Here is a 144,179-nt window from a genome sequence, read left to right as displayed (position 1 = left end):
GCGCAAGCTCCGCAAATTAAGTTCTTGTTTAGTTACGTGTCCTGTAGGGACTAAAGGAACGAACGTGAGTAAGCGTAATGAAAGGTTTGCCTACGACGCAAGTACGCGTTCTGAAAAGTGACCACAAGGCTAGTGCGCTTGTGATTACGTACTTCTAAGATGGCCAGACTGTTCAGTGGCAACAGTACGTGAGATAAGTGCGCCACTGCGCTAGGGTGAGAACAGGCTGTTCGCCAAATTAGGCCACTCAAATTATGTTCGGCTGTTTTCATTGTTTGTTTGCAACGACGACCCTTTGTTTTGCTACAACAATAACACTCTGGTCTTGTCGTCATTCGGGGAGAAATGGATAGCAGTTTAGAAAGGTGGTTGGAACTGCTTTATCAAAATAGGGGAAAGAAAAGATCAGGGTACATTTTTACTTAGTAATAGCCTGGCGAGTCAAGCTGGAAGAGCTTGCGCTTACACGTGATGCAGCGCTATGTTGTTTTGTTTGACGTACGTTCTCCAGGGCCCAAGATGCCGAATTTCTTCACACGAGGCTCGACACCAGTACCCTACAGGTTTCTACAGCGTTCCTCATGGTCAGCGAAATGTTTTCACCGGCCATTCCGAACTTCCTGGGCGAGGAGGAGCTGTTAGATACGGGACCGTTTCCTGAACCTACTTCGATTTCACCAGACCACATCGAATCACGTCACAGCTAATTAAGGAGCGCAGAAGCATATCTACCACGTTCCCGAGGCGCCGCACGTCCAAACAAGTTGGCGTCCCCCTCCTCGTGCGCCGCAGGTGGAGCTATTCAGTGCTAGACTCTTCCCGAAAGTGTAGTGGGAGCCTGACACGGTTCCAGGTAACGCAGGTCCCGAGCCAAGCTGCTTTGCAGCACTGAAAGCCCCCTTCCGCCTATTGTGACGGCGCTTGCAAGCCAGCAAGGCAATACCGCAGAGAAAATTAAGCCCTCGGACAATTGGAGCCCAAGGAGCGACCCTCTGCGCCGGGTGTGACAAAATCGCACGGGCGCCTACCATTGGCCGAAAATGACGACACCTGAGCGCGCTCGCCGATTGGCCGAACATGACGTGACTTCGAGACACCGAAGGGGTTAAAAGCCAGAGACCGGGAGCAGCAGGAGTGCATTCCTTCATTCGTCTTTTTCGAGCTTCTTGCCACGGGCCGCAGCGCCCGAGTTGATGCCGGCCCGTAATGACTTTATGACTGTTAATTTCTTTGTACTCTCACTCTAAATAATGTAAATAAACGTACAGTTTTTCATCCCGACGTCCTCATCAACCTAGGCCATCTCCCGCACCCAACGGCAAGGTCCAAAATCTGGGGGACAGCAATTGGGATTGTCCATCAGATCCAACAAGGCGCGTCCTTCGCTGAGCGGTAGTATTCGTTAGACGGTGAAACGCGGTCACGCGATAAGTAAATACACGTCGCAATATATTAGAACAAACTCTATAGAGTGATCAGGTGGCATGTATTAGAAATGATGCTTGATGAATAATTTTTTTGCTGCACTCTTTCTACTAAATTCCTAGATCCACGTAGTTGAAAGGAACTGAGGTTTTAAAGGCCTGCGAAGAAGCAAGTCAGTGCCTACAATGGTATCAGCACGCTGGCTGCGCTCTGTAAGAAGTGTCTAAGATCGCTTTCTCTTTTCTTTTCTAGCTTTGATGTCAGTAAACTAGTATGGTATTGTCAGCATGTATACATTTCCCAACCTGGGCAATAGGCAGCGCTGCGGGCGCTCCTGAGCAGCGCCGCTCGAGGCAGCAAATGAATATATCGCCGGGCAGTGCGCTTACGTGGACGTGTTGTGTATGCAAGTACGGGCTGCGAGATTGTGTCTCCCGCGCATTTGTCCGCACAAGCCTGCCGTTCAATGCCCCAACAGCCTCGGAAATACGAAGGGTTGGCATCCATCTGTGAAATTCTACATATTTCTCGCAAGGTAGTGCAAAAACACACGTGATACTTCTGCTGTTGTTGGCAGAGTCAAGTTTTTCAGGCTTCTCCGCTTTCGAAAGCAATTTATACTGTTTGTTTATTGATTTGGCATGCTAAATTTTTGTCCACATGCCACATTCAGTCGAGAGGGCTCCCGCATTTAACTTGGATCCATTATCAAAGGGGACCCTGGGGCTAGTAACCTCCGCTGGGTGCCACCGCTATGCGTGGGGCGAAGCAGCAGCTTCGGGCAGGAGCAGCTAGTGGTGTCATCTGATGCAATATCACTGCATAATTCAGACTAAAACACAGGAAAACGGAAACGATTCGTCAAAAAATGAAAAAGAATCAGGAGAGAGGAAAAAAGGATGAACGCAAAGCAGGGAGGTTAACCATGACTGAGCCCGGTTGGCTACCCTGCTCTGGAGCAAAGGAAAAGGGGAGGGACAGATTAAAAGAGGAAAAAAAAATTCATATCACAAGTGCTGACAGAGACGATGAGACCATTGCGTGCACTACAGAATGACTGTGACGTCGCTGAGTTGTCTAAACCCTATGTGAACTGACGCCCGTGACACTCAGGAACTTTGGAGCGCTGTCAAGTCCAGCTTGGATTGGGCGCTTCTACACGGAGGCTTTTGACCACAATTTTGCACGATCCGGACACAGTAGATCGTGGTCGTACGCTGTCATCTGTACCGTAATTTTCAACGAGTTCAACCAACTCAATCCGAGCTGATGGGCCATGCAAAATCTACCACCCTTGATCACGACAGAAAATTTTTGTCGTTTCGAGCTTGATAGCTTTCGAAAGGGCACGTTTTGCAACGGTCATAAATAACACAAGTACTAGCAACTTGCTGCTTTGCAAATGTTACCGGTGAGGTGCACGCTGTCAAACGCGAGAATGCACAGTGTGCATTTTTTCGCGCAAATCAGCAGACCCACAGTGTGTCACTCAGTGCACTTAAAAGTAGAGCTGCAGCAACACATTCGTCGATACGAGGGAACTGTTATGACTGAGCTGTTGAAACGAGAACGATTATTAAGAGGATAAAGGGGTTCACGTCCATCGGCCCACGTGCAACCGCAGCTACTCACGGACTCGGGCTGTGGTTTATTCCTAACCCCACAAAGCCCAACGCATTTCTGATAGGCTGAATTTGAAGCCTTAGAAATCTTATTTATTGCTGTAAACCCAATGAACAGCCCATATTAGCGTTCATGATACTCTGGAGGGAGTGCTCGGTTGCGAATAGTTCAGCAAATGGATTACTAACTAAATATCTATCATGCAAATTAATTTTTACTCATTTATAATTTCGCGGTTTTCTGTATACCTATACTCCCCATGGCCAGAAATACGTGTGAGGAAGTTTCAAATTTCGTTGACGTGGAATGGCGTTCGAGCTTTGTGGCGTTAATGAAACCCTTCCTCTCTGCACTTGATCTCCTACAAATGGTGCCGAAAGTCATCGGTGACCGCATATTATTACAGGATTACCGTCCAATATCACTTACATCGTCATGTTGTAAACTAATCGAACATATTATTGCCAGCCAGATTAATCAATATTTAAATGCGCACGCAGTCCTCCCTAATTTCGAGCATGGGTTTAGAAAAGGATACTGAACAATTACACAACTAGTGATAGTAATACATTCACTCCCTTCATGTCTCGATAAGAACGCTCAGATTGATGCAATATTTCTTGGCTTCAGTAAAACTTCCGATAGAGTTCCCCACGACAAACTAATATTAAAGCTCTGACGCATTGGCCTCTCGGAAATTTTAATCATATGGATACAAAACTATTTACCCATTTATGTTTCTGCTGGGAGTGCTGCGCGGTCCCTGCCTTGGAACTAATCGGCGGTGGGTTTAAAGGCTAAGAGCGCCGAGGGCTGATAGCTTCGGTTGGGGTGTGTTCTCGCTGCTTATTTCGGGTTGCAGCGAGAGGCAGCACCTGGGACAGTTCGCTCGATGTTACTACTGCACTTCCTCACGGCAGCGTCCCATAGGGTATCTCCGTGGTCACCGAGTGGTATGTGGTCCTGATTGTCTGTGCACCCGTGACACCATGCTTCTCATTTTATTTAGTAAGCGAATCTCTAGAAGTGCATACGGCCGATAAACCTTCTATTTTTACTTGTTATAGCTGTCTAATAATGTGCAATTGCAATCGTTACTTCGTTTTTTGTCGGAAAATGAGACGGTATATTTTCTGTAATATGTTCTGTGTGTACTAAGCCCACGTTGCAATCATCCGTATACAGAATTTCGTTTAGATGTACTGCTCTACTAATCCGGTTAACATCGCTTTTGTAAGAAAGGGGATATGTTGTGCATATGTTGTGAAAGCCTGTTACGAGCACAATCACCAGTGGCGCCAGCTCCGTGCTATGTGCACAAGCATGTGAGACTGTATCCAGTAAAGGTTGTTATTTGGTACATTGACCGGTTTTTCACTTCAGCCCAACTATTTTGCTTTTGCAGTCCCAGAAGGCATTGCTGACTTCGTCGCTGAGGTGATGGTACATGTTTTCAATGCGACCCGCGTTGAAATTCTAGTCTCATCATATTCAGGTAAGCTCCTTCACTGTAAATAACAGGATCCTACTGGTCTTTCTATATACCATGTGTGTGTATCATGTTTATCTACAATCAAACTTCAAAAATACTTTGCAGAATTGAAACAATTCACATGAACAGTATACTGTTTGCAGTCAACACGAGTTACTCAGGCCATTTTTTTTTCAAGTGCGATTAGTTATAAATATACAAACTTTCGGTATTCTTTTTTTGCTCTGCCATACAGGACATGTCATATTAGTAGATCGTATTATATGTTGCGTCCCGCACGCAGACACTTAAGTCAACGTTGTTTGCATGAATTTATATTTTACGCGATTTTTTTGTGGAGTCAGCGAAGTATGAGAAAGCAATGTTACGCCGCTGGGCCCTCACGCATGCAGGTAAAAAATCTCTCAATTGTGTTTCGAAAAAACGAAGTATGCATCCATATGAGAAATTAAAATAACTTATATATCGCATGGAATACGGGACCCTGAGCTTTGGCAGCCCGATAGGACGAAACAGCGCATTATAATGAGAAAAACTCAGCGGAGTTGGACGAGGAACGCATCTTGTAACCTGCATGTAATGACCATCAGCCACTGTGGCGCACCTTCCAGCGCGAAATAAAGCTTTAGACAAGGGTGATATTATTAATCGATAACTTCTCGTGATGCTATGATCTTCTTGGAATATCCCGTGCCTCTGCCTTGGACACGTTGATGTAAACGACCGAAAGCTTTCCTGGCGCTGTGCAAAGATAGCGGGCGTGGTGCAGCACCAGGAACGCTGTCTGCAGGAACCGCATGGCCCCCTTTGGTCTTCATCGAGAACTCGTTGCTGCGAAACTTCCACGATACTGCAGACGCAATTTGTGGGTTCTGCGGAACGAGATTGGTGGAGGGCAACACCATCTGGTGGTGTTTGAAGGAAACGAACATCATTGCATTGCTGGACTTAACTCTGCCATCTCATTGGCGGATGCGCACTTGGCATCGGGACAGGAACAGTTCTTGTGGCTAGAGCAGCTAGAACTTCCACTTGCACAGAAAACAAACGATGACTACGAAGAAGACAGCGACACGTGAAATAACGAAGTAATTAGCAAAGATAGCTTCGCTTAAATATTGGTTTCAATCCACGCAGTGAAGTTGGCTGGCCAGCGAAACTGGGGTATCACCTGATCGTACAGACGAGTGCGGCACAGCCTGGAACTGGGTCTTGGCCAGCATGAGCTCGACGCCATTCTGGATTTTAACGTTGCTGTTCATTTCGTCACTCATCGCATTCGCGCGGCTCTACTGGGATCCTAACTGTTCATTGCTGGCTTTTGGTAGAACCGCTAAGTTCCTAGTGGCCTGAACGGGAAGGCGTTGTGCATATTGACGTTGCTGTTCCCGTCAGCGCTCCGCGTTTTCACGCTGCTTTTCGGGAATACTAACTAAACGTGGCATTTTCATAGTGCTGTCAGAAGAGAAATCAAATCTATTGCTAGGCTAGTTGTTCTTTTATATATGAAAGTATGGTTACGGCACTCCCTGTTTCGTATGGTAGAATTGCTTCTTTCCGGCATCTGCAGCTTATGCGATCATAACACTAACCTGGAAACGCTGGCGGCGAAAGCTGTGCGTGAAGAGGAGCTTTCTGGTTCTTTTTGTTCATTTCCGCCACACGGCCAGCGCTCCCGCTGGATGGATGGATGGATGTTATGAGTGTCCCCTTTGGAACGGGGCGGTTGGTTGCGCCACCAAGCTCTTGCTATTATACTGCCTATGTCCTACCCTAAGTTAAACAATAAAAAATAAAAAATAAACACTTTGAACCCGACACCCAAATTTTCTGTTCCCCTATTGCTAACTGAGCTTTTGTACCTCTCAATTTTTCGTCGTTTCCCTATTTTTCGTCCGCCAATCCTACAGTCGCCTCCCACTAATGCCTATTGCGGACATGTTTACTTCTCCACTGCTCCCGCTGAACCCAAGGGCTTCAAGAAGGCGAGTGGTGCCTAAATCGCCCGCTGTGTAGACGTCTTCACATTCTAATAAAACATGCTCCATAGTTTCCCTAGCTCTACCGCAACAAGCACATGCTTCTTGTTCCTTCTTATATCTGGCTTTATAGGTGCGTGTTCTAAGGCATCCCGATCTCGCTTCGAAAAGTAATGAGCTTCTACTTTGAGTTATCATAAATTGTTTCTTTCCTGATTGCGTTTTTTTCTTCTTAAGTAGTTACTCGTGGCAGGTTTCCTTTCCATTGCCGCCACCCATGAGACTATTTCAGCCTCTCTGGCTTTCCGCTTGACCGTCTTTGTTGCTGTGTTGCCCATCCTACAGGCCACATACTTGCTGGTAAGCTTCCTCGTTCATTTCCTCCACTGTGAATCAATGTTTTTCCTGTGCAGATACCTGAACACTCTCCCAGCCCATTTACTTTTTTCCATATTCCTCAGGCGTTCGCACCGGCCCTTGCGGATGCGAGCACCATCTGGTGGTGCTCGCATTGGTGAGTATTTGCCCAAGGACAGGAAAAATGTCCGGAGGGGTAGATATATTGGCAACGCCAGGATCCGCTACTTGACCAGGTAACAATTTCCAAATTACAAGGATAGCAACGATATCCAGGTTGCTTGTGCAGTGGTCACAGTTATCTTTTGTGGCATCGAATCAAGGTGGTTCGTGGAAGCCGAAAGGCGCTTTGTTGCCAATAACATCATTTTGATCGGCCTGTAGGGTCTGTTGGATCTGGAGGACCACGCAACGAGCTATGGAATGAAGAATGATAGGTGTAACGTTAAGGCATAAGAAAAGAGCAGATTGGGTCAGGGAACAAACGCGAGTTAATGACATCTTAGTTGAAATCAAGAAAAAGAAATGGGCATAGGCAGGACATGTAATGAGGAGGGAAGATAATCGATGGTCATTAAGGGTTACGGACTGGATCCCAAGGGAAGGGAAGCGTAGCAGGGGGCGGCAGAAAGTTAGGTGGGCGGATGAGATTAAGAAGTTTGCAGGGACGGCGTGGCCACAATTAGTACATGACCGGGGTTGTTGGAGAAATATGGGAGAGGCCTTTGCCCTGCAGTGGGCGTAACCAGGCTGGTGATGATGATGATGTAGGATCTGAGCGACGAATTCGCGGGAATAGTTGTGCTGGGCGTGCCAAGTCTGGTCACCCCGCTAGCGACATCAGCTTTTTTTTTTAAATTCAAATAACCTTTTGCGCGCCAGAAGTGAACAAGAAGAAAGTGTTTGTGCGTAGCCAGCCTCCGAAAGGTGCAAGCACCTTTCGTGGGTTCGTGGGGTCGCTCCATTGATATAGATATTATAGTTTTATTTTGGCAACTGTATGGTGTGCTGGTTGTCCCTGCGTGCCTTTCTCTATTATGTGGTATGGGACTGGGAAATGCCATTGAGAAAGGCGAAGCGAACGAGAGACCGCTCCGTGCTGCCGAACTATGCGACTGGGAGATGCTACGTCAACTGATCTCCACGACAGCGCTGTGCGTGTCTCGGTTGGCTAGAGGCCAGGGTTAGCTCGGTTACAGTGTTCTAGAAGCCTGTAGCGTAGAGAAAGGATTTTCAGAATGACAGGAAGCATAGCTAGTTCATTGGGATTCATAATGCAAATTAAGGGGCAATGGGGTACAGACACGGACACAAGAGGAGAGAAGCAGACAACACGAACGCCGCATATCGTGGTCCCTTTCGGAGTCGGCTGGTTAGTATTACACTCAACGTGTAAATGCCCATTCACGTTACCGGCACGGCAACTCGCCGCACGCAGTTTGCCGTTCGCGGGCCGCCGTGCGGCGTTCGTGTTGTCCACTTCTCTCCTCTTGTGTCCGTGTCTGCATGCCTTACCCTTTCTTTGCATTAAGAAAGGATTTCTATATGCCTGTAGCTCAGTCTTAGTGGAGGCCATGCTCGTTCACTCGGCTCAGCAGGCTCCGTAACCGGAATTTCATCGCTACTCATCATACGTCACGTTTTTTGCTAGTGTGCTATGACGTCAATATTTTCGTTTCTCCCCTGTGACGTCATAACTGCAGCGCTAGCGATGGGTCTCGACCAGGAGAAGGAACTTTTAATGAATTTTGGGAACTGAATTAAAATTATTTTGAAATGTTTGCAGCATCCAATACTTCGTTGTGGGTGTCCTTGCATACGGAAGCAGCCAACAACGTACTTTCTATAGCCTCAAAATTTGGTGGCCCAACCCCTTTAATGCCATTGCTGACGACGTGTTTAATCTGCTCATGTGCATGAGCTGCTCAACAGTTGAGGCAATCATTAAAGAGTGCCGAATATTCAAGCAGGCCAAAAGCCGACGCGTCTTGCAACCATTGGCCATTCTTCCCAATACTCCCGCATCGTCGACGAGTAAAGATCAACCCGCACAGCAGCATGTGTCGCCATCAGAGGATGTGGTGCGAATCGTTAGACGTGAACTGGATGCGATGGCTCCCACCGCTTTCTGTTCGCGTCGCCCTGATGCTACCACATGTTCAGTTCACCTCGTAAAAGCCATCGTTCGCCTGGAACTTGGAGACATTCGTTTACAGTCTGTGTGTGCTGTCGCCAATCCCAGAGCTAACGAACGCCGTTCTACCATTATCGCTGCACTCGGACGCTTCTCACCACGTTACCGCAACCAGACTGAGTGGAGAACGGCGGACGTTCAGCCGATATGTTTCACCTGTCGCCGCATTGGTCATGTCGCCCGATACTGTCGCAACTCGTGGCCCTCAACACCTCGCACGTCGACCAACCTCAGCCGTTTTGTTGGAAATACCCGCAATGTTTCATGCACCGCCGCGTCTAACAGCGCCGCCAACTCTGCTCGGAACATGTGGTACAGCCGCCCACCATCAACGCGCGGACACCAGCCTCGTTCACCGCAAACACGCCGCCCATCTTCCCGTTACGCCGCAGCCACGTCGACTTTCGTCCCGTGTGGCTTTTGGCCGCACCCTTTCGGAAAACTAAGAAATGCAGCCCTCGGAGGTGGTGCTGCATTGCCTACTACCACAGCAAATCCTCTGTCTGTGTCCACAAGGAGAAGTGTAATCGGCGGGAAAAGAGATGGCGTACGTGTCCAAGCACTCGTCGACACTGGAGCCCACGTTTCTGTGATGAGTGCTAGCCTACGTAGACGTTTAAAGAAGGTCCTCACCCCAGCAGCTGCCCGAGTGCTTCGTGTGGCCGGCGGCGGCGTGCTGGTTGTTCTTAAAATGCGTAATGCGCGTTTAATTACAGCTGGCCGACCTACGTCTGTTGTCTTTGCTGTGATCGACAACTTCCCTCACGACGTTATCCTTAAATTGCACTTTTTATCCACTCATTCTTTTCTCATCGACTGCGCGACCGGCGTTCTTCAGTTAGAACTGCCTGAACTCACCGATGTTCCAAGTACCACCCCACCGCACTTGTGCTCGATTCAAGATGTGCATCTGTCAGCCGAGGCAGTTACGTCGCTTTGACCGCCCAGCCACAGGCCCCTGACGGTGAATATGTGCTTCACCACATCATCGACGTGCTTTTGAACAGGAACGTTGCTGTTCCGCATACGTTGGTCACGATTACTAATAATGACGTCGTTCGAACACTTCTTAATTTCAGCCTATTCCCTCAAGTGCTGCCAGCCGGCATGTTCTTAGCTAGCGTTTCTAGTGGTTGCGAATTTGAGATTGAGAGTCTGAATGCCGAGATGGCTTATTAGCGCCAATCGCAGCTGAGAGCTACAGTTCTTTAACGAATGAGTTCGCGAAAATGATTGCACCTGACCTCACCTCTGCACCGACAGACCATTAGGCCAAAAATTTGTTGTTCACCACCGTATAAACACTGAAGATACGAATCCTATTCGTCGGCGCCCCTATCATGTATCGCACGCTCAACGTCGAGTCATCCAATTACAAGTGGACGAAATGCTCCGCAAAGGGGTCATCAGCCAGCCCTTGCGCTTCCCCTATCGTCCTTGTTGACGAATTTTCTTGACAGAATGCTCTCTTTTGGCTATGAAAACACAATTTATGTACCTACAAGGATAACACAGTTGACTGAAACTGCCTTGGATTTATGTTTCACAAACTACAAAAATGAAATATGCACAGGGGTTCTAACACCTGGAGTCAGCGATCACCTGCCGATTTTTGCATTTTTGCCGTGGTGCGTAAAAAAACGAAATCCAGCAAATCCTACACAGCGTAGACAGATTAACCAAGAAACAATTAAGCATTTTCAGAATGTTGTCGCTGACACTGATTGGAGCTGTATTTTCAATAATACTGACCCTGTGAATGCCTACGACATATTCATAACAAAGTTAACAGACCTTTATAATTTAGCTTTTCCGATTGTGGTGCATAAGATAAACAAGAGGGCGAGAAAATCATGGATAGACGCTTCACTTTTGAAAAGAATGAAAGCAAGAGATAAGTTGTTCACCGAATTCATAAAAACAAAGCGCTTAGACTATTTGGTTGAATTTAAGCAGGTCAGAAATAAGATAGGATCTGACATTAAAAAGGCGCGATTTAGCTACTATGAAAAAAAGTTCGCAAACATACTCAATGATCAGAAAGCAATTTGGAACGCTGTGAACGATCTTTTGCAAAGGAAAAATACGAAGACTATCTCTCAGCTTCAAATAGAGGGCAGATCTTGTTCAGGTACTTTACTTGCCGATATGTTCAATGAGCATTTTTTGAGTTCAGGAGCTTCTGATATTTCAAATGGTTCTGTCCAGTCTTACAAATCGTATATTAAAACACACGTCTCGGAATCTATTTTCCTAACTCCCACGAATGAATCGGAAGTAGCCTCGCTGATACAGAATTTAAGTAACAAATGTGCTGTGGGTTTTGACAATATAAAAGCAGAACCTCTAAAAGCTGTTTCAGAACACATAAGCGCACCATTTGCACATATTTGCAACCTTATTTTGAGCACTGGAACATTCCCGGAGAAACTGAAAATTGCTAGAGTATCCGTTGTTCACAAAGGGGGTAATGAAAATGACATGAATAACTACAGGCCCATTTCCGTTTTGCCCATTTTTTCAAAAATTATAGAACGTGTCATATATGTGCGAATTGCAAACTTTTGTAGCTTAAACAAAATTATAACCGAACATCAATACGGATTTCAGAAGAACAAATGTACTGAAAAGGCCTTATTATCTATTAAAGATCAAATTATTGAACATTTTGAGCTAAAACATCACACAATTGGTATATTTCTCGACTTTAAGAAAGCTTTTGATTCGATTAAGCATGAAATTCTTTTGCAAAAGCTGTATGAATATGGAATAAGAGGTACGCCCCTCGATTTAATAAGAAGTTACCTTACTAATCGGTATCAGTATACAGATATGCAGCACTCGAAGTCACAAATGGGCAAGATCAAGTACGGCGTCCCACAGGGTTCTATACTTGGGCCACTTTTATTCTTATTTTATATAAATGACATCGTGAACGTACCTCTAACACCAGATATAATATTATATGCCGATGACACTAACGTCTTTTTCTCGGGTCAGGATATGTCTACTCTAGTACAAGAAGCGAACCTTTGGCTTAGCAATTTGTCGCTATGGCTGAGAACAAATAAGCTCGAATTAAACATTAAGAAAACAAAGTACATCATTTTTAAACCTCGGAACCATTGTATTCTCCACAATACGCAGCTCACATTCCAAGGAGCTTTAATTGAGCGCGTCCAGACTCAAAAATTTCTAGGCGTTATCTTTCACGAAACATTGAGTTGGTCCAATCACATAGATAATCTTCGCACCCACATATCGCGATCCATTGGCATAATTGGCAAAATCAGATGTTTACTACCCCTCTGGGTGACAAAGCAGCTTTATTACACTTTAGTTTACTCGCGCATACATTACTGCCTATTAATCTGGGGCACAACAACACAAACAAATAAAGATAGTATTCACAGGCTCCAAAAAAGAATCTTGCGTATTATCGAAAATGTTCCGCGCCGAACGCCTTCTGCTACACTTTTCCATAAGCACAGCATATTAATATTAGAAAACATATTCCTTAAAAAACTAGCGACAGTCATCTACAATCAAATTAAATCGGACGCAGGTATATTTCAGGATACCTACTCGCGGGAAACACACACGTATAATCTTAGGAAAACCACCTATTACAGTGAAAGGATTCGAACCAACTACGGCAAGCAAAAACTAACGCACCTTATACCTTCATTTCTAAACTCTAACATGACGGCCACAAGCATAGTGAATGAAAGCCGATCAGTAGCAATTTTCAAAAAAAAGATGCATGCTTATCTAATGGCGCTTCAAACATGACATTTTTTTTCTTTCTCTTCCGTGTAAGACTTCCTTATATTGTATAAGCTTTCTTCCAGAACTGCATTGTGCCTCAAAATTCAGCCATGAAAATTTTTTTGTCAACAAGCTGTTCATATCAATTATGTTCTAGTTCACTTATTAAAACCATGGCTTAGTTCTTTTTTTCTCTTCTGCATTTATGTATTCCATGATGTATTAGTGTTACATTATGTGTCATTATGTAGTGTTATATTTATGTATTATGTATTACAGACTGAGTGTACTGCAACAATTGTTTTTCTTTTGTTTTTTTCGTTTGTTACTACATTTATGTATTATCTAGTGACTCGCTGAGTGTTGTGCAATGTCGTGGTCTGGGCGGGGATTGGCGCGTTGTCAGGCATTCAGTTGCCTTTTCGCCACCCCTTCCCGCTGTACCACTGGATATGTATGCTGAACTGATGATAAAATAAACCATTCAAACCAAAACCAAACAGAAAGATGATACTCGGCGTTTTTGCGTCGATTATCACCACTTAAACAAAATCACGCGAAAGGATGTCCACCCACTACCACGTATCGATGACGCCTTGGACTGCTTGCACGGAGCTAAATAATTCTCGTCCATCGAACTTCGTTCCGGCTACTGGCAGATTTCAGTTGATGAAATGGACCGCGAGAAGCCGGCTTCATCAAGCCATATGGCTTATATCAGTTCAAAGTCATGCCCTTTGGCTTATGCAATACTCCTGCTACATTTGAACATATTGTTGCGGGAAGAAAGCAGGCCCACGAGTGTAAAATAACGTATATTTACAAATGATGGATATGGCGTTCAGGCAACTGCCAGACTTCGTCTTTCTCTAGTCCAATCCAACTTCTTCGTTCCCTTCACCGTAACATCACCCTCCCGGCGGGGTAGCTCCGTCCCGGTGCAAGTTATACAGCGTCACTTAATGGGGGGACATAGGGCTTGAGCCTGGTGACATGAACAACATCGCTGGTTACGTTGGAAGGCACTGAAGGCTGACCGACTGGGGTGATCTCGTATGGCACGTCGGACAGTTGGCGCAAGATCTGGTACGGGCCAGAAAAACGGGACAATAGTTTTTCCGTCAAGCCGACGCGACGTGAAGGCGTCCAGAGAAGGACAACGGAACCAGGTGAAAAATGGTGGTCTCGGTGCCGAAGGTCGTAGCGTCGCTTTTGAGAAGCTTTAGAGACTTTGAGGCGATGACGGGTGACATCTCGGGCCTGGGCGGCTAAGTCAATAGCATCGCGAGCGTAACCAGTGCTGGGTGATTGTACTGCGGAAGGTAGCAACGTGTCAAAAGGCAAGGTGGGGTCGCGGCCATACAAAAGGAAAAATGGTGAAAATCCGGCAGTGTCGTGACGGGACGCTTTACCATACATCACTTTCGCATACAACTCGGTGAGGCCGTTGGTTTGAGGGTGGTACGCGGTAGCAATCTGATGTTCTGTAGAACAGGAGCGGAGCAGATCATCGACGACCTTCGATAGAAAGTAGCGGCTGCGATCCGTCAGCAACTGGCGAGGGGCGCCGTGGTGCAGGATGACGTCTTTTAGTAAGAAGTCGGCGACACCTGTAGCGCAGCTGGTTGGCAGCGCTCGTGCGATGACATATCTAGTGGCATAATCGGTTGCTACAGCAATCCATTTGTTTCCTTTGATGGAAATTGGAAACGGGCCAAGGAGGTCGAGGCCCACACGGAAGAAGGGCTCTGTAGGTGTATCAATTGGTTGAAGCAAACCAGCGGGAAGCATAGCAGGCGTCTTCCGGCGCTGACAGAGGTCGCAAGAAGCGACATAACGGCGCACAGAGCGATAAATGCCGGGCCAGAAGAAGCGGCGTCGCAGGTGGTCGTAAGTACGAGTGACGCCCAGATGGCCAGCAGTAGGAGCGTCATGAAGTTGCTGGAGCACGGCGAGTCGAAGGTGCTTGGGGACAACTAGGAGGAGCTCCGGGCCGTCAGGACGAATGCTGCGACGGTATAAAGTTCCATCGCGCAAGATGAACATCCGAAGGGACGGCTCATTGGGTTTGGAGCTTAGGCGTTCCATAAGTGTTCGAAGAACAGGATCCTTGCGCTGCTCGTCGCCAATATGGAGGAAGCCGAAGAGGGACAGAACACTGATGTCCGAGTCTGCATCGGTATCGTCCGGTTGATCCACGGGATTGCGGGACAGGCAGTCAGCGTCTTTATGCAGGCGCCCTGACTTATATATAATAGAAAATGTATATTCTTGTAGGCGCAACGCCCAACGTGCAAGTCGTCCAGTTGGGTCCTTCAAAGGGGAGAGCCAGCAGAGGGCGTTATGATCGGTCACAACGCAGAAGTTCCGACCGAAAAGGTACGGTAGAAATTTCGCGACCGCCCAAACGAGCGCGAGACATTCTCTCTCAGTAATGGAGTAATTTCGCTCGGGCGTGGAAAGAAGGCGGCTAGCGTAAGCGATGACACGGTCTTGGCCCTGTTGACGCTGAGCGAGGACAGCGCCGATGCCATGACCACTCGCGTCAGTTCGTACTTCGGTGGGTGCAGAAGGCTCAAAGTGTGAGAGAATCGGGGAAGTTGTAAGCCGCTCAATCAGGCCAGAGAAAGCTTTCTCCTGTAGTGGTCCCCAAGAGAAAGAGGCGTCTTTCCTAAGAAGGTCAGTGAGAGGGTGAGCGATGTCGGCGAAATTCTTCACAAATCGCCGGAAATAGAGCATAAGCCCAGAAAACTACGGACATCGTTCGTTGAACAAGGTACAGGAAAATTTCGCACGGCGTGAACTTTCTGTGGATCAGGTGGGATTCCGGCGGCGTTTACCAGATGACCAAGCATGTTAATTTCACGGCGACCGAAATGGCACTTGGAGGAGTTTAGCTGAAGGACAGCCCTGCGAAACACGGAGAGTATGGTTGTGAGGCGCCGCAGGTGGCTCTCAAAGTTCGGCGAAAACACAATCACATCGTCGAGGTAACAAAGGCATGTAGACCACATCAAGCCGCGCAAGAGAGAGTCCATCATGCGCTCGAATGTAGCTGGCGCATTGCATAATCCAAAGGGCATGACTTTAAATTGGTACAGACCGTCCTGTGTGACGAAGGCGGTTTTCTCGCGCTCCATCTCATCGACGCTAATCTGCCAATAGCGGGAGCGGAGGTCAATTGATGAAAAGTATTTGGATCCGTGAAGGCAGTCAAGAGCGTGATCAATGCGAGACAGGGGATAAACATCCTTCTTTGTTATCCGGTTGAGGTGACGGTAGTCAACGTAGAAGCGCCACGAGTTGTCTTTTTTCTTTACTAAGACAACTGGTGATGCCCACGGGCTACTGGAAGGTTCAATGATGTCCTTGTCCATCATCCTGTCTACCACTTTCTGCATGATGGCCCTTTCTGTTGCCGAGACACGATATGGCCGCCTATGAATGGGGCTGGCGTCACCGGTGTTGATGCGATGCGTGACAACAGATGTCTGGCCAAGTGGACGGTCGTCCAAATCAAAGATGTCCCGATAAGATGACAGGAGGTGACGAAGAGCTGTTGTTTGCTCGGAAGGAAGGTCGGGGGCGATCATCTTAGAAACATCGTCCGCAGGAGTCGAGCACGAAGGAGTGGATGGCAAAGGTCCGTTGGTATTGAGGAAGGATTCAGAGGTCAAAAAAGAAATCTGAAATTCTTCCAAAGGAGTGATATGAACTACGGCGATACCGTGTGGCAACACATGCGACGAAAACCCAAAACTGAGGATGGGCACGCGAGCGCAGTTTTCGCGGATCTGAATTAAGGTGCTTGGTAGGGCAATATTACGCGACAAAACCACGTCAGTAAGCGGCGACACGACGTACTCGCCATCAGGTACGGGAGGACAGGGCGTCAGGAGGACATTTGTAGCCGCCTGTGGAGACAGCCTTGCAAATTCAGCAAAACATAAGTGGTGTGGAGCACAAGTGGTTGCGTCGGCAGGAAGCGGCAGATCCAACTGTACAACACCTGCGGAGCAGTCGATTTGGGCAGAATGTTTCGAAAGGAAGTCGAGGCCGAGAATTAGGTCGTGTGGACAGTGTTCAAGGACGATAAATAGAACAACGGTATAATGGCCCCCAATGGTCACACGTGCTGTGCACATTCCAAGGACTGGTGACGTACTCCCATCGGCGACTCGCACGGTGCACGGTACGGCGGGGGTCAGAACCTTTTTGAGCCTTCGGCGGAGAGCAGCGTTAATAACTGAAAGCTGCGCTCCTGTATCGACGAGAGATCTAAAAGGGACGCCATCAACTTCAATGTCCAGAAGGTTTCCACATGTAGGCAGGGTCAACAGAGGATTTGTGGGCCGGGTCGGAGTTGCAGCTTCACCTCCGGGAGCTGCACCGCCTAGTTTCCCGAAGCGAAATGACCGGTTGCAGAAGGGGACGAAGAGCGGTGAACGAGAGACGAACGGGACCTACGACCTTGCGGAGACGGGGAGCGGCTGGATCTTGGTGGAGCACTGTCGGTGTTGACGTTCCTTGTCAGCGTATAGGGCGAGAAAGTACGATTGTCTGGTACTTCGCGGTAGTGACTCGGAGACGACCACCGAGAAGGCGACGACCAGTGGTTGCGGCAATGACGGGCGATGTGTCCAATACAGGAAAAATTAAAACAGATGGGTTTATCATCCGCTGTGTGCCATTCAGCTGTGTCGCGACGGAGTGGTGGAAAGCTTTGCGTCTGGGAGCAAGTGGTCGGAGAAATTTGGTAGGTGTTTGTTTGGCGGACAGAGCAGAGAGATGGAATGCCCAAACTTGCTATTTCCTCCCGAACGATCGCTTGTATAAGACAGATAGCGGGTATGCTTTCCCGACAGTCTGAACGAACTGGAGCCGGGGCCATGACCTCAAGCTCACGGCGAACGATGCGCGTTATTTCTTCCGGTCCTGTGGGCTGAACGAACCGCGGCGGGTCTTCGCAAGAAGATGTCGCGGCGGTATTGGGCAATCGGTCGAAGGTTTGAGTGACGCGGCGGCCCTTCGCTTGTTCGAAGCGCCGGCACTCCTTAATAATTGCATCCACAGCGGCACAATTCTTACACATCAAGAGATTGAACGCATCGTCTGCAATACCTTTCAATATATGGCCAATCTTGTCTGCCTCCATCATGTTGTCATCAGCCTTGCGACAGAAGGCCAGCACATCCTGTATGTACACGACATAGGATTCTGTGGACGTCTGAGCGCGGCACGCAAGTTCTTTTTTTGCTGCCAGCTGACGACCGACAGGTCTGCCAAACAGGTCTCGCGTTTTTTCTTTGCAGACATCCGAGCTCGTTAGGTCAATTTCATGTGTGTCATACCATTGCTTCGCAGTTCCCCTCAGATAAAATATTACGTTTGCAAGCATCATTGTAGGATCCCACCTGTTGTTGTCGCACACCCGCTCGTACATCGTAAGCCAGTCCTCGACGTCGGCCTTGTCCGTGCCACAAAATGTTCCCGGGTCCCGTGGGTGAGTGAGGATGACCGTTGGCACGGGCTGCCGAGGCGTTGTCGCTTGTGTCGGTTGATTTGCCATTGTAGCGGCAGGTAGATGACGTCCGCTTCGAAGTTCCGTCGTTGTACCCCGCACCTTCCACCATAATGTTCCGGGAAGAAAGCAGGCCCACGAGTGTAAAATAACGTATATTTACAAATGATGGATATGGCGTTCAGGCAACTGCCAGACTTCGTCTTTTTCTAGTCCAATCCAACTTCTTCGTTCCCTTCACCGTAACAATATGATGGATTCTCTTCTGCGGGACACAAATCATATAAATCATATAAATCATGTAAATCATCTCGCACTACATGGATGCTAACGTCTCTCGTGCTTTAAGAATCTATATACGGATATTCTGCACTGATAAACGAGGCTAAATAGTCTAAAATTACCCGGTCACTTTGCATTGGTATAAAAACAAATGCGAATTCCGTTAGTTGGTGGGCACGTTCCTTTTTATAGTTAGTCGATACGTGTGCTAAGGTCGCCTGCCACCAATCTTTGGCGCTTGTACTTGTTAGCAGCGCGCAGTCTACGAGGTAGGACATGGGCTTGGGAACGCAGCAGATACCTGCCACCCGTAAGAATTCACAAAACCTTTGAAACTTAAGAAGTCAATCACAACGAATCGGCACAAACTGAGTTTCTTCCAACAGGTTTTCAAAATTTAACAAGGTTTTTCTTTAGTCAAAGTCAGTTGTATCAGTGTAAATGCATGATTTGTAAACAAATTGAACCAGTTAATATTGAATTTAGCTGCGTGCGCAGTGTTGGAATGCATGGAATTGTGGGCAGCTTGAACGCTCCAAAGCTTGAAGGAGCACTGTTTGCAGGCGTTTCTAAATTTTTGCAACCAAATAAATTTTCAACTCGCCGCATCGAGCGAGAAAACAGCACCTTCTGATTGTGCGGCGAAACTATGCCATGCTATAAAAGCGATGTGTTGTTTCGCGGAATAAAAATTGGAGGACGCTTAAGCTTCGCCTTCAAGAGTGGAACGCGACAGCGTTCCCGTCGACCCGCCAAGGGGTTTAAGACAATGGGCTACAGGGCAGACATCACCTACGAGGCGCCCCGCATCGGACGCGGTGAGCGTCGAGCCATATGGTCGAGCAACGCAGCGTTCGGCGCAGCAACGAAACGTGTGCCTGAGCAAGCGGAACGAACCAAAGAACTCGGTATCTCGGAGGGGGAAATGATGCACGCCACCCAAACGTCGTGATCGGCAAGGGCAGAGAGACAGACAGATAGTCATCTAAAGAAAGGATGGTCGCTTGATTCTGCAGAGGGAGCAAGGCGAAGAGTTGTCAGGGGAGAGAGAGTCCGGGCCGCACAGCTCCAATGCGCGCGTGACCCGCCATCTGTCGGGGCAGCTCCGTACGTGGAGAGGAGGGGGTCTTCTGTGTTTGCCGCAAGATGGCTCTGCGTGTGCGGAAAGCGCAGAAGAAATGCTGCGGAAACGCACTTCGCTACTCGTGTAATTGCGACTTCTGAAAGGTACATGTTCATAATTACCGATATACACCGCAGTATACCTTGCCACGGCTCGTTTCGAAGGCAACACCGCATTCACTAGAGGCGCGTTTGTACCGCTTGGAAGCATCGAACTCGTGGCTGAGTGGTAGCGTCTCCGTATCACACTCCGGAGACCCTGGTTCGATTCCCACCCAGCCCAACATGGAAGGTGCTTTTTACTTATGAAGTGCCTGCCGTGATTTATCGCTCACGGCCAACGCCGCGGACGCCGACACCGACGCCGACGACACCGGCTTTTCTGCGACACGAGCTCCTTAACACTATCGCGTTGAAATGAGTCACGATCAACTTAAGGCCTTTTGTGGCAACTATTCCTGCTACCGTGCCTGCAGACAAAAGTACATTAGCTGGATTACTCTTGATACCTAAAGCATGAGTAACACTAATCCTGGGGCCCACGAATATAAACTAGAAAATAACCAAATGAAGCTGAAGCTTACATCATTAAATTGATCAAAGCACCTGCCTTAAAAAGTACACTCCGTGATTGGAAATGGCAGCAAGATGTTTAAAATAAACAAAAATAATGGTATGTTCTACTCGCGGGTAATGATGCAGTCGACCTGAGTGAAGTGTTTCGAACAAACCGGTGTAGTATCTGTCCACATTTACCAATGCTGAAGTTTCTTATCCAAGTCGCTCTCTGATGAGCGACGTCCGGTTCTTTCTAGAAACGACAGAAATGATACATTGCTGTCTTTCCATCACGATGACACACCTAGTACACTACAAAGTCTTTGGACATCTGCTTTCTTTTCCTTTTCGGGCTCGTGCGCGGTGGCATCACGATGGTTTGTGAACTACGAGGCATTCAGCGCATGGCGCGATAGGACACCCTCGTTTGTTTCAATCCTGAATCTGGATCGGCTGTTTCTCGGCGCGGCCAAAAGGAAGCGACCATTTAGTTGGAGTCGCAAATACGGCTGCGCTGTAACGAAGTTTTGGTGAATGTCTATAACTTGATAAGAATTTGAAGGTGAATGCCTAGCTAGTCCTTCTGCTGATCTGCTGTTGATCTGTCAGTTGAACTTTCTGCTGATATACTGTTAAACTTCCAGATGAATGCTGCGCTGATCTACTTTTGAATTTTCACTAAACGCTCTGCTAACCTGCTGTGGAACATTCTGATAAACACTCTGCATATGTGCTGGTAACCATTCGGCTGTTTTGCTGTCGCGCTTTCCGCCGGTACTTCTGTCAGACTTTCTACTGACATTTCATTCATTTCGTTGAACTATCTCTTAGGCTTCCGAAGAACGTAAATTGCCATTCACGTTTATATACGTTCTGTTGGCACTCATCAATTGTTCTATTGATGTTTTTTAAAACTCTCAACTATAGTTTATTTTACCTTCTGCCATAGTCGTATGCAACCGATGCTACAGTACGATCACATAGATTGTGATCGTCGAAGTCTGTATGTAAGCTCTCGAACCAGTTTCTCTTTAATAATTTGTGATGAGCACAAGTCATGCCAGTTGTGCACTTTACTTGCATATTGTATTCATACGCTTATACGCTATTTTATTCAAACTCTCCCACTGCGCACTTAAATCAACACAACACATATATTCCACATCCACTTCTAACAACATATGATTGTCCACTTGATTTACAGCACAATTCAGCCCCAGGAATCCTAAGCGGGTGCTCGGTATCCACACTCACAAGCACCACGTTATTATATATAAGATAGCATCAAGCATACTGTATCACTTGTGCAGATTCCATCTTGTTAAACGCAAAATAGATATCCATGCCTCTATAGTAAATGCCATTGTGTTTGGAGTTGACAATTCCAATTCCCAGAGACTGACCAATCGTCTCTAAGAAATGCGAGTTGGCCTGGGCGTTTTCATTCAAGCTTCCTAAGGGGGTCATCGTGTGGTATTTTCTCGCAGTCGGTATGTTATGGATGACAAATTCAGTCGCCCTTGCTTCGCCGATGTTAGGAGCGACGTAGGAGCAGAGCAACTTCAGGTGTTAAAGTAGTTGAGTGGCACACTGTTCACCGATATCAAACCTCTCAGTAAGTTCAAGCAGTGTGGCTTCAATTCCATGTCTGACAGATTGGTACTCCAACAGCCACATTAGCTTCTTGCCCAGCCGCACACACGAAGTGATTCACAGTAATTTCTAGCTCCTCATCTGACTCTATGAAACAATTTATTGGATGTAGGAGCTTTTGTAGATCATGCGGAGCTTTATGTTGACATGGAACTCATTATCATTAGCTAGCCGCTTTGGTAGCAAGGCAGCAAGAAAACTGTGGATGGCGAAACTACCCTTACTGGGCGAACCTGTGCCCAGAGAAACAGGCTACACTCAATGCTCAGCGAAAAGCGTGAACACAGTCCATGATCGTCGAAAATTTGATCAGCGAGTCAAGCGCGTCGACTTTTATAGATCAGTCGTCGAATGTTCCAGAGTGATCGCTGGGATCCGCGTGCCTTCCACGAAGTTCTACGCCATTCACGTCGCGGATGCATGCAATCAGATTACACCAGCTTCGGCGACAACAGACGTCAGATAGAAGCACCGATAACATTCTAGAAACAACCGATGCATGAACGCGTCCTGCGCTGACGAATAACATTTCTTATACGGTAGAAGCGCTCACCTGTAAAAGATAAACGAGTTCACTTGTCAATAGGGCCAGTTGACCCGAAGTGCAGTAGGCTAATCACCTGATATCCTTGAATGGAATGCGTGGCGAGATTCCTTTCAACAAGTTCAGTCGTCCCAGGTGCTGCTGTAGTTTTGGATGCACGTACTGTTAAGAATGGCGAGCTGCAAGGCAAGATTGCCACCCAATTACGACTAGGGGACAAGACGCGCATCCCCCACTCTCCGTCGCTGCAGCTAGGAGACGTTCGAAGAAGCGGCCTTTGTGCTGAAAACCACCTCCATCCACCAGTCCCATCGTCATTGTGACGGAACGAGTTCGGTGCGCGAACAATGGTTCCGGAGCTCTCCAGCGCGGACCTGATCTGATACGCATGAACAAGCTACCGCGGGAAAGCCGTTTTTTGGTGCTTCCCATGCCTCGGCCAGCCGCAGGACAACGAGCTACCCACGATTGGCACCGAAACTTCCCGGAACGGCACCCCTCCAACGCCGTCGTTGGGCATCGGAATGTGTGTGCCTTTGTGTACGTAAACTGTTCTGCGGAGCGGCAGCAAGTTGGCGATGAGTAAACGAACAGTCGCCGCCTCGTATGGCCGGCGGACCGAGCGTATAAAAACTGTTGTTGTGCGAATGCTGGACACACTTCTCTCGTGCAGTCATGTTGGACTGACACTCTTTTTCTCAAGCAGTCATGTTAGACTGATTTAATTTCTGTAAATAAACCCTTATTCCTCGTTCTCGATGAGAAGCAGTTCACTTCATCAACGTCCTCAGCGTAAATAAGTTGGACGACGGCATGGGCCAGCTATCTTCGAATTCATGCCGTACTCCAATCTTGGCAAAGGACCACGGGCGATAGGGATTGAGCCCCCAAGCCTGACAACTGGTGGCAGCGGTGGGACGGACTTTGCGACATGGTGCTGTATCTGCGGTGAGTGCTTGGTTCTTGCTTTGACTCTCTAGGCTTCATTTTGTGGTTGTTCTGTTTAGAACAGTAGGGAAGCTAGATTGTTGAGTGTTAGCTAGGTTGTGTCTTCCTAGCTAGATTTAGAGAACAGAATCAAGGCAGTAAAGCAGCAATCATGGAGTTAAGGACACTGCTGAGAGACGAATTGCTGATTGTTGGTGAGGAACTTGGCCAAGATGTGAGCAAGGAAATGCTAAAATCGGATTATTGGAGCTAATTTCCAATCAGGCCAGTGAGGAAGATATTGAAATGGGATTGGAACTTCTCAAAGAGAGAGAGAAACGGGAAAGAGAAAGAGATGAACGGGACAGAGAAAAGCGAGAGAGAGAGGAACGCGATAAAGATCGCGAGTTTCAGTTAAGAAAAATGCAACTTGAACTTGAAAGCAAACGTTTGGAGTGGTCTCAAGGAAGTGAAGGCGCTCTGGGACGATCAAGTGAGGCAGAATCGTACCGCATGGACAGGCTATTAACGCCATTTGAGGTCGGGACCGACATAGGCTTGTTCCTAAGCAATCTTGAAAGGACTTGCGAAAAGATGAACTTCGACCCGAGTACATGGCCACAGCGGTTGCTGTCTACGTTGCCGTGTCAGGCGGCGGAAGTAATCGCCAGACTGAGTGCACAGGATGCATATGATTATGCAAAAGTTAAGGCTAGTCTCCTGAAGAAATACCGCCTTCCAGCCAAAGCTTTTCGGCAAAGGTTTAGGAGCACAGGCAAGAAAGATAGCGAGGGCTATCCGGAGCTTGCATATAGCTTAAAGGCCAACCTAGTAGAGTGGCTTAAGAGTGCGGAAGCGTACGACAGCAGAGACATGATCATTGAATGCATGTGTCTAGAGCAGTTTTACAAAACCATCCCCCAAGCTGTGAAACTGTGGGTGCAAGACAGAGGTAATGTAAACACTGTGGAAAGGGCGGCTGAATTAGCCGAAGAGTACGCAACCCGTAGAAAGTTGAACGCCGAGGAGGGAAACTGGGACGGTCGAAATGGACCGCGGAAACCATTTCCGTTCAAAAAGGGTGCGCAGACTACACGATCGGAGCCTGTAGACATGGCGGAAAAGCCCGCAGAAAAGAGCGAGGAGAAAGTTAACGTAAAAACCGCACAAAAAGAACAGAAAAGAAAACTCGAATCTTTTAGACCAATTCGCTGTTACAAATGCCACAAACTGGGACATATAGCTGTAAACTGCGAGAAGTCTAGCGTAGTTTTTTCCTACGTGGAGGAAAAAGATGGGAATATGGAACTTTTAAGTCCATATCTCCACGACCTCCAAGTTAATGGAAAACCATGCCGAGTGCTAAGAGACAGTGCCGCCACGCTTGGACATTGTCCATCCGTCTTACGTGACGGTAGATGACTTCACCGGAGAAGTAGCATGGATAAAACAGGTTGTAGAAGAACACAGCGTGTGTCTGCCCATGGCCAAAGTCAAAATCAGTGGACCATTCGGGGAGCTGGAGACTGAGGCTCCAGTTTCCAAATTTTTGTCACTGCAGTATCCTTACATCTTTTCGAATCGTTCGAATCAGTTACTGCGTGACAGAGGGCTCAAACTGGGAGAGGGCATAGTACAGGCATTGACCCGAGGCCAAGCTCGTAAGATCGCGGCGCTTTCGACTGAAAATGCACAAGCTCCTCCAGCGGAAGCAGAAAAGGGGATAACTTCAATACCCGAATCCGAGCTAGGCGCGAGGGACAAAAGAACAGTTGAGGAGAGCCTGCCAGCTGACCAGCTCAATGAGAGCGCAGCACTAGAGTGTCAAAGTTCTAGCCTGCAGGAAGAGCAAGCTGACGCACTCACAAGCGAGACAGGGTCACCGGCCTCAAAGAACTTTGATCAGCTCTTACGTGTGGATAGAGAGTCACTGGCATCCGAGCAATAGAATGATGAGAGCTTAGCTAAATTACAGGACACAGCTAAAGAAGGCATTGCTAGGCGCAACGTGACGATACATGAGAAAGGAGGATTGTTGTATCGGAACTACAAAGATCGAAAGGGTAGGATTTTAGATCAGTTAGTGGTACCTACTAAGTACAGGGAGGACCTTTTGAGTCTCTGTCATTGAAATGGGTGGTCCAGCCACCTAGGATTAACAAATCAAAAGAAAGATTGCTTATGGAATACTACTGGCCTGGCTGTTTCATAGACGTAGAAAACTTTGTAAGATCATGCGATGCCTGTCAGCGTTCTGGTAAACCAGGAGAGACATGGAAAGCTCCACTGAAGGTAGTGCCCTTAATAACAGAACCTTTCAGACGACTTGTAATAGACACGGTAGGGCCTCTTCCAAAAACAAAATCGGGCTACAGGTACTTGTTTACCATGCTTTGTCCGGCTACCAAGTTTCCAGAAGCAATCCCTTTGAAAGAGCTCAGCTCCACCGAAGTAGTAGACGCGCTTTTGACAGTGTTTGCACGAGTTGGGTTTCCAGCCGAAATTCAGGCAGATCAAGGGTCAGTATTCACGAGCGCACTGACTTCCACATTCTTGCAGAAGTGTAGGGTAAAGTTAATACACAGTTCTGTTTCTCACCCTCAGTCAAACAGTGTAGAGAGGCGTCATTCGGTGCTTAAGCGAGTTTTGCGTGCGCTCTGTTACGAGCACAAGGAGGACTGGGAGAACTGTCTGCCGGCAACTTTGTTTGCTTTGCGAACGGTTCCACATGAAGCGACAGGGTTCTCACCAGCAGAACTAGTGTATGGGAGGACACTCCGTTCTCCACTGAGAATGTTAAGAGAGATGTGGGAGGAAAGAGGGGAGAGTCGAACAGTGGTTGAATACGTGCTAAATTTACTGGAACGGCTAAGCGCAACCCAAGAACTAGTCGGAAAGAACATGGCAATAGCTCAAAAGAACGCCAAAGTCTATTACGACAAGAATGCGGGGCTTCGTACGTTTAAAGCCGGAGACCAGGTAATGATCCTCAAACCTTCAAGAAAGAACAAGCTTGAAGTTCACTGGGACGGGCCCGTTAAAGTATTGCACAAACTTTCAGATACTAGCTATGCTTTGAGAATGCCCGGTCGCAGGAAGGAAGTGCGGATATATCACTGTAATTTGATGAAGCCGTATGTAGAGTGGAGCGGAGTCGTTAACTATACCGTCAAAGAGCCGGATGGCACTAGTACCAAGTTTAAGGAGGGCGACCTCCAACTCTGAAATCGGCCTAGAAGAAGTAGTAGAACACTCGGTAAGCTCGCACGCTCTAAGACCCGAGCAGCTAGATGAGCTGAAAGGGGTGTTAGGGGAATATCTCGACAGATTCAGCGATCGGCCGGGTAGAACCGAACTGATAACGCATGAAATTGAACTGACATCAACCGAACCAGTAAGATCAAAACCTTACAGGGTGTCTCCAAGACAGAGAGAGATTATGGAGGCAGAGATACAGCGCATGCTAGAGTTGGGAGTTATTGAGCCCGCTGAGAGTGACTACACGTCACCGCTAATACTGGTAGAAACCCCTAACAAGGACCCTCGTCCATGTGTTGACTACAGGAAGGTTAATGCCATCACTAGGGATCAGCTGTACCCGACACCCAACATTGAGGAACGAAGTGAAAGAGTTAGCGCTGCTAAATACATTTCAACTATAGATCTGGTGCGGGGGTGCTGGCAAGTTCCCCTTTCAGAAAGTGCCAGCCGCTATGCCGCATTCATCTCGCCTGTAGGCACTTTTCGCCCTCTCGCACTCAGCTTCGGGCTGAAGAACGCGCCGTTTAGCTTCTCTAAATTAATGGATATTGTCCTAAAAGATTTGCAGGAGTTTGCCTTGCCTTATCTTGATGATGTGGCCATTTTTTCGGACAGCTGGGAACAACACGTATCGCACCTCAAACAGGTGTTCTCACGGTTGAGGGAAGCCGGCTTAACGATGAAAGCGGAAAAGTGTAGGTTTGGTTGTTCGCAGGTTACTTATCTGGGCCATGTTGTCGGTCAGGGCATGAGACGGCCGGCTGAGCTGAAAATAGCGACGATTGGAGAGTTTTCTCAGCCGCGCACGAAAACGGACCTTCGTTCATTTTTGGGACTTGTGGGGTACTATCAACGGTACATTCCGAATTACTCGCAATTGGCAAGTCCATTAACAGACGCCCTCCGAAAGGGAGCACGGAGTAACGTACACTGGGGTAAGGACAAGGCGAACGCTTTCCAAAGTTTGAAAACGCAATTGGTTTCTCGTCCTGTGCTTCGCGCGCCAGACTACACAAAAGAATTCATAGTTCAATGCGACGCAAGCGACACAGGTATGGGCGTGGTACTTAGTCAGGTCGGCGACGATAACGAGGAGCATCCTATCCTCCATGCCAGCCGTAAATTAAACGTAAGGGAGGAAGCCTACAGCGCTTCAGAGAAGGAATGCGCTTGTTTGGTTTGGGCCGCCCAGACGTTTTCGTGTTACTTGTACGGAGCGAAGTTCATCTTCGAGACCGACCACTGTCCTCTGACGTGGCTCAATCAAATGTCACATAAAAATGGCCGCTTGCTCCGATGGAGCCTCACTCTCCAAGAGTACAACTTCTCCGTTAGATATAAGAAGGGAAAGTTGCATAGCAATGCGGATGGTTTGAGCAGGCTAATTTGAATTCTGCGTTTGAGGGTCCCGCCTAAATTTTAGGGTTACTAGTGTTAACTTTTTTTAAGCGAAGAAGATCCCCTCTGATTTAGCAGAATTCCCTCCATGATTGCTGAATTTGTCAGCAGGAATTTCCTTCAGAAATTGGCATAGCGAAATGCAGCATTTTTTTGTTTCTGCACTTATGTTGTTGTTGTTGTTTTTTTGAAGCCTAGCGAGTCTAAAGTGAGAGCCAATGCGCGTCATCTCGGCGTAGAGCCGTGTTGTGGGGTTCATTTTGCAGTTGCCTGTCCGTGTTGGATGTTTTGGGGTGGTGACATCAATACACAAGTGGTCGCTGCGAGCCAAGACATCAATCGCCCCCCTGACCACCAGCCGTTCTCTTCCTTCCTAGCGGTTGTCAGCGCTAGACAGTCGAGATTTTTCGGGCCATGGGGGCGCTGTTAAGAATGGCGAGCTGCAAGGCAAGATTGCCACCCAATTACGACTAGGGGACAAGACGCGCATCCCCCACTCTCCGTCGCTGCAGCTAGGAGACGTTCGAAGAAACGGCCTTTGTGCTGAAAACCACCTCCATCCACCAGCCCCATCGTCATTGTGACGGAACGAGTTCGGTGGGCGAACAATGGTTCCGGAGCTCTCCAGCGCGGACCTGATCTGATAGGCATGAACAAGCTGCCGCGGGAAAGCCGTTTTTTGGTGCTTCCCATGCCTCGGCCAGCCGCAGGACAACGAGCTACCCACGATTGGCACCGAAACTTCCCGGAACGGCACCCCTCCAACGCCGTCGTTGGGCATCGGAATGTGTGTGCCTTTGTGTACGTAAACTATTCTGCGGAGCGGCAGCAAGTTGGCGATGAGTAAACGAACAGTCGCCGCCTGGTATGGCCGGCGGACCGAGTGTATAAAAACTGTTGTTGTGCGAATGCTGGACACACTTCTCTCGCGCAGTCATGTTGGACTGACACTCTTTTTCTCAAGCAGTCATGTTAGACTGATTTAATTTCTGTAAATAAACCCTTATTCCTCGTTCTCGATGAGAAGCAGTTCTTCACTTCATCAACGTCCTCAGCGTAAATAAGTTGGATGACGGCATGGGCCAGCTACCTTCGAATTCATGCCGTACCTCCAATCTTGGCAAAGGACTACGGGCGATAGGGATTGAGCCCCCAATCCTGACAGTACTAATTACATACAGCAGGGTTAGGTATTTTCCCCCCAGCAAACAAAGCCCCACACATATGATACACGGAGAAGGCATCCACATTCTTCTCCGGAAATTGCGAATTTAATAGAGAGCGCCACTCATGTGTCACTTTCTTCAAGTCCCCCTCGGACCAAATGCGGTCACACACATCACACACTGCACCAAGAGCACAGTCAACAGTCTCTCTGGTACTTGGCCGTCGCTCTACTCTGTCACCCTTGTATTATCGCCACAGCGGCTGCGCCCGTCACCACTTGACCAGCCCGCTGGACACCACCCTCCGAACCTCGTTCCCCTCGCCCTCCTTCGCCAGGAGCCTTCTGTTCGGCTTCGTCGGTACTTTGATCTCTCAGAGCGGCTCGTCTTGCACGTGTGGCAGCGGCCTATCTCTTTGCCAATTCTGCATTCCAGGCACGCCTGTGTCGCATTAGGTCGGCATGTTGCTCTCCTCGGGCCGCTGCTGTAGCTTCATCCATATCCGCTTCCACCAACGGTGGTTACGACGAGCGGCAGTTCGAGCTGCTCTAGCCTCCTCCGCCCATGCCGTACTTTCTCAATCATCCCCGCGCTCTACTAGGGCTGGGGGAGTCGTGACACACGTCGATGTGGAATGAAGCCATGAGCCTACGCGCCGACCTATAGAAGGCGAGCGAGCGCACTGTCTCAATTTCCAAAGCATTCTACGGGCGCCACCGTTAACATTTCCTTCCTCGTCCGTCGCCCTTTCTCAGAGCCCCGCTCCGGCGCTGCTGTTTCCCTTTTCAGTCGCACTCAGTTCTTCTGTACCTCACTACGGGAGCTTGAAACAGCGCTGTAAGTATTCCGCCTTAAAAAGTAATCGGCCACGTCGTTGAGCGTACAGCGGCACCTTGACTGTGTAGATTTACCACTGCTACTGCTACCATCCTGAATAATAGAAGATGGGCAGGCGCTGAATATGGATGCAAACTAACGTAATGGCAACGTCCTTTTTTTATGACAGACCTGATGGCTGAGTTTTTTCTGTACACGATGGACAGTGCTGTCATATGTACAGCAAATGGCACAGTTGCGAACGTTTTTTTTAATACTTCGCGGGCATTTTTCATAGCCCCGTCCCTTCACACATACACACCGACAAAACAACAATTAAAGCCCGACAAAATCCTCACGTTGTAGTGACGGTCAAGAACTCAGTAACAAAAGTGTGATTGACGAAACTAGCTCTTTAGTAGGGGAACTTCTGCCCAGCGAAAGAAGTCACACTCGAGCACAACGATTGCGTCGAGCGCAATCGGCGATGGTCGAAAATTTGATGTGCGGGCTAAGCGTGTCAGCTTTAATAACAGACGGGTCGAAGGTTTCAGAGTAATTGCTGGGGCACGCGTGCCGCCCGGAAAGTACTACACAATGCGTGCTGTACGTACAATTGGACTACACAAGGCTTAGTGACAACAGACAACTTATAGAACCATCGACAACCTTCAAGGAATTGCGATACCTGCAGTACCTGTTGCGATACCTGTTCTCAGCGGTAACGTTTATTAGCCGGTGAAAAGCGGTCACCCAAGAAAGATAAACACGTACACGTGTCAATTCCCTCTCTTAAAGAGCATCGTCCCGCTGCTACAAATAAACAAGAAGAAAACCAAAAGTACCGGTAGTCAAATAAAATAATGTAACAAAGAGCACATGCCACGAGATTCGTCAGCGGACGTAGAAATGCTTATGACGCGCAGCATGAATTACGAGAGGACGCGAGCGGCGCCGCTTTGATTGCGAAATGATGCATGGCATGACCTGAAGTACAGTGCGCCCATACGTTGGATGACCATGTAGGGTGCGAAATAGCGCTTCAAAAGTTTCCTACCAAGCCCTCATTGGCGTAATCGGAGTCCATACTCAAGTACGGTCGCCGGTCCGGTATTCCACGCAGCCTGGTCGAACATTGAAGCCTCGGCTCTTTCTGCTTAGCTAGCTCTTCGTGCACAGGCGGGCGAGTTATCGTGCGCCTTCGACGCGCTGCAGATTCTCTACATCGGTGACGTGCGGCAGCGTGGGGTTGAAAGTCCTCGTTGGATTTCTTCCATAAAGCAGCTTAGATAGCGTGACCGGCATTGTTTTCGCTATGCCGTATTGTAAGCTAAGGTGACGTACGAAAGAAAGGCATCCCATGTCTTGTGCTCGACGTCGACGTACATTGCTAATATGTGGGTGAGGGTCTTGTATTGTTAAAACGCTACGTAACACAATTCGTCGCCCGTTGGTATGCCGTTCTCCTCCTGTGGCTTGTCTGGCTATATTGAAGAATGCTCTGCTATTAAGGATGTTCCTCTGTAGGTGATGAGGACTTCTGGGGCACCATGTCGCAACAGGATGTTCTCGACCAAGAATTTCACCACGTCATCTGCACTATCTTTCGGCAGGCCGTTCGTTTCAGCGAAGCGGGTCAGGTAGTCCGTCGCTACAACGATAAACTAATTTCTGGGTGTTCACCTCGGATGAGGTCCACGTAAGTCCAGTCCGATATGCTAGCATGGTTGGCAAAGAGTATCGATATCTTGTAGCAATGCCACAAGCCTTGCTGGCCGTGTCTTAAGTCGCTCACAGCCTCGGGATGTCTTAATTTAAAGGGGGACGTCAATGGCCAGGCATTACCCGTAATACTTCTCCTGAATCCCTGCAAGGAAACGGGAGGATCAAAGGTGCCCAGCAGTCGGATGGCCGTGAAGGCTATGAAGAATCTCGGGCCGCAGAGCTCAAGGCACAGCGGGAACGTAGATGGCACGGACTGGTGAAAAGTTTTTTTTTGTGTGTGAAGACGCCATTATGCAAGGAAAACAAAGACAGTCGTCAAAAACCAGACTTTGTATTGCTAAGGGAGACCCTTGAGCAGTTTTTCCTTATCCCCAGGAAGACTCGCAATATTATCGAATGTCGGTTCAGGAACGCTCACCGTCGAAGCTTCGGTAGAAGGTGACATGACAAATGCATCGCTGACAGCTACAACTTCCTCAACGTATGCGATCTTCATGCCCTTGTTCAGTTACTTATGTTCTGGGCTAAAATTGGTGACAGTTACCTGCGCTTTTTCTCCCTGTAACTGGACGATAGCCCTCACGATGCCTATTTCATGGTCGAGAAGGAGGTGTCGGTCCTTCCTTACGAAGGCTTCCATTTTTTCGGCTGCTTCAGCCCTATCGAAAATGATGACACCGGTGTGAGGCTAAATGCTGTCTGGAAGACCTCTCTGGCGGTATCGTTAGGATTGTGCACAGCGCTGTCGACTTTAATATTTCGTCATTGGCTGCGCCGTCTTCATTGAGAACATCCATTCCGAGAGAGAGAGAAACTTTATTGTAATTACAAAGATTTGAAGGAGGGGTGGTCGGAGCCTCTCAGTCCAGGGCCCCTCAAGATTACTTCGCGTAAGCACTCTTGCATGATAACGGAGGTCGCCATATAAGTTTGGTCATGCACTGCAACTCTTGTCCTGCAGATTAGTCGTAGCTATATCTACCCGCCGTGGTTGCTCAGTGGCTATGGTGTTGGACTGCTGAGCACGAGGTCGCGGGATCAAATCCCGGCCACGGTGGCCGCATTTCAATGCCGGCGAAATGCGGTAACACCGCTGTACTTAGATTTAGGTGCACGTTAAAAACCCCAGGTGGTTTAAATTTCCGGAGTCCCCCACTACCGCGTGCCTCTTAATCAGAAAGTGATTTCGGCACGTAAAACCCAATTATTATATTAATTAGTCATAGCTATAAGGTGTCCTCCAGGTGTCCCGATATTGAGGGTCTCCATGTAGTCTTTACTTCATTCAACTGAGTGGCGAAAGCTCCACTGATGACGGAGTAGTTGGCTACTGCGCCTAGAAGAGCGGCGACGGTGTGGCCGTGACCGGTACAGGAACGCGAAAGCACCTACACCAGATCTCACGTTCGACCGACGGTTAAGAACAAGTTGAAAAACTATGAATGATGAAACTTACTGTTTCATTAGCGAAGCTGTTTATGGCTTGATTCTGTTGGGTCGTGTCTCTGTGGTCATAGATAAACTTTTTTTCATACTTGGGCAGATCCTGAAGATAGTGCAATACTGGGCCGACCAGTTACGGAGGTGGGGTTCGCTATTAATTGGCCGACATTCACAGCTTCGCAGGTCATCGTTTTTCACTGAGTGAAAGGGCCCTGTATTTCACTGGGTGCACTTGCAACCAGCGAAGCAAGTAACCATCGAGCATCGAGCGCAGCTGTAGCGTCGAGCGCATTCGCCGATCGGCGAAAATCTGATCTGCGGGTCATGCGTGACGGCTTTTATACATGGTTCATCCAAAGTTCCAGAGTAATTGCAGCTGCCAGCGTGTCTTTAGAAATTGCTACACAATTTGCGTCACGCACGTAATCAGATTAGAAGGTCCGGTGACCACATCAACGAATAGAACCATCGATGACATTCGAGAAACCTCCGAGACATCTAGGCGCGTGCTTCGCTGAGCGGTAACGTTTCACATTTGTTATCCGGTGAAAAGCGATCACTCGACAAAGGTAAACAAATACATTTGTCAGTATGCTAATGACATGACCTGTGTTAGATGCACATGAGCACGTGCTACTACTCTTACAATAAGATATCTGCTTCAAACATATTGTCACAGTCGGTAATGTGGAAAGAAGACGACGCTGATACTCGTCTTGGAGACGACGAAGAAGTGTTTAGCAGTATCGATGCTCTACGCTTGTTGGCTCATCCATTAAAAGCCATCTGTAAATAGAAGAACGCTTCTTCCTTCCCACAACATCATTGGTGGAGGTGCGAGGAAATCACTTGAACAAGACGGAGCTCCGCAGCGGACATAACCTCGCCGCCATGTCATCCGAAGGAGAGAGTTCAATCGCTGCCCCATCGTCGCCACGGACGGTCATCCTGGCCCAGCCTCGCGACCCTGGCATGTTTTCCGGTATGGACAACGTTGACGTCGATGACTGGTTACAGAATTATGAATAGGTCAGCGCACAGAACAGGTGGGAAAACATGCTTATGCTGGCTAATATAATATTCTACCTCAAGAAAACAGCACGGGTCTGGTTCGAAACACATGAACATGAGATTACGAGCTGGGAACAGTGTACACAGAAGCTTAGAGATTTGTTCGGCAAATCCATCGGCCGCCAACGTGCTGCGAAGAAGGACCTTGGGACCCGTGTATAGACGTCCACTGAATCTTACGTGTCGTATATCCTGGACATCCTCGCTCTTTGCCGCAAAATAGGTAACAATATGGCCGAGGCAGACAAGGTCAGCCACGTCTTAAAAGGCATCGCGGATGACGCGTTTAACCTGTTTGTTTATAAGAACATCTCAACGGTCAATCAGATCATTAACGAACGTCGCCGCTTTGAAGACGCGAAGAGTCGCCGCATAGTTCGACAGTTTACGCGTCTACCTAATACCGCAGCTTCGTCGACGTGCGAAGACATTTGTCCACCGCGTGAGTCCACCTCCTGCGAGAACGTCGTACGTATCGTTCGGCGTTAAATCGAAGCAGCGTCTCCTTCCACGCCAGTCACGCAGTGCTTTGACGATTCTCGGCCGCTTGTGTCCCTTATTCAGTCGGTCATTCGCCGAGAACTTGCCATTGTAGGTATTCCATCCATCTGCTCCGCCAGCCGTCGTGACTTCGCTTCGTCTGCTGCCTCTGCCCCTCTTCACCGGAGACAATATGTTCCATATCCGAGCTATCGCAACCCGGCCGAATGGCGCACCCGTGACGATAGACCCATCTGCTTTTACTGTGGACGTATGGGCCACATCTTTCGCCACTGTCGAAGTTCCTGGCCAGCCCACTCTCGACCAATCTTTCCCGCCTACCGCCGCTCCCCACTGAATCCTCGCCCGCCATCATTCTCCACCGAGGTTGAAGGCGCACATGACAACGCTTGAGCCACCGCGACCTGCCGATCGTCATCACCACATAATCGCCGCTCCCGTTTGCCTCAGCTGCGTCACTCTCCATCCCCAGCTTACCTTCGCCGCTCTCCGACGGGAAACTAACTGGGGCAGCTCCTGGAGGTGACGCTGCTCTAGAACAGCGGCCTGAAATTCCTCTGCTGACCCTGCCTACTAATCGGAACCTTCCGGACGTGGACGTGGATGGTTTGCCCGTTACAGCACTCATCGACACTGGAGCCCAAATTTCCATGATGAGCGCGGAGCTTCGAACGCGCTTGAAGAAAGTACTTACTCCTGCTCCTACACGACTGCTCCAGGTCGCCGATGGTGGAACTCCGGCTGTGCTTGGAATGTGTACTGCTCGTGTCAGTGTCACCGGTCCCTCACGTCCGTTTTGTTTAATGTGCTTGAACGTTGTCCTCAAAATGTGATCCTCGGACACGACTTTTTGTCCGCCCATTCTGCTCTAAATGAATGTTTCGCCGTTGTTGTACAACTTGACCTACCCCTACCTGCTCCCATTGGCCTTCCTGCTCAAGCTCCAGCTCAGCTTTCTTCCGCGGATTTTATAAGCCTGCCATCTCTTGCAGCAACCTTCATCCCTGTTTTAGTCAGTCCACCTGTACCTGACGGAGACTATGTCTTTACTCCCGCGGCGTCAGCCCTGTTTCTCACAATGTCTCCTTCCCACACACCATCGTTTCTGTTGCAGACAATCAGACATTCCTTCCTATCCTAAATTTCGGACAGTGCCCGCAAGTAGTTCCTCGAGGCATGTCTCTTGCCACGTTGTCAGCAACGCACGAGTTCCACATTTCTGCTCTATCTGTTGCGCCGTCTTCGACCGCTGCTCATTCTGCGCCTTCTGCATCATTCCCGACCGACGACTCTACAAAGATGATTGCACCGGACCTCTCAACCCAACAAGCCGCACAGCTCCGTGGCCTCCTCGAGTCCTACTCCGACATTTTCTATCTGAACGATCGCCGTTTGCGTCAAACGACGGTCGTGAAGCATCGGATAAATACCGGCGATGCAGCACCTGTTCGCAGACGCCCCTACCGGGTGTCGCCCTCTGAGCGACAAGTTATCCAGAGCGAGGTTGACAAGATGCTTTCCAAAGGGATTATGGAACACTCTTCCTGCCCGTGGGCGTCCCCTGTTGTTCTCGTCAAAAAGAAGGATAACAGCTGGCGATTCTGCGTTGACTATCGCCATCTAAACACGATCACCAAGAAAGATGTATATCCACTTCCCCGCATTGACGATGCTCTGAATTGCCTCCACGGTGCCACTTGCTTTTGATCTATAGACCATCGCTCTGGATATTGGCAAATTGCCATGGATGAAATGGACCGTGAAAAGACCGCATTCGTCACACCAGACGGCCTGTATCCGTTCCTAGTAATGCCAGTTGGCTTGTGCATTGCCCCGGCGACCTTTGAACGGATGATGGACATGCTCCTGCGTGGTTTGAAATGGTCCATCTTTTTGTGCTACTTGGATGACGTCATCGTATTCTCTTCAACTTTTGCGACTCATCTTGAAAGACTTTCATCTGTTCTTTCTGTTTTTCGCGCCGCTGGCTTGCAGCCCAACTCATCCAAGTGCCACTTCGGTCACCGCAAAATAAACATGCTCGGGCACCTCGTCGATTCGTCAGGCATTCGCCCCGACCCTGCTAAAGTTCATGCTGTGCAGAATTTCCCCGTATCAACTTGTGCGAAAGATGTTGGCAGCTTTATGGGCCTTTGCTCTTACTTCCGCAGGTTTGTGGAAAATTTCGCCCATGTCGCCTGTCCCCTTACTGACCTCCTGAAGGAAGACGTTCCTTTCAGTTGGGGCTCTGAACAAGCGTCTGCTTTCTCGCAGCTCATCACGCTGCTTACCACACCTCCCGTTCTCGCCCATTTTGACCCCTCCGCTCGGACAGAAATCCGTACTGACGCCAGTGGCTAGGGCATCGGCACAGTTTTAGCTCGACGCCAATGTGGACACGACCACGTTATCGCCTACGCCACTCGCCTCCTCTCTCCCGCCGAGCGCAATTACTCGATTACTGAGCGCGAGTGCCTCGCCATCATTTGGGTGGTGGGCAAGTTCCGGCCCTACATATATGGTCGACCATTTAGAGTTACAACCAACCACCACGCCCTTTGTTGGCTATGCTCCCTCAAGGATCCCAACAGACGCTCGGCCACTGGGCCCTACTGCTGCAAGAATACACATACACTGTGGTCTACAAGTCGGGTCGTCTACATCAGGTCGCCGACTGCCTGTCTGGTCATCCCATCGATGTACCGGACGGTTAAGTGGATGTCACACCGATCTCCGTTCTTTCGCTCTAAGCCTTGCAAGACATTGGCGCTGAACAACGACGCGATGAGTCGTTACGCCCCATTATCGAACGCCTGCTCGCTGCTCCGTCTGACCCATCCCTTCACATTTTCGTACTACAAAATGGCATCCTGTATCGCCGCAACATGCACCCCGATGGGAACGAGCTCCTAACGGTCATTCCGTCTCATCTGCAACAGATGGTACTGCAGCAACAGCACGACCTCCCCGCCACTGGTCACCTTGGCGTCACGCGGAGCTATGACCGAATTAGGCGACGGTTTTGCTGGCCCCGTCTCGACCGCGCCGTCCGGCGCTATGTTGCCGCGTGTGAGTCGTGTGAACGCCGAAAAAGGCCAGCTGTGCTTCCTGCCGGACTGCTGCAGCCTTTGGATATACCGGCCGACTGTTTTGTCGCGTTGGCCTTGATCTCCCCGGACCATTCCCTACATCCAAGGACAGAAATAGGTGGATTGCGGTCGCTACGGACTATAAAACTTGCTATGCCATTACTAGAGCACTACCGGCCAGCTGCGCTACAGACGTCGCTGATTTCTTGCTTCACGACGTTATCTTGCACCACGGTGCACCTCGTCAACTTCTCACCGATCGCGGCAGATACTTTCTTGCCAAAGTCACAGACGACCTACTTCGATCATGTGCTACTAAACACAAACATACTACCACTTACCATCCTCAAACTAACGGTCTAACCGAATCCCTGAACCGCACAATAACTGACATGCTAGAAATGTATGTTTCCTCTGATCATCGCGACTGTGACATTGCTCTACCATTTGTCACCTTCGGCTACAATTCCTCGCGCCACGACACAGCTGGCTATTGATCCTTCTATCTCTGTTTCGGCCGTGAGCCAACTTTGCCTTTCGAGACTCTCCTTTCGACCACACTCGACTCGCCGACAGAGTACACTCGGGATGTAATAGCCACAGCGACCCAAGCAGGCCACATTGCCCGCATTTGTCTTTCTGCTTCACAGACACGCCAGAAGTGCCGTTACGACCAGTGCCATCATGACGTGAACTACGAACCAGGTGCTCTTGTGCTAGTTTGGTATCCAACTCGGCATGTTGTCTTTCTGAGAAATTCCTCTCGCAATACTATGGCCCTTACCACATCCTTCGCCAGGTGACCCCTGTCATATATGAAGTGTCTCCGCTGAATGCCACGTTGCCTTCACATCTCTCTGACGTCATCCACGTCATCCGTCCCAAACCTTGCCTTTCTCAGACCATTCAGCCCCACCAATCAGGAGTTTTTTCCGACGGGGGTGATGTCACAGTCGGTAATGTGGAAAGAAGACGACGCTGATGGTGGCTAAACGACTACGAAGTGTTTAGCAGTATCGATGCTCTACACTTGTTGGCTCAGCCATTCAAAGCCATCTGTAAATAGACGAACGCTTATTCCTTCCCGTAACAATATGTTTAGAATTTCGCGTAACCAAACTTAACTAAATGACGAACAGGCACTGTAAAATTGTCTGAGTAACTGAAAACTACTCCGAACAAAATACCGCTTGTCTCACTTGTCTAAGATGCTTTGAGAGTATGGTTCTCGTTACATGAAACACCCTGACGACATTTGAGACTAGCAAATAGTTTTTGTTGGACGTAGAAAGGAGATCGTGGGTATTCGATACAACATACTAGATGATAAAAATAGCAAAGCTTATCGGCAATATTTTTGTTATTATTGTGGCGCGGACATTTAATGCAAATGCGGTTACTCTCGACAGCTCATCTTGAGTGGCGAATCATGGCTGCCAACTGCGTGTGCTAGAAATGATTGCCATTCTAAGAACGCTTGCATTTTTCAAATAACAAAATATATTAGAGCGAACGTGCAGACGCACGTGTTCTCAATTTTATTCCAGGTGGTATCACTTCTCTGATTAGTTCAACCTTACACTCCTCTTCGGTTGTCACTACCACAACAAGAATTTCATCAACTAAATCTCGATTGGACTTTATAAACCGTGTACTGCACGGGCTCCCGACAAATACGAAGTTCTACATCATATGCCTTTTAGCGGAGGAAGATTACCGGGTGCATATTATTCCATCGGTAAGTCGCTTTCTCTTTAACGATGTTCTTGGCGTAAACGGGAAAGTTGTCATCAAGCCAACAGCAGCACGAAGCTGCAAAAGAAAAGCTCCATACTAGCTTTTTAGAAAGAAAACCTTGCGATGAACAAAAATTTCTCCTGGACCGAGATTTGTACCAGGGACCAAACACTTACAGGGCTATCGCTCTACCATCTGAGCTAAACAGAAAATAGCAGTTCGCTTAGCGAGGGCTAAAGAGTCGGCCACTCGAAGCGCTGGGACTCGAAGTACGGCAAATCAGATCAGCGGACTTCCTGAAACTCATTTTTCATTTCCATAGCTTCTACACCTCAGGAATTTTCACCTACGCTTTTAGATTTGGCATGAAAAGAAAAAAAAGCGTCTAAAAATTCTAGAAGTGTCTTTTACGTGCATTTAGTGGCTTGCGCAGGGTCCTAACTTGCTATAATATGCCTTCATCGAAGAATGGAACGATCAGGACGCTGCCTTCACAGTTCCTCGTCGCCTGTGGTGATGTGCCGAGTTTTTCTGGACACCTTTATGGCGTAAGTGGCGATGCTCGTCACTGTGAGCGACTGCTTCAGCTGCACACATTTGGCTGCGCTTTCATGTTCTCTTGTCGGTGCGATGCGGTCCTACTTCATCTTCCGGCAAAGCAGGTACTGAAGCGCAGACGCCTGGCCATACGGATGACCCATTCGATCATCTACTTTTCTGCAAAGACAATCTTCCTTCACAATGGCCTGAAACATTGTGGCGTTTACTTCAAATCGCAGCTGCTCTACCTTATTCTACCTTATTGGGTCCCAACGGAAAAAATCCATTTAGATTGGTGCTCAAAATTTTCAGACATTGATAATGCATATCAGCGCGATCATAAAAGTCGCACTTGAAGTTCTCTAGAAGAAGTCAGCAGCCTTAATACGGGAAGAGGATTCCCATGTCCTTACTGCAATTTCCTAATCAAGGCTGTAAGTGTGCTTGCATTTGACGATTTATAAAAAACAACACCTTAGCACCTTTTTAGATTTCTTATTGGCATATGAAATTCCCCTTTTAAGCATATATTTAGTGTGCCTAAAACGCACCGCTGTAAAGAGTGGAAGTTTTCACTTATGATCTACCAGTTTCTGACGTGCTGAACTATTATTTCGCTATATGAATGCTACAATATTTCCTAACAGATAAACACATTATGGACTCACCTGGTTTACTCCTACTGGGTTGTGCTTGGCAGTGGCCAGAACTTCTCTAACATAATATTGAAGCAGAGGCCATGTACATTTTATCTGATGACCGCCACAACAGAGGTAAGATTTCATATTCTTGTTTACATTATCAACAAAAATAAACATTTGGTTTCAAAAGAGTAAAATGAAAAATGAGAGGCGGCGTTATTTTTTCGCTGCTGTCATTACTTATAGTTATCATTTAGGTCCTGAGAGGTAAATATTTTCCTTATTGATGCAACTGAATGCAAAAAAAAAAACAATCTTATCATCCACACTGGACTTGAAGCACAAAATCAAGGACACAAGATGGAAAATCAGATAGGACGAGCACTTCCTGGTCTTGTTTACTGAGTCGTCATTTTTGACACTTTAAGTAAGTATTCTTGCTAACTCGCCCAAATTTAAGTTATACTAATCTTCTCATAACCACAATTTACTATGCAAGTGGAATTTCACGAATCCTTCCTATAACTTCTTCGACCTTGCGCAGTTATATGTTATGAGGGAGTGATTCATAGGACGGCTCGAAGTGCTTGGAACTGATACGCTTGCACAGGCACTCGTTTTACTTAATTCCGCTACCACAGCAAAAAATAATGTTACCACGAGAAAGAAATCTTTGAATGATTAGGCAGGGTGCTAGGTTGTGTGACGTTCTTTTCCATCAAATAAATTTACTCAAGGAATTCCCTGAGGCAGAATACCAGCCATTTAGAATAATGGGAAAGTCGGACATGATATTGACACGTGTACTTCATTGCCTTTATCGGGCGACACGTTTCGCCGCCTAACAAATGTTATCGCACAGCGCAGAACGCGCCTGCACGTATCGAAAATTTCTGGAATGTTATCGATGCTTCCATCCGGTGTCTGTGACCGAATCTTGTGTAATCTGATCGCATGTGTGCACGACGCGAATAATGTAGAACTTTGTGGAATACCCCCCGTGGTTGCTCAGGGGCTATGGTGTTAGGCTGCTGAGCACGAGGTCGCGGGATCGAATCCCGGCCACGGCGGCCGCATTTCGATGGGGGCGAAATGCGAAAACACCCGTGTACTTAGATTTAGGTGCACGTTAAAGAACCCCAGGTGGTCAAAATTTCCGGAGTCCCCCACTACGGCGTGCCTCATAATCAGAAAGTGGTTTTGGTACGTAAAACCCCATATATTATTATTATTAGCTTTGTGGAAGGCACGCGGGTCCCAGCGATTACTCTGGAACATTGGACGGCTGATGCATAAAAGCCGACGCGCTTGACCCGCAGATCAGATTTTCGCCGATCGCCGACTGTGTTTGCCGCTGACGCCGTTCTTTGAATGTAGCCTGTTTTTGAGTGGGCAAGTTCACCCAATGAACCGCTAGTCCCATCGTTCTCAGTTTGGCTGCTTTCTTCAAGGTCACTACTACGTGACAATATATCAGGCAAAACTACACCAATGAATAAGCTAAGATCCGAAATTTTAAACTCGCTAGGACACTTGTTGCAGGCAGAAAATTTTAACCAGTAATAGGTTTTGCATAGTTAGAAGTAATCATGACAAGTTAGGAAGTATGTGTTGAAAATGTTCGCTAAATATTTCTCCAAACGGCCTCTCTTACGTGCGGATATCTTTCCTACGTACTCTGCCGGAAAGTTACTCATACCGCAGTGTAAATTCAGGCTGAATACGGAGATGGGCTTCTCGAAACAGGAGTCGATTTTATGTTTTTAACACGTTGGCATTCATCGCGTACCCAACTTACCGGGATCTGATTATCTATCTAACCGTTTTCCGGCCTACCTGGGTCCCTGCGTAGTGCGTTACCGAATGGGTAGCACCTCAGGCTGGTGTGCTATGGCAACAGGGTTCGAAACCAACCGTCTGAACAACGTGGCTCAATAAGCATGTAGCAATGTGTACGTAGATATCGTCCTTCAACGTACCTGCAATGGGCCGCGTGGGTCGCCGTAGACTATGGGCTGGGAAGGTGCCGCTGTTCGAGAAAGTCTTTTAGAGCGCAGCTCTTTGGCGTCCGTTCCTGGGTTTCGCGTCGGCGTTGTCGTCGGCCTCGTAACCAGCTCCGCCCCCCTTTCATCCCCCCAGCGCTAGCAGCGACCGACTGATACCGCTGGATGCCGCTGACGCCGCTAGAGAGTCAAGATAACGTGACTGCATAGAACACCGTCGCCGCCATGCAGAAAGAGGAGGAAAGGGTCCCCCCCCCCCCCCCTGGTTCTTAGCGCTGCGGAAGCGAGGGTATCATATTGTTTGTGTCGGCATCGGCGGCGTTGTCCCTGAAACCAACTCCGCAGCTGGGGTTGACTCACTATCGGCGTCAGCGGCATCAGTCAGTCGCTGCTATCTCTTCCCTCCTCCCTTTATCGTGTTGTCCGCTTGCTGCGCGCGCTTCTGCCCCCATCGTTTGCCGCTGGGTGTACACGCCGCCCCCCTCCCACCCCTTCCTGCGAGTCTCCGGTTGTCAAAGCGCCGGCTCGAACTTTGAAGTTGGCGAACTGTGCGCCGCAAAGTTGCCCAACGGCTTGCTGGTAGTAGCTGCCTACTTCGCCCCTACCGCACTCACGAAAGACGTCGTGCACTTCCTGCAACTCGCATTAACCGTCCATCGATCCACACCGATGTTAGTAGTGGGGGACTTTAATGTTGACATAAAGACAAACAGCAATTTCCTAACACTTATGCGGAAGAACATCCCGTTCCTCTCGCTCGTAACGCGTCCCACGGCTGTGACAACCTCGCGAGGCACTTGTATAGATCTCGTCTTTGAGAATCAAGCACTGGTGTACCAAGTCGAACATATATCAGTCTATTTCTCCGACCACAAATCTTCCTTCATGACTGTCAAGAACTGTTAGTGGAGTCTTTGTTAAAGGAATACGTGTGAAAAATAAAAAAAAAATTCTGTGATAGCGCATACATGTGTTGCTCGATTTCTTTGCCTCAATCTATCGAAAAGGTGAAACAGCTTATTTGCTGCGCTCAAATTTCGCATTAGGAAGTAACGTAATCGTCGGTAATTTTTTTTGATGTTTACTTGGGTAACTGCGTATGTGGCATATGCTTGTGCCGCTCTTCAACAAACGTCTTTGACGCCAAGCTGGGAGCTAGGCACATGCCACTGGGAATGTGTCTCTCTAGAACGAGGAAAAAGAACCCCTAGATTTCCCAGTTTTTCAGCGGAATCGCACCCACCTCGCAAGGGTTTCTCAAGGACAGAAACCCGCCGCTTTAGCAAGTTGCGCCCCAAATCCACTGCGGATGGCCTCCTTCTCGATGAACGTCTTTCGTACTGACACTTTAGCGAGCTGTGCCCCCATGAATAATGTGGCTATGTGGCCCCCTTTAACGAACCTCTGGCCACCTTGCGTCACTGAGTATTTGCCATATGCGGAAAAAAAGGTAACGATTCTTAGCGTCGCACACAAGGTACACCAAGCTTCTCGCCTCGGAGGCCATGCGCGGACTCCTCGACTGCACCACTTGATTGCACAGCATCCCCAGAAACGCGAGAGAGAAATTCAGATGCAGTACACGTCGCATGCGTGACTCTTTTCGACAGTGGCAATACGTTCTGAAACGCTAAAGTGTGCACTCTAAGTCGGCGGCTGGATGCCGGCTGCGAAAGACGAGGATTATTAAGTACCAGTGGCTCTTGCTCGATGCGCAAGCACCGCACGCGCAGTTCGGTTCTTGAAGCCTGGTGGGCAGGTTTCTTTTGTTAGCACGCTCCATTCCGACTCCTCGGTTCAGCAACGACCTCACAAGCCAACCTGAGCACAGCTCTCGGGCAACCTTGTGCCTGACGCTACCTCGCGCCCTCGGAACATTGCAGCTCTCCAGCTCCGCCTGCTTCCGTTCTGGCGCAAGAACTCGCATCTTTCGTTCACCCAGGTCAAAGCCATCTCCGACCTGCGCGACATCGCCTAGCCGACTTCTCCGTTTCCCCACTTACTTTTCGATCAGTCCTCCAATCCTGCAATCAGTCCTGTTGACGGAGCTCTTCCTGCAGTACTCGCCGCAGTCCACAACCCTCGTCTTGACTGCTGCAGTAGACTTGAACCTCGACCGCCTCAAACAGTCGCCACCCTCTTTTCAGCACCAGAGTCCTGAGTACTGTGCGGCTTAGAGTCCCGGACCGACCAGCACGCCGTTTTCATGTGAGGGCGACGCTTACTCTCCGCGTCCAAGCCGCTGTTCGTCTTCCCCGAGAGGACCATGCTCTCGCAGTCCTCGAAGCCCGCCTATTTTCTGGTATCATCGCACTTTCAAGCACCGAGCTCATCGGAAATAGTGGGGGAACGCATCGCGAGATCACTTGCAGCGTCGTGGGACTTTGTCTTACAACACGGCCACCTTTTATTGCAACAGCAATGATTTGGGTTCTCCAAGCGTACTTCAGCCGTCGGCGTCGCTGTCGCCATGATGCTCCGTTTAAATTCCAAGAGAGATAACGCCGTCGCCAGTGCCCTACGAGGTATGCCAGTGAAGGCGCGCGAGAAGAGCCGACATCGCGACTCAATTTCACCCGCGCGAAAGAGACCACAGTGGGGAGTTAGCGCAGTCTTTCGTCATGCGTGAGGCACCCATCGTTGCGAGGCACAGGGAGAGGAAAGAGAAGAGTGCGGTGTTCTACTGCGGCTGCAACTACGGATAAGGAGGGTGCGCGTGGTTGTGCGGCCGTATATTGAGAGCGACCTACGTTGAGAGCAGAGTCTAACTGCGTCGGCGGCTCGTAGCTTAGTGCGTGGTGTGTGTTCTCGGCGCTCAGTTTGCGCTCAAGCGATGGCCGCACGAATGCCACTTCGTTTGCTGCTGCTGCCGCGTTTCGTCACGCCATCATTTTAACATCGAGCGTCCGCGGTCATCGAGTGAGATATGTTCATAATTGCTTGTGTGCGCGTGACATCATGCTTGTTAACTTAGTTGGTATGCTTCTGTTGACAACTTTGTATGGCTGATAAAACGACTGTCCTCGCTTCGTGTGCTTTCGCTATCGATGCTTCGCCTTTGGGAAAAGTGCGGCTTATTCTTACTCATGGATCACATTTCCGGCCTGCGCTTCCCCGCGGACGCGGTTGCCGAAGTGAGAATACTGACACGCTCAAAGGGATCCTGCACTTCGTAGTCACTTGGACCTACGCTCCCTACGATGAGCTATGCCTCCACCGCGACGTATGTCCGGCGGCGCACGTTTCCAATGGTCTCATCGTAGCTGACGTCAAACAAACGCCAAACTCTGATTTGCTGACCAATTTCGTCCTCGACGTCGGCATGTGCCGCCGTAGTGTGATTGACAGCAAGACGTGCCTCTCCATCCAGGGCGTTCTGTCGGCTGTCGCTCCCATTGGCATCGGCACACTTATCCCACGGTGCGGGTACGCTGGAATTCTCAAAGACTTTCCTGAGATCACGAAGCCCTGTAATATAAGTCAGCCACCCAAGCACAGTATAACCCAGCATATTGTCACGCGTGGACCACCCAACACGGCTCGTCCGCTCTGCTTCTTCGGTAAGCATCTGGCTATTGGTAAATGAAAATTCGATTACCTGCTCCACGTGGGTATTATTCATCCTTCGTATAGAACTTGGGTCTCTCCACTGTACCTGGTGCTCAAGAATGTACCGGGTGACTGGCGTCCGTGCGGCGACTACGGCGCACTTAACGCTCACATGGTCGACTACAGTTATCCCCTTCCGCACATCCAAGATTTCGCAGGCCACTTACATGGATGCAAGATGGATGCAAGTGCACTTTGTCAAGGCGTCTCAACAGATCACAGTTGAGCCTGCCGATATGCGGAACACCGCCATCACCACACCTTTCGGCCTGATCTAATATGTGCGGATGCTCTTTGGGCTAAGCAACACTGCTCAAGCGTCCTCACGATTCATTGCCAAGGTAACGTACGGCCTCCCTGCGTTATTGGCCTGCATCGACGAGATCCGCTTCGCGAGTCACACTAATGTCATGAACCTAATCTCTGGGAACTCTTTGAACGTCAACAGTTTGGTCGGGTTGTCAACCCACAGAAATGCGCCTTCGGCAAGCTCTTTTCCGGGCTACTGAACAAGCCATCGCAGATTCGGTACGTATCCCTCCGAGGGCTAACGGGTTTACTCGCATCATGACGGATGCTTCTAGCATGGCGCGGACATGGGTGTTGTTGTCGTACAGAAAATCGACACCGACTGCCACCCACTGGTCTTCTCTCGGAAGCGCCAACCTGCCGAAACTAAGTACAGCTTTTCTGCCCGTGAGCTGTTCGCCAATTTCTCCATCATCCACCACTTCCGCCACTTCTGTTCTATGTCTTCCGTACGAAGTCTTCCACGTACGTTTCACGTGAGCTTCGCCAACTGGCCCATATATCGGAATTCACAACAGATATTCGGCACATCAAAGGCACCGACAAAGAAGCAGCTGGCGCACTTTCACGCATCATCTCCATCGGCACTTCTGCATCTACTGTGGACTGGTAACTTTTAGCTAGGGCGCCGATGGAGGACTGTTAGCTGTTGCACTGCTTGAATACCCCCGATCTCTCCGACTACACCTCGTTCATCATCCATTTGCGCTTAGCTCACTTTAGTGCGACATTTCATCAGCTGCACGTCGCTCCTTCATTCCGGACACCTTTCATGGTGCGCTTTTCTAATCCGTTCAAGACATGTTCCTTCCCAGCACCTGCACCACGCCGCGCCTGGTAATACTGCGGTACGGCTGGCGCAGCATTAACACCGAGATTCGCGAGTGGGCCTGCTGGTGCCTCGCTTGCAGACGAACAAATTGACCCGCCACAGGAAGACTCCCACGCAGTCTTTCTTTTCACCTGGCTGACGTTTTGACCACGTGCGTCTTTATTTCGGTGGAACACTTCCTGTCTCACACGGCTGCCGGTACATTCTGACAACGATTGACCGATTCACCCGTTAGCGCGAGGCCGTGCACATGCAGGACATCGCTGCGGTCGCCAAAGCCGTCGTTTCAGCACGGGTTTCCCGCTTGAAACGCCCCAACATTCTTACAACTGATTGCGGCCGGCAATTCGTACACTCTTCACTTCCCGCAACCGCCTGCATGACAATAAAGGTACATTAACGGAAAATACTGAGTCAAGCTAAAGTGATAGATAAGTGCTAGATAATCTCTAAGGCATCAATATTATCATAAACAGAGTCTTAATAATCAACCAATCGAGGTAAATGTAAGACATATTTTGTGACTCCCTCGGGACATTCAAGCACTTGCCCGATGACGACAGCACCACTCAGTTAAGTTTTGTCAGTAGCACTCAACTACTCGTTGCAAAAAGGATTCTCGTATTGTGTTATAAGAAGAAATAAAATGCTACTTGTCATGTTGCATTTCATGTTTAGAAAAAGAACTCATTGAAATTACCATGGAAAATAACGCGCGTGGTCGAAAGGTGCCGTTCTCGTTCAGCTCTGCACCGCCCGTGCTTTCAGTACTTTCCTGATCGTGTAGCCCTACGCTGGTTTTGCTGGCTCGAGAAACTTGCACAAACTGCAAGTAGCAGAGAATTCAACTTCCATTTGATGTCGAGGGTTGCCCGAATGGTCGACGCCACTTGACCAAAAAGCAGTTGTAGCGGCGAATCCGCTGCTGTGTCTTGGGTCGGTACCGCCGTCTGCGGGCGCCGTTTTACTCACGAAGGTAGCAAAGGGCGGCAATGGAGTATGCGAGGTCACCAGTCCCCCCCCCCCCCCCCCGGTTGAGTGACGAGAGATGTGAATTTCGAAAAAGGCAGTCGGACCCTTTATATACAATTTTTTCGTAAGCTACGCCTATTCATGGCACCCAATAAGCGTTGCGAGGTTTTAGGACATGTATTTAAACAGTCGACGTCGAATAAGTACTTGCCTTTAGTGTCCCTTAAGCATTGCTGTTCCACTGCATGCCATCCCTGAGAGCCAACGGCGCGGTTGAGCGGCTCCACGCCAGCTCGAAGCTGTCCTTAACACGCGCCTGGTTCCTCAGCACTTGGTCGACCAACTTCTTGAAGTGCTGCTTGGCCTACGCGTCATCCTTCGTCGCGACCTTGGCTGTGCAGAAGCCGAACTTTACAGTGAAACACTGTGGATTCTAGCATACTTGTTCGCTCATTCGGCCCACTTATCCGAGCTCCTGCAGTACCTCCAGTGCCTACAGAACTTTATTCAGACTGCTCCCCATCCCGCCTCGGTCGTCTGACCACAGCATCTTTCTGCATCAGGACAAGGTCTTCTACGCACATTTCTCTTAGATGAGACGTTGTAAGGGCGCCTGTTACACATGGGCCATACCTCATCTTCCACAAAACGCCGAAGTCTGCCAACATCTTATTGAATTGTCGTCTAGAAGTGGTCTCGTTAGACCACCTCAAACAGGCCTAGCTCAAGGCGCCTCCCCAGCAGCTCCCTGCTGATGTCGCTGTCGTCCACCGACAGCACTCACCGATGCCTCAACGTAGTGACCCTAAGGTCGGCGTTCTCAGCCAACGCCTTGGTGCCGGGTACGAAAAACGACGACAACAAATTTGGACAGCACGTGCTCTATGCACAAGCACGGCACGCGCAGTTCGATTCTGGAAGCGTTCAACGGCGATACACTGCGCTCCTTCCCTACCCCTCGGTTCCCGACAATGTCATATTGATTCAATGCGAAACGCATTGCTGCCGACAGTCATCGTCAGATGGCTTCTGCAAAATTTTTATTAGGTGCATTTCTCGCGTAATAGCTCTTCGGAAACCCGCAAGGTGGAGGGAAGTAATTAATGGAAAATGAGACATCCACCCAATCGTGGAAATTGCTACAAAGGAAACCTGTACGGGTTACTCAAAAGAAAAGCTTCCTAGTTGAAAAAAAATTTGTCCTGGTCATGCACTCGAACTTGGGACCACCGCGTTTCTCGGGCAGCCGCTCTACCATCTGCACATACCAGGCGGCTAACCAGCTCTCCAACAGGCGAGGGGTGCGCTCGAAAAGCACAAGCCCCACGACCCACCACAAACGGGCCGAACTAGTGTAGTGCAGAGTAGGGCATAACCCAGGGTCTACGACTGGCCAGCGTCACGACGCATTAAACTGTCTGTGGCCGGCATTTTAATAAAGGTATTTCTATCCTATCCTACCATGTGGCTAGCCTGGTTAGGTGAGTGGTTTCCTTTGTACCAATCGCTACGAATCTGGATGTGTCATTTTCCCGTTATTATGTGCATTTATGTGGTCTGGATTTTAACTGCCTGCTTTGTGTTATGGATGTCGGATGCGCGATATTTTTGTAATCTAATAAACAAAATATAATATCGGATTTGTAAATCTATACTCAATTTACTGGTTCTATATTTAACGGAAAAATAACGCACAGCAGTTTTTTGGCACCTGTCGCCCTACATGTTTTTTCCGGTATTCACAATATGTGTCACCGCGCCAATGCTGCCGACTTTACCGAAATTTTCACGCATCTAGGAAATTGAAGCCATGCTTAAGAGAAAAGGGAACTTTGCAATAAGGTACGAAAATCTTGCGCTATGGAATTGTGACGGCAAAACAGCTCACATGGCGTGTGTTCATCTCAGTCACCACAAATTGCATTCTGGTTGCGATGCATATATTGACCTTTGTTCGTATAGAAGTGCAATGTGCGCATACCGCCAAGTGAATGACAGAGTATAGATGCATTGGGTTATTTCACAAATTACTGCCACAGCAGCTTGGCCGTTTGTAACTATAGCTGTGCTGTCGATGTCTGTTCGCTATAATGAAATTTTCATCTGTAAGTGTCAGAAAAAACATAAGAAGGAACACGAAACAGGCAGCACAGGTAAAATCAAGCCATATATCTAGCGCAAAGCAAGACACTGCGGTTGAGGCACTCAAGAGTGAAATATCTACGCATATACTAAAATGCACTGGGAGCCATCCATAGGCGGAGCAACCTTGGATTTACTACCATTGGTCGTGTATTTGGGTCGGTTTACCTTTACATGAAAGAGAAAAAATAGCGATATCTATGTGCTTCGCTGCAAACGACCCATAAGCGCGTATGTTTTGGGATTCTACGTGAGGAAATGGCAAGCAAAATATGTTCACATATTTCATGTTGATGTTGTGAAGTGGTGAACTGTTCTAAAAATGTTAAATTCGGCAAGAAATGTGCGCCGCCCATGTTCGTTATAACTTGAATAAGGTTTTCTGAAATTTGGGCACAGTCATTTCCTCTTGGTGAAAGAGAACATTGGAGAACAGCAAAGTATATACTTGCTGACTTCGTCTGTTAATATGATTCCAATTAAGACGCTTTGTTAGCAAGGCAAGTTGCACTAAGACACAATATGATCTTCGGTGCAGTGACTTCATTACTTCAATATTTTAGATAGAGCTTAGAAATAAATTTCAGCAAATTTTTTCCGTTCATTTTCAGGGCATAAACAAAAATATATTGTTGCAAATATCATATTGTTGCGGGAAGAAAGCAGGCCCACGAGTGTAAAATAACTTATATTTACAAATGATGGATATGGCGTTCAGGCAACCGCCAGACTTCGTCTTTCTCTAGTCCAACTCAACGTCTTCCTTCACTTCACCGTAACATCACCCTCCCGGTGGGGGAGCTCCGTCCCGGTGCAAGTTAAACAGCCTCACTTATTGGGGGGACATAGGGCTTGAGCCTGGTGACGTGAACAACATCACTGGTTAAGTTGGGAGGCACGGAAGGCTGACCGAGTGGGGCGATCTCGTAGGTCACGTCGGACAGTTGGCGTAAGATCTGGTACGGACCAGAAAAACGGGACAGTAATTTTTCCGACAAGCCGACACGACGTGAAGGCGTCCAGAGAAGGACAAGGGAACCAGGTGAAAAATGGTGGTCTCGGTGCCGAAGGTCGTAGCGTCGCTTTTGAGAAGCTTGCGAGACTGTGAGGCGATGACGGGCGACATCTCGGGCCTGGGCGGCTAAGTCAATAGCCTCGCGAGCGTAAGCAGTGCTGGGTGACTGTACTGCGGAAGGTAGCAACGTGTCAAAAGGCAAGGTGGGGTCGCGGCCGTACAAAAGGAAAAATGGTGAAAATCCGGCAGTGTCGTGACGGGACGAGTTGTATGCGAAAGTGACGTATGGTAAAGCGACGTCCCAGTCGCGGTGATCGTTGGAGACGTACATGGCGAGCATTTCAGTGAGTGTGCGGTTGAGTCGCTCGGTGAGGCCGTTCGTTTGAGGGTGGTACGCGGTAGCAATCCGATGTTCTGTAGAACAGGAGCGGAGCAGATCATCAACGACCTTCGATAGAAAGTAGCGGCCGCGATCCGTCAGCAACTGGCGAGGGGCGCCGTGGTGCAGGATGACGTCTTTTAGTAAGAAGTCGGCGACATCTGTAGCGCAGCTGGTTGGCAGGGCTCGTGCGATGGCATATCTAGTGGCATAATCAGTTGCTACAGCAATCCATTTGTTTCCTTTGATGGAAATTGGAAACGGACCAAGGAGGTCGAGGCCCACACGGAAGAAGGGCTCTGTAGGTATATCAATGGGTTGAAGCAAACCAGCGGGAGGCATAGCAGGCGTCTTCCGGCGCTGACACAGGTCGCAAGAAGCGACATAACGGCGCACACAGCGATAAATGCCAGGCCAGAAGAAGCGGCGCCGCAGGTGGTCGTAAGTACGAGTGACGCCCAGATGTCCAGCAGTAGGAGCGTCATGAAGCTGCTGGAGCACGGTGAGTCGAAGGTGCTTGGGGACGACTAGGAGGAGCTCCGGGCCGTCAGGACGAACGCTACGACGGTATAAAGTTCCATCGCGCAAGGTGAACATCCGAAGGGACGGGTCATTGGGCGAGGAGCTTAGGCGGTCCATAAGTGTTCGAAGAACAGGATCCTTGCGCTGCTCGTCGCCAATGTGGAGGAAGCCGGAGAGGGACAGAATACTGATGTCCGAGTCTGCATCGGTATCGTCCGGTTGATCCACGGGATTGCGGGACAGGCAGTCAGCGCCTTTATGCAGGCGTCCTGACTTACATATAATAGAAAATGTATATTCTTGTAGGCGCAATGCCCAACGTGCAAGTCGTCCAGTTGGGTCCTTCAAAGAGGAGAGCCAGCAGAGGGCGTGATGGTCGGTGACAACGCAGAAGCTCCGACCGAAAAGGTACGGGCGAAATTTCGCGACCGCCCATACGAGCGCGAGACATTCTCTCTCAGTAATGGAGTAATTTCGCTCGGGCGTGGAAAGGCGGCGGCTAGCGTAAGCGATGACACGGTCTTGGCCCTGTTGACGCTGAGCGAGGACAGCGCCGATGCCATGACCACTCGCGTCAGTTCGTACTTCAGTGGGCGCAGAAGGGTCAAAGTGGGAGAGAATCGGGGAAGTGGTAAGCCGCTCAATCAGGGTAGAGAAGGCTTTCTCCTGTAGCGGTCCCCAAGAGAAAGAGGCGTCTTTCTTAAGAAGGTCAGTGAGAGGGTGAGCGATGTCCGCAAAATTTTTCACAAATCGCCGAAAATAAGAGCATAAGCCCAGAAAACTACGGACATCGTTCGTTGAACAAGGTACAGGAAAATTTCGCACGGCGTGAACTTTCTGTGGATCAGGTTGGATTCCGGCGGCGTTGACGAGATGACCAAGCATGTTAATTTCACGGCGACCGAAATGGCACTTGGAGGAGTTTAGCTGAAGGCCAGCCCTGCGAAACACGGAGAGTATGGTTGTGAGGCGCCGCAGGTGGCTCTCAAAGTTCGGCGAAAACACAATCACATCGTCGAGGTAACACAGGCATGTAGACCACTTCAAGCCGCGCAAGAGAGAGTCCATCATGCGCTCGAATGTAGCTGGCGCATTGCATAATCCAAAGGGCATGACTTTAAATTGGTACAGACCGTCCGGTGTAACAAAGGCGGTTTTCTCGCGGTCCATCTCATCGACGCTAATCTGCCAATAGCCAGAGCGGAGGTCAATTGATGAAAAGTATTGGGATCCGTGAAGGCAGTCAAGAGCGTCATCAATGCGAGGCAAGGGATAAACATCCTTCTTTGTTATCCGGTTGAGGTGACGGTAGTCAACGCAGAAGCGCCACGAGTTATCTTTTTTCTTTACTAAGACAACCGGTGATGCCCACGGGCTACTGGAGGGTTCAATGATGTCCTTGTCCATCATCCTGTCTACTTCTTTCTGTATGATGGCCCTTTCTGTTGCCGAGACACGATATGGCCGCCTATGAATGGGGCTGGCGTCACCGGTGTTGATGCGATGCGTGACAACAGATGTCTGGCCAAGTGGACGGTCGTCCAAATCAAAGATGTCCCGATAAGATGACAGGAGATGACGAAGAGCTGTTGTTTGCTCGGAAGGAAGGTCGGGGGCGATCATCTTAGAAACATCGTCCGCAGGCGTCGAGTACGAAGGAGTGGATGACAAAGGTCCGTTCGTACTGAGGAAGGATTCAGAGGTCAAAAAAGAAATCTGAAATTCTTCCAAAGGAGTGATATGCGCTATGGCGATACCGTGTGGCAAAACATGTGACGAGAACCCAAAATTGAGGATGGGCACGCGAGCGCAGTTTTCGCGGATCCGAATTAAGGTGCTCGGTAGGGCAATATTACGCGACAAAACCACGTCAGTAAGCGGCGACAGGACGTACTCGCCATCAGGTACGGGAGGACAGGGCGTCAGCAGGACATTTGTAGCAGCCTGTGGAGACAGCCTTGCAAATTCAGCAGCACATAAGCGGTGTGGAGCACAAGTGGTTGCGTCGGCAGGAAGCGGCAGGTCCAACTGTACAACACCTGCGGAGCAGTCAATTTGGGCAGAGTGTTTCGAAAGGAAGTCGAGGCCGAGAATTAGGTCGTGTGGGCAGTGTTCAAGGACGATAAATAGAACAACGGTATAATGGCCCCCAATGGTCACACGTGCTGTGCACATTCCAAGGACAGGTGACGTACTCCCATCGGCGACTCGCACGGTGCACGGTACGGCGGGGGTCAGAACCTTTTTGAGCCGGCGGCGGAGAGCAGCGCTCATAACTGAAAGCTGCGCTCCTGTATCAACGAGAGATCTAACAGGAACGCCATCGACTTCAATGTCCAGCAGGTTTCCACATGTAGGCAGGGTCAATAGAGGATTTGTGGGCCGGGTCGGAGTTGCAGCTTCACCTCCGGGAGCTGCACCGCCTAGTTTCCCGAAGCGAAGCGACCGGTTGCAGAAGGGGACGAAGAGCGGTGAACGAGAGGCGAACGGGACCTACGACCTTGCGGAGACGGGGATCGGCTGGATCTTGGTGGAGCACTGTCGGCGTTGATGTTCCTAGTCGGCGTATAGGGCGAGAAAGTGCGATTGTCGGGTACTTGGCTGTAGTGACTCGGAGACGACCACCGAGGAGGCGACGACCAGTGGTTGCGGCAATGACGGGCGATGTGTCCAATACCGGAACAATTAAAACAGATGGGTTTATCATCCGCTGTGCGCCATTCAGCTGGGTTGCGACGGAGTGGTGGAAAGCTTTGCGTCCGGGAGCGAGCGGTCGGAGAAATTTGGTAGGTGTTGGTATGGCGGACTGAGCAGAGAGATGGAATGCCCAAACTTGCTATTTCCTCCCGAACGACCGCTTGTATAAGGGAGATAGCGGGTACGCTTTCCCGACAGTCTGAACGAACGGGAGCCGGGGCCATGGCCTCAAGCTCACGGCGAACGATGCGCGTTATTTCTTCCGGTCCTGCGGGCTGAACGAACCTCGGCGGGTCTTCGCAAGAAGATGTCGCGGCGGTATTGGGCAACCGGTCGAAAGTTTGAGTGACGCGGCGGCCCTTCGCTTGTTCGAAGCGCCGGCACTCCTTAATAATTGCATCCACAGTGGCACAATCCTTACACATCAAGAGATTGAAGGCATCGTCTGCAATACCTTTCAATATATGGCCAATCTTGTCTGCCTCGGTCATGTTGTCATCAGCCTTGCGACAGAGGGCCAGCACATCCTGTATGTACACGACATAGGATTCTGTGGACGTCTGAGCGCGGCACGCAAGTTCTTTTTTAGCTGCCAGCTGACGACCGACAGGTCTGCCGAACAGGTCTCGCATTTTTTTCTTTGCAAACATCCCAGCTCGTTAGGTCAGCTTCATGTGTGTCATACCATTGCTTCGCAGTTCCCTTCAGATAAAATATTACGTTTGCAAGCATCATTGTAGGATCCCACCTGTTGTTGTCGCACACTCGCTCGTACATCGTAAGCCAGTCCTCGACGTCGACGTTGTCCGTGCCACAAAATGTTCCCGGGTCCCGTGGGTGAGTGAGGATGACCGTGGGCACGGGCTGCCGAGGCGTTGTCGCTTGTGTCGGTTGATTTGCCATTGTGGCAGCAGGTAGATGACGTCCGCTGCGAAGTTCCGTGGTGGTACTCCGCACCTCCACCAAAATGTTGCGGGAAGAAAGCAGGCCCACGAGTGTAAAATAACTTATATTTACAAATGATGGATATGGCGTTCAGGCAACCGCCAGACTTCGTCTTTCTCTAGTCCAACTCAACGTCTTCCTTCACTTCACCGTAACAATATTAACAAACTTAACAGCGACGTTTGGAGAAACCTGGTGAGATATAGGAAAATATTTTATCAGAGTTATAGCAAAACTGGCTTCGGAGTTTTGCAGCGCTGCTGGACGGTTAGCAGTAGATGCTTGGCCCTTTGGTGGTGCGGCTTGCACTGCGGTGTCGTAACTGGCCCATCTGCTTGAAGAGCAAACAAAGAGCATCTGCCGATATATGCCGGATTCAATTTGCGATATGTCAAAGCTGGTCTGTAAGGAGCTGCAGGGAAAGGGTGTGTTCCTAAAAGCAAACTGCAATGGTGCTTCCTCCTGATAAAAACGATCGCTAGAAGACGCCTACGCCCTGTAGTTGTCATAATTAGGCAAATCTGAAAAATGACAAACGGTGTACACATATATTATTGTGCGCATACTGGATATCATGTACCACTTTCTGTAAACGTTCCTACACATGCGAACGTTCAATTTTATTATCGAATAGTACTGTCTGCGAAGTATTGCGAAAGCCAGAGATGATTCCTGTTTCCAGGGTTACGTTTTACTGGGGCCGAACAATGCAAAGCGCAGCAATTGTTCTGGAGTGCGGACCATCGCCAGGTGGCCCAAGTCTCCTGGATCCAAATCAGTGATGCTAGTGCCACCAGCGAAGGAACAACGTTCCAATGTCCTTGCGCTTGCCTGCGCTCCCCATGACATCCGAGACAAGAAAGGGGTGTGTCTGACGGCTTGATCTACCTTAACGAGTGATTATTTTATGTTTTTGACTGAACAACCAGTTGGTAGATGCAAAGGGAAGGTGCTTAACATTTCAAGGATCGAGCAATCGCAGAAAAACAGAAATTGTAACACAGTAAAGCAATGTTACGGGCAACGGCAATAACATATACGTTAAACTAATGTTCTTCAGCGAAGATAAAGACAGTGGAGGAAGGCGCAATATTGAAGCCTGCAACGCGTGTTTGCTGAGCGGTTGACATTGCAGATATGGCTTTTCTACAGAAAGGATAAGGCTTCCCTATTTTTTGGTATTTTGAAGGTAAATCAGCATTCAGAATTGTAGCAAGCGCAACCGAGCACTTCTAAGGGCAGCCCACCGAAGGCTTTGCTCCAACTTGATGGACGGAGCCCAAGCTCCTGTTTAAATGTTTACATTTAAATCTAAAAAGTGTACTCGCTCTATGTTTTTCTGGACTGCAGTGGACGTATTTTTGGTTTGTTAGATTGTGCTTGTCCAATGTCTTTGCTATGCATGCCGCATATGATGCCTTTAGAGTTCTAAACATAAAAATATTCTCAGGAGAAAATTGTGTTAAAGTGCGTCTTGAAGAAACGCAATGAAAGAAATGATGAAATATATGAATTATGAGAGCACGAAACTCATAAAATGGGGTTATGAGAATATGGACTTGTAGGAACTGTCCGAGATCAATTAGTACCGGGAAGCGGTAGTCTCAAAGATTTTTGCAATTTATTCCTTTGTGGCTCAATTAGGGCAATACCGATGATCCCATCGGAAACAGGCGAGGAAGGCATCTTGCTGCCTCTCGCATCAACGCGTCTGTGAAACTGGAGACTTCACAATGTCCAGCAATAGGCGCACGGGAAGACATCGCACATGCAGCCACGAGCCATTTAGGTTCGCCCCAACATTCGCACCCGCTGGAGATTACGTCAAAGACAGGGTGCGGGTGGTGTACGCGGTCAGCAAGATAGACAGCAAGCGCAGCCACGGCCAGACAAGCGGAGGATACTAGTGCTCACCTGCACCCCATCCCGCCTAGAACGGTTGATGCCGATGCCATGTGCTCACTTTCTCTCCCTCCCAGCCTTGTATGCGCATTGTCTCGTGGCCTCGGAAATTGGGCGCGCATGATGCAACCGTATTTCTTAGCTGTGCCTCGAACGCTTGCTTTCGCAACGTCAGCGTCCACCGCGCGGGACGCGATAGGATCCTACCGCATTTGGACTCTGTTTAATATATAGCTCATGGTGATGGCAAATATTCACCTGAAAGACCCATATAATTGCTACAGTAAAACAAGTCACATGGCAATGTGATTTCGCAGTAGTAGGACAGACAATGGCGTTCATGCGAAGGTGAATATCTAAACATATATGTTTCTTACGAGACTCGCAATAATTTGGTTAAATTGCAGGGAGTACAAGTTTTACACAGCATACGTTTAAGCTATTACATTCGGAGAAGCAAGCGTTCTATCGGTACCTAGGAAAGATGCAGGCATCAGTGAAGTAAATACGATTGAGGTACTACCCACATTGGTAAACCGCCTGACAGTTTGGTAAAATTCAGTCTTAGAACTGTCATTACAGCCGTTATCCCAGATCCCTTATTACTTCTCTAGAACACTTGTCGACAGTTTTCCAAACAGGCAGACCTCGAGGCAACCTGAGCCACTGGCAATGTCCCTTCGCCAGTTTTGTCGGCCTTTTCTCGCCAGGCTCCTATATGCAATACTCAGCCCTTTAGATAACTCTTACTGACACTCAATTCACCGATGGCATGTTTAAATTCCTAGGCGCTCTGGTGAATTCAGTACACAAGAGCAACTGTGCCGTCGCATGAAGTCGGAACACCAATCCGGAAGAGCACCAGAAGGCGCTCTAAAGTCAGAAGCAGCGTGGGAGTCTTCTGACGCACACTCGGCATCTGAACTTCGCATTGGTTAAGTAGTAGGGAGACCGGTGTCGTCAAGAAATTCATTTCCTGCCAAAGATTGATGCTGCGTTTCTTAGACTGTGCCTCTATTATCCGTATGTCTCCCACTCGTGTGGTCCACATGACGTTTATGCGCCTACCATCCTCGATCATCATTGGAAACGTCTACTGCCCCAAGTTGCAAGTTTCACAGCGGGTAGCCACTAGGGTTGTTCAGGAAGTTCTTCAGGTATTCCTTGTGACCTTGCGTCACCTTGGTACCGCGTGTGCAGTGCCTCCTTGAAGACGTTCGACGATGGACGCTTTGTAACGGAGGATCCGGCGTTAAAGGTGTATTATTAATAAAGTTGACTGCATCGCCGACTTGCTTGCTGGCAGTGGAGCCTTCGTTAAAGCTTCATCCTTTCATGCTTCAGTTGAACCGTCTTAGAGCTCACGTTCAAGCCCACATGTTGTACTTCCCGAACTGCAAACTTCCATATTACATTCCTTGCTTTTAGGCCTGCTTGTTGCAATCGCTGAAGAATGCCTTTCAGTACATCTAAATGTTCTTCATTCGATGCTTCAATTATCGTCTAGATGGGCACCGACCCAATGAGTCCAGCAAGCAAGCAATGAGCCCATGTAACCTTGAAATATAGATGGAGAGCACAAAATGCCGAAGTGTCGACGGTTCACTAAACAAAAGCCTTAAATCCCTGAATAGAACCGATGGCGAGAACCTGCTGAAAAAAGGATACGCCGCTGGCTGGATGCTAGCGTTCCCCGTGGTCCTGTCCTCCCTGCATATACGCAGTGAAGAATTTTGGTTGTTAACGACTGCCACAGGCGTTGCTCTTTCAGAGGCGAGGACTGATTCCAGCATGATTTTGCCAATTGTCGGCGTGCAGCATTGCCTAATGGCAGTGGCACTTGACGGCACTTCAGTAATCCCTGCTTTATCCGGGAACTCAAGTGGTAGAGGTGTCCTACATTTCCATAGAGAGGTTCAGGAAACAGCACATAGAACTCAGAAAGTGCAGCTTCCATTGTGGCTTGAGTGAGTTTTATCTGCCCATGCAGCGTGGTGGGCAGTTTGTAGAAAGAATTTTGTCTAAAACACTGCCTCTGTATCCACTAGCCACGAGCATTGGTTCATTGCTTTCTTGTTGAAATAAACTTTGCAGAGCACGGAGCCTCGAACATCTAAATCTTCTACTGATCAGGTAAGTAGTCCTTGATTGCATTCTCTTAATTAACCGGGCGTTGTCAGGATAGAGATGAATGGAAGCCGCTTCACGATTTATAGAGAACGTAGCCCCAGAATACTATTTTATCTCGAGTAGACAAGCAATAAGCCATACTTTCCTGAATAACCTTGGCGCAATCATCGTGCCCAGTCCTGTGAGTCAAATAGGTTAACGAGGCTGTCTTCGCGTTCCTGTCAGATTTCGATGTTGTCTTGTATAGCAGCGAAACTGAAATTGAAGCTGTGCGTTACCATTTTCTCATTGTGGCACTATCTAGTGACCTTTTATAGGTGTTTAAAAATATTGAAAATATTTTACTAGATGCGGTAATCGAAGTGGGATAGACTGAGTGGTGACAACAGAACAGATGACGCGCGTATCGCACATTGCGAAACAGGAAGTGTGTCATCAAGGGGCATAGCATAATGATGGCATGTCCTATTTCTGGGAGAGTGTGGATGGTTTTTTTATTCTTTCTGAAATGTCCTGCGAATTATGATACACTGGCACTTCTTTGTTTTTTTGTGGCGGCCTCTTCAGGATTACTGTTCCTTCACACCATTCAAAGAGGGACAGCGAGTCATTCAACAATACCTGAACATCACGTAAGTTATCTTCGAGGCTCTTAGTGTCATTTTAGTGTTATGGCCTCTGATAGTTATCTTACTGAATTTTAACAGCAGTCTTGCTTGTGCTATGTGGAAAACTATATGCACTTCACAGCTAAGACGAAATGTTTGAAGAAATGCGCCGAGCGATCACGAAGATAGGGACTATGTGATGATTCAGTGATCGTCTCTGGAGATCATAAGCTTACCGTCATATTACTTGATGCTAGCTATACACCACCCACACGATCGATCCTGACACAATTCTGCAAGCTTGTCAACTGATCTCCCGAATATTTGTGAGCTATCGAATCTGCAAACAGCTGACGGATGTACAAAGTTTATAGAAAGCTTACAGTCGTGGCTTCTGCCACTAATGTTACACCATTTTAACAGACCAGCAAATATCTTACTCTGATGGACAGTGGCAAGAGATTGCCAAATGTAGAGTCAGCGGTGTATAAAACGTGTATTCTACAGCAGCAATTGGTATGGAACCAGCGCTTGAGTAGTATTGAAGGTGTCGCACAACCAAAAAAAAAGGAAAAAGAAAGAAAATACAACAAAAAGCTTTTACCAATATCGGGGGCAACGGTCTGCAGTTGGAAACCCGGTCAAGTTTCTCAAAATCCCTAGTTACAACAAACATTCAATGCGAATACGACACACGTGAGAAGGGTGAACGGAAGCTTGAGACTATTTGTGTACAATGGCAGAATATTAATTCCGATATGATTTGGGTGTAGCTGCCGGGACGTTAGGTTTTAAGGATAATAATCTCTTGTAGAGAGATTTGACAGATGGCTAGAGAAGTTCTTGTGCAAGAGGAAAGCATGCGATGAAGGGAACAATTTGTTGTAATTTTGCTGCTTAGTATGCAAAGTGCCAGACTTTCGGTTAAGCCGTAAAGTTTAAAAGAACAAACTTGGTGGTTTATGCAACGTTCCTTTCCAGGGAAATACTCAGACCTTCAAAATATTTACATGCTACGACTGATCCGCAGCAGCACAAATTCTCAATAACATGTTTAACCACTCTGTCAAAAAAATATTTGTAGCATAAAAGGTCCCATGTTATTTTGCTCATTTCATAGAAAACGGAATGTTCATGCTGGATCAGGTGCTATATGGATTCTGGAATTTATTTCTTAGAGAAATATAAATATTTCTTCTAGATTCTGATCAGCATGTATTGATATATCTTAATCCGAAATTACTTTCAGCCTTACAATGTTTATTTTTTTATCCACACTCTATTCCAGCCGTATGGTTGCAATTGTGGCGCCGTTACCCATAGTTTCAGACGACATATTTCCTCCTGAAGGAACGTACTCTGGCCTCCTGACGCATGGCGTAAGTGACACTCATTCTCAATTCCACATGTCCGTCCAAATGAGAATATATTGTAACCTAGAGTATTGCATGTCGTAGTGAAGCCATGTATTTACTGGAGTAAAAAATACACGAAATACAAAGAGAGGCAGTATGTTTCTTTGCATCTTTCGCCTACGCAAATGAGCAGGCCACTCATTCATCTCCTTGGTCGACGGTGAGAGCATGCCGCGGAAAGCAAACCTATTAGGTATTCGCTCCGCAGAAGGAAAAAAATTCAAGGGCGCATAGGTAGCCCTACCTGCATGAATGCGAAAACATTCCGTCGTCTCTCCGCTGACGTTTCTGCATAGTTCGCTCACTGGCATGGACGTACACTGGAGCCGGGTGCAGATACTGACTGAGACGTCGACGTCGAAGGTTCGTCCATCGGAGCGCACTACAGAACTCACTGAAATCTACGCACTGGCTGGAGGCGCTGCGGCGCGTGGTACTCTATACAGACTGGCCTCATAGTGGCCGCTTCCCGACAACTGCAGCTTATGCAGCCGTAATATTTACACGGGAACGCCTCCAGCGAAGGGTATGCACGAGGGCGAGCATACTGGGTCATTTTTTCTTTCACCCGCATGGTCAATGCCGACGCTGCCGCAGGGATGATGATGATGTCCTAATGGCAACCCCTTTATTTCCGGATGGTGACAAATTCTTGCCTAGCCGGCTTGAGTTACTGAGGAACGCCGTACATGCTACGCATCCATGAATTTTTGTATACATCTATTTATTCTTTTGCTCTTCCTAAAAACTTATGTTACCGCTACCTATGCCTGTAACGGATCCGGCCGTAACGGATCTGGTCGATCTCGAGTCCTGCTTTTTTTTCACCAGTACTCCAAACGTCTCTTCTTTGTCTCGACCGCTGACGGGTTCCTGCTTCCGTCCACTTAAAGGAGCGTCTGGAAAGTGTACGTCACCCACGAGTCTTCCAAGCGAAGCCCTTCGCATTCCATTGGCATGTGCGAGTAGTTGGTCTCTGGGTTTTTGCTGCAGCATTGCAATGTCTCAGCTAGTTGTGAATATTTGCTCGGTTGTGTTATTGCTCATAGGAAGCCAGCTCAAGCTTCAAATAGGAAAACACTTTAATTGATGGTACTGCAGGCCTTTTATCTTTCAATTTCTTTCTTCGTATTCTTCCAAATCTACATAGTCTTTTTATTTCAATTCATTGCATCCAATTCACTGTCTCTGTTTTTCTTACTTTCTTTCTGATGACTCCTGGTTGTCTATTGCCACTTTCAATTACGCTGTACTTGGTTGCCAATTTTCTTCACCTGTTCCTCCATTCTGTGTTCACGCTTTTCAAGTACAGGCACTTGTGCACTTTAGCCGCCCATTAATTTTGATCGAAGTACCTGAGCCATTCCTAAAAATTAATTTTTGTCTGTGCTTCTCTGACATGAGGCCCGAGCAATGTCAGCTTGTATTGCCTCATTTGTGGTTTTATTGTGGGCTACCAAAGCTAGCCGGGTACCCGACAAGATAACTGATTTTTATTACGCAATCCCATTTGGGACCGTTAGCGCTGGCACCATTACTCCTTCTCTGATTCCTCGCACCACCTCATATTTATTCTGGCCACAAAGTGTTTTGTTTTCAGTTGATGGTTTCCGCTGCCCCTTTATTTTCAGATTACCTTGGCCTGTGCTTGAGTAGGTGATTCTTTAATTCATGTATACGCCAAGGTATTCATGTATTCATGTATACGCCAAGTCAAGGCAGCTTTATTGCCCGATAAACCAAACCCACTAGCGAACCGGAATCGCCTCCACAAGGGTCCCAATAACAACACTTTCACGCTGAGCGTCGTCGACTGTCAGGGTTGCCAAGCCTACCTCCGCATTAAATCCATCAAGTTGGGCAGCCGCACCGTCGACATAGCTCAACGTGTACGCTCCCCCTTCAGACGGCGACGTGCGAGGCATCATGTTTCACGCCTTCGACGATTTCTCTGACGATGAGATACTGAGTTTCTGGCTCTACGCCAGCATCCCCGACATGCCTATTCTGAGTGGTAGATGCATGGCCAGACTCGGCAGCTGGTGTTCAATTTAGCATTAGCGAGTACCCTGATCGTCAGACATATTTATTTAGTGTGATGATGTAGATAGTGGCGTGTTGTGGTGACAAGGCCAGCTTGGAACGATGATTGTGTTGAGGCAACAACAAGAAGAGAATTGGCGATGTTGATTGCGGAAGAAGACCGCGTGCCATTAACAAGGAAGCGGCGTGCAGGGCGCGCAGAGCGTAAGGGCGAGCGGAAGTCTCGAACGGCAGCTGGCAGAACGGCGGTTCAAGGCTCGATGACCGGCTACCGGGTGTCATGCTACGGTGCGGACCTGGTCGGAGATGCCGCTCGTGGCTGAGCTCTCCTGTGCACCAGTGGTATGCTATTATAGCAGCCTGGTGCAGTTCTTTCTGCTGGGCACCAGTGCGCCTGAGCTACCTGCCTGCCGACCGAGCCCGGCGTTGCAGGCCAGGCGTTACGCGCCAGCTAAAACGGTGGCCTGGTGTTCTGCCGGCCTGCTGCTCCCCTACTCCCACGTCACAACAAGATGCGGCATAACGACGATGGCTTAAGACGTCGCAAGCAACACATCAGCTGTCTTCAAGTGTCAGACGACGCAGCGACTAATGACGAAAGGACAACCGTCATGGTCACCGCAACGATGACGCACACCGGCTAGTCGGGATGCATGAGTGCTAGGCACATGATTATATAGAAGCACAGACAACTTCCGAATTCTAGTCCGCGTCTATGTAAATCGTCTGTATCGTGTGAGCCTGTCTGTATAAAGTCCGTGTTGTACGTAAAAAGCTCCCGTCTACCGTGTCCTTACTAAAAGGATCCTGGGTCCAACGGAAACAGCAAGGTTTTTTCCGTCACATTTAGAAAGAATATAAAAATAACGTTGAAGCATTTGTCATCAATGTACTCCTAGAACACATGCCCTATTAAACCAATAAGCGTGGTGTTCTCTATGGAACAGCCTTAACTTATTCTGGAAGCAATGCTTCGTCACAAGCAGTGCTTCTATGGCTTCCATGCTTCCATTGCTTTCGGTTACTTCGTCAAGGTAAAGTAGAACAGGATTCCATATGTAGTACGACCTTGTCTCCATGCCTAACGCAGCTACAGCTCTCTAGTAAACTGAGAGAGAACAATTTCTACATTTAAGTCTGTAGTCAAATCTAAGAACTCCAATGCGACAGTAAAACGTGTAAAGGTCCATTTGTGATTGAAACAATGGTGTTCTATGGGCTAGCGTTTCGTCATAAGGGCATGGACTCCGCCAATACTGAAGCGGTGTCGGCAACAACTTGCAGTGGCAAGGTTCCGCAGGCATTTCTGTTGCCTGGAGGAACTGTCATAAAATTAAATTGCTTTTTGACATGCAGAAACATTTCTGTGAACCTCATATATTTGCTTCATGTTTGTTGGTTTGTTTGCTTGTTTATTCCTTCTTTACGGAATTTTTTGTTGGATCTCTTCAGGTGGCGGACATTCGGTTGAGCTTCGTTGTGATGAACGAGCGCCGTGCATTTTGTACGCAATTCTTAACAGTGGTGCTACCGCCATACAGCTTCACATACCTGTACCCGTCACCCCGGGTGCTGACGAGCAACTTCACCGTGATGAAGATATTTTCGGTTACTGTGAGTCTTGTTTTGCACATATTCCTGCACGCAGTCCCCTTATGACATACTACGGGAAATATAAATATTTGTTTAACGTTGCTGAAATTAGCTACTAAAACATATGTCGCACCTGTCGCTCGAGTCTTTCGAAGGTATTGGCGCTTGCAGAATCATTGTTAGTAATCATTATTACGCCCATCATTATCTTTGTCGCTGACTTCAGCGGAAGGGCAAGCTGCATGTCGTAAGATTTTGACCAGAGTTAGCGCAATTCCCCATCTCCAAGAAAGCGTCACGCTCCCAAAACGAATCGAGGGAAGCGTTGCGAGTTGGGAAGCCGTTAGTGGCGGCCAATCGCCGCCACTGAGAAAGCGAGTTTGCAGAAGATGGCGATGCGGGTCCTCGTGGATATTCGGCAAAATAATTGAAATATGGTATACCTTACATTATGTCTCTCCACGTACAGAGGCGGTACTCATATGGCTCTTGAGTTGTGGCATGCGCTACCATCGGCGGTTGCTCGATGTAGTCATTACTATTGAACCATTTTGTGGCGACATAACACACACAATACCACAAAAAATACAGAGTACAACAAAAACGAGTCGCATGTAGACTTACCAAGAAACTACCGATGACTTGGCGTACCCTCCCTGAAGCGTAGGATCGGTAAACCGCAAAGTTTTTTTTCCACTATATCCCAAAGCGTTATCGGAACTTTGCTCCTATATTAACGTTCAGTAATGTCGTGCACATAAAGGGAAAAATAAATATGTTGCACATGGCATTATTTTTCAGGTTTGGTGCTTTTGGGGCAGCTCACTCGCTGTGATTTTTTTCGCACTTCGTGCGGTATCTCTAGTTGAGCGCCGCTTGAGGCAGAACATCTGTGTACCTAAGGTGTCATCACTGGCCCAGTTCAAAGGTGAGCTGACTTTGTTTTTCTTCCCAACATTATAATACTAGCAATTAGGGCATGCATGGATACTAGGTTTTCTTCTCTTTAACTTGAAATAATTAAAGTGTTTCTGACAAGGCGCAGGTATCCTTTCCTGGAATAATGTTTTATGAATTAATAAACCGTGAATATGAAGCTCGGAAAGAAAGTCTCAGTTATACCGCACGTGAATTTATAAATACAAATTTGTTAGTTCTTATAGCATTATTTGGCTATTTTCCCGAAGTGATTTTCCACTCTGTTTCGTTAGTACTTACAAGTAGTGTCCAGAAAAACCCTGGTGACATGTAGGCCTGAGTGCGATTACACAAACGTCTGCACGCTTACCGACACTTACTTGTGGGCGCACGAACCTCTGACGCGATATTACATGAAGGGATGTTTAGTACAAATATTCGCCCAAAACTTCGATCTCCCAGCATCAAAGAGTTTCGGGATGTTTGTGAACAGAGTGTGACGACAGCGCTGCAGCAATGGAGAGGGGCAGGATAGAGGGGGAAAGAGTGTGGCGACGGTGCCTGTGAGTCTCGCCTGCGCTTCTGTGGTTATAGCGTCACGCGCATTTACATGTCGTCATTCCGTGGCTGCCCGCTTGACTGATGGGAACAATCTTGATTTTGTCGCTACAGGTCTGAAGCGGTGCTCGAGTACTTCTTGAAAAAGCATCCACTACTTCAACTTGCAGAGCCGGTATTTCCACTAAAATCTGTCATAACACACATAATACATGGCCTACCTAAAATTGCAATCACATATTCAAGCTGCAACACAAAAACGGAGGCTTTGCTGGAGTCACTTCAAAAGATTGCCTGCCATTTGGTGGAGAGGATGACAAAGCCGCGTTGGCATGTTTAAGGGGCAGAAGTATCGAGAAACAGAGGTTCATGATCGGTTACCATTGAACGGTTACCAAGAAGGAGGTCACCATAGATCGTTGCATACCGTGGAATGAGAGTCCATGCCAGAGGACCGAAGTTTGCCCAGATTGGCAAAAGAGCTAATAAATGAGGGTTCTCAGACTGATCCTATGGCACAAAACGAAACTGCTTGTTTGGTTTCTGCGAGTTTTGTTACATATAGGAATTGAGATTAATAGCCAACGTACAAGAGCGCTCATAGACAGCGGGGCTTCTGTATCCATTCTTAAGAACAGCAACGAAATTCCACAAGATGTATTTCGAAGGAGATCACTTCTTGTGCCTGGGTATAATAGAAGAAAGAAAGAGTATTGTAAGTGGCCACGCCTGAAAGTAAATTGAAAATCTAAAGAAGCAGAAGTGGTTCCATTAGTTTTTCACACTGTGGAGTACGACATTCTCCCATCTCTTCCAGACATGAAGTTCTTTAGACTGAATACTTATTGGGACGATAAGGTGCCTGTCGATCAAGAGGGTGACCAAACTGAGTCGAGACAAAAAGAGGACCACCTATGGATGCTGAAGAAAACCAGTGCAATTCCTCAACTCTACCCTGAACTACCCTGAACTAGTTAGTATGCTTGGGAAAATGTCCACCGGCGATAACAAATTTCGAAGTTCCATTTCATTTGTACGACAAACCTGTTTTGAGAAAAAGGCCATACAATTTAACGACAGAAAACAAGACGTGGCTAAAGGAAGAGCCACAGAAGATGTTAGATGCTAATGTTATTCGCCCGTTGGTGTTTACGTTTGCTTCACCTATCACCATTGCTCCAGAGCAAGATGGCAGCTGGCAGCTATGTACGAATTACAGAGCAATAATTAACCAAACCGTATTGATTCCTTTTCTAATGCCAATGATTGACACCATCATCAATGAAACCGCAGACTGTACCTGCTTTTCTCGCATAGATTTGTGCAAGGTCTTCTGGCAGGTGCCTCTGCAAGAAGACACCAACCACTACACCGCCTTTACGAGTTCATTTGGCATATATGAATATACTCTCCTAATAATAAATAGACTCACTAAGAATAAACTCACTAATTGGTTTCAAAGGATGATAAACACAGTTTTGAATCCTTACATCGACCGCTTCTGCAATGTCCACGTAGACGACTTTATCATGTGCTCTAAGAGGGAAAAGTTGCACGTAGAACACCTGCATCATATTCTGGCAGCGTTATCTCATGCTAAGCTGAAGGTTGATTTCAAAAAAAGGGAGTTCTTCAAAACTAAGGCGACATTTCTTGGTAGAGATATTTTTTTGGACGCCACAACGAAGATAATGAAAGCAGAGCCGGTAAGTCGCATAGCAAAACTAGTGAAGCCATACGGTGCGCACTTACTTTGCGTGTTTCCAGGCTTGTTAGGCCATTTCAGAGCATTCATTGACGATTATGCTCTCAAAAGTCGCTGTCTAACAACACTGACTCAGAAAGATGTTCCCTTTTGTTGGACGCAAGACAATGAACCGCCTACCGAGAATTTTTCCGAATAATTTCTTCTGATCCTGTGTTGTCGTTACCAGGCATTGGGCTGCCCTTCGAATTTAATAACGATTTATCTCACTACCAAAAGGGAGCACTCTTGCATCAGAGAGATTCATCAAGACCACCAAACGAACAGCTTCATGGAGTTGGATATTAAAGCCATACATTGAACAATACTGCATTGAACTTTACGACGACAGAAAAAGAACCTCTCACAGTTTTAAAAGCCGTCCGCTACTTCGGGTCATATTTGGAAATTGCAAAGTTCAAGCTATACACAGAGCATGAAACTCTAACGTCCATATTGAAGATGGCCCAACTGAAGGGAAAGATAGCCCGTTCAGCGGGTGATCTTCAAAAATTTGGTTTTGAAGTAACTAATCGCCCGGGAGCTTCTATGAAGGACGCGGATGCAATGTCTCGATTAGCCATTATGCTTCCAGAAAATTTTGAAGAGGCAAATTTTGCCAGGACATGTGTAGGAACCGAGGTTTTGCACCGTACTAAAATGAACGAGTTTCCGTTCCTACTTCCTTAGTTCTAAAAATATTGCAACTGTATCAACATATCCCCGAATCAGGAGGCCATAGTATCTTTTGGAGAACCTACATGAAATTGACAAAAAGGATCCATAGCCTCGTATGGAGCAACAAACAAAAGAACTTGTTATTATTAGATCACAAATGCCAAATTAACAAAGCAATATTTAAACAAACGACAGAAAAAAATGATTACACCATAATATTCTAAGACGCCATTTGAGGTTATTCATCTAGACTTTGCGGAACTACAATAAATGTCTGACGGAGTTAAGAAGACACAAGCCTTCCTGGTGTGCATTAATGAGTGCGCCAGGATGATTGCAGCAAGACCGCGTAAAGAAGACGCTAAGAGCATGATTTTCTTTTTGGATGGGAAAATGTTTCACAATGTAAAATAACTGTCCCCGACAATGGACCCCCTTGCAACTGGTATGCAACATGTATGCAACTGGTTTGGAATGCACTCTTCTATTCGGTGCAACTCGGACACCACCTTATCTGCCTGCGGATATAAGCGTCGGCATTGACAACAATATAAAAGCTCACAGAAGCAGCAAGAACTGAAGATGGTGGATCAAGGTATCGTGAAAGAATGAAGAGAAATTTAGAACGTTATCAACACTCGACGTCGATGACTTCGTACTGGTAAACAGAGGACCAAGCCTGAACGCGATCTATAACGGACCATTTCGTGTGTTCAAGACAGCAAGTCTACAAGGACACTTAAAGACCATATGGTACATTGGTCCCATAGACACAATAGAATGTGCTGCTATTGGGAATATATTCAAATATCATTCCAGGAGGGATGCAAACAATGCTGGGGGGAATGAAGGAATCCTATGACGGCCTGCAAATAGAAGTTGAAACAAGACAAGAGGCGGGACAGGTAAGAGAACAAAGAAGTGCGAAAGAAGAAAAGTTGTAAAGCTGCGAAGTGCAGTTTTATTGTGAAACTCTCTATTTTCCTCAAGCTCCTCTATTGAGTGCGCGCGCGAAAGAGGGAGAGCCACGCGCACTTACAGGCTGCAAAGCATAGCACTTGCTGCCCTGACCAAGACAAATCCCCTTGTCAGAACGATGGCTCCAGTTGCACTTTTTGTCCACCGCCTTTATTCACTTCAAGCCTCCATCTTGACTTGCATGTTTTGATTGGTGCTGTAGTGCGCGAACTCGTAATTTGAAAGCGAAAGCCTTACTGGCCACGAACTTGCGATTTCGCCGTGGCGGTGCTCCGAGGAGGCACATATGTCAGAACGCGCACCTCGCCGCTGATATTTCTCTCTCTCTCTCTCTCATGCTCCGTAGTTACTACTGCGCATGCGCCACTAGTAGAAACGAGCCACAGGTGTTCCGCCGCTGCGCATCGCCGCGCCTTTCCGCTGCCGCCGTTTGGTATGACGTCGCACCACGTTCCTCGTCGTTGTGCTCGCCTCCGCTCGCTTTGCCAGTTGCGTCTCATGCCTGATAACATTTAGGAGGATTGAAAAGGAGGGCTCGCGTGCGCCGCAACCACAGTTGAGGCGCCAGTATGGACGACAACAATTCTGATAAGGAGGAGGAGGCCTGTAGTCGGCATCGGAACGAGATGAAGAAGGAACGAATGTTCCAGCAAACAGGCCAACAGCGCGCAGAACGACGGGCTAAACACCGCAACATAGCTAAACAACCAGACTAACCTGGACTTGCAAACAAGATTAACCTAGGCTAGCCATGCTATGCCTTAGCTTTCGCTACGTATATCCTGGCATAGCCGAGCTAAGCCCTGCCGATTTTTTATTACAGCGAAGCTGGTTACCTGTAGTGCCCGTATGCAGGGGGGTACCCTGGGCGGCTTACATCCGTATCGGGGATACTGCGCGTATACAGGAATGGGCACGGGTATGGAAGAGGGGGAAAGAGTCTGGCGACAGCACTACGGCTATGAAGAGGGGCAGGCGAGATGGGGAAAGACTGCGGCGACGGTGCCTGTGCACGTGGCCTGAACTTCTGTGGTTCTGTGGTTACTGCACGTGGAACCGGCCGGCGTGGTTGGATCAGCGGTTGAGGCAGGTGCACAGGGGTTGCCGTGAATGAGGCGGTTCTTGAGTCGGCGTACTGCGGCGCCATAGAAAAACAGTGTTATTTCATAATGTATGCAGCCTAAGCAGCTTCGCTGGTAATTCATCTCCATGTGAATTTTGCAGCCCACAAGCTTTTCTTCCATGAATTAACTATCTGGCAACGCCAATTTGTGGTGGAATTACGGTGTGCCTTTTCAACTACCCTTCGATGACATACATTTATGTTTTTTGTAACAGGCCATTTCTGAATTCTCAGATGGAGAAATTAAATCGTTTCCAGCCCATTTGTTAGAATCAGTCTTTTCCAGTGCTAAATACGTTCAATGCAAAACTTCAATTTAATGCTACACAGACACATGATGCATGAGTTTATCGTCTTTAGAAAGAGGCAATCAATATAGTTTGCCTGACATTCTTTGTTTTACAATTAGGAAGCGAAATGTGTTACACTTCGTGAATATTGTGTCCCCAGAACCTAGTTCGGTGATCGTTCATTTTTACACGAAAAAAAATTGCATTTCCGCGTGTAAAACCGTAGTAGTTACGAATTATGCTCGTTTATTTCGTAATTGCAGCACCAGTGGTGACCTGCAGTATGACACGAAGCCTGCGTATCTTGCTGCTGGTGATTGGCATCTTTTTATTCATGATAACGCACTGCTTCACGGGTGCCTACATCAGCTTCCTCAACAAGCCTATACTGGAAGAAGCTCCAGACACGGAAGAAAAACTTCTGGCGACGTTGCAGAAGGGCAGCCTTGCTCCCTGCATTGTGAAGAATTCCTTCGAGGATGTCATAATGAGGGTTTGTATGCTTCACAATGTCTACGTACTGTTCTTATGTTCACTTAACATAGTGAAAGCAAGCCATGCACCTAAGTGAACTGGTGCTGTACCAATCCTTCGAACAGAACAGTTGAAGGTTATTACGGAGGCATATGTCTAACAAGGCCTCTCAAAGTTAGTTTGCCTTTTTGTGCTTCAATGACGAAGAAAGGCGTTTACAGTCAAATACACTTTCCTTGTGAGCTTAGCGCAACTACTCATGCTATTACATTTGTAATAGGGCAATTCTTGTCTCTTCTGGCAAATCTGATAAAAATAATGCCGGTCCTGCGTTCACACATACCGTTACATAAGCTTTTTTTTGTGAAAGAAAACTCTGGCACAGTATATAGTGATGTGTATATTATCCTTTATCATTTCCCCAACTAAGCAAAGAGAGGGCAAGACTAATTCAGATCCATTTGGGACGGTACTGGTACGTTAAGGTCAAAATAAATTACTAGTAATGCGCAAGGTATATGTAGAACAATGTAATAAAATTAACAGCTCACCATTCACATGGCTTACTGCAAGCTCTGCAAATTTCATAACGAAAAGCTACAATATTTAAACTTTCCAACTAATTTTACATCCGCCACTGGTGCAGATACTCAGTCAAATTTTGTTTTGTACCTTACCAGTCGAGCTCGCGTAAGCTGGTTTGTTTAAAACGCCAGCTGCATGTGTAACGAACACATTTTTTTTTCCTCCTCGGGGCAGGGCAGCTCAGTACAGACCCTATAGAGGACATGTATTCAGCAGCCAAACTATTCTGCTTCCGCCGATGAAACGGGAGCCGGTATTATGTAGGAGGAGAGAAATAGGCCAAAGGTACATTTACAAAATAACTTATGCAGCTACTACACTGTAATATGGTGCCCAGGACACTCAGGCATCTTAGGTAACGAACGGGCTCATGCTCTGGCTCGTGATCTCTGCAACCGAGCAGAGCAGCCCAGCTCACATGCCTTGCCTGTGCCAAAACACACACGCGAATTGTTGGAACACCAATTTTTGACACGCCGAAAATTCGTCTCGCCGCGCGAATCCCTAAACGTGGAAGAAGCCACAAACACCAGAAAAATCCAGACCAATGTCTATCCGCACCTCCTAAAACTGTACGCGCTCTACCCTAAACAATATAGAGCTAGATGCCGGGGGTGTGGCAGAAGATCAACCTTTTCCCACATTTCGTGGATGTGTGAAAGAATGCCGCCATAGTTAGCTATTCAGTTTGACACGAACAAACAACAATCATTAGCGGAGCAGTGGGAGGTACAGTTCGCCAGCTCGGACCTGGGGGTGCAGAGGACACTCCTCCAGCAAGTCCAGCGGGCGGCTTAGGCCAGTGGAGCCCTTGACTAAGGCAGCCACCCATCGCTCTTTGACCCCTTCTCCGCCACTCTCTTTCCTAATAAAGTTTTACGACTACTATGCAGAGACTCCCCTAGAATTATCCAAGTATGAGTAATCATTGCGTCACTGGCTGATCTCCACGTAGCTCAGAGCCCTTATCAATCTTATCAAATTTGATCCGACCAGTATAAATTGTGATCAAACCTTATCGTTCGTTAGCAACATTATCGGGCTCAATCCGACCCTCATCGGTTGTTATCAACTTTATCGGACTCGATCCGACCCTTAGAGGCCCTTATGAGCACTTATTTGTAGTTAACCAACTCGCCGAGCAGTACGTGCTGAACGTTATCGCAATATATCCGTTACATATCCCTTATCAGTCCTTGCCAATCTTATCGGACGTGATCCCACCTTTACCAGCTTTCTGGGTCGTTATCGACTTTTTGGATTTGATCCACCCTTTACCTTAAGCTTACCATAATCTATCCGATCATTATAAGCCCTTATCACTCTTCAGCACCTTACGCATCCGCATCGAACCATTATCAACCGTGATAAGACCCAGATAAGCCATTACCACTCCTTATTAACTCATTGACTGCTTGTGTATTTGTTGCTGACAAGGAAATTTATTCACCCGTAGGCACGCTTGCAACTGTGGTATGAACGAAAATACAATATAGGGTACAGCACATTAAAATAAATCATACTTGATGTAAACAAAACAGATTAGCAAAGTTGCGCGATGTGAAGCGCATGAGCCCTCAGAGATCGATGTCATTTCAGTCGGTGAAAGCTTTAACGGTAGTCGCATCCCACGACCAGCGAAACGCATCCGGTATGTGGCCTGTATCGCATAATGTTTTGGCAAAGCTGGGAATTTCCTGATGTTTACAAGGCTTTAAGCTGGCACTACATTTGATTCTAGAGATGTCTTTTGTTCCACTAACACCATATCTTTCAATGGTGCCTTCACAGGAATCCTTCTACTTAAACATTTGTTTTGTATGGCGGGTACAACACATTTATATGGTTCAGATATATTCACCTTCTGCTAGCGTGGATAGTTAAACCAGAGGCTAAGACGGTTGGCTTTTGAGCGTGAGGCCGTTGCTCCAAAACTCACGTTCACGAACCAAACTATTTTTCCTTTCTAATTTTGTGTTTGGAATTTATTCTGTTTTAGTTTTCTCTCTTTATTGAGCACATCTTGTCATGCGTTACGGACGAACAGATTTCCTGGTTGAGTCGCCTAAGCATGCTTAAGCATTATTATTTATATACAAACGCAGGGCAAGTTCACTGAAGTGGAACATGCGCAAGCGTCCCACAAATTTGTCGTCTTCACTGGCGTATTCAGTAGACAAATGAGCAGTCGAAAGAAAGTCTCAAATGGCGCTGAAAGATGTCGGCAAAACAATAAAAAGCAGTGATTCTGATAGCACATTAGTAGACAGCTGTATGAAATAAGGATGCTAGTTTTCTAAGCCGTATAACCTTGGAAACATTCGCCTAACTGAATTACCAAGCATGGTGTCAGCATGCACAAGCAAATATTAACACATCACACTCAATTACCGCGCACACTCGCTGTCAAAACACGGGCGCGAGCAAGCGTGGAAACAGCAGCACGGGAAGTGACATTCGCGCTGTCTATCGGATCCACGGAAATTGAGCGGCGAGCGCATCGCGCGCACAAAGCAATGAGCCGTCTACCGATTGCTATCAACATACGGAGCGCGCGACCACGCGCTGCCGCACAAACTGCGCAGTTGCTGGCCGAGTAAACATCGCCGTACCCCAAGCTGCTGCGCTGTCTCGCCGCTTTCCTCCCTTTCGCTCGCTGGATTGAGCCGTGATCATAGAGAAAGAAATTCAATATGCCGTGATCGTGAATTCGCCTTGCGCCCGGCCGCGAAATACGCAGTTGCTGCCAGAGAACAACGACGCCCCCACTCCCTTGCTTCCCTGCCATTACCCCACCACCTTTCACGCGACGGAGTCCGGCGCGTTTGCTCTCTGATGGTTCTCTGCATTCCTCCCTCGCGCCTGCCAGATTGAGCCGCAATCGTCACCTCTCTGAGCTTTCACTCCGACATACATCATGGGGCGCACGGCGACGGTGCTATCGCCCTTGGACTTTACATGGAATATCAAGGCGACGACGACGGCAAAAATGTGACTGCTGTATTCATATAATTGCTACCACAATAATGAAACAGTGTATTTCCGGTGGCGTGATGTGACGAGTTATGCGTAAAGGTAGCAAATGGTAACGTGCTGTCCAAGTCAAGATGATGAGGTGAAATATACAAGCACGGTATCTCAGTTGGAATTCCCTTATGGCATTCGGTCTTTCCATTTGCCTTCGGGAGATAAGTGCTAATGGGTTTGTGTTCAGTGGAGCAGGCACGGAGGATGTCATCTGCCACTTTTGAAGGAAAAACGTGCCGCGGTCCTTGAGCAAATGTCTAAGGGAGCCATGATAGAGAATGACGGCGCAGAGGAGAAAAACCTGGCATTTGTAGAACAGCTTTTCAACAATGCCCAGTGATGTCGAAGTATGTGGCGTAGTCCGTCGCGACTTCAACCAATTTATTTGCGGAGGTTGATGTGGGGTAAGGAACTAGTAAGCAAAGCCCAACATGGAAGAATGGTTTTTCATAGGCATCGATAGGTTGCAGTTGACCGGCAGAAATCGCTGAAAGACGCTTGCAGCATTGGCAGCGTTTCGCAAGCAGCGATGTAGCGGGGCACAGAACAATACATGCCAGGCCTAAAAAAAAAAAAAACTTCAGTGACCGGCAGTTAGTACGTAGTGAAGCTGGTGCAGAGCACTGGAGCGTAGATGGCCAGGGCTGGACAAGCGCAAGTTCTGGGCCATCTCGGCTGATGTTACAACTTTACAGAACGTTGTTGATTGGCTGAAACAGGCTGACCAAAGCTTTTGTGATGGTGGAAGGAGTTGGTCGATGATGAGCTGCAAAGACGTGCCTTGTAGCTGTTCGGGTTATTATCCGAAGCAAGGATGGCCGAAAGGCAGGCGTCTGAGTCACGGCCAATGAGGTCCGGAACATGGACAGGGTGATGTGCCTAGCAGCAGGCGTCCCGGTGCAATCGCCCAGACTTGTTTGGGACAACAAAATAGTAATCTTGAAGGTCTAGTGCCCATCGCCCAAGACGCCCAGACGAATCCTTGAGCGAAGACAGGCAACAACATGCTTGATAGTCGGTACCAAGCAAAATAGTTCGGCGAAATAGTTCGGCCAAATACCTGAGGCCTGAATTTGGTGACTATCCACACTGAAGCTAGGCACTCATTCTCAGTGAGGGAAGAAAAAGAGGCTTCCTTTCGATGACGAAAGAAGGCGACTGGTCTGCGATGATTCCTCTTTTTTTGGTTTGCTGCTGTTGACCTAGGACAGCCCAAATGGCCGATGGTATGGCAGGAAGTTACGTCGGTGATGTAGAAACGAAACGGGCCAATATTGTTGTAGTAAGCAGACGGACGGGGGCAGAAAAAAAGAAGAAAATGAAGAAGTCCTTTTTCAAGATTTCAGTTTCTGCGCTTGTTGAAACTAGGGCGCATATCTCTGTTGTAGGATAGGTTAGGATATCCTTCTTCGATGGCGCGTACACACTGCGGGGAATCGGCCAAGATATGAATGGTATTAGAATCTCTGTTATGAGCGCAGACCTTCGTCATTGTCTTCACAAAGGGTTCTTACCTTCTGCATCCACATCGTGTGTGTCGCTCATGGAGGGCGTCCTGCCGTTTTTGCTTTGTGCATCAACCGTGTCTGTGCTGCTGGTCATGCATTTGCCATTCTATTTGCTCTCATTGAAAGTTTGCCGATGACATATTCGTTAGTATCAATTTTTCATTGAGTCGTTGTGCCCAAGTTCAACTGTGTGACCAGTGCTTTTCAGCTTGCGCTACACCTCCTTATTGATAATCAAGCCGACATCCGACCGGGTTTAAGCGCTGATCATCACGTTCGCTTGCCGCCTGTAGCTGACACGTATGTTACTTTCACGTCTTTACACCACGTTACCGATAACGACTGCAAGTTGTCTGCGATGTTCGACGTCCTGTTAGCGGGACAGCACCTAACAGGGGGGAAGTCATGCGAGGTGTTAGGGCAATGGCGTTGTCGGAGACTACCGCCAGTCTCAGTTTCTCATGCTATTGTTTTCGTCGTTGAAAATACAGTGTTCCATGCCATTCCCAATGTCAGCCTGTTGAATAAAGTTACTCTGCAAGGGTGGTTCCAGGTAACCATCTGTGCGCTTGATCCTTGAAAGATTGCTGCTTTGGATGCTGATGTTTCATTCTACGACGTCAGCTTCGCTCCCTTGCCTCTTCACGACTTAAAGATGACGAATGCTCCCGACTTCATCCAGGTGCCAGCTAACACTTTCCATCACGTCCTAGCGTCCTCTCTCGACTTTGAAGACTGCGAACTAGGTAAAACACCTTTTGTGACTCATCCAATCTACACTGGTGGAAGCAATACTATACGTCAATGTTCAACACACGCATCCCTACGCGAACGTCAACTCAACCGCAACAAATGCGCCAAACTAATCACAAAAGAAGTAATAGAACCTTTGTTTAACGTGTTATCGTTTCAAATCCTTCCAGTCATTCATATGCGGATCGCTCCATAACAATGTCAAATTGGAAGAGAAGGTCTTCTTGTCGAATCGTTCCTCAATGAGGAGGAAGTATCACGAAGAGGAAAAATCCCCGACCAGAACCAATTTGTTGTCAACTGCGAAGCGTTGCTACTGAGAAATCCGTGTGCAGCTTCCTTTGTAGCTTCGTTCTAGATTCCGCTAGATAAAAAGTTTCCTTTTCAAGAGATCTTTTAAGCAAACTTCCGATGGATTCGGCGTATTTGGGTGTCTTGTAAATAATTCTATGAAGAAATGGCTGGTTAGGTGACTTTTGTATGTCGTACGAAGATGTAAATGGTATTACAGGATAAGGTATGATGTTCTGAGCGCAAAGCAATGGTCCACACCTAGGCATAAAATAAAAAAGTCAGTTTTGCCCAAAAGGGGAAGCACCGATTGCGATAGAAAATTAGCACACAACTATACGAAGTAAAGATACCAATTTTATCAGCCGTATAAACTTGGGAACATTCGCTTACCAAGTGAATGAGCAAACATGGTGTCAGCGCGCACAAGCAAACATGGGCACATCCCACTCGATGAACGCGTACACTCGCTCCCGGGATGCTGATGCGGACAAGCGCGGACGCAGGAGCGAGCAAAGTGACCTTCGTGCAACCTATCGATTCCGCGCAAGAAGACAGCACGCAGAAAGGTATGAACCATCTGCAGATCCCCTTCAAGATGCAGCGCCCGCGATCGCGCAATGTACGTTCTCGTTGGCGGAGTAGAAGCCGCCCCCTCCCTGCCATGCTGCCACCTCGTTTTCATCCCTCTATTGCTCACAAGATTGAGCCGCGATCTTCAGTTCCCCTTGGTCCCGGTCGAGAAACGCACTGTTGCTGCCGGACCACAATCCCACCCTCCCTCTTTACAGCGCACTCGGGCGTGGAAGAGGCTACCGGTCATGGCGCAGCCCTTGCGTGGTGCTCTCCAGCTGTGCTCCTCCTCAGTGATGTAGAAAATGGTTACCGTTCACATCGAACCCCCCAATCTCTCTCTCTGTCTCTATCGGAGTGGGTGACGCGTTCATGACGATAACGTGGCACCCTGTCGCTACACAGGTGCCTACACTGAAGACAGGAAAGCTCTCGCTGGACGGGTCAACGAGAGTGCCCACACGCCTGAACCTCGCACCACCCAAAGCACGTGATAAGACGACGGCCGAAGCTCCCGAGGCAAGTCTCGCTCCCCTGCGTGATTTGCATCGGCCACAGCACGAGCGAAACGTCGTCGAGCAGCGCTCGGAAGCTCTGGAGCGGAGTATGGTCACGGAAAGCAAACACGCGGATTCAGGGACTTCTGAAGAATACAATTCTCGCCTCTTCAGTTGCAGGGCTTCCATGGAAACCAGACAAGATCGACGTAATTCCGCGTGAAATGAGGTGGCATTAGGATACGTAATCAGGTAATAATAAATACGAAAAAGAAACAAAATCAATACATAGAATCAACAGCTATGCATCGAAGCATTCAGAAAATGATGTACGTCGACCTTGTCTTCTTCTTGGTCTCTTCTCGGTCGACCCTCTATATTTTTATCTGTGTATACGACCCTAAGTCTTTGCATCTGGAGCTCCACCATCAGCACAAGAAAGAATTCAAAAGGACATTTTTTTTCCTCTACATTACTTGAAAAATCTTCGGATATATTTTCCTTTTGGTTCATACAGCATTTAATGTTGCAGGAGCCTTAGATTCGCCTCAGGTCTGTACTTATACCATTACGGCAAATGAAAGTCCGCTGCCACTCAGAATGACTGATGATGTTTATAATGGCGAGTCCCACATTTAAGGCTGCTGCTATTTTTCGTTGCTTAGTGCACAAGGCTTTTTATTGTACCTTCTTATTTGCTTTTTTTTCGCAGCGTTCGAAGAGCCCCTCTTTGTCGAGGTTGAAGAGCGCGGTGCATGACTGGGCACCATTCACAAGAAGCAGCAGGAGCGCTTGTATCGAGTCGACGAGGCGACGGCGTGCGATTTTTTTTACGTCCATTGACATCGCGGAGCAGTACGTGCGTTTGTTCCCCGGACAAGTTGAAGCATCGGACGCGTACGCGGCGTACATCCCGCTGCCGGGCTCCATTTTGATCCCTAAAGCCTCCCCCTACAAGGACGTCCTGGACAAGGCGTAAGCAGCTCCGACATCATAGGGAATGTTCCACTTCAAACCGATTCTTTCGAGATTTTTGTACCTTGATAGCACAAAAATCAGAGCCTGTACAAAGCTTATACTTGATACAGACTGAAAAATAAGGCAAGATATGTGCCGACTTCAAGAACGTGCAAGATGTAGGGCTTGCGAAAAAGCAGTGGTGTAAGGTTAGGTCCGCGATATCACTGAATGAGAAAAGTAAAATTAGCACATTAGTATCCAAATAGCGGACAAACCCCGTAAAAATCAAGGAGTAGGCGGAGGGACTGATGTTAGAGAAAAAAAAACCGTTGAGCTCTAGACTACGAGCTTAATGGTAGGATCAGGAGGATGAAATATACTCCAATGAAGGTTTATTTAAAGGCGGCTACAGCATTTGCAGATACGACAACTACAACGCGCAGGGACGTACAGGGACGTGGGGTCTGAAGAGTTTATAAAACACCTAAGGAAAGAACGCCAGGGCAAATATGTCTCGAAAACCTAAGGTCAGGCCTGACGGATTGAATTCTCACAATTTGCCAAGAAGAAAAGAAAGAGGCTACATTCAAATTTATGACAATAAGAAAGATTGAAAGAACCTAAAACCAGAAGAGCAGAAATCCTGCAAGCACATAAATTTGGCACTAACCAGTGGTATGCATCAAATTAAGAAAGTTAAAACAGTCACTACCAGTTTCAATTATATCATAATGGGATGAGATTCCGTCCACACGGTACTGTACATGAAGCAAAGAACCCTTGCAACAAAGCTATGACGTAGTTCCAATGAAAAAATTGAAATCTGTTGGGTATGGAAAACCGGCATTGGTAGACTTTTTGATATTAATAATATTTGGGGTTTTACGTGCCAAAACCACTTTCTGATTATGAGGCACGCCGTAGTGGAGGACTCCGGAAAGTTTGACCACCTGGGGTTCTTTAACGTGCAGCTAAATCTAAGCACACGGGTGTTTTCGCATTTCGCCCCCATCGAAATGCGGCCGCCGTGGCCGGGATTCGATCCCGCGACCTCGTGCTGAGCAGCCCAGCACCATAGCCACTGAGCAACCATGGCGGGTGGTAGACTTTTTATTAATGAGGACAGGGAAACCGACCGGCAACAGGAGGAAATAATTGTGCTTATCAAAGATGGCAGCAATACTTTTCTGCAAACAGCTGTGAAAATTTAAAACGCTATGTTGCGTGACTTAGCGAATACGAGAAATACTAAATATTGCAACACTGCGTATTGATAAAAAGAACAGACTATAAAATTGGAATATCACAGGCTCACTAGCATGATTTCAGTCATGTTCAAAACACGACTGAGAGCGATACTTAGGAATTCATCATTTCAGTTTCCGCACTCATTAAATTGCAAACTGTGCGAATTCACACCAATATGTAGGGCATTTCTATGTTTCGGAAGATCTTCAGATCAGGGACAGACGCTACTCAAAACTGAACTATTGTGTATCCGAGGAGTAGAGATACGTTAACGTTAGGAAATATCTGGAATGATTCTAAACCTTTAAGAAAACAACATAGTTTTGCCTCTAGATTTCAATGCATGCTTTACAGACGCATCGAAAATTTTGGACCGAAATTCGATAGCTGCGACAATAAGCGGGCAATATCAGCCAGGTGTGGTTTGCAGATCACATTATCCTGTTGGGCTATGCCACTGATCTACAATTTAGGGCACTTGACAGCGCATCGAGCGCTATGGTCGATTGAAGGCACTGGAAGTAAGCTGCCCAGTGCCGCAAGCCGGCGCTTTGCCACTCAGCAGTGGCAATTCACATGCACGATTTCCCGGCATTTTTGTTATCCCTAAAATACCTCCCACTTTCCCTCTAAAGGCGAAGCACTGATTGCGATAGCAAATTAGTGGACAGCTATACGGAGTAGGGATAGTAGTTTTATCGGCCGTATAAACATGTGAGATTGTTGTGTTCATATAGGAGGTATCCCACAGGTAACGCCGGAAGAAGTAAAGAAAGCCTTGGGAGCTATGCAAAAGGGGAAGGCAGCTGGGGAGGATCAGGTAACAGCAGATTTGTTGAAGGATGGTGGACAGATTGTTCTAGAGAAACTGGCCACCCTGTATACGCAATGCCTCATGACCTCGAGCGTACCGGAATCTTGGAAGAACGCTAACATAATCCTAATCCATAAGAAAGGGGACGCCAAAGACTTGAAAAATTATAGACCGATCAGCTTACTGTCCGCTGCCTACAAACCATTTATTAAGGTAATCGCAAATAGAATCAGGAACACCTTAGACTTCTGTTAAGCAAAGGACCAGGCAGGATTCCGTAAAGGCTACTCAACAATAGATCATATTCACTATATCAATCAGGTGATAGAGAAATGTGCGGAATATAACCAACCCTTATATATAGCTTTCATTGATTACGAGAAAGCGTTTGATTCTGTCGAAACCTCAGCAGTCATGGAGGCATTACGGAATCAAGGTGTAGACGAGCCATATTTAAAAATACTGAAAGATATCTATAGCGCCTCCACAACCACCGTAGTCCTCCATAAAGCAAGCAACAAAATCCCAATAAAGAAAGGCGTCAGGCAGGGAGATACGATCTCTCCAATGCTATTCACAGCGTGTGTACAGGAGGTATTCAGAGAACTGGATTGGGAAGAATTGGTGATAAAAGGTAATGGAGAATACCTTAGTAACTTGCGATTCGCTGATGATATTGCCTTGCTTAGTAACTCAGGGGACCAATTGCAATGCATGCTCACTGACCTAGAGAGGCAAAGCAGAAGAGTGGGTCAAAAAATTAATCTGCAGAAAACTAAAGTAATGCTTAACCGTCTCGGAAGAGAACAGCAATTTACAATAGGCAGCGAGGCACTGGAAGTCGTAAGGGAATACATCTACTTAGGGCAGGTAGTGACGGCGGATCCGGATCATGAATCGGAAATAATCAGAAGAATAAGAATGGGCTGGGGTGCATTTGGCAGGCATTCTCAGATCATGAACAGCAGGTTGCCATTATCGCTCAAGAGAAAAGTATATAATAGCTGTGTCTTACCAGTACTCACGTACGGGGCAGAAACCTGGAGGCTTACGAAAAGGGTTCTACTCAAATTGAGGACGACGCAACGAGCTATGGAAAGAAGAATGATAGGTGTAACGTTAAGAGATAAGAAAAGAGCAGATTGGGTGAGGGAACAAACGCGAGTTAATGACATCTTAGTTGAAATCAAGAAAAAGAGATGGGCATGCGCAGTTCATGTAATGAGGAGGGAAGATAACCGATGGTCATTAAGGGTTACGGAGTGGATCCCAACGGAAGGGAAGCGTAGCAGGGGGCGCCAGAAAGTTAGGTGGGCGGATGAGATTAAGAAGTTTGCAGGGACGGCATGGCCACAATTTGTACCTGAGCGGGATTGTTGGAGAAGTATGGGAGAGGCCTTTGCCCTGCAGTGGGCGTAACCAGGCTGATGATGATGATGATAAACATGTGAACATAGGCATGCCAACTTAATAACCAGGCATTCTGTCAAGCGCGCACAATCGAACATGCCCATCTGTCTCTCGATGAGCGCGGAAACTAACTGTCAGATCTCTGGCTTGAGGAAACGCGGCCGCAGCAGCGAACGAAGTGATATTTGTGCTGTCTATAGCTTCGTAAAGGAAAGTCAGGCATCCACCCGTTCGTAGCAATTGCTACAAAGGAAACCCAAACGGGTTCCTAAAAAAAAAAGCCGGATGGATGAATAAACACCAATGGTGGTACTATGTCTATAGCTCGAAATCAGAGTGAGCGCCGAGAACACACAACAAGCACAAAGCTAGGAGTCGCCAGTGCACCTAGACTCTGCCCCCAAAGCAGATCGCTCTCACCAAGGAGCCGCGCGACCGTGCGCGGCCGCCACATATGCAGTGAACTCTCACTTGAGTGAACTTTAAGGGTCCCAAGGAAATAGTTCACTTAACTCACAGTTCACTAAACTGAAAATTCGCTAGAATGTGGAAGAACATAGGCCACAGCCGACATCGAGTCAACAGTGTGGAATGCAAATAAAGCAGTTATTTATATATATATATATATATATATATATATATATATATATATATATATATATATATATATATATATATATATATATATATACATATATATACGAAGTGCGTAACAGTTACGTTGTTGCTTATCTCATATCGTAAAAAGACGAATCTATAATTATCATTTGCACTAGTGCTCCTAAAGCACAAGAAATAACAAAGCTATCCAACAGGCCTTGCTTTTGTGCACTTCCTCTTGCATAGACGCGAAGTGCCGCAACTTTCCAAGGCATTCTACAGTCTTGGCTAGAGTTACAGTATCTGAATCTGTCAACATCCAGCTGGTGACCGATCTCTGTCCACATGCCGGGGTCGATCACCTCATTGCACTATTCCTCTTGCTCACTTTCTCCTCACAGTGGGTAAGGGCCGGATGTATGCCAGCAGTTTCTAATTGTAGCCGGTGTTACTGTCCACCAGGACCATCAAGTTCGCTGAACTGAAATATACGCTATTCAGAAATTCGTTCAACTGAAATATTTTTGCGTAGTACGCGTAACAAAACCGCCGGAGATTTTCTTAATAGGTCGTTATTCTGAAATATTCGTTAAACCGACGTTCGAACAACTGAGAGTTTACTGTGTATGCATTCTTATTTTTTATTGTTATTTTGTTATAGGCATAATTTTATGCACGAATCATTTTCAGCCAAAATATATGACGCACCATTTTGAAAAACAACAAGCACAGAGCCACGGCGGCCGCATTTCAATTTGAGCAAAATGCGAAAATATACGTGCTCTTCGATTTAGGTGCACGTTAAAGAAGCCCATCATCATGGACTATGGTATATAAAGAAGTTTTCCTACGATTCATGTAATTGCTTCTTCAGCAAATCAATGTTTTATGCTTTATTCCTAGATACATGTATTTATTTGAAAAAAAAATATTTGGTGCAAGTGCCGCAAGGTACATTAGCGATCTGATTGTTGAGACAATACGGAAAAGGCGGGTATCTGCGGCTGCCATGGAAATCGGTAGAAATTGGTATACACTCGCGTCTTCTGAGCTTCGTAGTCGGCTGTAGTACTAGCTTGTTATTTACACACCGAAAATTTCAAGAAGTGTCTGATTAGTCTGCCTAATGCTACTGCTTAGTGCAGAGACCTTTCCTCCAAATTTAAACTGATTCCTGCTTCCTGCTGATCGTACTAAATTTAAGGCAACAGTGCTGCAAGAAATTTTCTTTTCGTCTGTAGCCATGCCGGTCACGGGGGCCAGATTTTGGTGGGGTTGAAATGTAAAATGATCCATGTCCCGTGCATTGTGGGCATGTTAAAGATAGCCAGGTGGTCAAATTTTATCCAGAGTTCTTCACTACCACGTGCGTCATAATGAGAATGTGGTATTGGCACGTGAAACGACAGAATTTTCCTTTTTTCGACTGATGTTCACGTTACAGGGCAATCAGGATGATGGAGGCAGGAGTAATCGACCAATTCAATGATCGCTACTGGTCCCGTCTTCTACCAGCGCCAAACAGCACTACCTCAAAAGACGTCTGGCAAACGCTCGAGATGAAGGAGTCATTGCTGCCGTTCGTCATCCTAGGCGCTGGCCTTGGTGCGTCTTTGGGGGTGTTCATATCCGAAATGTTCTGCGGCATTGTGAAGAAATGGCGACAGCCGTGACCGCTATGCATCGCCTACAATGGACAATCGTGAAACTGCAAGTTAAACACTCACTAGCAATTTTTCGGTCACTTCAGTGCTAGGAATAAAAACTACTTTGGCCAATAACTATGCTCCCATGCACTTCACCTATGAAAACATGCCTTTATAGAATACCGCTCAGCGACAGCGCCGATTTTTAAAGCTGTGAGTTTTTCATGTTCCCCGTTGGCTTTAGAAAATTCTTTTTTTTTTCTTTCACAGCGTTTCGGGATTTGGTGTGCACTAATCAAAAGGATTGAGCCAGCAAGAGCCCAGGTGCATCTTGGAATACTAAAGGCATAATGCAGGATTTCAATATGTAGTTGGGCAGAAGGAATTGGTAGGCGTATTCGCAATGTAGAGTTACGTCTCGTGATTCCTATAACCATCGTAAATTGAAAGCGCAGCAATTGCTCCGCGGCGTACGATGTACCTTCCTTGCAAAAATATTAGTGCGGAAGCAAAAATGAATGAAAGGCTAAACCGCCTACACCACCTGTAATACTCTTCCGAAGCGAGGGATGTTAGATATCAATGTCTGGTTGCAGAATGTGTAGCACAATGGACGAGGATGATTCCAGAAGAGATCAGCACGGGTCCGAAAATTCACATCTTAGATTCCACTGAATGTTTTCTATTTTGTGCGCATACCACTCCGTGGCACAAAAATTAACTTGGTTTCTTTACCAAACGAATACTTTTGGAAGAAAGGAATATTGAAATTCTTCAGTGCGGAGGCACCATCTTCTTGCACCAGGTATTCTCACAAATTCACAACAATGTGAAATAGAAAATATTACGGCTACAAAGAATATGTTTCTCTGCGTAAAACGTATACGTGACGAAACCTCAGCTAGCGTTGTTTGAGGTTACTATGCGAAGCGAAAGTGTTCTGCAAAAATTCCTTAATTTTATGCTTTTCAAAAGTAGGTGTGGTTACAATTTTTTTTATGCTACACCAATTACCGTAGGTTTTTGAAATATGGTGGGCTATAGAGCTGAACCTATTCAAACATTTTGTACTCTATTGTTCACTGATCACCACTTTTATAATTTCCCTCAGATGGGAAGCTTTCAAGAATATGAACAATGTTTGAAAAGAAGATAAGGAAAGCATCGCCAATTTTTCTCAATATCTCGTAAGCAGCTTTTCATAGATGCTGCAAAAAGAACATTAAAACACATTTCATTGTTTTGTTTGTAATTACAATATAGGTGAGAGAATTGAGAGCTTCGCCAGGACGCAGCAAGGCGCTAAGCAAAAGGGACATCGGGGTAAAAAAAAAAAAACACCCACATGCCACAAACTTGCCTAAAATGAACCGTGATTGGGACAGAAAGGAAATTTTGGTGAAGTAGGAGCGCTATAACGTAAAACTATTCCAAACTTTTATTTTACAGTTCTGCTATCAGCCCTCCACGATTGGTCAAAAACTTTTTTCGACCACGCCCGCTTCACGTGTCTGTCACGCGACGTCGCGAAAACCATGATACCTCCCCATCTGATATGATGTGTACACACTGATTATGTATGATTTGACAGAAAAAAAGAAAAACAGTTATTTTTGACTGGACTCCTTTTTGCCATTAGCCGTCGGCGATTGGTAAAAAGTTCGGGCTGCACCCACTTCACCTGCCAGTCACGCGACGTCACAAAACCGCACAAACACACCGCGTCAAAGTGACGTGTACGCGATAAAGATGCATTAATATGTCGAACAAAACTGAATTTTCTTCGGAATAGCCGCAGGCTGCCCCGTTCCGAAAGGAATAAAAGATGGCTGCCGCCGATCGCTGAGACGCTGGCTACTCGCACCTGCCGGAGAGCATGGGTGTATTTGCGCATAATAAAACTTATTGCGTGGCCGTGTAACGTTATACCTCATTCTGCCAACTCTTCTTTGCTGAGGGTCAATTTTAGCGTCATTCTTAAGCTTCCGTTGCATGCCGCCGTGATTTTCGGCCAGCCACCACAAGCTAAGTAAGGGAAAGCCGACCAATCGCAGACGCCGGCACCACCCTCTTCATCCTGTTATCGATTTTCAGTGCACTGGCTCTGCCACAGTGAATCCCTCTCCACTTGAGCGTTCTCCTCGACTCTTGACAGCCAATTAGATACGACAAGCCACTCAGTGTAGGCAATTTTATTCGTTTTTCAAGCAAACAAAAGTCACCTCCTATGAATGAGGAGAGCGTTTGATTGGTCTGTTCAGACAACCCTGCGAGTGACCGCCCGGTGCTTGCGTCAGTGCTTACGCAAATTTGACGTCAGGAGATCGGGCTAGAAACATATTGGAATTGTTTTACGTTATAGGGCCCTCGAATTATCATCTCAAGCACGCGGTTCTTCAATGTCTAACTTTTTGACGTAAATTTCTGCATAAATGCTTCTCCTTGGCCATATTTACGCCCACATTTTGTTCGCGCTTTAAGATGAGGCAGTTTCGCCCGAAAGGCGAAGCATCGACTGCGATAGTAAATTCGTGGACATCTGTACTGAGTAACGATAGTAGCTTTATCGAACGTATTAGATTTTTTACATAAGCAGACTATAAATATCCAAACATAGTGTGACGCGCGCAGAATCGGGCATAAACACAGCTCACTCGATTGGCGCGGAAGCTCGCTCTCATCAGGCTGGATTGAGGAAGCGAGGCAGTAGCAGCGAGCGAACCTAGAGCTGTGTCTCGCATCAACGGGAACTGAACCACGAAAACACAGCACGCGGCGGACCGTGTCCCTGTCGCGGATGGCTTTCGAGATAAACCGAACCAAGGGCTCATGGCCGCTTGTGTTGCACGGACCAGAACACCCCCCCCCCCCCTTTCCAACCCATGGTGGACCTTGTCTCCTTCGCAGATGGCTTTCGATGCTGCTGCCCGGACGGGCGCGCGCGGCCGCCCAGGCAGAGCAGGAGTAGAAGGCGCCCCCCCGACCCCTCATTTTCCCTCCCCCGGAGCCTTGCACGTGACGGAAGAAGGCGAGCTTGCCCCCACTTTCCACCCTTTTGTGTGCGATATTGAGCCACGTTCGCACGCGCGCTTTCACTCAATGGTGTGTTGTCTCTCTAGACTTTATGCGGAATCTCGCAGCGACGCCAACGGCAGGACAGCGCCTTGAAGTGTGCATATAATTTCTGTCGCATCGAATACTCTGCACATCAGTAGAGAGAAGTCTGGGATAATAGTATATAATTTAGAAAGGGGGGAAGCATTGGAAATAGAAGACACTAATATTGATCATGTTGAAAAATACAAGTATTTGGGCATATGGCTAAACGAAGGCAAAAAGTACTTGGAAGAACATGACAAAATTATGAATGAAAAAGTGAAAAGGAACTCAGGTTTACTGAAACACAAGGCACTGTGGAACTGTAATAGGTACGAGGTGGTTAGAGGGGTATGCAAAGGGCTTATGGTACCTCGCCTCACATTCGGAAATTCAGTACTGTGCATGAAATCGGAAGTTGAGGCATGCATGGAAACAAGACAGAGAAGTGTAGGCAGGTTGACCTTAGGAGCGCATGGGAACACCCCTAATGAGGGAGTATAGGGGGACATGGGATGGACGTCTTTCTAAGGTAGAGAGGCAATAAGTAAGCTAAAATATGAACAGAGACTCGCAGCACTGGGGAAAGAAAGGTGGGCGGGAAAAGGGTAGAAATATCTATACATGAAATGTTTGAACACAGAATGAACACTCAGAACTAGGAAGCTGAAGATTAGATACCTACAGCCGAGGGAGGAGGTTCAACGTGGTTCTAGTGTGGGAGTGGAGGTGAAGGAGACGGAAAGAAAAAGATGGGAAGGATGCTCGGAAAGCTAGCGCAAGCTATGTATAGGACTCAAAACAGGAGATAAAAAGAGAACTCTTATTTGATAACTCGCGGGGCAGCTCACTATTATTCGAAGCTAGGACGGCGGTTTTGAGAATGAAAACATACAGGGCTAAATTTGAAGACGTGGACCTTTTATGCACAGCTTGCGGAGCCGAAACTGAGACCACAGAGCATATAGTGCTGAGATGCACTGACTCTGGCTGAGGCAACAGTCGCATATATGGAAGGGGCATTAGGTTTTCCCGGGGAAAGAGGGCAAATAGACGAGAAAAGAGTGGCAATAACGAAGGGAAGGCTAGAGGATTTGTGGAGGAATTCAACGTAGAGATAATACCATAAATCGGGGAGCTGATATTTTTTATACTACTTTAGATATTTATTTCGGGGGGAGGAGGGGTGTTAAAACTAGTTTAAGGAGAAGGGGATATAAAGAAGGGGGAAAATAGGACGGGGAGCGAAAGCCTAGGTAGCGCCAGCCGCCGCCCGTTACCAAGGGTGTAGCCGCCATCCATCCATCCATTGAACGAGTTGGTAGAGTGTAGTAAAATGGGGAGTGGGTCAGCCCGGAGTGGGGTGCCGGACGGAGCCAGTGAAGCAACATACGTTGAAAGTTTCTGGTGGTATGGACGCAGGGTTAAACAGGAGAAACCACTTACACTGTAGCATTTTCGGGTGCGCTGACAGTCATTGATGTGTGTTAAAGAGCTTAGCAATAGCCATTTCAGCCTGAAGTTTCAGTGGGAAGCGCCGCATGTTAGACTTGCAGGTAATGAAGCAGCAGATGAAGTTAAGGGTGCCAGTCAATGACCTCTTATGTAAAGATAAGTCACTTCTGAACACTTTGTATATCACCTCACGATCCAAGAGTAGTTCAGAGAATCCGCAACGCAGAAGGTACACATTGTTTCATAGAGTAAGAAATAGCTCTGCAGACACCCCAGCTTGGGCGTTCAAGGTTGGAGAAGCGTCTCTGCTCTGCACTCAACGTAACGAAATTGGCGACGCAGAACTCTTCATCTAGTCCTGTCAGTGCTTCAACGAAAAGATAAATGCTTCAGTGGAGGCCTTGCAAAGAAGAAAATTTCCTTATGAGTGCACGAAATGAGTAGTCTTTCCAAAAACACTTAAGTTCGGAGAGAAGTGTCACGTTTTTTTCGAGCGTTTTTAAAAAACTGTGAACTTTCCGTCAAGTAGTCCAAATTGTTAGGGACTGTGAACTTCTCGTTATGTAGTAATCATATATCCTTTTTTTAACAGGAGGTAGAACAGGGCAATCGCTGCCAGTATGTGTTAGCTAAACCTGCCCTAACCAATGCCGTCTAAACTTCCACCACTGCATCGTAGGTTTTACAATGACGTTTCTGATGGAGTGATGGCCAGTACGACACTTTTACAGACGTTTACCAGCCGTAACTTCTGTTGGTTGCCTACATGCACAGGAAGTTCACCTTTAAATCTGCAAGGAAAAGAGAACTAGAAACCTACAATACCAGAAAGAACAAATTACGCTGTAATCTGTGGACACTCGCTCTTTAAAAAAATGAGTGTTATAAACGTTGCTGTTTTGACGTATCTTTGTTGCATTGAAGCGATTGACTATTGTACCAAACGCACTTTCATGCATAAATATTAATCATAACACTAAAGTTGCTTTTTGCAGCAATCATGGTGATGTTAGACAAGTCAGAACATATGCACCTTCCTTTTACCACGGTGTCCCATTTTTAATACCTTGCTGCATTCTGACGAAGCTCTCATTTCTACCACCTATAGCGTCATTACAAACAAAATGCTCCGACGTGTTTTAATGTTCTTTTGCCGGTGTCTGTGGACCGCTATTTACGAGATTCTCACAAATATTAGCAATGTTCTTTTTATTTTCATTTTTAGATAGCGTTAATTTTCGTGAAAGCTTCTTATTTGAGTCCAATTGTAAAAATGGTGATTTATGGTATAGCAACAATATTCAACAAAATGGTTGAATGGGTTAAGGTCTCACAGCCCACCAAATTACAAAAAGCTACATGCATTGGTTTAGTATATGTAAATTCGTAGATATGGCAATTTTTAAAGAATGTATAAAATAAATAATTTTTCTAAAAGACTTCCGGGTCACACAGTAACCTCTAACAATGCTAGCTGACCCCTCATTACGTATACGTTTTGCGCAAAGAAGGTCATTCTTTGTAGCCGTAGTATTTTCCACTTCGCATTGTTTTGAACTTGCGAGAATGCCCGATTGCATGAAAATGGCCTCACCACACTGGAGAATTCCCGTACTTCTTTTTCCTCCTCGAGTATCAATTTGGCGAAATAGCCAAGATCACTTTCACACTACTGACTGATATACGCATCAAGTATAGGATATTCAACGAAATCTAAACTAGGAACAGTTGAACCCGTGTTCAACACTCGTGGACTCAGGAGTGCGTAAGCTAAACGGATCAGAAAGGATGTATTAACAGAACGTAGAATGTAGATTGCATATGTAACGGGCATGCTTCGGTTGTTGAAAAATATGATGCGACAAAACAGAGCTTTAGTGGATAGTTGTACTGTAAGTTCATAGCGCACAACGGCTACGCATACAAATGAAAATATTTTGGTTCGAGAGTTGGGAAGTTGACTGTCGAATACATCTTAGGGCGTAGGAGACGTTAACGAAGCTGCGTGACAGGCGAAACACACAATATAATTGTGCTCCAAGATGTTTCCTTTTTCAATTTATATAATCGAATCGCAACTCACTCAACCCGTAGATTTATTGGAGTTAGAGAGATTCAACAACAAAGACACTTCGCATTCTTGTACATGCACACATGTGGGCTTAAGATCAGGTCGTCATAACAGTGACTGTGTACGCAGTGTGTTCGTGCTCGTCTCTCTTTCTCTCTCTCCCCCTCCCCGTCTCTTTTTCTTTTCGCTCCCTTAACCCTTCCGCCAACCAATCCGAACTGCCTCTATGTAACCTTTCTTTCCCTCTATGCATCATATATCTCTCTCTCTTTCGTCCCGTCTTTTATCCCGTCTCTTTCTTTTTGAAAGAGACGGGATTGGACAAGCGGCTGTGAGAGTGATGTCACGTACCATGCCAGATTGATGGACTCCAACGGACGATGTTTGTGTGCTGTGCTATGTGCTCTCTCCCCCTCTCCCCCTTCCCCATCTTTAATCTCCCCCATCCCTCTCCCATGTGTAGGGTAGCAAACCAGTTACGCTAAACTGGTTAACCTCCCTACCTTTCCTTCTCCACTTTTTCCTTCCTTCCTTCCTTCTCTTTCGTGTTTGTTACTATAGTGAAACTGAAGTACGCTTTAATGTGCGACATGTTTTTCGAAACGCAATTTGTCTCAGAGGAAAATGTTTGCTGAGCTCTGATGTACCAAGGACCCTATGTCAACCATATTTTAAAGCGAGGTGGTGCTGTTTCTATGTTGAAGTAGACGGCAAACCGCTCTAAGCCGATTTGTGATTTTACTTGTATTTCTCCCAATTGCAAACTGTTTACGAATAAATGTGAGACGTGAACTTGTTGTGTGTGCTATCGACCCCCTGGAAGGGAATTTTCCCGTTTTGTGCCCCTTATAGGCACAATTTAAAAGTATCTGAACAGAAATAATTATCAGCATAATATAGGTAGGGACGTAATTCAGCATGCTGAACAAAACTAAGAGAACTTGAGATTTCAAATCACTTTTGTGTTTATGCCTTTAGTAAACGTTATGAACGCAGCCGCGAGACTCGAAAGAACGACATGCGCTCTTTTTAGTCCATACGTGATAAATGTCGCAACCCTTGAAGTGAAATTAGTTGCCATTGCTGGGGTTGCTAGTGAACATCTGTCCAAAATTATCTGCGTAAAGTTAACATTAGGCTACCTTAACTTTACAAGAATCTTTTTTCACAGACATATCAGCTGAAAACCCTTGCATACATTTAGGGATCGCTTGTACAGATTCAGTTGGAACCCGATGGCCGAAGAAGTGACGCCAACGCTGATGATGTTAGCTGATTGACTCTTCATCTTAAGCCCCATATTCCGCTTCGTTTCCTTTCAAGCCCTTTTCACGTTCAAGAAAGTGTCACAAGTAATGGATTACAAAGAATTACTTAACGGTATGGAGCAACAAGACCAATTATTTCAGTCCTTTATAACCAGCAAATCTCATCGAAATCTTGAGATACACAAAAAATGCGGACATTTTATAGCGAAGAAACTTCGCTCGACTAAGCATCACTATCACTTCAACCTGTTTAACTCGTCTGAGGGATGCTCTGAAGATGTCTGGAATGTACTTAATTCGAAGCTTGGTAATTTACCTGTGCCAGTGGCAGAAAATTAGAAGGTATTCTGGTTGGGCGCGAGCTGAAAGATTGTTAACGATCTTGCGTTCTATTTGTTCAGGTCCAAACACTAGCGCAAACCCAAAATATATGAACTCTCGTACTGATTGAACCTTTTTTTATAAACCTATATCGGAAAGCAAAGTTATGGTTTACGTTCTGGAGTTAAGCAATATTAAGGCAACTGATGCATCAGCATTTCCAGTTAACTTAGCGAAACAGTTCAGTGATATTCTAGCACCTCATCTCACACAATTATTCAACCTCATTTTGCTTATAGGATTTTGTATCTAACATGCGAACTGCAAGAGTTACATGATCATGACAAAAGGAAAGAAAATGACGTGGTTTACTACAAACTAATATCGACTTACCTATTCTCTACAGAAGTTCAGATAAGCTATTTCGATGCGTCTCACAGAATTTGATGAGTACCACGATTTTATGAATTCGCCACAATACGGTTTTCGTAAAAAAGAATAGGTGCTTCGCCCGAAACGCGAAGCATCGCTTGCGATAGCAAATTAGTGGACAGCCATACGAAGTAAGGATAGTAGTCTTATCGGCGGTATAAGCTTGTGCATAGGTGCACTAAATTAACAAGCACGAACACATCTGACTCGCTGACCGCGGAAAGACACCGTCCAAACGTTGGCGCGACGAAACTAGGACGCAGCGGCGAACGAAGTGACATTCGCGCTGTCTATCGCTCCAACGCAAAGCGAGCGCCGGTAACACACAGCACGCACACAGCTTCAAGCCGCCTGCCCAAAAGCTCTTTTATGTTATTTCCAGAATCCATTTAAATGCATTGAAACGCTGCGGGTTCAGCGGTGTCCCTAAATCAACTGTATTAGTACACATGCGCAAGCGCGTCCGAGAGCTAATTTACCAAAACCAAATGACAAAAATTTTGTATTCAGGTTCTAGAACACAGCAGGTGAATAAGACATATCGACTGCGTCAAAAAAGGTGTAAATATCGGGATGGCTGAGCTTGTTCACGAGCGACTGAGCAAATCGCTTGCGTTTCTCGTGGCTTTCGGGCCAATCAATACTTCGTAGTGGCTTTCAGGTAGATCCAGGGTAAACATCTGGTATTTAGCATGTACAAAGCTCATGTAATTGTCATCACCGTGTTTACATGAGGCGAAGTGCGTTGCGCGGAATCTGGTTCTCCATCAAAAAGCACAAAAAATTGAGGCATAATTTGTAGACTAAGTACATTTTGATGCTAGGAAAACTACGTTGCTTGTGTTCTTTTGAATCGTGTGGTTTGTGTAAGCTTCCAACCTGAAGGCAATCAAAAATTCAAACTGCCATAATCCGTTAATTAAAATATTATAATAAATATCGTCATTTTTAATACAAATAGTAAGCATCAAATGCCTAATAGCTGAAGGCAGATTCGAATTTTTACATCAGGCATATTTATTTCACGTTTTACTGAATAGGCAGTCAGCTATGCAGGGACAACTAGAATCGTGTTGTGCCATTACCACAAGGCCGGATTCCGAATCTGCAAGATGCAGAATCTATCCTGCGAGCGCCCTAATTCTCCCTTCACAAGTCAAGATGCTGAGCCGTCAGGCAGCGGTGCGCTGCGGAGAAGCATCGGCAAGCAGCATGTTCAGACATGCACACAAGTGCCAGACAGCCCGGCGCCGCACCTCCTTCTGCCAGGAGGTCACCGCGCGCGCGAACTTTGAACCGGGTGGCCAGCGCGGTCGCTGGTTGGACCTCTCGGACGACCGTCGAGTGCTGACTTTGTATTGGGCTGTTTGAGTGACAATGGTTCCTCGGAGATTATAGAAGCCGTGACGCGCCGCCTCGAAAACCGGATCCGCCGACCCGTCGGGAGCAGTGCCGCTCTCGACTGGGGTGAGATGTGTCACGTGTTTTCGCCGGACGTCGCCGTGCGGGAACAGTCGCGTTTGCTGTGAGATCTCGGCCCCAGTGCCGACCCGTTCATGTCCTGTATAATGACCTGTATGTAGTGTATAAAGTCCCTTTTGTTATTCTCATCGACGCCTGGCTCGGAGTCTTCGCTACCAACGCTCTGTCACGAAACGGGTGACGAGCGCTACGGGACCACAAAGTCGTAATCGTGGTGCAGCGGTACAAAGTCGTAACAATCGTCAACATCAGTGCAACGGCCATGAAAAAAACTGCACGAATAGCCGATTGACATTTTTAGAGCCTGGTGGCCAACAAGCTTTCCTGCATTGAGATGCTGCTGTACGACTAACTATCCAAAAACGCAAAATAAATAGCTGAAACATTATCAGAATTTGTGGAAAAAGGAAAGGAAAAGCTAATGAAGTATCTGTGTGCACTAGATACAACGAAGGGCCTGTTACAAGGGAACACTGGTGGTAACATAAAAAGATAGAAATGCCACATGATTAGAGTGCAAGAAAGACGAGAAGCACACGAATTACCACAAATAGCCCGTCGTCATGTAATGGAGGAAAAAAGGGGGAACCGAGGGGCCCGGCTTTATGAAACAGTATTTTTGGAAGAACGCTAGCACATATTTGTTAGCCAGAAGCACATGAACCCAACAGATAACGAAGAAAGGAAAGCTTAGAGCAAATTATTTGTTGTTTTTATTTGAAGCGTAAAAATAAGAAGCCGAAGTGAAATGACGGAAAAAACCACTTGCTGACGGTGAGAACAGAATCCACAACCGTCGAATACACAAATTCGGCCAGTAGATTATGTCCCAAATATAGACGGCTGAAGACCATGCGGTGCATTTCTTGTCACGGCTCCACTAAATTGGAGCGAATATTTAAGTTCTTTGCATCAGAAGCTGTGATTAGCAACAGTTACATCTTACAAGAATAAGGATGTGTTATCTATAGTTTTTGTTATATTCCGGTTCAGTTACTGCAGAAGGTAACAAACGCTAACGGTATACAGGAGCACGGGAATTCTAGCGAGCATAGAACAGACACAATAAAAAAGTCATCAGTTTCTCCTGCCGCCTTTTCCCTATGGCTTGTTCCTTCCTGTATATGCTCGCTCTGGACAACCTCCTGTCGCAACATTCAAGGTCGCGACTGCAGCACCAGTGGACCACTCGAAGGAAAGGCAACGAAGGCTTCTCTTTAAACAACTCTCTTTTTTTAATGTTTTTAGACACGGTGGTTGTAGTGAAAATGCACCTTCCTTTTTGCTCGTTCTGAGGTGCACCACAAGCTCAAAAAAAGCCATCAGCCAGGAACCGGACTTGTGTCATTCTTTAGAGCACAATTTATCAATGGTGCGAGGCACTACTGATCTACTGTTCATCAAATCCTGGTTTAAAAAATAATTGCAAAGCCTCCCAAGCTTGTTGTAAAAGTTACGAATTTCAGCTCGATGTACGATTTTCCAAAGGTTGCGTTGTGGTTTATGAAATATGGGTTCAGCTGGAGACAACGTTTTGAAGGTGTACAAGCACATGCATACGACAACGAAATTTCGATATTATCTGTGTCACCCTTTTGAGGCCACGCTAGGTAACCATATGACAGAGCCATACTTGCCTCAAGCAACTTCATTCCGAGAAACCTTGAAGCAGTTGGGATGAACAAAACCAAAATTGCTGAAAAAGTTGTGTGATATTAAAATTATTTGTTTGCCAAGCTAAAGGTAGGCCATTTTTTATAAAGTGCCTCATTTATTCCCTGGAAATAATAAACATCTCTACTACGGGCGAACATTACTAAAAATGCTCCCTTTTTCTCACGGGCTTGTGTGAAAATATGTGATTATTAGTGCAAATACTATTACACCAAACGCGTCAGCGAACTCCCACTAATTTCCTTCTCTCCTTCCATCCTCGCTCTCTCTGTTATCTTTATTTTCCCCTTTCCCATTCCCCCGGCGTAGGGTAGACAACCCGAGGTTATTCTGCTTAACGTTCCCTGCCTTCTGCTTTTCTCTTTCCGTTCCTGACTTTCAACTTCCCTCCCTATCCCCTCACATGTTAGGTTTGCGGAGTTTTTCGAGTATTTGAGTACCAAAGCTGGCAGCTAAGGTTGACGGTAATGTTCTCTGGTAGTAGATAGAAAACGTGGGGGCGTTCCACAGAGCCGAATGTTTGAGGCTAAGTTCAAGTTTTGCTGTCGATCTCCACATATTGGCCTTCGTGCGAAAGGGTTGCTTCTTGCAAACAAATACCTATTACTAAACAGATCATGCATAACGGAAAAGGCATCACGTTGTAGAATTTTCCGTTCTAGTGCTCTAAATGCAATAAATGTTCACATCGAAGGCGTCAGGTTCAACACCTCATAGATGTAGCACCGGCTTTCAATGTAAATTAGTATTCAGAACATACATGGCTAAAAGGATTCGTTTAACATAAACCCTATTTATCGCTTAATCGGTTTACATGCAACATACATTTAATTTATTTGGCTCCCATGAATATATCTAGGTTGCTGACGTGTGCTTAACTGAGATGCATGTCTTCACAAAAAGAGGAAAAAAGTAAGCAAGACGTAAATAATATTGCGTTGCTGCTAATATTCTCAATCGCGTTTTATTTTTCAAAAACCCCGCCGTGATTGCTCAGTGGCTATGGTGTTGGGCTGCTGAGCACGAGGTCACGGGATCGAATCGCGGCATGCCTCATAATCAGACAGTGATTTTGGCGCGTAAAACGCCACAAGTGAATTTATTTTTCAAAGTGCTCTTTTCATTTCGCGGGAAACAATTTTTCACACCGCTCGCAAGTGTCAGCAAGTCGAAGCATGTGAGGATCAAGAAAAGCCAGAAATAAGTGACTAGGAAATAAATGAACCTGTTAGATATTCGTGGCGTATCTTCAATACATATATGACATATTCTTGACGTCACCGGCGTAGAAAATTCAAATACAGGTAACACAAGCGAATAAAATAGTTGATTTTGTGCGCATTGTACAGCACGCAATTGTACAGCACATTATCATTTCCGATTCGCGGCTGGAGAACACTGATGATGCCTTGCCATCGGCGCATCAGATGGGCAGGAGAACGCTTTGGCAAAGTCACCCACATACATTAACGGTCCATTGATGAAATAGACGTCTTCGCGCGATGACCCCTTTGGGCAACGCGCATAGGTTGCCAAAACATAGAAGAGCTGCCCGTGTGAAAGGCGCAGCAAGCTCCACGCCAGCTTTACGCTGTACCAAGCCGGCCTTTTAAATGCCTTAAGGACGGATGAAAGACCGAGCGCAGTGATAAAAGTATTCCTATCACGTCTCTTCTCTTCAGCGTTGATGCCGTAGAACGTGTGGTAGCACTTCCTCAGCCGTAACATATTTTTCGATGTTCCCGAAGTCCACGGAATACGATAAAACAACGTCAGCCACAGGGCTTCTGCTAGGGTACGGCCAAGCGCCGCCATGTTTAGTAGGTGAACGTTTTCAGTGCCACCGTGGATAGAAATGTAGATTTCGGGGGGTAGGTAGATTCGTCTGCGGCCAATGAGGGTTAGTGACCTGTAGTAATCCACGTCCTCTTTGCCTACGAATTTAAGCATATCCTTCTCAGCCTGGAAGTTGTACTCACGGCCATGTAGCACATTCTCAAAGAAATCACGTGCTGGCTTGGGAATCAGGGCTGTACTGCGACGAATTTCGGCAGGAGTGTAAAGCGTTAGGCTTTGGAAAAAGCTCCCGAGAAGTTTGATGTCTTCTGCATGAAAGAGGCCGCTTGCATGGCATTCTGCTCTCACGGCGTCTCGTACCGCGGCGAAAGTGGCGCGAGCGTGGGCGTCCTTTTCAGTGCTCGTGAGTAAGTCCACATTGAAGGAGTGCGAGAGCTGCCATAATTTCTCCAGACTTCGTTTACAGGTCTCGAGGCCAGACTGCGGTGTGGAATCAAAAGAAGCGTAGAATTCAGCGTTGATACTCATGACGCTGTGCCAAAGGAAGTAAGAAGCTATGACACCTTGTTCAATAGCGCTGTTTTGCAGAGTGGAGAGGATGTGATGCATTCTTCCAAGGCGGTCTGCACCGTAAGCTGTGAATAAGCGAGCCTTGCTTAGCGAGTAACCGATGGAGTCCATTCCATCCTCGAGGTCTTCAATGCGCCACACTTCTTCATTGAACTTGCTGCGGTTGGCCGCTGTGTAACTTGTGGGTTCTATTTCGGTGGTATAGGTCTGGCTGCATATGATGGCTGTGAACTCAAAAGCACTATTGATATTCATGCTCACGTTTAGGCCGAAGTTGAGAGCGACTACAGAAGCAGTTACTATTTTCCTCGTCAACGCGTTATCAGTGCAAATTGCTTTGTACCTAATGGTAAGTTCATCGAATAAGGGGTCGTACAAAACATGCACTGCTGTGGTGATTCGGTACTTGGCTGTTACTGTCGTGGCGTACACAAACGCTTTCTTGCTGTCCATCCTGTTTAGTAGACTCCTATCCTTACGAACCAGGGTGTCCGCTATGTCGGAGATGAAGTCATCCATCTTCGCCATCTCCTTAACGCAAGACCTGAAGTAGCGAACGAGGAAATCTCCTGCTCGGCTGCGCTTGACGTCGGTTGGCATTGCGCCGGTAATCACAATGCGGTCGAGCTCGCTTTGCACACTCGTGTCCTGCCACTTTCGAAATTTGATGACATTGGAGCAAACGTACGCGAAGAAATCGTAGCATGGGTCGACACTGACGTTCACGTACCGCAAAGTCTGCTGCGCTTCTTTCGGGCAACAAAAGGGCTGTTCGTGTTCGTCGATGGCTTTGCCTCGCCGGCGCTGCCGTGTGCCCAGGTAGACGCTCCCCAATATCACCACTGCGACGAAGACGACCAGTGCAGCGGCGAAGGCGCAGAAGACGGAGCATTGCCATCTCCCGGCGTCCCTGGATGCCTCGTTTATGACGACAGTAGTGTGGGGCCTGGGAGAACTCGAGTCCATGGAGGCTGGTATGCGGAACTCCTCAGAGTCTTCTTCTTCTTCTTCTTCCTTCAAATTTCGGCACATAAGGACAAGGGGTGGAATTGCCTTGCTTCTCAGTGGAAACATAATATGAACTTCTTGCTTCCTGTAAATTATTCATTTGTGCTATTCAAATTTAATAATAAATATAAATTATTTTCTGTTTCCGTTTCTTGAATAGTTGTGATGCAAATTATGACGAGGAGGCTTTATTATGAAAATAATGCTATTCAGTGTTAATAATGACGAAAATGTAGTTAACATGAGAGTCTCGAAGTCGCAATGACGTATGCATGTACTATCAGCGTCATATGAAAGGTCGCCCACGAATAAGTAAACGTATCGTGCATGCCGTTCAGTCATCACCGTTGACCAGCGCGCAAATCCTGTTTGGTCGCAGTGCGCGATCCCCATGTAGTGAAATATTTTCGCTTCTGTTCTGGTTCTTAAGTTTGGAAGGGAGAAAATAAAAAAAACAGAAGAGGAAATATTGCAGTTTATGAGCGGTATTGTCGCTGAAACCATATGTGCCGTCGGCGTCAAATGAAACGCGAACAGCGGTGAGCGTGCTGCACTTTGCGCCATCATAGAGATTGATTCCCCCGTGCGGTTTGCAGCTTGGGCGGAAATTCACTCTTTCTGTCGGCAAACTTACGCAGTGCGGCCAAACTGAATGTGCGCGCCTGTAAATGGTAATATCTGGACGGCGTGCATAATCTTGAGCCACATAATGTTTGAGCCGCTAAGCCGAACAGATTTGATCTGAAATACAGCATAAACGTTTGACGTTATGCGTGACATTTTCCAAGCGGCCCCCTTCCCTGCAACGAATGGGGCCGTTTAAATGCAAGATGAAGTGACTAGCGCCAGAGTGGACGAGGTACGCTAAGGTGGCTACAAGGATTGCGCTTGTCCTTGTCGCCTTTTTAGTGTCCCGTGTCCACTCTTGCGCTAGTCACTTCGGCATGGAATACCAACTCACCGGGTCTCACACCCTGCATAAATGCAAGAGCCGCATATGCAAGAGCCGCATACTCAGTAGGCCGCTTGGAGTGAGCCATTTATAAGCGTCCAAATTTTTATCCACTTTCCGCGTTGTATGCGTTGTTTTAAGGAAGTATTGACTAACAGTGTACAGACATGGTAGCGTCGTCGGATTGTAATTTGAATATACCAGAGAACACATTTTTGTTAGGCGGAAACTCAAACACAACTCCTTCTTCCGGCGTTTCTACCATTCATCGAGCGGCGTGGTCCACCCCGTTCCTTGCAACAACATGTTGAAGATGGCGCTCACCTCCGCGTATTCGCAAGAAAGCTGCAGTAGCAGGCAAGCACCACAAGGAGTTAGGGATCTTCTAATACTGTCGCGTTCCGCTATGAAATGCTAAGCTTAAGGAATCATTCAAATTTTTACTGGTTGGGAGCTGACCGCCAGTTTTCGTTGCAAACGGCAAAGCTTCGTTGCCCCGGTTTAATAGATTTCACTAACATGGCTGCTTACGTTATTCGATATACTTACCACTGATGATTTAAATATGTAAACTCTGGGAAGCACCATAGATCTGACTGGATAATTAAAATTTCATTCTTGATTTATCTGGTTTGTTATGCTGAATACAACGATTATGTCTGATTTATTAGAATTTTTCATTTATCCCCCAGTTTTTAGATGTCTCAAATATGTCGCTGGGGTAAGCTGTTCTGCCCGGCTATATACACAGATCTTTTTCAAAATAAAATATTGCCGGAGAAAACCCACACAGTGATTCGTTCGGAAACGCTAGAAGAAATACCCCTGATGTAGACTAGTTCAGAGAATGCAGTTTAACGCTTTCACTTACTGCGTGTTAACTTCTGCACTAGACTTTTGCGTGAACTATCAATGTACAAGCACTTCATCTGCAGTGAAAAAAGTTTTTAGCACACTCCGCTACAGCTGTGCTACGGCGCCCTGCGGTCAGAATAACGATGACTCATGTTTGGCTTGCGTGCGAGGGATAGAATACTTCCAGGGACATCAGCGACGCGCAGTGCGTTTCGCTGCGAGAACAACGATGCCAAGTGGACCCGTCATCGCGGTCTTCTCAATGAGCGCTGCAACGGAAGTATGATTGTGTCCTGCTTTCCGCTGCCGGCTTGACCGCTGTTGTTACGTGCACACGCTGTTTTCCTGCCGGACCCGTTCTACATTCCACAAGGGGATGGAAACACAGGTCTGAGCTGAATGGAGAGTAAACGTCAAAATAAAACTTCGTAATCCTTTGAATTCTGGCTGCAAAACGCGAACCGTTTTCCATTGGCCACGCCTCGCGTATAACGGACAAGCGACGCCATCAAAGCCGCTCGCGTGTGTACCAGATGCGCTGCCTCACCTTCCTATGTTACATTTTCCCTCTGTTGCCCTCCCCGCACCTATGGGAATTACGAACGAACACTGGAAGGGCTGCTGTTTACTCATTTCCGAAACGCATCTGTTCTATCCATTCTCTGCCTCCTCGAATTATCACCTCTCTACCATTCTATGTACTTCCCCTCTCGACTGTTGCACGTCGGTAGACAGGTAAACATTTCCGTTTGTGGAATTATTTTGCTGAGGATGATGTGTAAATCCGGCCGTCAAGAGGGTATTGTGGCGATGCCCAGGAAACCCGCCGTGGTTGCTCTGTGGCTATGGTGTCGGGCTGCTGAGCACGTGGTCGCGGGATCGAATACCAGCCATGGCGGCCGCAATTCGATGGGAGCGAAATGCGAAAACACCCGCATACTTAGATTTAGGTACAGGTAATAGAACCCAAGGTAGTACAAGTTTCCAGAGACCCCCAATACGGCGTGCCTCAGAATAAGATGTGGGTTTTGTCATGTAACGCCCATAATATTTTCATCACCATCATCATAAGCCTGATTACGCCCACTGCAGGGCAAAGGCCTCTCCCATACTTCTCCAACTACCCCGGTCATGTACTACTTGTGGCCATGTTGTCCCTGTAAACTCCTCACTCTAATCCACCCACCTTACTTTCTGCCACCCTCTGCTATGCTTCCCTTCCCTTGGAATCCAGTCCGTAACCCTTCATGACCATCGGTTATCTTCCCTCCTCATTGTCCAGCCCATGCCCCATTTCTTTTTAACGCGATAGCGTTAAGGAGCTCGTGTCGCAGAAAAGCCGGTGTCGTCGGCGTCAGGTGTCGGCGTCGGTGTCGGCGTTTGCGGCGTTGACCGTGAGCGATAAATCACGGCAGGCGCTTCATAAATAAAAAGCAACTTCCAAGATTGGCCCGGTGGGAATCGAACCAGGGTCTCCGGAGTGTGAGACGGAGACGCTACCACTCAGCCACGAGTTCGATGCTTCCAAGCGGTGCAAACGCGCCTCTAGTGAATGCGGTGTTGCCTTCGAAACGAGCCGTGGAAAGTTATACTGCGGTGTATATCGGTAATTATGAACATGTAACGTACAGAAGTCACAATTACACGAGTTGCGAAGTGCGTTTCCGCTGCATTTCTCCGCTTTCCGCACACGCAGAGCCATCTTGCGGCAAACACAGAAGACCCCCTCCTCTCAATGTACGGCGCTGCCCCGACAGGAGGCGCGCCGCGCGCGCATTGGGACCGCTGCCAGGCGCGTCGCGGGACTCCCTCTCCCCTGACGACGCTTCGCCGTGCTCCCGGTTTAGATTACTATCTATCTCTCCGCCCGTGCCGATCACGACGTTTGGCTGGCGTAGATCGTTTCCCCTCCGAGACACCGAGTTCTTTGGTTCGTTCCGTTCGCTCAGGCGCACGTTTCGTTGCCGCGCCGAACGCTGCGTTGCTCGACGCTCACCGCGTGATAGGTGGGCGCTAAATCCGATGCGGGGCGCATCGTAAGTGATCGCTGTGCCGTAGCGCATTGTCTTATACCCCTTGGCGGGTCGACGGGAACGCTGTCGCGTCCCACTCTTGAAGGCGAAGCTTAAGCGTCCTCCAATTTTTCTTGATTTCCACTAAGATGTCACTAACTCGCGTTTGTTCCCTCACCCAATCTTCTCTCTTCTTATCCCTTAACGTTACACCCATCATTCTTCTTTCCATAGCTCCTTGCGCCGTCCACAATTTAAGTAGAACCCTTTTCGTAAGCCTCCAGGTTTCTGTCCCGTAGATGAGTAATGGTAAGCCACAGATATTATACAGTTTTCCCTTGGGGAGGGATAATGGCAACCTCCTCTTCATGATCTGAGAATGCCTGCCAAGCGCACTCCAGCCCATTCTTGTTCTCATTATTTCAATCTCATGATCTGGATCCGTGGTCACTACGTGCCCTAAGTAGATGTATTTCCTTGCGACTTCCAGTGCCTCGCTGCTTATCGTAAACTGCTGTTCTCATAATATTTTGATAATAATAATATTAATATAATATTTTAATGCCCAGTAACTCTAGAGGGCATTGTACCGACGTGATGAAAAGTCCAAATGAGTTTCTCGCGTCCTATTTCCCGAATAACCAACCCTTACACATCGCTTCATTGATCACGAGAAAGCATTTGATTCAGTCAAAACCTCAGCTGTCATGCAGACATTACGGAATAAAAGTGTAGACAAGCCGTGCGTAAAAATAGTGAAAAATATCTATAGTGGCTTCACAGCCACCGTAGTCCTACATAAGGAAAGTAACAAAATCTCGATACAGAAGGGCGTCAAACACGGTGATACGATCTCGCAAATGCTATTCACAGCCTGTTTACAGGAGGTATTCAGAGACCTGGATTGGGAAGAATGGGGATAAGCGTTAATGAAGAATACCTTAGTAAATTGCGATTCACTGATGATATAGCCTTGCTTAGTAACTCAGGAGACGAATTGCAATGCATGCTCACTGACCTGAACAGGCAAAGCAGAAAGGTGAGTTTAAAAATTAATATGCAGAAAACTAAAGTAATGTTTAACTGTCTCGGAATAGAACAGCAGTTTACGATAGGTAGAGAGGCACTGTAAGTGGTAAGGGAATACATTTACTTAGGGCAGGTAGTGACCGGGGATCCGGATCATGAGACTGAAATAATCAGAAAAATAAGAAAGGGCTGCGGTGGGTTTGGCAAGCATTGTCGGATCATGAACAGCAGGTTGTCATAATCCCTCAAGAAGAAAGTGTATAACAGCTGTGTCTTACCCGTACTCAAGTACGGGGCAGAAACCTGGATGCCTACGAAAAGGGTGCTACTTAAAATGACGACGACGCAACGAGCTATGCGAAGAAGGATGATGGGTGTAACGTTAAGGTATAAAAAGAGAGCAGATTGGGTGAAGGAATGAACTAGAGTTAATGGCATCTTAGTTGAAATCAAGAAAAAGAAATGGGCATGGGCAGGGCATGTAATGAGGAGGGAAGATAACCGATGGTTATTAAGGGTTACGGACTGGGTTCCAAGAGAAGGGAAGCGTAGCAGGGGGTGGCAGAAAATTTGATGGACGGATGAGATGAAGAAGTTTGCAGGGAGAACACAGCCACAATTATCATATGACTGGGGTAGTTGGAGAAGTATGGGAGTGGCCTTTGCCGTGCAGCAGGCGTAGCCAGGCTGATGACGATGATGATTTTGCCTTTGTCACGCTCCTTAAAAGCATATGCGCACTCTGAATGACCTCAAGACGCGGCATGCAAGACGGCGACAACAGTAGCAGTTGAAGAGTAGAAGAAAGAGGCAACAAATGATTTACTTTACACATCTTTTTTTTTAAATGTTTTTACATCGGGTGCGTGTAGCCTCGCTTGCGCTATTTCTCAGTGCAGAATGTATAAAGACCGCAAGGTTGTCTATGACCCTGGTGATTTGTGTAAGCGACGGGTCAACGGCTTCGAAGCAAAACTAGTTACTCTCACATATTTACTGTAGGGTCTACGAATTTCATGTCGTTACACGATTTTTTAAATCTTGCGCGACGTTTAACGAAAAATAGGTTTTGTTGTCGACAAGGTTTTGACAGTCTCTGAGAATGGCGTGGTGCTAGACGACAAAGAAAAATGCATACAAGAACAAAATTTTCATAGTAGCTATGTCGCCCTATTTTAGGAGAACCAATTAACTATATAATATACTAGAGGCTTAATGGTCTTAAGCAAATTGATTATGAGAAGATACCGAAGCAAGTGGGATTAGCCAGAACAAAATCGATGAAAATTAAGTGGGATACAAAAATTATTTGCTTCTCAGTCAAAACGTGCATGAATGAGGCGCGTGACCAATCCCATAGCAGTATGGAACGTGTGCACTGCAGGCAAAATATAATAAAGGTGTTTGCTTTTACCCCTTGTGCCTACTACCCCCCTCCCTTTGCCTACCCGCGTCCCACTTGTTTGCCGCACATTGGGTCTGCCGCTTCGCCGGAACCTCTCATAAGAGAAAGTGTTACACCCCGAGAAGCAGCGGTTACTCCCGAGGTTTTCACACGGCGCCATTGCGTCGCAGTTAATCTCGTCTGGGACTTATTGCTAATCGCGACGACGAATGGCTTTGGTTAGCCCCTTTCGCTTCCATGCGGCTTAGATCGTACTAGAGGGTGCATCCCTGAAAAAAAATTTATTCTTGGAAGTGCCTGAATTACGTGAAATCGGGACAAACGAGGTCGCTTCAAAAGCCCGTGCGGTGGAAAAATTGTTTGTTTGTTAGTGTAAAACACCTCTCATAAAGTCCACATTTATCCCCCGCAAATGATAAGCGTGTGTGCTGCGGGCCAGCTGTAATAAATGTTCTCGTTTTTACGTATCCCCCCATTGCGAGCCGGAATTTTCCCGAGCTTTAGATTTCGACAGCTTGCAGGTATAGCTGACGTTAAGGGTGTCTGTGTAGCAGACGTGGGGGTGTTCCACAGAGTCAAATGCTCGATGCTATGTATAAAGCTTGCTGTCGCTGTCCACGTTTAGGCCTTCGTGCAAAAGCGCTACATTTTACGAAGAATATAAACTATTGAACAAAGCAATCTCTACGCAAAAAGATCCACTGTGGATCACTTTCCGTAGTAGTGCCCAAAATGCATTGCATGTTAACATCAAACCTAACAGATTGAACAATTTAAGTAGTAGCGGCGACTTCTGCCGAAGCCACAATTTGTATTAAAGATTTACGTGGTAAATATGCTGGTTTAATTAAAGCCCGAAGTATTCGTGAATGGCAATGCATGCAATATACATTACGCGTAATATTGTACTATAAATATATTTATGTTTCGGCCAAGTGCGCATGACTACTTAATAAACTGAGACGTTAGACTTTACAAAGAACAAGAAAATAATAATCAAGGAGAGAAAAAAAAATATTACACTGCACGTAACAAATTCAATTGCATTCACTTCGTTGTAACCTTTTTGTTTCCGCGAGGAAAAAAAAATTAACACGGCACGCCACATGAGCAAGTGTAAACATACGAATGCACCATAAGACAAGAACAGCCAGAAATGAGGGGCTGCGAAGAGAAATGGGGATAATAAAGACTCATGGCATAAATGAACAGGCAGTCTCACGTCACGTGCCCAAAAATATCAATGTCAGCTAACACAAAAGAATGAAATGGTTAGTTCTCTAGCACGTTGAACAGCACACAAGTATTCAGAAAACATTCTCATTAGTTTTGTCGGTGCGCGGTAAAAGAACACTGAGGGTGCCTTGCCATCGGCGCATCAGAGGGCAGGAAAAGGCTTTCGCAAAGTCCTTGACATACATTAAGGGTCTGTTGATGGAGTAGACGTCTTCCCGCAATGAGCTCTTTGGGCAACGCGCATAAGCTGCCAAAACATAGAAGAGCTGGCCGCGCGGAAGGCGCAGCAAGCTCCACACCTCATGGTCCCCTCCTACTACGTACTACTTTTGCCTACCAGACCACTGGCATCGATTCGAGGCGGCAAGAGTCCGGCTGAGAGGAAGGACGCACCGGCGCATATGAAACAGTGCAATAAAACATTCAAGTCTTGCGGGTCCCAGCGCGGGCGCTGGCGGGTGGCCCAAGGGGCCGGTCTGGGTGTGGGTAGGGGCTCTCCTTGCAAACCGTAATTTGTTTGTTTCCGGAGGCAGTTTTCAGAGTGCCTTCTGTTTCTGCCTTTTCACCCCACTAACTTGTCTGTCCAATTATTCATTTCCAACATTAGAAGCTAACCTCCTCTTTGTTTTTTTTATTATATATAGTTTTTTTCTCTAAATTCATTTTTGGTTGCCTCTAGAGCCCCTTTTCATTTACTTACTATAAAGCTTTATGCCCCTTATACCTCACAGATGGTGCGGGTTTCCCTCAACTAACATAAAAACAATGGAAAGAGTCGCCTCCCAGGTGCCTTTGAGATGGGAAGGAGGCTCACGAACCGAGTAGAGGTCTGATGCTGGGGTGGCGCGTGCTGATCAACAGCACGGATGGAGGTAGGCAATGTGGGATAACACGCGGGACAACGCGATGGTTCAAATGGCGAGAGATGCTGGGAATGAGCGCTGTAGGCGATGTATTGAGCAAGGACGCTTGCCCCCAAGTCCGCGTATACGTCGGGGATGGGGATGACAGCCTGTGCCTGGTACACAGGCAGAGCCTGGAACACAGCAGGGGCCTGGAACCTTGTTGAGAAGGAAATGTCTGTGCATCTGGACGAACCAGAGGTCCGGTATGTCAATGTAGAATTCCCGGACACCCTACTACCACGAGATGTCTGAAGAACTGCGTGATGGCATGTCACTCGCCTTGGTAGAGTTGGTGCGATTACGCTGGCACGGCTGCGTTTAATCGTCTGGGTCACTAACCTTTAGGTTGACGCCGGCAAGGCTGGGCTCGACCGTCTGGGTCACCAATCTTTGTGACGCGGTGAAATGAGGTAACCGCCGTAGCCACGGTTTATTTAGGCTTGCGAGCCATTGCGCAGCGGGATCTTGGGAGCGGCCGCTCTTTTGGCCGCTTGGAAATGTGAGTGAATCCCAAAGGTTGTGCGCTCTAAGAAAGCACTTCTAAGTCCTGCCACAAAGGAAGAATGGGAGAGACTGATATGCTCTCGCTTTGATAAGCAACTTGAATATGCACACATTCACCGACACATATTATGCACTGTAATACACGTGCCACAATCCCTTACACCTAACTACGCATAGACTAGCAAGAACTATATGCACGACAATGGCCAAATGCGTAGGGTTTCTGGTCGTAATGCAGAAACACATTTTCGGGCTCACTGTAACACGTATTTTTGTTTTCAATGCGAAAGACCCAGACGAGCCGGGACATAAGATTACCTTCAGCAAAGTGCTCGGTGTGAATAAAGAATTGTTTGAAGTAGCAGAAGCTTGATGTGGGTGAGTTGGTTATGCATACTTGATGAAATGAGCGCTACGAAGACGCGGACGAAAGAACACATGTACATGTGTTCTTTGTGTCGTACATGTCTTCTTTCGTCCGCGTCTTCGTAGCGCTCATTTCATCAAGAAAGAATTGTTTGCATTGAAATTGTCCAAATCTAGCACATGCAACATGTAGCAAGTGTGCTTTACCACACAACTCCATTGCTCTGTGGTGCAGCACTTGCAATTGTTGTGGTTTCGCCACAGGGTTAACGTGCTTGGCAGTAAAGAACATTGCAGCAACAGTGACTTTTTCACAAAACTTAGCGGCATTGCGGCGCAGCACATCGCAACAGTGTTGGCTTCCGCACATATCTAACGTGCACAATGTTGCAGCACGATGGAACACGTTTTCCCACAACGTATAGGCTGTTAGCATGCGCTTCAGTCATTTTATGAGCCGCTAAAGTGGTTGTGAATGTTGTGACCATAATGATTTTTTTTTACTTTTCACACCGCAGAATGCCGATTTCCTCACTATATTAGGACAAATAGGAAGCTTTTTAGTCTCAACACTTTCTAGACAGTGCCGTGTTACTGCGCACACAGTAAATTATTGAAAATATGAAAAATTAGCGTATTGTAACTCAATAACCGAACTCAATAGTTGTTGCCTCTAGGATCACTGAAAATCATGCGAAGAAGCTTTGAGAACTGTCTCCTACTAAGTGCACATAAGAAGCATTTCCAAACGGTGGGCTCGAACTGCTCAAACTTCAGTCAGAGGATGCATTAATGTTTCAAAAGTATGGGTGATGACAATAAGCCAGCCTACAGAATATTCAGCTTGCAGTTGTGAAGTGGCTTGCAAGTTCACAAATTGATGATAAATTATTTAAAAATAAAGTACAGGCTAAAATTTGCACCCACAGTTGTGCCTGTTCATAACATAATAGGCGCTTTATATTATAGTTGTGATAAAACAGCTCCCGCAGGGGAAGGTGCTCCTTTCTGAGCAACTTCTGTGACTGTATGTCAGGCCTGATAGTCATTCACGAGATCACAAAAAAAGGTCTCAGACTGTAAGACCTTGAGGCAAAGAACTCAAGTTGAGCATTCAGATAATTTGGTCCTCAGCAAGGCATTCCTACTCACACATAGTATTTTGTTTTATCCTTTAGTTTCAGGTCCACCTTAATTATTGCCATCATGATAAACATCAGAAATATGGTAGCATTTTTTTTGTATTATTCATTCGAGAACTGAAATCTAAATGGTGCAGCGTAGTGAAAAGTCAAAAGGGCAAAGGAAGAGAGATGAGGCATCCCGTTTTAACATTTCATACATTTAGTGGGTTGCAATGTGGCGAAAACCGGCAAGGAATAATAGAGCGACAAGGCCACTCGACACAGGAGAAGCAAAGTTAGCTGAAGCACAGCAGCCTCTGAGAAGAAGAGTCAACATTCATTTTTTCTGGTGCCTGGTCTGGATCGCTAATTATATAGTCAGCGATCATGAACATGCCGGAGGTGAAGCATATGTTATGCCTTATTTTGCATCGCCTGTGCAATAATGTTACTGAAACCAACTGTGAAAAATCATGCCAACAATAATTTATAATGGAGCATCATGTGTGTCCAAAAGTATCACATCATAACCACAAGAATGCTCAGCCATCGTAAGACGTAGCCTGAACAATGCGGACACATATGTGGCGGCTTAACTTTAACGAACAGGCTCTAAGGAGCCTCTTTTATAGCCTTGCAAGGAATATGCACTGATATAACATACTTAAGGCAACCCAACCAAAAATATCAAGCGCCCTCACAAGAAGCGAAAACGCGCTCAATGTGCCCATTAAAGGGCTGCAAAGCACAGTGCATCATTTATGTTATGCTTTGTTTGATGCCTCAAAACTGTGAGTTAAGCATGAGAAACGCAGATGCCTGTAGTAGTATGTTTTCAATGGTCGAGCAAGTTCTCAGTTGTGGAAATAAAGCAAACTAATTATTTAATAATTACTACACAGCGACAAAGCCATGCACCGACAAAATTGTGAAAGAAGACTATTAATTGTGCTTGTGCTCACTCGGCTCGGCCATTGTCGAAGCTCCTTTCGTGAATATTGATTCGTGGCATAAATCAAGCTCACAGCTAAATTTGTGCTCACATTTAGGGGTCGTGCTGGCTGTATCTTTCAACTACGAACTTTGTATGCGGATTCTACTTGCAGCGTTAGCTATACCTGATGACAAAGGACAGCAAGATTTTATTTCATCCCTAGATGTCAGCTGTTATGACATGTCAAGCCAGCGAGGCTGCAATTGATTCAGTGGCACTGGCAACCATGATGTGGGGGACTGGCTTCCCCCTATGTACAGCACATGACACAGCAGGTGAATAAGAACAAAAAATGCCCCACTCGTGTGCATGGCCCCAATCTGGATGCACTACATGCTGCATGCAAGAGAGAATAAGGGAGAGCGAGCATTACGTCACTCTCGAGCACTTGCCTATAACTGGTTTTATGGGCACCGCATCGAAGCTACGATTCAGGTAATGCCTCACACCATATGAAATACACAGCACAATACATGAACATAGAGAAGCCAAAAAAATTGCCCGGAAAAAGCACCACAAAAGTAGGCACAGCACCTGCGTTATTTTCCATCTGAGCTGAAACTCGTGAATCCCAAACTCTGTGAGTCTCACATAACACCTGAAAGCATTAGCTGCTACAAGAGAACAATTGAGCTTGATATGGCGAACTATGCATGCATCTGTAGCCTTGTGGGTAAAGAACTAGGCTTGCGGCCCTAGGGACCCGGGTTCAAGGAGCGCCATCAGGCACGTCACCAAATACTATTGAGGCTACCTGGCCAGGTGTACGAAGAAACCTGGAGATACATAACGATAATGTTTCGCATTAAGAGTAAAGTTGCTGCCAGTCGGAGCTGAACCCCCGTTGTTTTGCCTTCATCTTGTGATGCTCTACTAAGGTAGCTGCAGCGGCGGTTGTCCCTATGTCCCATTTGTTTGATAGCTGCGCATGTGTGCTAAAGATAGTCGTGGGAGTGCTACGCAGCAGCACTCAGTCATGATGCAGATGTGAAGTACCCTTTTAACCACATATATTACATAGCACATGATCTTTAGAAGCAGACCATAAGCAGGCCATAAGCAGGCCGTAGTCAATAAATCTTCGTGTTCTAGTTTTAGGCACCAAGCCTGCCAAAGTCGAGATATTTTTTTATAAGCAATAGCATCTGCAGGCTTGGAGGCCTGACACTGGAAAGATGCCTAGAGTGAGTGGGGCTATACTAATCCAGGCGCAACCAAATTAGCAATGCCCAATAAGCTTAAACAAAGACACTCCCTCACCAGAACAGGAATTGGCTTCCCTGGTGCAGTATTCGGCCACTCCTTCCCTCATAATTCCTCCAATTCTCCCATGGCCCTCATTCCCCAGCAGTTTGTGAGTACTGATGAAGGCGGCGGTCAGACCTGTAACGCAGCAGAGGGTGCCAGGAATGTCTGGACCCGTACAGGACACCAGTGGAAACTGACCTTGGCAGCCTTTAACACCCGAACTTTGTCGAGTGTGGCTAGCTTATCAGAACTCTTTGAGGAACTATCAGACATTGCTTGGGATATCATTGGCCTTACTGAGATCAGAATAACTGCTGAGGCTTATACAGTGCTGACTAACGGCCGTGTCTGCTTTAGAGGTCTCCTAGATAAGAAACAAAACGGGGTAGGATTCCTAATCCATAAGGAGATAGCGGGCAACAATGACAAATTTTACGCCATAATTAAGAGGGTAGCATTAGCTGCAATCAAACGGCAAGCCGCAAAATAAGTAACCCTTTACAATCAGGAGCGTGTTCTGTTGTTTAACTGTTGCTGATAAGGTGTTTATGTTTTGTCTTGCCCAGCCTAAACTAACGTGGGTGAAAACTCGGGTGTCTTTTCAAAAGCGGAAGCACTTGTGCGCGCTTTGCCTCGGTAGCTTTCCCTACATGACCACAGAAAGTTGTCCCTGAGCACAGCAGCAGACGCTGCGCTGTCAGCCCCGCTGCTTGCGCAACATTCATGCCGGGGAGTGAGTCCAGTAGGCGCTTGCCTATCGGCCATGCCTAGTCATTGCGACCGCCAATAGATGACGCTAAAAGTGGGCGTGGTTCGTCTTGCTGCCAGTGACCGGTGCTCTAGGCAGCCGCCGGAGAGCACAGGCCACGCTCTCGCGTGTTTCCGTTCATAAAGGACCGCCCTGTACCCATTTTCCGGTACCGCTCTTTCGGTACGCCCATAGTCGACAACATACAGGACGCTTGCTTTCCTTCCATTCTAGGTGTTTCGCCAGACAAAATGGTTTTACCACTCAACCAGCCAGAATCATATTTATTATTTGCTCGTCCTTGAGAGCACTCAAAGAAACAACGATTGGTCTTATTGTACAGCCAACGTTCATTGTGCCCTTTAACTGGTCGCTTCTCAGATTTCATATTGTGACTACTCTTTGTCATCCTGTCCTTCCAAAGATTGTCCTTGCCGAAATTAGTCAGATCCTGGGCTTCTTAAAACCAATAAAAATATTAAATTAAATGATGGGGTTTTACGTGCGAAAAGCACTTTCTGATTATGAGGTACGCCGTAGTGGAGGACTCCAGAAATTTTGACCACCTGGGGTTCTTTAACGCGCACCTAAATCTAAGTACACGGGTGTTTTCGCATTTCGACCCCATCGACATGCGGCCGCCATGGCGGGGATTCGATCCCGGGACCTCGTGCTCAGCAGCCTAACACCATGGCCACTGAGCAACCACGGCGGGTGATTGAGCATTCTCAGGACAACGTGCTCAACTTCTTGCAGTTTCTTTCAGAAATACTCGCAGCGCAGCTGAACATCCCCTTATAAACTGCTGTGAAATAATGACGTCGCGTAGAGCACCCTACGTTTTCTCAATCTTCGCCATCTCCATCCAACGGTCGAAATGATCCGCTATGCGAGAGGCACATTGGAGACCCGCCTCTTTTATGCGCAAGCGTAGCTGTCCAGCTCTTCAAATCGGCGGTGTTTGTCTGAGGCAGCCAAGAATGTGAACAAAGAAGGCGTCTGGAGGTAAAAAAAAAAATCGCTCACCGGGGATAGTGCGAAGGAGTGCTCTCAGCACTCGGCAAAGTGCCGCCATCTAGAGAAATGCGTCGGTAAGGTTGAGCCAAATGGAGATGAAGAAATGAAGCCATGCGTCGCCGAGTAGGAAGGCAGGCGGATGCGCGCTGTGTTGACCTACCCTGACAGTTGCTACTAGTTTTCTTTGCGATGCCTACTGGGTGGGTTTGTCTCGTGGTAACATCGTCCTCACACGCCGTACGCTGTGTGTGCGAGTGAAAGCATGCGACGGTGAGCTGCGTGGGCAAGGGTAGGAAACACACCATATTCCGTCGCTTGCGTTGCACCGTGGCGTCGAGGGAGGGGATTCAGTGGGGGCGTTGTTCATCGGCCGCGGGCGGTAATGTGCCCTTTCATTTAAAGACGACATGCTTGGGGCACAGTATAGGTGGGCCGACGGCTCGTAGCTTTGCGTGCGCTCTGTTCTCACCACTGACTTTGCGTTGAAGTGATACACAGCAGGAACCTCACTTCGTTCACTGCTGCTGCCGCAATTCCTCATACCAGCGTTTTGACAGCGTGTGTTCATCGACTGCGGACATTTGCTGTTTGTCCCGGCACGCTGACACCATGCGAGTTACTTTAAACAGTCAGCAAATGTTTACGACGGGCCGTCCTACTCCGGCGGCTGCTGCGTGTGGCATGGTCGCATAAGCCCTGTCTTGAATACGATCTGTGATACGGACAGTGTAGGCATAAAGACGCTCCGAGGGTCGATAGCGTCGTGTATGCTATAGCAAGATACGTTTGCGCGTCACCCGGGTTCACGATGTGAAACGTCACTGTAACTTTTTCTTCTGGTTTCGCCTCGCGAAATCTTGCGCTAACCTTCGGTGGTACACCGTAATCGCAGCAACAATGCAGCCTTCAGCTGATCGCAGTGAGCGGCAGAGGCGGAGTCCAGTTGCCCGACGCCCGATAAGGCCTCTCCTGTTAAGCTCAAACTGAGCAAAAGTGCCCATTTGTCTCGTGCCGACTCCTGAGACGCTGCGACGCGCTCAAATTGTTGTAAATAAAGGTCGAGCTCATTCCGCGTCTTATTAAATGGTGGTAGTAATTTTTGTGGACTGCACTCTTCCGACACAGCCCGTGCATTCGTGACGACGCTTGCGGAAGGACCACTATTGTTCTCGTTTGCACTGACTGCCCGCACTTCAAGCTTCAGCTGCAAAACGCGTTCATCAGCTTGTAGGAGCATTTCCTCTAGCTCCATTTTCTCGCGCTGATTATCACCACCTTGAGCACGGAAGACCCTTTCTAACACGCGTTCCGCATCAACCTAATCGTGAGAGAGACAGCAGCTACGCCCATGTCCTTGCCGATCGCGTGTCGCCTCTCAATAAGCATGGGTCATCCCTCTCGTTTAGCTGTCGGCAAGATCGTAAAGTCAACCCTGACAGGCTCGCCAAAATTTTGTGCAAATATGTCGGCGCAAGTCAGCCATACCTACTAAGGAGTCACCCAAAACAGAGAGGAATGAAGTTATACACGCACAATAGACATCGAACCAGACACATAAACTAAATACAGATACCACTTTAAATAGGTTGGCCGCGCTACTGTCACTAATCTCAAGTTCATGTTGTGAATCACTCACAGTTCGAATTGTAGCCGTTCATTACGAGCTGCAGCGGTGTTGTAGAGGCGGCAGTGGGTGGCTGTGGCAGTCACAGTAGCCAGGGCGCCGCCCGGCCTCGCAAGGTCAGCACAGCGATGAACGCCGATGCACAGCCTTGCAGGAAGCCCGGCCAAAGACCGGCCATGGCAGGATCAACAACGTAGGCTCCCAGGACAGCGCTGTAAACCGGGGCGAATCCCGGATCAGCACGGGTAGGCCGGTTACGTTGTGACATTGCCCGCCGCTCGATCCACAGTGCCAGACGAGAGCTTCTGTTGCTGTTCCGCTCCGCTTGTCGGCTAAGTCACTCGCGCCGTTCACGCGGGAATTGCGCACCAATCACGTAACGCTCACACTTATCGGCCTCACGCACCGGCACTAGCACTGGTCTCGACGCCTGTGGACAGCAAATGTTGTCATCATATTACAAACACACACAGTGCTCATATTGGTGACTTGCACTGTACTTGTTTTCTCTAGTGCAGTTTTTATGTTGTAAATTATACATGAACTGAACGGGCACTGTTCTTGGCATTCACAACAAGACATGATTTGTGTCTATCCACGGTTCAGTGTTAATGTTTTCGTCGTTCTCATGCAGCTGGCATGAAAGGCCTTCTGCCTATTCATGATGTTAAGTGCCTTATTTTTCCACCTTTGGCGGCATATTGCATAGTAACATTGACGAGTTATTTTGCAATTAGTGTAGACGAATCGTATACCTTTATGCATAAATTTGTCCACGATAGGCGAACTGTGGCAACATTTAGAATTTTGTCGCGTCAATGGTTCCGCCGTATATTTATTATAACTTTTAGCAGTTCTTATCTGTGAGGAAACATAATAAACGCTATGTAACTTCGTGTTCCCGAGAAAATATTGTTTACTGCTTAATCATATGTTATTTACTGCATATCTGTATAGCTCACTGTATGAGAAAGATGTATGTTCAATTGAAAATGAACTATATCATAGCTGCATGAACGTACACATGTGAAATGCTCCAGCAGCCTGGAATCACATTAGTGTCAACATTGCTAACATCCGGAAACGTTTTGGAGATGTGCGGTTTTGCAAGGTTGCTTACATTGTTACCGTTAACACAGTGTATTGAGGAGTCTATGCAATTTTTTTTGACACAACGTGGGTGTCAGGATGTTGTGACCTTTGTTCGTATCATTAACTGAACGTGCAACTGGCAAAATACTTTCAACGTTGAGGTTGCTGTTCAACGTTACATGACATTTCCTACAATCAGAGAACGTTTACACGATGTTCTGCGTTAATCGGTTGCCTTATCAACAAAATGCACTTTTAGCAGACGTCTTTGCACACCCAAGACTTCAGCAAATATGTGTTTAATGTTTACTGCTCAGTGTAGCGATGCCAAGGACGGAGCTTTTGCTAAGCAGCACGCAGGTGAAACCATTCTGATATTGTGCAACTTATAATACCGGCAATAATTTCTACATACCTTAATCGTTCGAGATCAGCTTGCACGGTGCCATTATAAAATGTTTAGGGCTAGCGGTGGGCGAATGTTTGAGACTTACGAATAAAGAATCGAATGTCCTGCTAATCGATTCGGTCCTCGAATTACATCGTCAGAAGTTGAAAATTCAAAGGTTCTTGAATTGTTTTTAAATAATTCACGTCGTTGACAGTGTTACATGAAACGTGAATCAAAGTAAAAATCGAAGTAAAGAACCGACTCACCCTGTACATAACGCACTACGACACTGCATCGTTCATGCACCAGACTTTTCCGGCTTACCGATGATTGCACGCAAACAATTTTCTTTGTTTTAGATAAGGCATTTGACTGTGGTTATTATTGTAACTATTTATGTATAGTGCTGCAACTGTCTTTCCACATGAGATTAGGCCCCAATTTGCATCCTGCCAACATACTTGATACCATTGTGGGGTCATCTGGCCCAACCATTCGAACTAGGGAGAAGATGCTTTTTCATTGCAATGATACGAACACTACGCATGTTCGCGCTGTAGGCGCCGCTACCATCGGGCTTACACAGTCGCAGGTCCGTGCACCGTCCCCTCCCCCCCCCCCCCCCCCGCCCCGTTTACGGTTGTGAAGTCTTCAGACGCCATAGTTTCGCTGTAAAAACGAAGTCCGGGCGCAAGAAGACGTCCTCCCTACTGCTGATGGCATAAAGCTAATGCGCAGAAACATTTGCGTCGTTGCGTCGCAGCTATGTAGCAATCACACCGTGGTTCACAAAGTGGTATGAGTGGACAGTAACTTTTAAGCTACGAAAGCCAACAGTTTCCTTCAGAGTACATCTTGGCCTCCGTCGATGAACGTCGCTTCCAACGTCACTGGCGGACTCCTCATAATGGAAGTGTCTCTGCATAGCAGCGGCGAGGGCGCTGTTACTGCTTCACACAAACAGTTTCCTAGTGCACAGTCTCGAGACAACCTATTTCCCTGCGTATTGCTACAACACCAACCAACGAGCTCGAGAACACCATTAAAGGTGGACACGCGTCCAGTATTTTTGTTTTCCTGTCAGTGGCTAACGAAAGCTAAAAGGCATCTCGCGGCACTAGATGCGTCTGTAAGTACGAAAACAGTCTAGATTCTGGTAAACCATTCTACCTGTTGTGTATGCTGTCGCCGAACCTTGTGTAATCGGAATGTATGCGCGACGTGAACACTGTTGTACTTTCTTGAATGTACGCGAGCGCCACTTAAAACGCTGTCGCCTTCAACGTGTCTTGCATAAATAGGCGACGCGTATGATCCATAGATATGATTTCTACGATCGACGAAAGTGCTCATCAGTATCGTTTTGCCCACGGTTTTGTGAGCGCTGGTTTGCCCAATAAAAAGTTGGTTATGGGAATCATTGTTGTGCCTTTGTCTAGTTCTTTACCGTTCCGTCAATATTGCTGTCAATGCTTACGCCTTCGGGCGAAAGGTAACTTGCGCGATCCACCATCGTGGCAGACAAACCGCATATCCAGTTTGGCCGCAAATTTAGGAGCCGATGTGTAATGGCTAACAGGGTTGCTTTTTGAAACATTTGCATTCTAATTAGCTACCGTGTTTGCTCCTAAAAGCCCAAACTTAGCCAACACACTTCTTAGTTGCCCTGATATGCGCAATTTGTGAATTTAATAGAGGACGCTTTACAATGGCACGTGTAATAATATAAACTTTATATTATTGGGAATACCAGGATGTGAGAACTGTTTTATAGTAGTGATGAGAAGGCTGTGCAACATTCGCAAGCTATTAAAACAATATTTTGCGTTTTATGGTGCCAAAACCACGATTCCATTATGAGGACTCCGGAATATTGTGACCACCTTACAGTGGTTCGGTAAAGTGCACCCATGGAAAGTACACTGGCGATTTTGCATTTAGCCGTCATCGAAATGCGGCAGCCGCTGCCAGAATTTTACGCCAGGGTCTCAGGCTGACCAGCGCAGTGCTAAGACCACGATGCCCTCAAGGCGGGTACTTGCGAGGCATTCGAATTGATTTTCCGTATTTGATTAGATTCGATTCCGACACCATTTGAATTGTATTCGATATGGTCTCAAAAGCTACCCCACGCACACATTTACTGATGCGTTTTTATGCGCGCGCCTATCGATTTACATCGGGATATCCATCTAATGCACGTGGCGATTCGCCCAGGGCGCGTGCGTCAAGCAACGTGTTTGGGCGCTCTCAACTTTCGTGACATTGGGCTATAGCGTAGGAAGGTGCTATGGCCAAAAGAAAACGACGCAATGGCGTGCGACAACCATTACCTTTCTCTTACAGAGTGGTAACGATAAGCTGTGCACAGGTCGGTTCATTTCAGGCGTCATCCTCTGATTGAATAAACTATTACGGACCCTTTAATGCATTGCTCTGTTTTTTATTAAAGTAAGGACATCGATCACTAACATTGTACCGGTTAAGCTATGCCTCGTGGATTGCTATATCATAGAGTGATGCGCAGGATGGTATTGAAGCGGCAGACCGTCGCAAGGGGCTCGAAGGAAGCCATGCTTCCCAAAGTGGTGTGGATTTTAGTCGCAATAATTGCAGTCACCGTACCCGAAAAGCAACGAGAACTCTTCGGTAAGCGATTAAAATTCATTTATTTGTGAAAATCGTTTGGAACGTTTATGCGATCTCATGCCCGTTTTACCTTCAATCTCTAAAAGCCTGATAACAATGCAGATTTTATGAGGAGTACCAAGATTATGCTTAAAACGCTTCTTATGTGCGCTACGCTTTCTACAGCGAAGCTGGAATATAGAGCAGGAAGGTTTGAAAACGTTCCTTGGGCTGATGCACGGTTTATGGGAGAACTGCGTCACTTGCCGAGTTTATAATTGGAGGAAATTGGTGGCATGTTAGGAGAAATGTCCGCACAAAGTTACGCGCGCGTGGGTTCCTTAGGTTTAAAAAAAATGTGATGAAACCTGATGTTTGGACTTTTCAAAGGCGTTTGCAACTATTACCCATTGCTATAGGAGGGCGGAACGTGCATCGATTTAAAATAGCAGATAACTGTGCCAAGTTACTCACGATATGTGCCGAAAGAAAGCTGTGTTATGTAGGTTAATTATACGCTTCGGGAATAATTATTCAATGCTTGTATCTGCATCCATGCGCAATACAAAACGGATAGCACGTTCTCCCGCTCATACAGGTGACGTAAACAACATAAATCGTACATATTTGTACGTTATTTCACGCATCTGTGTTAATCTGTTGAAAGGTGGAAAGATTGGCTTAGCCAACCTGTCTTTAACATCTGAGCTACGCGGTAAAACGGCCCATCACCGACAACGCCACCGTTCAAATAGTTACCGCAGCAGTTTGTCGGCGTTTTGATGTAAGAAAGTTCAGGTGAACAATAACTGGTGTTTTCGAATGCACAAAGTAATTAGCAGTTTTGTTGTAAATCCTTAGAAGCCCAACAGCAGGGCGCTTGCTTGGATGAAGAGCAATCCTTAAATTTGCGCTTCTGGAGTGTTTTCTGCCACGTTGCTGTTATGCTTATTCAACGACTCTTATGAGTAAAAAGTGATTTCATTCTGTCCCTACTGAGATCCCTACACAGCAGTCAACGCTGTGGAAGCAACGCAAGAAGTTCGGTCAAGAAAAGTTATCACTGCGCACTTTCCGTCTATGCTTCGTCAAGGCTTCGCTGCGCGCTAACAGCGTTTGCTAACGCGAGCATGCACGTGACCCTCCCGGCGACAGGATTCAAATAAAGAACACGAAAAGAACAAGAAAAATTAAAAATGATCTAAAACCATTCATTAGAAGCCATATACCACGGTGTATTTGTTTCTAAGGATTGTAACGTGTTTCATTCAATACCGAGCCTATTTATTTATTTATTTACATGTACCTTACAGGCATATGAGACGGCATTGTGTAAGGAATAAATACGGTAACATATTAGTATGGCATCGCGGAAAAAGGAACATCAGTATAATGAAAGGAATATGCAAGCAGCATGGAAAATTAATATGACATTAGCAAATACAATGTGTAGAGCAATAACAATGAACATATAAACAAAGTAAGTATAGCAAGAAATTAGGATGACTAAAATTCTTTTTCCGCCACAGTTGCCGTCGAAAAATCTCGAAATACATTCAACTGCAAACGAAGCCATTGCAAGAAGTCTCTCTAGCATCCACAGCGTTGACTGCTATGTATGGAATGGAGTGTAGCATCCTTGGGAGAAATGTGACGGCACAGCAAAGAGAGTTTTGGGCCGATCATTTTCGCAATTGTCACCCTCGCTCCCTTTGTGGCGGAGAAAGGAGCCACCCTGCGACCTACGGAGATGACTAGTGCACAGAAACATTGGATACAAGACGATGAGCTCATAATACCGCGTGAATCTGCCGATATTATCCGTTTCTCTTTCTTTTTTTTTGAAATATATTTGTTCAGTATGATACACCACAGTTCTTCATTGCGTATTCTCACGCAGTAGTGATGGTGAAGAAGGCAGCAAAACTGTAAATGACGAAATTAGCGTTTTATTGGGCGAACCTTTGCCCAAAATACAGGCTACACTCAGCCAACAATGACAGCAGCGAACACAGTTGGTGATCGTTGAAAATCTGACCAGTGGGTCAAGCGCGTCACTTTTACACGTAAGTCATCGAAGGTTCTAGAGTAATCGTCAGTACACGCGTATCTTCCAGAAAGAACCACAGCACGAGCGTCGCGCATGCATGCAATCAGATCACACAAGGTTCGGTGACAACAGACAGCGGATGGAACCAGCGATAACATTGGAGAAACTTCCGATGCATGCAGGCGCGTCCTACGCTGAGCGATATTTCTTAGACGGTGAAACGCGGTCTCTTGATAAACAAGTACACGTTGCAATAGGTAAGAACAAGTTCTATAGAGTGATCAGATGGAATGAATTCCAAAGAATAGTCGATGAATAAATTTTCTTGCTTGCACTCGTTCTACTAAATTCCTAGACACACGTAGCTGAAACGCACTGAGGTTTTGAGGGCCAGCAATAAACAAGTAAATGCCTACAATGTTATCAGTACGCCGCCTACGCTCCATAATAAGTGTTGAAGTGTGCTGTTTTGTCCTTTCTAGCTTGGGTGTCAGTAAACTAGTATGGTATTGTCAGCATGTATAGGCTTCCCAACCTGTGCTATAGAAATCGCTGGGGCCGCTCCTGAGCAGCGTCGCTCGAGGGAGCAAATGAATACGTCGTCGGGCAGTACGTTTGGGTAGACGTGTTCTGTGCGCCAGTATGGGCTGCTAGACTGTGCCTCCCGAGCACTTGTCCACACAAGCCTGCCGTTCAGCGCCCCACAAGCCTCGGAAATACGAAGGGATGACATCCATCTGTGAATCCTATGTATTTCACCGCAGGTAGTGCGAAAAACACAGGTGATACTTCTGCTGTTGTTGGCAGAGTCAAGGTTGGCGCGCTTGTCCGCTTCCGAGTGCAATTTATACAGTTTATTGATGTGGCATTCAAAATTTTTGTCCACCTGCCGCATTCAGTTTGTGTGGGCTAAAGCAGCAGCTTCGGACAGGTGCATCGACAGGTGTCTTCTGATGCATTATCATTCCATATTCAAAACTAAAAGAAAGAAAGAGGCAAATGATTCCTCAAAGACTGAAAAAGCATAAGGAGAGAGGATAAATGATGAATGCAAAGCATGGAGGTTAACCGCAACTGAGCCCGGTTGGCTAGCCTGCACTGGAGCAAAGGGAAAGGGGAGGAACAGATCAGTAGAGGAAGAGAAAGCCCACCTCACAAGTGCTGGGAGAGGCGATATCACCATTGCGTGCGCGAGAAAATGACTGTGACGTCCCTGAGGTTTGTAAACCCTTTGTGAACTGACATCCGTTCACTCAGCACTTCAGCAGTAGGCGAAATGGACATATCCAATACGTGGAACCTTAGGGAAACCCTTTCCTGGTACGACAGAATGAATGTTTTGTCCGTTACTGCTAGCGCATAAAGCACACTAGAAGGGCGCAGGCGCGCTAAGACAATGTTAGTGAGCCGTGGGGCTCATTTGTGTTATCCTTTCTCTTCCGGTGTCTCTATCGCGAGAGCCATTAGAATATTTATTTTTATTATGGGGTTTTACATGTCAAAACCACGATCTCATTATCAGGCGCGCCATGGTTTGGGACTCCGGAATAATTTAGACCACCTGGGATTATTTAACGCGCATCCAATGTATTGTACTAGGGCGTTTTTTGCATTTCGCCCCTTTATAAATGCGGCCGCCGCGGCCAGGATTTGATCCCACGATCTCGTGCGTCGCCGCGTCACATCAAAGCTAGAACGTTCCCTTATGCAATGTAAACCGTGTCTTACCCTCCACTTGTCGGCGTCCTTTTTGTCCCCTTTTTGTATTCCCGCTCGAGTGAGAACAATGTAAAAATTAGACTAAAAAAGACAACACGGCTTCTGCAGTGAGCATGCTACAACTGGAGGTGCCCAAGCTCTTCCGTTGACCAATAGTTTGCCAAGAAGTGAATTCGATGTTGTCGGGCTCCCGTCCGCCATTTTGCTTGCTGGCCCTGCTTCGGAGTTCCGCCGCCAAGACGCGTGGCTGGAGCAAAAGCAGCACAACAGAAAATCCTCCACGTACACTCGCAGAGTTGCAAGGGAAAACAGCAAATTTTGGCGACGCTGTTAGAGCGAAGAGGCCCACAACACACCTCAATGTTTACCGAGCCTTCAGTCAGCAAAGTTTTCAGCATGCAAGGACCGTCGTATTTCCGCCTTGATGATTGCATAGCGTGAACGCTTTGACGTTGTCGTTGATGCTATCAGCCTCTGTTGTCCATTACACGTGTGGTCGAAGAAATGGCGCTGCTGGTCCACGCATGCTTTCTTCTATAGGGGAGGGCCTCGTCCGCAAAGCGCCAAACGAGATTTTTACCAAGGCGGATATGGAGTAGTCGCCCAAAGGCAGCAAATACTTGCAGTGTACCTGAAAGGATTACAGGGACAAACATTCTTCCGAAGCAGCAAAACCGAAACTTATTGGCAAGCCTCAAAGGATAGACGACTCTGAGATTGCTATGGCTACCACATGCGGTGTGCAGCATTTCTTGCCACGAAAATTGCCTGCCAATGTTGCCTTGAGAGATTTATCGTTTCTTATGACTTCTCGTTATAGAAATACCACTTGGATGTACGTTTTTATAACCGAATATATGGAGATTTTATCATAATTTCACCCACGGTCGTTGTCGCCGTCAGCGTGGTGTTCCATATAAAGTCCTAGTAGAATAAGGTCGGGGCCATGCACCGTATGCTGTAGGTGAAACCCCGTGAGGGTTGGCCGTGAAGGATGGTGGCCTGATCTCGCGCGCCCAAGGCAGGAAGACGCGGCGGAAGCGCGCCTTCCCTAGTGCGCAAGGCAGCGAGGGGGGTGGGTTAGAGAGAATTGCTGGTGGCTTTCAACTCCGGCCGCGGCTGCGTATGGCGCTGCTGAGAGCGTCGCGTGGTACCCATCTTGGAACCAATCGGTGGTGCGTTTAGAGGCTAGAAGCGCCGAGGGCTGATGGCTTCGTGTGGGGTGTGTTCTCACTGCTCAGTTCGGGTTAAAGCGAGAGGCAGCACGTGGGGCATTTTTCTCAATGCTACTCCTGCACTTCCTCACGGCAGCGTCCCATAGCGTGTCACAGCGCTTATCGAGTGATATGTGTTCCTGATCGCCTATGCACCCATGATACCATGATTTGTCGATTTTGTTATTAAGCGAATGTTTACAAGTACATACGGCCGATAAAGCTCCTATCTTTAGTTATTATAGCTGTCTAATAATTTGCTGTTGCAATCGTTACTTCGGCCTTTGTGTGAAATTGAGATAGTATTTTCTGTAATATGTTCTGTACATATATATTAAGCGCACGTTGCAATCATCAGTATATGAGATTCTGTTTAGATGTACTAATATACTAATCTGGTTAACATCGTTTTTGTAAGTAACTGGATATGTTTTGAAGATCTTGTGAAAGCGGGTTGTGAGCACAATCACTAGTGGCTCCAGCTTCATGCCATGCACACAAGCATGTGCGACGGCTCCAATAAAGTTTGTTATTTGGTAGGTTCACCAATTGTCACTTTAGCGGCACTATTTTGCTTTTGCAGTGCCAGAAGGTATTGCTGACTTCATCGCTGAGGTGATGGTACATGTTTTCAATGCTACCCGCGTTGAAATTCTAGTCTCATCATATTCAGGTAAGCACCTTCACTATAAATAACAGGATCCTACGGGTCTTTCTATGTCCCATGTGTGTGTATCATGTTTATATACAATCAAATTTCAAAAAGATTTTGCACAATTTAGACCATACAGATCAAAGGTATACTGTTTGTAGTCCGCATGAGTTATCCAGGCTATCTATTAAAGTGCGATTAGATAATTATATTGGTTTAATTATACAAATCTTTATGTATTCTTCTTCTGGTACGTCATAAAGGACATGTCACATTAGGTATATCATATTAGAAAAGTTGCAAAACGCACACAGGCACATAACTGAAAATTGTTTCCACTACTTTATACTCTACGTGATTTTTTTATGTAGACAGCGAAGTATGAGAGAACAAATTTTATGCCACCGGGACCTCACCCATTCTGGTGAAAACTCTCTCAATTGTGTTTCGAAAGAACGAAGTACGCATGCATATAAGAAATTAAAATAAATTATAGATCCCATGCACTGCGGGAGTCAGAGCTTTGGCGACCCGATAGGACGAAACAGTGCACAATGATGAGAAAAAAGCAGCAAACTTGGACAATGAACGCGTCTCGTAACCTGTGTGTAATGACTATCAGCCGCTGCAGCGTATCTTTCAGCGCAAAATAAAGCTTTATTGAAGGCCGATATTCTGAGGCGATAGCTTCTCGTTATTCTACCATCTTCGTGAAATATGCCGTGTCTCTGCCTTGGACGCGCCGAAGTAAGTTACCTAACGCTATCCTGGCGTTGCGGAAAGATAGCGAGCGTGGTACAGCACCAGCACCGCTGTCAGCTGGAACCGCATGGGTCTTTGGCCGTCAGCGATAATGGACACTGCGAAACTTCCAGGATACTCCAGACGCAGTTTGTTGGTTGTGCGGTACGTGATTCGTGGAGGACAACACCATCTGGAGCTGTTGCAAGGATACGAACATCATTACATTGCTGGCCTGAAGTCTCCCCTCTCGTTGGTGGAGGCACACGTAGCCTCGGGACAGGAACTGTTCTTGTGGCTAGAGCAGCCAGAACTTCAACTTGCACAGCAAACCAACGATGTCTACGAAGAGCACAACGACAAGTGAAATAGCGGGCTCATTATCAACGAAAGCTTCGCTCAAAAGTTGGTTCTAATCCACTCAGTGAAGTTGGTTGGCCAGCGCAACTGGGGTATCAACTGATCGTACACACCAGCGTGGTACAGCCTGGAACTGGGTCTTGCCGAGCCTGGGCTTGACGTCATTGTGGATATTGACGTTGCTGTTCATTTCCTCACTAATCGAGTTCGCAGTGCTCTACTGGCGTCCTAACCGTGTGTGACTAGCTTTTGGTAGAACCGCTAAGTTCTATGTAGCCTGAGAGAGAAGGCGTTCTTAATATTGATGTTGCTGTTCCCTTCGCCGCTCAGCGTTTTCACGCTGGTTTTCGGGGGCACCAACTGTGCGTGGCATTTCCATGGTGCTGTCAGAAGACAAATCAAATTAGTTGCTAGGCTAGTTCTTCTTTTATATACGAACGTATGGTTATGTCACTCTATGCTTCGTATGCTACCATTGCTTCTTTCCTTCCTCTGTAGCTTCCGGAAAGAAGGAATTGTAGATTGGGGCAGCTGCCGGCAGCTGCACTAACCAGGAAACGCTGGCGGCGAAAGCTATGCTTGAAGAGTAGCTTTCTGGTTCTTTTGGTCCCTTTCCCCTCACCTCCAACTCAGGCGCCCCCGCGGATGCGTGCGCAATGTGGTGGTACTCGCATTGGTTGAGTATTTGCTCAAGGACACGAAAAATGCACTGAGGGGCCGAGATATTGGCAATGCCAGAATCCACTACTTGAGCTGGCAACAATGTCCAAATAAACAAGGATAGCTACGAAATGCAGTTACATGGCGGCTCTTTCGCTTGTGCAGTGGCCATGCTTATCGTTTGTGGCGTCTAATCAAGGCGTTCCGGGGAAACCGAAAGGGTCCTTGCGGCCAATGACTCTATTTTCATCGGTCTGAAGGATCTGAGCGATGAATTCGCGGAAGTAGTTGACCTGTGCGTGCCAATGTTCGACCTGCAAATCTAGCCGCATCAGATTTTTTTTTTCAAAAAGAAAGAACCTTACAAGCGAGCCGAATGTTAAAAAGAAGGAAGTGTTTCTGCGTAGCCAGCCTCGAAAAGGTACAAGCAGTTGTTCGTGGGGTTGCTCCACTGCTATAGTTATGATAGTTGACTGGTTTTGACCTTCAGAGGCAACGTCCCACTGCGTATCGTGTTCCAGTATATCATATAAATCATCTCATAATATAGTTACTAACCTCCATCATGCTTTAGGAATCTACATACGTATATTCTGCACTGATAAAACGAAGCCAAAAACTGTAAAATTGCCCGGTAGCGTTGCCTTGGTATAAAAACAAATGGGAATTCCGTTAGTTAGAGTGCACCTTCCTTTGTATAGTTAGCTGATACGTCTGATAAGGTCATCTGCCAGCAATCTTTGGCGCTTGTACGTGCTAGAAGTACGCAGCCTTAGAAATACGACACGGGCTTTGGAACACAGCAGATACCTGCCGCCCGCAAGAATTATCAAATCCAGTGAAACTTGAGAAGTCAATAAAAGCGAATCAGCCCAAGCTGAGTTTCTTAGAACAGGTTTCCAAAGTTTAGTGAGCGTTTTCTTTAGTCAAAGTCAGTTGTAGTAGTGCAAATGCCTGACTTGTAAATGAATTGAACTAGTTGTATATGAATTTAGCCGCATGCACAGTGTCGCAATGCACGGCACTGTGCGCAGGTGGGACGCTCCAAAATCTGGATCGAGCACTGTTTGCAGACGCTTCCAAGTTCTTGCAAGTAAATAAACTGACAACTCGCCGCATCGAATGAGAAAACTGCGTGTTCTGCTTGTGCCGCCAAACTATAGCATGTTATGGCAGCCACGTGTTGCTTCGCGGTATAACATTAGTCACGATCAATTTCAGACCTTCCATGGCAGTAATTCCTACAACCTTGCCTGCTTGCAAAAGTACATTAGCGGGAATATTCCTGCTACTTAAAGCATCGGTACCACTAATGCTGGGGCAAAAAAAAACTAGAAAACAACGAAATGAATCTGAAGCCTACACCATTAAATTGATCAAAGCGCCTGCCTTAAAATGTACATTTCGCGCTTGGAAATGACAGCGGGATGCTTAAAACAAACAAAAAGAACGCTGTGGTCTACTGGCCGGTAATGAAGAAGCCGACCTGAGTGAAGCATTTCGAAGAAACCGGTATAGCATCCGTGAACATTTGCCAATGTGGAAGTTTTTCCTTCAAGTCGCTCTTCGATGCGCAACGTCTGCTTCTTTCTAGAAACGATAAAATCATGCATTGCTGTCTTTCCACCACAATGACACGCCATAATCGTAAACTACAAAAGTATTTCGACAACTGCTTTTTTCTTTCCTTTCCGGGCTCCTGCGCGGCGGCATTACAATGGTTTGTAAACTACGAGGCATTCAGAGCATAGCGTGATAGGACACTCTCCTTTGTTTCAAACCTGGACCTGGATCGGCTCTTTCTCAGCGCGGCCAATAGGTAGCGACCATTTACCTGGAGTCGCACAAATACAGCGTCGCTGTTAGAAAATTTCGGTGGACGCTTATAACTTTCTAAAAATGTGAAGGCGAATGCCTAGCTGACCCTTTGTTGATCTACTTTTGAACATTCAATTGAAATTTCTGCTGATCTACTGCCGAAATTCTTGATGAACGCTCTGCTAACCTGCTGTTTAATTTTCTGATGAACACTCTACTCATGGGCTGGCACACATTCGGCTCATTTGCTGTCGAGCTTTCCGCCGGTCTTTTTGTCAGGCTTTCTTCTGGCATTTAGTTAAACTTTGCTAGGCTTTCAAAGAACTACCTGTTGACGTTTATACACATTCTGCTGGCATTTATGAATTGTTCTATTAATGTTTCTAGAGCTTTCAACTATAGTTTGTCTTACCTTCTGCCAGAGAACGAGAAGGGAAGAACGAAATGCAGGGAGGTTAACCAGACTGAGTTCCTACCCTACACGTGTGTAGGGGAGGGGGGAGTGAAAGAGAGTGAGAGAAAACATGAGTATATACCGCACTTTCACATGTAATAAGCTAGGTGTAGGATGTCTATAGTCGGCCACTCAAGTCTGTTGCCTTCAGGTAGTGAAGAAGCGCTCGAACTGCTTTCCGGGCTAATGAACTGTGAGGCCAGGCTCCCAAGATCTTTGCTTCTCTAAATGGCCTGTCATCCACTCTATTCAAGGCACACTGGAGAGTCTGACGTTGGTTATCAAAGTGAGAACAGTGTTACAGAGATGACTGACGGTGTCTTCACACTTGCACTTAGCGCACATTGGGGAGTCCGCCTTCCAATACGACAGCTGTAGGTGAATGCTACTCCTACCCACACCGACACAGCAGTGTTGCGTCAGGTCCTGGAAGGTTTGCTGTTAATTTAAGTTTCGATTATGAGTTCAGGCTGTATAGCGTTCTGTGGTTTATGCCAGTAACTTAACGTGATGGTATGAGCGAGACTGCGAAGCTCTCTTGCAGCGTCTACTCTCAATATAGGTATAAGAAGTGTCGGTGCGCCATCCTGGGCACGTTGGGCAGCGTCATCAGCGAGGTGATTACCAACGATGCTACAATGTCCCGGCAGCCACTGAAATATGAGATCATGTTTTTGTTGAGAAGCCTAATGGCAAGCTTAGTTGATTTTAGACACGAGCTGTTCATAATTGCCACGTTGTAAACCTCGTAAGCTCTCGAGGGCAGCTTTTAAATATATTGTCCATTTGTTAGGCGGTTGTTTTTCAATCTATTCGACAGCAGCTCGAAGAGCGGCCAGTTTGGAACCTGTAGATATCGTTACGAGTAAAGTCTTAAACCTGATGACAACCGATTGGGATTGTATAACAATGGAGCCCGTCGAATTTTCCGAGACGGAACCGCCCGTGTAAGCAAGGACTCGGTTAGCTTATCAACAATGCAAAAGTTCCAATGTGATCTTGATAGCCACGGGGGTCAGGCTAGCTTTCTTCTCTATTCCTGGAACAGCAAAGTACACAGCAGGTTTTTTTAAGCACCACAGAGGGGATTGCGTTCTTGATGCGCCTGAGTGCGTCAATGACGAAGAGTGCCGCTCAGCCGCAACTGATCTGGGGAACGCTGCCTTGAGTCCTATCTCAGGCAAGCGAGCGAGATGATGGCCAGGGACTCTGGATATATGGCGAACATGCGCCCGGAATGTGTCGATAGCTACATAGGTCATTATTGGGTGGTCTCTCGCGGTGACAATTGTTGCTACGGTCGAAGCACTTCGAGGTAGCTCTAGACATGTCCGAAAGGCTTGGCCTTGAGTGCTCTGTATGACACGGATGTAAGTTATATTACTATTGGAGAGCACTCGTGTGCTATATTGCAAGTATCCTAGGAAGAGCGTCCTGTATAGTTGAAGCATAGATGCCACGGGTTTGCTCCACGTTTTACCGGCAAGAAATCTTAGTTTATGGGCGATAGAAGTAAGCCTCTTCTTTAAGTATGAGATGCGGGGGCTCCATGAAAGGTCTGTGTCCATATTAACGCCTAGGAATCGGTGAGACTTCGGATATGAAAGTGTTTAGTGGTCAATAGAAATGGAGTACCAAGTCCTGGGCTTGCGGGTAAAAGCGACTAAGGCGCTCTTCACGGTCGAAATGCTGAGGCCTTGAGCACGCAGGTACGGTGATGTTAGGGTTACAGCTTTTTGGAGCCGTGCACGCACCTGGAGACGTGTAACTGCCGTGGCCCATATGCATATGTCGTCAGCATACATGGAAAGGTTTACTGTGTGTGGTAGAACGTCGGCAAGTCCAAGGATTGCAAGGATGAACAAAGTGTGGCTAAGAACCCCACACTGCAGTACGCAACGGCAAGTGCAATGGTCAGCGGTTCGCCCATCTGTACTGTGTAAAAAGAAAGATCTTTTGAATAGATAGCTCTGAATCCACCGAAACATGCGTCTACTAATTCCATTATTTTCCAGGGCATCAACCATGGCTTCATGCATTACATTATCATATGCGCTTTTCTAATTGAGGAAAAGGGCAACCGATATACGCTTGCGGTGTTTTTCTTTCGCAGACGTCACGAGGTGATGATATTGTCGACAGAGAAACGGCCTCTTCTAAACCCAGCCATGGCCTTGGGGTATACGTTGTGGCGCTCAAGATACCACTCTAGGCTTGTGAGAATAATTCTCTCCATTACCTTCCCAACACGCCTGGACAGCGCAATGGGTCGAAAGGACACTAGGTCAAATGGCCACATTCCAGGTTTCAGGAGTGGTATCAAGCGGCTGGACTTCCACCGCTCAGGAACGACGCCATCATTCCATGACTGGTTGTAACAGTCCAGAGGTCTACCTCGGCCATCTTCAACTAGGTGGCATAAAGAAGTGTAGGTGGTGCTGTCTGGTCATAGTGAAATGAGCGCCTGCATGTGGTCATAGCGGCGTCCAATTCCTCAAGTCAGAAGGAGATATTCAATTCTCGGAAGCGTGTCGCAGGAACCTCAACCAGAATTTCGCTATTGATGGTCACCACACTGCCCGCAAGCTTCACACATAAATTTTCCGCTATATCAGCCTTCGAGCGGCCTTGATAGAGGGCTAGGGCGCAGAACGGGTGTCGTTGCTGTGGAGACGAGTCAAGGCCGCCGACGGTCCTCCATATGATGGACAGTAGCTTGCAGGCGGTTAAATAATTCGCAGAACGTCTTCCACCGTTGTTCCTCCAGCATCTTCATAGGAGGTTGGAGTTTCTGTATACGTCGAGTGACTCTAAGGTCGTGAAGCGACTTGCTGTGCCTGTATCGCCCCTCAGCCCTAATGCGAATCGTTCGAAGTCGCTCAAGTTCCGTGTCGAACTCCGCACGTTTTTTAGCAGATGTAAAGGTGTACTTACACGATTCCAATACACTTGTTATAAGGTTCTAAATGGTGCGGGTAAATCCTTCTTTGCATGTTTCTTTCACCATTGCCTTATATGTTGACCACCTTACTTGTCGGCAAGTAGAAAAGGAAAAGCTTCCAAATCCAGTGATTCCTACGTAGGTGGGAATATGGTCACTGACATGAGTCTCAATGTCAGAGAAGCATCGAATATTTTGACCAAGATGCCGTGGCACCATAGTCAAATGTAAGCAACTGCCATAGGTTGCATCAGGCAGTTACGACGGACTGCCATCGTTCATAATGCTGAGTTCGGGGCCGGAAGCGAATTCCACAAGTTTCCGGCCCTTGGAATCTATTCTGGAGATTCCCGAAACCAAGTGATGAGCAATAAAGCCTCCCGTGATAATTCAAGATCCAGAAGTTGCCGTCAGGATGTCGCGCAGTCGGTCGCCGTCGAACCGACTATATGGGCAGATGTAGGCTCCGATAAGGGTGAAGACTACTTTATTCTTTGTAATGCGGAGACACACGTATTGGTTACCATCATGAGGCTGCAACGAGTGGAGAATGTAAGTTAGTTTCGTACGGATGTAAACTATTACTTTGCTGGATTGCCCGCACGTCGACTCAATAAAGGCTTCGTATCCAAAGAGTCTTAGCGCTTTTGACACGTTCGGTTCACATATTACCACTACAGGAAATCGGTTCGTAAAAACGTATTGGTGGAAATATTAAATTCGTGATTTAAGTCGTCTTGCATTCCACTGAAATATCGTCGCACTGAGCACTTCATCACGGAGTGAAGGCAGTGAAAGAGCCATTGTGCTTGCACAAGAATTGCAAGCACAGGGCTCAGGGCATCCAACACTTGCACTGCGCTTTGAGCGGTTGGCGTATTCGAGTTGCGCACAAGCGTGCAAATCGCATTTATCAAAGATTTGAGCATTATTACAATTCGGCGGTCATGCTCTGTCAGCTCATCTGGGTAAGGGGTGAAGGATTCTCGTGCCACTCTTTGTTGGGGCTTTTCCACTAGGCTTATCCTTAGCAGTGATGGCCATGCTTCATCCGCGGCATTCTGTTCAGCTGCTCCATTATCAATACGCGGTTTGGACACATTCTGCACTGGGGTTGGAGCGTATTCAACATCAAGAGGCTTTGCGGCACGCGTATTCTGTCTACAGAAAGAAGAATTTTTAAAGAGCGTCTGCGACGGGAATGATGTCGCCTGACGTCAGCAGCTGCTTCACGATCTGTCGACCGGTCCCTCATCAATTCCTTCAAGACGGAGACTTCTCTCTTAACTCTTGGATATTCGTTTGATGAGGTGTCGTGGGGCCCCTGACAGTTGGGACACTGTTGTGTCTTCGTCATGATAGTTCTGCGCATGCGCAGTGTACTTCCGCTCCTTCTTTCCACTCCCACTTCCCTTCCCACTTCAGGGGATAAATGCTATCGCATGCCCCGAAATAAACGTCTTCTATGTTCGAGCGGTCTGTGCCTCGTAACTGTTCGGGCCGCGTGCCGTGGCTATGCTACAGTGGCGACGAGCCAGGATACCCCCCATTCGGTGAAAGAAGACCCGGAATCGGCAACCGCGAAGGAAGCCTCGCCGACGACAAGCATGGCTCATCATATGCTCCCTGCATTCAACGAAGATACAGATAAGTGGAAGCCGTATCTCATTAAGGCAGATGCCTACTTTGAAGCTAACGGAATCACCGATTCAGCCAAAAAGAGAGCACTTCTCGTGGCAGCATTGAGCACGCAAACCGTGCAAGTATTACCCGGCAGGGTCGCACCGCGAGCCCCAAACGCGTTGAGCTTCGAGCAAGTTGTCGAGGTGCTAAACGAGTACTATGATCCGAAGCGACATGAAACAACGGAAAGTTTCAAGTTTTTTAACCGCTGCCAGATGGAAGGAGAATCTGTCACGCAGTTTCTGGTGGAAATACGCCGCATAGCCGATAACTGCAATTTTGGCAACGCCTTGGAGCGGATGCTCAGGGATCGTATTGTATGCGGTGTGCGGTCAAAGGCCCTACAGAAGCAATTACTGGCAAAGGCCGACCTCACGTTAGCGGAGGCTGAAGCGCTCGCAATTTCAGCTGAAACTGCCGAGAATGATGCTATGAAAATGTCATCCGAGCCAAAGGTTTTATTGAAAATGCAGGCGGCTCGAAAAACGCCGTCCGGGGAAAACAGAAACGCTGAAGAACATCTAGAATGCGGAAGGTGCGGCAGCTCAAAACACGATGATGTCAGTTGCGGATGGGCAAATGCACGTTGCTATCGCTGTGGGCGGCGGGGGCACCTTGCTAAGAAATGTCAAAGTCATCCTAACCGCGGAAGGTTAGCTACCAGAGCGATGCACGCAAATACACTGGCTACAACGGACACAACGCCAAGGGACGAGAGCAGTGATGAAGTCCACCTTTGGAAATTGGTTTCGGAACGTAAAAATTTTATTGAGCCGCCAATCCGCCGCTCATTTACATGGGGCGGCGTTCAAGTAGCCATGGAAGTCGACACCGGGTCACCAGTATGCGTCATTTCTCGGGAGCTGTACATGAAGCATCGAAACTATTTGCCTGCCCTGAAGCCATCACGTGTGAAGTTGTCTTGCTACGCAGGGCGGTTACCGGTGCTGGGCGACCTGACATTACGTGTGGGCTTCAAAGACGTGCTCGTGGACTGTCCCCTCACAGTGCTCGACTGCGAAGGGCCAAGCCTTTGCGGAAGGGACCTGCTTACGCTGCTGGACAAAGCTGGTGCACCGGTGCTACATGTAACACCGGCCTGCGGAGCCACAGAAACGAGCGAAATGGACACCTGCAAGGTTAAGGCCATTTTCACAGACTACCAGGTCATCTTTACCACGGAACTCGGTCTAATGAAGGGTCCTCCAGCAAGCCTGCACCTCAAAGATGGAGCAATTCCAAAGTTTTGTAAGGCGAGACCTCTTCCTTATGCTTTACGCGACAAGGTAGCTTTGGAGCTGGACCGACTCGTTTCCCTTGGCATCTTATCGCCAGTCAGCCATTCGGATTGGGCAACGCCCATAGTTCCGGTGTTAAAGAAAGATGGCTCGGTGCGGATTTGTGGTGACTTTAAAGTTACATTGAATCCGGTTTGCGCACTCGAACAGTATCCTATTCCTGTAATCGAGGATATGTTCGCAGCTTTAAGTGGCGGTGAATGTTTCAGCACCCTCGACTTGCGCGACGCTTACAGTCAGGTGCCTCTAGACGAAGCCGCACGCAAACTTTGCGTAATAAATACGCACAAAGGCTTATTTTGCAATAACCGGCTTCCGTTCGGAATATCGTCAGCACCGTCGATCTTCCAGAGAAAAATCGACACGATTATCAGTGGCTTACCCGGAGTTCAAGCCTATCTTGATGATGTAATCGTGTCCGAGCAGAAAGGCGATAATGGTGAGCGACTGAAAGCCGTCTTAGAGCGTTTTCGGGATCATGGGGTTAAGTTACGCCATGACAAATGTAAATTTCGACAACCGGCAGTTGTATACCTCGGACATCGCATTGACGGCGAGGGCCTTCATCCACTAGAAAACAACGTGGAAGCTATCATGCGCACACCTTATCCACGGAACGTGACCGAACTACGGGCATTTATCGGAATGTTGACTTTCTACGTGAAATTTTTGCCAAACATGTCAACGTACCTAGCACCGCTGTATCAATTATTGGAAAAGAACGCACGGTGGCAATGGAACGCACCGCAAAAGGCCGCCTTCGATGCAGCAAAAGAAAGTCTGAAAAATGCGCCAATTCTTGTACATTTCGATCCTGCAAAGGAACTCAAGCTAGAGTGCGATGCGTCTTCACTGGGTGTCGGAGCGGTTCTGTTTCACTCGATCAATAACGTAAATAGACCGATAGGTTTTCGCTCAAGAACACTGACCCTAGCAGAGCGCAACTACTCCCAGTTAGAACGTGAAGCGTTGGCTTTGGTTTTCGGTGTAACGAAATTCCGGGACTATCTTCTAGGTCGTGAATTTACGTTGGTTACGGATCATCAACCACTCGTCAGCCTGCTGAGACCCGACCGCCTGACGCCGACTATGGCGGCTGCGCGAATTCAACGCTGGGCGCTGTACCTCGGAGGCTACAAATACAAGCTTCAGTATGTTCCTGGGAAACAACTACTGAACTCGGATGCCCTCAGCAGACTACCACAGCAGACTACCACAGCAGACCACCGGAGACGCAGTTGAAGGTGAGCCCCCGGAGTACGTACTCGCACTCGAAAGCTTAGATGAAGGGGTGGTCTCAACGCGTGAACTGAAGGACCTAAGAGCCGTCGACTCGACATTGCGTAAGGTTCAAGATTATGTGTTACACGGTTGGCCAAAAAGCAAGACAAACATAAAGCCCGATTTAGCACCGTATTATGAGCGTATGCTAGAATTGTCCTTGGCACACGACCTCGTGTACTGGGGAAATCGCGTCGTCATACCAAGTGACGCCAGAGAGCGTTTTCTACAACTTCTTCACGAAACCCACCAAGGATCATCGGCTATGAAAGCTGTGGCACGCTCCCTATTTTGGTGGCCAGGTCTTGACCGCGACATAGAGCAGCGTGCGGCCAACTGCAGGAATTGCATAGCAAATTTACCCATGCCACCGGCCGCACCTCCCCTAAACTGGCCGAAGACGGAAGAACGGTGGTCGCGGATTCATATCGACTTCGCAGGACCCGTAACCGGGAAGATGGTCCTAGTTGTAGTGGACGCGTACTCCAAATGGATCGAAGCGATTCCCATGAAGCATGCAAATGTGGAAAGCACAATAAGGGCTCTGAGAAGCATATTTGCCCGTTTTGGTGTGCCACGTACAATAGTATCGGACAACGGCACACAGTTCATGTGTAAGGAATTTGCCACATTTATAGCAAAAAACAACATCACGCATCTGTGCACGGCACCTTTTCATCCACAGTCAAACGGAGCCGCTGAAAGGGCGGTGCGAACGATAAAGGAGGGTATTAAGAAAATGACGGAGGCGATCTCGACGAGAAATTGGTACGGCAACTGTTCAATTATAGACGAACACCTCTGAAGACTGGACAATCGCCTTCAGAGATGCTCCTCGGGTATCAAATAAGATCGCGTCTAGACACCTGCTTCCCTGTGACTGTTACAGGTCCAACTGAGGAGAGCCACGACTGGACACTGCCGCCAGACAGCAGCGTGTACGTCCGCAATTACGGACAGGGAGAGAACTGGATACCTGGTCGTGTCAAATCGGCGACCGGAGCACGAATGGTAACCGTAGAGACTCCCACTGCCATTGTCAAGCGCCACGTCGATCAGGTGCGCCGCCGCTCGGATTCATCACCAAGGTTTCCGGATACGACTGCTCGTGGTCCAGGGTCCAACCAGACGCCAGGTCCCAGCACGGCCACCAATGCAACCACTTCCTTGGAAGCGGCCGCCCCAGTTAATTCTCCAGATGCAGGCCAAATTGCGGATGACAGCATTCGACCTCACACCCCTCCTCTCCCAACTAGCTTGAGTCCGGCCGAAGCTTCGCAGCAAGTCCTGCGCCGGTCAACGAGGCAGCGCAAGCCAGTGCAACGGTTCCATTTTTGAGGAGAGGGCAGTGTTGTGTCTGCGTCATGATAGTTCTGCGCATGCGCAGTGTACTTCCGCTCCTTCTTTCCACTCCCACTTCCCTTCCCACTTCAGGGGATAAATGCTATCGCATGCCCCGAAATAAACGTCTTCTATGTTCGAGCGGTCTGTGCCTCGTAACTGTTCGGGCCGCGTGCCGTGGCTATGCTACAGACACTTAAAAGTTTTAGCCTGGCAACTGTTTGCAGAGTGCAGAGTTTAACGTCGGTGGTGGGCGTGGAATTTCGTGCGCGCCTTCCTTTCCTCGAGGTCCGCTATACTCAAGATTGACGAGTTTTTGACCCACGAAATTTAGCTTGGGCCAATGGGAACATCTCAGAGGGCGGTAATCTCCCCGACGCTGTTCAACATCTCCCTGATCAACCTGTTGAGGGCCTTCAGCAAGATCCCGAACATAAACCACGCGATCTACGCGGACGACATCACCATCTGGTGCCCCAGCTGATGTGAGGGTCAGGTCGAGGGTGCTTTGCAAGAGGCCATCGATGTGACGGAGCGGTATCTTATCCCCACCAAGCTAAGGTGCTCGCCCACAAAATTCGAGCTCTTCCTCTAGAAGTAGAGGCTCACAGGTGGTTCTTACTGGTCCTGGAAGCCAGAACCAGAAAACCACATTACGTTATTCGCTGGTAAGGGCTCCCCAGTACCGCTGGTAGACACTATCAGGGTCCTAGGAATGTTTATCGAGTCGAACGGGGCTAATGTAGCCGCCCTCAAGCGCATTTGTTCCAAGACCAAAAGTGCCCTCGGCCTGATCCGAAGAATCGCCAACAGGCACCGCGGAATCAAGGACGACAATCTGATCTGGGTTATCCACGCCTTCGTGCTATGCCGCCTCGCTTATTCAGGGGCTATGCACAACTGGCTCGTGTCGGAGCGCAACAAGTTCAATGCCCTATTTAGAAGAATCTTTAAGCTTGCCCTCGGTCTTTCCATCCGAACGCACACAAAAGACCTCCTCAATTTGGGAATTCACAACACGTTCAAAGAAATCGTTGAAACCCGATACTCTTCCCATTTTGTCAGACTCTGCAGTACCCCAGTGGGTCGAGCCATACTTGGCAAGCTGGGACGTAAACCCACGATCATGAGTCCCGACGCTGTGAAGCTGCCAAACGACGTAAGACTCAAGATTTACATACACCAGATGTCATGCAATATGCATCCCACCTACAACGAAGGACTAAGACGCTCCAGTGGTAAACCTCTTCTCGCCAGTGCCCGCTTGAACAAGGACCGGACATGATTCGTAGACGCTGCTTCGTACGTTCAAGAAGCCTTCTCCTCAGAAGCCATCGACTGTGATTCTAAAGTCCTTAACTGCGCTAACCTCCGTACTTCTAGTTCCAGCGTTGCAGAGCAGGTTGCTATTGCTCTCGCATTGACGGACAGTGTACATGACACGATTTATTCAGATTCCAAGGCCGCTGTCCGGGCCTTTCAGGTGGGAATTGTGGCTCTCCAGGCCCTGCGAATCATCCAGAATGCTAAAGACATAAAACATCACTCTTTGGTCTGGTTCCCTGCGCACCTTGGAACCATTGAGGGTGCCTCGATCAACCCCAACGAGGAGGCGCATTCGGCTGCACGAGGTTTGACTGACTATGCGCTGGGTAACGCGTCCTCTCCCGGGCGACCCGAGCCTCTCTGCTCGTAGAACGAGATTTGCAAACATAATTATCTGTCAAGAAGGCCCCTGCCTTTGCCATACTCTTCGCTGTGCAGGGTCCAGGCAGTCACTCTCAGACTTCTGCAAACAAGCACTTACCCGATCCCCGCGGTGCTGCACACAATGTACCCCGAACGTCTCCCAAGCTTGGACTGCCCCTTGAGTGGTGATTATGCGGACTTCGAGCATGCCCTGTGGGGCTGCGCCCCTGATGGTCCCCCTTCGCCCAAGAGGAAATCATGAAGCTCATTCGGACCCAGGACAAGGCCTCTGAAATCGTTACAGTCCAGAGGGCTCGCAAAGTGGCCGTCAGGTTTCACCTGATGTTCCCCGAGTGGGCCGATCCATGTGACGTTGAGTTTGCTCGCATCTATCCTGGACCAAATAAAGTTGTTTCACTCACTCACTCACCAAATTTGCGCCACGCACGTAGTCAGGTTACAGGTCTGGTGACAACAGACAACGAATAGAACCATCGATCACTTTCGAGAAAACTCCTATACATCTAGGCTCGTCCTTCACTGAGCGGTAACGTTTGACGTTTGTTATTCGATGAAAAGCGTCCACCTGAGAAAGGTAAACAAATACACTCGTCAATATGCCAATGACAAGACCTGTATTAGATGCATATGAGCACGTGCTGCAACTTTTACAATAAGACATCTGCCTCAAAGTTATGTTTAAAGTTTGGCGTAGCCAAACTTAACAAAAAAAAACGAACAGGCACTGGAAGCATTGTTTGAGTAACTGAAAACCACTACAAACAGCACACTGTTGGTCTCATTTGTCTAAGGTGCTTTGAGAGTATGGTTCTCGTTACGTGAAACACCTGGCCAACGTTTGAGACTAGCGAATGTTTTTTTTAAACGTCGAAAGCAGATTGTGGATATTGGGTGCAACATATTAGATGATACGAATAGCAAAGCTTATCGGCTATATTTTGTCATTATTGTGGCACGTACATTTAAAGCTAACGCACTCACTCTCGACAGCGCATCTTGACTGGCAAATAATGGCTGTCAACTCCAAGTGCTACAAATGTTTTTCGCCATTCTAAGATAGCTTTGATTTTTCGAATAACAAAATATATTATGGCGAATCTCAATTTTATTTCAGGCGGTATCCCTTTTCTGCTTAGTTCAACCTTACACTCCTCTTCGGTTGTCACTACCACGATAAGAATTTCATCAACTAAATCTGGATTGGACTTTATAAACCGTGTATTGCATGGGCTCCCGACAAATACAAAGTTCTACATCATATGCCTTTTATCGGAGGAAGAGTACAGGATGCATATTATTCCATCGGTAAGTCGCTTTCTGTTTAACGATATTCTTAGCATAAACGGGAAAATTGTCATCAAGCTGACAGCAGCACGAAGCTGCCAATGAAAGGCTCCATACCAGCTTTTTAGAACGAAAACTTTGCGATGAAGACAAATTCCTCCTTGACCGAGATTTGAACCAGGGACGAAACCCTTACCGGGCTGTCGCTCAACCATCTCAGATAAACAGAAAATGGCAGGCCGCTTAGGGAGGGCTAAATAATCGGCAACTTGAAGCGCCGGGACACTGAATACAGCAAAGCAGATCAGCGGGCTTTCCGGGACTCATTGTCATTTTCATAGCTTCTACACCTCAGGAATTTTCACCCATGCTTTTAGATTTCGCATGAAATGACAAAACGTCTAAACCTTCCCGAAGTGTCCTTTACGTGCATTCAGTGGCTTGAGCAGGGTCGTAAATCGCTACAATATGCCTTCCTCGAAGAACGAAATCATCAGGGCACTGCCTTCGCGGTTCCTTGTCGGCTGTGGCAATGTATCGAGCTGTTCTTAACACCTATACGGCATAAGTGGCGATGCTCGTGACTGTGAGCGACTGCCTCAGCCGTACAACTTTAGCTGTGCTTTATTGTGCTCTTGTCGACGGGGCGCGGTCCTGCTTCATTTCCCAGCAGAGTATGTAGTGAAGCTTAGACGTATGGCCATAAGGATGACCCATTCGATCGTCTAGTTTTCTGAAAAAAACAATCTTCCTTCACAATGACCTGGCACTTGGTGGCGTATACTGCAAATCACAGCGTATTTACCTCATTCTACGTCACTGGAGTGCAACGGAAAAAAACAATTTATATTGGTGCTCAAAATTTTCAGACGATGGTAGTTCATATCATCGCGATCACAAAAATCGCATTTGAAGAAGTTCTGCAGATGAAGTTACCAGCCTTAATAAGCGGAGGAGGATATCTATGGCATTACTGCAATGTCCTAATCAACGCTGTATGTGCGCTTGCATTTGAGGAAATTGAATGTTTAAAAACAACACTTTT

At 47.2% G+C, this 144,179-nt stretch overlaps 2 protein-coding genes and 1 long non-coding RNA gene across 3 annotated transcripts; 2 read left to right on the top strand and 1 right to left on the bottom strand.

Annotated features, from left to right (window-relative positions):
• Positions 1 to 57,069: 57,069 nt before the first annotated feature.
• On the top strand, positions 57,070 to 68,394 carry LOC139050347 (uncharacterized). Its single transcript, XM_070526584.1, has 7 exons — positions 57,070 to 57,123; positions 60,255 to 60,293; positions 60,858 to 60,922; positions 62,187 to 62,277; positions 65,809 to 65,970; positions 66,751 to 66,877; positions 68,243 to 68,394. Exons 4-7 carry the CDS (start codon positions 62,191 to 62,193, stop codon positions 68,392 to 68,394), a joined length of 528 nt encoding a protein of 175 aa, XP_070382685.1. The 5' UTR covers positions 57,070 to 57,123; positions 60,255 to 60,293; positions 60,858 to 60,922; positions 62,187 to 62,190.
• Positions 68,395 to 71,716: 3,322 nt separating this feature from the next.
• Positions 71,717 to 118,175, bottom strand: LOC135921266 (uncharacterized). Its single transcript, XR_010570510.1, has 3 exons — positions 117,830 to 118,175; positions 114,441 to 114,563; positions 71,717 to 71,960 (listed from the first exon to the last, which is right to left on the bottom strand). It is a non-coding gene; the product is annotated as an uncharacterized lncRNA (long non-coding RNA).
• A 17,806-nt stretch (positions 118,176 to 135,981) lies between these two features.
• Positions 135,982 to 140,275, top strand: LOC135921265 (uncharacterized). The gene is made up of 2 exons (XM_065455574.2): positions 135,982 to 138,762; positions 139,689 to 140,275. The coding sequence occupies exons 1-2, from the start codon at positions 138,702 to 138,704 to the stop codon at positions 140,135 to 140,137; spliced, it is 510 nt and encodes a 169-aa protein (XP_065311646.1). The 5' UTR covers positions 135,982 to 138,701; the 3' UTR covers positions 140,138 to 140,275.
• The last annotated feature ends 3,904 nt before the right edge of the window (positions 140,276 to 144,179 follow it).

This window comes from Dermacentor albipictus, chromosome 10, assembly GCF_038994185.2.
Source record: "Dermacentor albipictus isolate Rhodes 1998 colony chromosome 10, USDA_Dalb.pri_finalv2, whole genome shotgun sequence".
Taxonomy (NCBI): domain Eukaryota; kingdom Metazoa; phylum Arthropoda; class Arachnida; order Ixodida; family Ixodidae; genus Dermacentor; species Dermacentor albipictus.
Note: the sequence above shows the minus strand (reverse complement) of the source record. Positions and strands in the feature narration are given on the sequence as shown.

Bases quoted from the DNA above. Each gene is read 5' to 3' on its own strand.
- LOC139050347 (XM_070526584.1), top strand. From the start codon at position 62,191: ATGGTTGCAATTGTGGCGCCGTTACCCATAGTTTCAGACGACATATTT. The intron at 62,278-65,808 runs GTAAGTGACACT...GGATCTCTTCAG, and splicing joins CTGGCCTCCTGACGCATGGC to GTGGCGGACATTCGGTTGAG. The intron at 66,878-68,242 runs GTGAGCTGACTT...CATCTCTTCCAG, and splicing joins ATCACTGGCCCAGTTCAAAG to ACATGAAGTTCTTTAGACTG.
- LOC135921265 (XM_065455574.2), top strand. From the start codon at position 138,702: ATGCCCTCAGCAGACTACCACAGCAGACTACCACAGCAGACCACCGGA. The intron at 138,763-139,688 runs GTGAGCCCCCGG...TGACTGTTACAG, and splicing joins CACCGGAGACGCAGTTGAAG to GTCCAACTGAGGAGAGCCAC.